This window comes from Polypterus senegalus, chromosome 1, assembly GCF_016835505.1.
Source record: "Polypterus senegalus isolate Bchr_013 chromosome 1, ASM1683550v1, whole genome shotgun sequence".
Classification (NCBI taxonomy): domain Eukaryota; kingdom Metazoa; phylum Chordata; class Cladistia; order Polypteriformes; family Polypteridae; genus Polypterus; species Polypterus senegalus.
The window spans coordinates 66723183-66867361 of record NC_053154.1 but is presented as its reverse complement, the minus strand read 5'-3'; the positions used below and the strand labels follow the sequence as shown (position 1 = coordinate 66867361).

General features: G+C 38.4%; 1 protein-coding gene and 2 long non-coding RNA genes across 12 annotated transcripts in view; 2 read left to right on the top strand and 1 right to left on the bottom strand.

The window, feature by feature from the left end:
* tead1b (TEA domain family member 1b) overlaps window positions 1–30894 on the bottom strand; it is a 171036-nt gene extending 140142 nt beyond the window's left edge. For 3 of the 10 annotated variants that reach the window (XM_039750054.1, XM_039750050.1, XM_039750058.1), the window contains exon 1: window positions 29983–30621. In XM_039750054.1, coding sequence (XP_039605988.1) covers window positions 29983–30139 — 157 coding nt within the window. In that variant the 5' untranslated portion in view covers window positions 30140–30621. Of the gene's footprint in view, window positions 1–20586; window positions 20725–20817; window positions 20915–29982; window positions 30623–30659 lie in introns of those variants that run through there. The other 7 variants (XM_039750056.1, XM_039750059.1, XM_039750018.1 and 4 more) reach the window with 5 other exon arrangements.
* Window positions 30895–31091: 197 nt separating this feature from the next.
* LOC120526909 lies at window positions 31092–45138 on the top strand. Its single transcript, XR_005633233.1, has 2 exons — window positions 31092–31209; window positions 43109–45138. It is a non-coding gene; the product is annotated as an uncharacterized LOC120526909 (long non-coding RNA).
* A 30841-nt stretch (window positions 45139–75979) lies between these two features.
* On the top strand, window positions 75980–136469 carry LOC120517917. The gene is made up of 5 exons (XR_005631134.1): window positions 75980–76068; window positions 93849–94039; window positions 94488–94547; window positions 113182–113366; window positions 135949–136469. It is a non-coding gene; the product is annotated as an uncharacterized LOC120517917 (long non-coding RNA).
* Window positions 136470–144179: the final 7710 nt, after the last annotated feature.

The following is a 144179-nucleotide window of genomic DNA, read 5'->3' as shown; positions in this document are numbered from 1 at the left end:
TTGTCAAGAAAAGCAGGAAAAACCAGTCTGTGTTTTGACTGAAAGGAAAACTCTTTTTGATCTTTAAACAGCTCCTTCTCTATTCTTCAGAAGTAAATCTGCCACCGGCTTAACTTCAAGAAAATAAAATGTGCTAATTTTAAAAAGATATATAACCCTGAAAGTCACATCTATCAAAGGTTATGAGCAGTATTTTAAAATGCATTAACATCACAATTTAATTACATAAGCAGAGTTTAAAATAAACTTGTTACTTAAAGGACAGAAAAATAAACTTTATTTATACACATACTGTATATACATATTATATAAATTGCGGCCTGCAGGAAGCATCTCACTCCCTGCTCCTTCCAAAATGGACATTGTTCTCCCCTCTCTAACTGTTGTTCCAGTGCCACACAACTGCACCCAGGAAGCACTTCTATGTCAGACAGAACCATCTTTAAATATTGAAGCTTCCTCCCTGCAACTCCCAAGAAACCCAGCAAGTGTGCTCATTGGGACTACAACTCAAAAACAGCCCTGTGGGTATCCACATGTGAGCTCCACCAGAGAAATATTTCTACACGATATGCTGTAGAAGTGTCAGGCACCAAATGCAGTTTCCTTCCATAATTCTCCTATTTTATCATTTGACAAGTAAAGGGAAATTGCTACATACAAACCAGGATGCCCATCAATCCATGGGGACTGTCCATGTTAAAGGTAACCTACCTGTGATGCTGGAGAGCTACTATGGCTGCAAGTTTTCATTCTAACTCTTATCTTAATTAGTGGCCACTTTTTGCTGCTAATTAACCATTTCCTTTTATTTTAATTGGATTTTCTTGAGACTCTGACCACTGAATTGATTCTTTTTTCCTTAAACAGCACCTAAACACAAATTTGATGTGAAGTGAGCCAACAAATGACCAACTGAGTTGGGGTCCAAACTCCAACCAACTTCACTTCAGTTTCTTAATTTGAAGCCAATTCTCATTACTAATTAAACCCGTTATTTAATTCCATGGCGTACATTCTGCCATGGCAGACATTTCCAAAACTGCCGATTTTCTTTTTTAAGAGTGCTGTCAAAATGTTTTGTAGACCTGAGCAGATCAACATTACTGACGTCTTCACCTTTGTTTATTTTCAGTTATTGTGTGATGGACGCAGGTTGTTGTTTATGTGTTGGTACATTTTGTGTCTTAATTTTGTTTGGTTGCTAATTAAGGAAAAAAAAAATAAGGGGCCTGAGTCTTAAGTTGTGCATCAATTAACTCTTTTAGAATGAAGAATGAAGGCAAAGAAGGCAAAGAGTTAATTAGTAGCAAAAGTTGGTCACAAATTAAGGGTTAGAATGAAAACCTGCAACCACAGTAGCTCCCTAAGACTGCAGTTGGAGACCCTTGACATATACTATAATATGTGTGTGTGTGTGTCCTGAATAAGAATCAAGAACAACTATTAATTTAAAAATTGTCAGTCTAGAAGCACTCTAATAAAAAGCCAAGGACAAGACCGTACTCAGCAACAGGATGTTTTAGCACTGGCACATCAATTTATATACCATGTTGCCGTTAATGGCAGGATAAAACACTACTGTCCTTATACCAAGCAAAGATAACCAAGATGCCCCACAATTTAAATCAGACTCTTTCCATATTCACAGTAAAGAATCCTGATCATTCATATACAACTTTTAAATAGATGCTACATATCAGCTATACCATCACACAGCAAAATATGAATGTTACAGTAGACAAAAGATGTGATAATCCAAAAAGAAAACGCACATATGTGATTTAAATGTTCGTAAGAGTGTGCTGGTATTAATTTAAAATATCAAAAGGGACTTAATAAACATAATATCATAATATACACAACCTCTAAAAATATCATTTTACTTGATAAGAATACCAGAAAAGATATACCGGCTTTTCTCATATTCGGAGAAAAATTAGTTAACTTTGTTGTTTGTTAAGGAGTTTTTATGAACTTCGCTCATATGGTATTGCTTTATAGATAAATAGCAATCGTGATGCTTTATTGTTGACCTCAAGCTGACATATCATCTTGTCATGTTGAGACTGCTTTTTTTTGTCTTTTAGGGTAAGATACACAGAAAGATAGGATAGGTATAGTACAATGGAGTGGCAAAGTTGACTATGACTAAACAATATCAGCTCCTTTCTACTGAGAAGCCATTAGGCATGAAATGTAATGTTCTTTTTACAATTGTGCCTAACTTCAGAAACTAAACAGTCATTGACAACTTACCGGTTACAAATAAGTGAGAGGCTGAATGCTAAAATTTCATATTGAAAACAACCTTAATTATAAGGAAACGCTACAAGCCTTTTCAGTGTAATCAAATGTGCAAGATAGAGTTTGGTAATTTGTTTAAGAGTACAAAACATCAAAAAAACAAAATGAACAATATCCGCTTATTAAAGTTACTTCAACAACTTAACTTGCCATAGCGAGGCTAGCTGGTACAACAGCTACCATTCTTTTAATTATATCACAACTGCATTATTCTGAGGTTAATGTATCAAAACAGATTTGAACAGTATGATCACTTTCTCTACTTCCACTACTGCTACCTACCCTAGTAGCAAAGCTTTCAAGAAAGAGTAGATAAAGGGAATTACAAGGAAAAAAACTACTAATAAACCTAGATTGCCAATAGGTTACATGGTATGTATTTTTAAGGGATCAGGAGTTAACTTTTTCTGTTGGTATAGGAGGGAAAGATTAAATTTATGTATTTGGTTTCATTTTAAATGACATCCATATAGAAAGTATGGCAAAAATTTATACAGAAACCATATGTAGTTTTCTTCAATATTTCTGTAGCAAAAAACAAACACTAAAATGTTAAGAATATTAGATCATCATTGAGAACGATACTAAATAAGAATGGTTTATTTTCATGGCTCCCTAGTCACTGTGCTTATGAATCGGGCACGTTTTACTTCCTGTATATTTAAGTTTTAAGCTTGCTATGTTCCCGTAATTATTTTATGTAATTACTCTGAGCACTCCCAACACTATACAACTATCATAGTTCTGGCCAAACCACATTAGGTAAAGAGTGATAATTGTTAAACTTAGCATGTAGATTACCGTCTAGTTTTTTGTGGGGTTGGTCATGTCATCGGACTTTCGGCCACATGTCTTCGGGTGAAGAGAGGGATGGAGCTGTCAACAGATGACCACCTGGTAGTGAGTTGGCTTCAAATGGTGGGGGAGGATGCCGGTTAGGCCTGGTAGGTCCAAACGTGTTGCGAGGGTCTGCTGGGAACATCTGGCAGAGTCCCCTGTCAGAAGTAGCTTCAACTCCCACCTCCTGGAGAACTTTGACCACATCCCGAGGGAGGTGGGGGACATTGTGTCCGAATGGGCCATGTTCCCTGCCTCTATTGTTGAGGCGGCTGACTGGAGCTGAGGCCATAAGGTAGTTGGTACCTGTTGTGGTGGCAATCCCCGAACCTGTTGGTGGACACCGGTGGTGAGGGATGGCGTCAAGCTGAAGAAGGAGTCCTATTGGACCCTTTTGTCCTGTGGGACTCTGGAGGCAGCTAATAGGTACCGACAGGCCAAGCGGAATGCGGCTTCGGTGGTTGCTGAGGCAAAAACTCAGGCATGGGAGGAGTTTGGGAAGGCCATGGAGAATGAATTTCGGACGACTTGAAGGAGATCCTGGTCCACCGTCCGGCGTCTCAAGAGGGGGAAGCAGTGCAGTGTCAACACCGTATATGGTGGGGATGGTGAGCTGCTGACCTCGACTCGGGACATAGTGGGTCGGTGGGGGGAGTACTTCGAAGACCTCCTCAATCCCACTAACATGCCTTCCTGGGGACTCGGAGGTCGGCTCCCCCATCTCTGGGGCTGAGATCACCGAGGTGGTCAAAAAACTCCTTGGTGGCAGGGCCCCGGGGTTGGATAAGATACGCCCGGAGTTCCTCCAGGCTCTGGATGTTGTAGGACTGTCTTGGTTTGCACGTGTCTGCGACATTGCATGGACACTGGGGACAGTGCCTCTGGATTGGCAGACCGGGGTGGTGGTCCCCCTCTTTAAAAAGGGGGACCAGAGGGTGTGTTCCAACTACAGAGGGATCACTCCTCAGCCTCCCTGGAAAAGTCTATTCGGGGGTTCTGGAGAGGAGGGTCCGTCGGATAGTCAAACCCGGATTCAGGAGGAACAGTGTGGATTTTGTCCTGCTCGCGGAACAGTGGCCAGCTCTACACCCTTAGCAGAATCCTGGAGGGTACATGGGAGTTTGCCCAACCTGTCTACATGTGTTTTGTGGACTTGGAAAAGGCGTTTGACCGTGTCCCTCGTGGAATCCTATGGGGGGAGCTCCGGGAATATGGGGTACCAGACGCCCTGATAAGAGCTGTTCGCTCCCTGTACAACAATTGTCAGAGCTTGGTCCGCTTTGCCGGCAGTAAGTCAAGCCCGTTTCCAGTGAGAGTTGGACTCTGCCAGGGCTGCCTTTTGTCACCGATTCTGTTCATAACTTTTATGGACAGAATTTCTAGGTGCAGCCAGGATGTTGAAGGGGTCCGGTTTGGTGGACTCAGGATTGGGTCACTGCTTTTTGCAGATGATGTTGTCCTGTTTGCTTCATCAGGCCGTGATCTTCAGCTCTCTCTGAATCAGTTCGCAGCTTAGTGTGATGTGGCTGGGATGGGAATCAGCATCTCCAAATCTGAGACCATGGTCTGACATATCGAGGCTGCAGTATGTGTAACTGATAAGAACAAATCGATCACAGAGTTCTAGGGCCATTTTTCCACTTTCCAAAAGTGAACTGCAAGAAACCATCAAGACCTGAAGGATCAAAAAGGCAGTTATCATTGGTGTATGTCTGCTATTGATCATAGTTTTTACAGTGTTAAATATTTACTTAGCATTGTTGCATTAGAGATCAGAGTTACAGTATGGAGACTGAATGTTCTCTAGTGTTGCACATTTTCCATGCTGCAGAATGTAGAATGTTATAGAATGCAATTTGTGGTCAAAGATGGTTGATACCTTTCCCATTACAAGTTGGGTGAAAAGCAAGAAACAGGGCACCAGACCATCACAAGAACAACTGACACACCTCCGGCAATGCACAATCCCTTTCACACTAACCTGGAATAGCCAATTCAAATGACTATCTTTATGGCTTCTACAGGTGTTACAGAAATTACTATGCTGAATGTGGGAGAATATGCAAACTCTACTCGAACATGACTAGGCACACAATTCAAACCCATGACGCCAGATCTGTAAAGCAGCACCAGTAATGATCATTATACCTTGCTGCCCTATATAAGAGCTACTCATTTATACACTATTAATTTTACTAATAAATTACATTTCCATTGTTAATATTTAATGGCTCTACGTTTTTTATCCTGTTTCACTTACAGTTCCAGTGAAATGACTCACCCTAAATATATCTGGAACTGCAGTTGGCTTATATAGTGGGTGACAGGGAACATATTGTTTTCCTCATTAGCTGCAAGTTGTCCACATTCAACCTAAGTGCTACGAGCCATAAACTTAAGGTATCATGGTTACCACAAGGAAGCCAAGAGAAACTGTAAACACTTTTTTTCTGTTTATAATCCAGATATGCATTTTTAACCATTTTCCCAAAAGACAAAATTGCTCTAAACAGCTTTAGACAAGTTTTTGGTTTTTTGTTGATCAGTTTGCTTATTTATGTCTAAACTCCACTAATAATGGCACAGACCAGAAAAAACAGTTCCAAGTATCTGCAATAAAATAATCATTTCTAGTTTCCTTTTGTTATCACAGGGATGCCTTACAAATGTGTAAGGTATATTTTCTTAAACAGATCTTTGCTGCTTCAGAGTGGACATATTTGGCAAGTTTTAAGGCTTTTCCATTCATCTATGGACCCTGGTTCCTTCATCCCCATTGTAAGCTTAAAGAACAGACAATGATTTTTTTAAATTTATAAAAAAAACACTTCACTTTAGAACAAAATTTTATGGGGCAAATTGATATACCATGATTATGAAGGAACAAATTCGATTTGAAAAATGTTGAACTTACTCCTATGGCAGACAGTTGGGGCCCTTGCCTTGCCGGCACGCCTCTTCTTTATATGGTCCGCAGGAAGAGGCATGGACTTATCAGTACCTCCCTCGGGACACTAGATGGCAGCCGTGCCTCAGATTCCCGCAGGGCTCCATGGGAGATGGAGTTCTCTACGACCACACCCGGAAGTGCAGCTGGAAATCCGTCAAACACCTGGAGCACTTCCAGGTGGGCTATAATAGGAGCCAGCAGTCACCACTTCGGGAGCCACAGTTGGAAAGAGGGAGACAAAGCTTGCCAGAGAGGATTGGAGGAGACAAAGAAGGGAAAAGAATTGTGTTTTTGTGCCATGTTTGTGGGATTGTGTTATGCCTGTGGGAACAGGGAAGGCATTGCCCACAGGCGAAGAAAAAGAAATAAAACATTTATTTCTTTTATCAGTGTGCCTCCTGTGTCTGTCTGTGTCGGGTCAGGCGTTGATATAGTGCCGTTTGTCGCACCCCTTCATTGTTAATAGTAGAAATGGATTTCAGGTATCTAAGAATTTTCCACAGTATGACTGAAAATATTCGGTACAATACATAACACATACATTGGTATGCGGAGACCTTTCCACCACTTGACCGAGTACTACATCTGTAGCATGACTGTCAACCATTAATTGACATGAAAATGCACACCATGCTATTTTCTTGGGATACTTAGCGCTATACATGACAAAATTTTTTTTGAAATCTAGAATGATCCAAAATACTGATAAAAAGTTCTATGTTAACCTAAATTAGGTAAAAATCACCATGTGTTGCTCTGCACAGACTTTAAAATTTTACTTAAGGACACTGACCTTTTCCTTGGCTCACAGAACTTTGTAAATTTGTTTATAAATGCTGGAGCACTTGATTTTAATAAGAGAATGTTAAAAAAAAATGTATTTATCAAATATAATTCTTTCTTCACAGTAATAATGTGAAAACCAAAATAAACTCAAAAACACAAAATAAACATACACAGAGTACTTGGTAACCTCTGTAGCAGTGCTCATGTTTGCAATCCTATGCATTAAAAAAGCAACACACTCATCAATGTTAATGTCAAATCTTTAATTAGAATGTGTTTTGCAACATTAACAGTGAAGCTCAAAGTGACTGAATTTAAATTTTTAGATCATGTCATTGTTTATGTCGGACTATTCAAAATAATTTTTGAAAGAGCACTAATTGGTAGTTCTTTTTAGTGGAGACCATCTGCTAATGATGGCAAGAAAGAGAAATCAAAAATAAAAGATGATACCTGTGGCTTTTGATGCAGTCATCACTGACATCTGTGCTCATAAAAACCTGTAGATGCTGGAGAGGAACCAGGCCCGGTGGGAATCTAATGCAGAGGGTTTTGGATTGCATGCAAACTGCAAGACAATTTTAATTCAAGTGTTAAAGTACTTACGGTCTTAATCAGCCTTGAAAAGTTGTGGTTTTCCAAGTACTTTGGTACCCAGTCAATTTCTAAAATGCCAAAAATGTAACTGTACTAACTTTTTAATAGTACTGGTAGCAAAGTGAAAGTCAGTATCACACTGATTAATGACTGCAGGTAGAAATAATATTTTGGAATGCACAACAGTAAGTGATAAAAGCATAAGTGAAAACTATATATGAAATGGCTCAGAGTGCTACAGCATTACATAAACATATCTTGAAAATTCATATCTGGAAATGGCAAATAGATTTGTGCATGCTTTGAAACCACATGACATTAATTACATACGAGTTATAATTGTTTAACATGTACATGTTGAGATTGACCACTACAAAATAAAACAGGGATTATGCATTCATTCTATGATTGTTCATCTACACATCTGTCCGAGTATCGTTCCATGTCCTAAGCATCATTAGGTTCATGCAGAAATGTGGGAGGAAACTGCACGGCAACTGTAACAGCACCCATTGTGCAAGTAAAATTCCAGACCAGCAACAAACAAAGTGGCTATTTCCCTTGTGTACATGAGTGATAAAATGATCTGTTCCATTTGTTAATACGAATATAAAATTTATTTGGGGCTTTGGCGCTTCAAAGCTCATCTCTCCAGTAATATGACATGTACTACATTAACAGAAAGGCATCACTGAGACAGACAGTTGTTATAACAAAATGGACAAAACCAAATACTGAATGTGAATCTAAACACACTAAATTTCTCTCATTCATTTGGTTTTTGAAGTCAAACTAATGATCATTAGTATAACTTCTACCGTAGTTAAGGCACATATCTGATATATCCTGTATTTAAATGGTTCATGGGTGAATGTAATGGAGTCTCTCAGTTACAGCTAATTGAATACAAGTAACACCAGTCTAGTAAAACTACAAATTTTGGATTTGTACACAGGCAAAGCAATAACAAGACTTGACCATTCATATAAGATGCTTTGAAAAATAGCAAAACAAAGGCTGTTTTTACAGGAGTTATTGAATAATATATTAAAGTAAAACTAACAGTGATGATTTCATACAGGAAGCATTGAAATTGGGACAAACGTAAAAGGGACAGATTTGGACATTTAAGGCAGCAAGAGTTTGTAACATTTGAAAGTTGAATCAAATTGACTCATCCATTAAAGATGATAAAGAATTTTTTTTTTAAACCAGCTAATGGTGTATACATAAATCCTACAATAGCAACATAATAGAGGGATTCTCTGTCAAATCTGTATTTTAAAGCACTTTATTACAAGAACCCCACTTGTTATTACATTGGAATAACCCCCTTGTCTATCACACATTAAGTTCAAGTTTTGCATTGTAATTTGAGATTTCTGAATGTCAATACTAGTTAACTTAAATGTTAGCTGCACAACCACTTGGATACACCGCTATTTTTAAAATTTGCTGTTACTGTTAGTATTTATGTATTTAATATTCTGCTACAGAAAAAGATACAATATTTTCAATGTGAATAATAGAGTTACGTTTAATTAAAAACCCCATAAAACAGATTTCCATTTTTTCTGTACTACAGAGTATTGCAAAGCTGCACTTTTATTGATATTGAATACAATAATTCTAATATTGTGACATCCCTAATTTTTCCCACTGTTTAGATCAGGGCCTGTATTTATCAAGTATCTCAGAATTACTCCAATAAGTTGCACAAAAAAAGCACCACATTAGAATTTAATAATATTCAAAGTAGTAAGAGAAGAAAAAATAGTAGATGGTGGAGGAGATAATAGTAAAGAACATTAGTGCACTAAATTGCATGCAATCATTGCCAACTTAATACATCATCAAGAATAATACTGTAACGAGTACAGAGATAGAAAGACAGACACACAAACCAAATTAAGAGTACAGCCCAACACCAGGCACAATTATTTAACAATGACTGCTCCAGGGAATGCTGCTGCTTTGCACCCTTTGCGGGTTTAGGAAACGGATGGATGAGCCACATCCGTACTTTCAGATGAGTTGTGTTGTTATGCCAACGGAAAAAACCCTGCAAAGTAACAGTTTTACTGACACTAGCCATAGCTATTCTTGCACTGGTTCTGAAGATGCATTCAATCTTCTAGTGTCCTAATCATCTTTTATTGTGCCTCTCTCAGTGTTCCCTGCTTATCCTCTCTGAGGCTCCATCAGCCTTCTTAAACAATCCTGGCTTGAAAAATGTAACAGGAATGTTCCAGGGTTTAATGGAATACAAAGCTCAATATACCTGCATGACATTTTGCTGTTAATCAATAATCCAACCCCACTTTACATGGTAAAATGCTGGCCACTACAATACAGTTTGCACTGATGTCCACCTGTGTGATGGATACAGCGATATTTCTTGGGATTGACATAAACATACTCAACAACACTTGGGGCAGTAGTCTTTTTGAGAACATACCAATTTGCATAAATGGAGCTTGTTCTAACATTAACTCATGTGGAGTGGAGATATAGATATATCTATATCAATATATCTTACTGTATTCAGCTTCCTTATCACTCGATTAAAATATTGCACAAGCATTAAAAAAAAATCAATTTGTTGAAGACCATCAACAGGTTTTGTCAATAGAGTGCACTGTTCTACAAATTAAGCTGAGCTGACAAAGGTACAGCATTTCTCATTAAAGAATAAGTTTGGGGTGCTCTGTACATTAGAAAACACCTGGACAGACAACTTACATAGCTTTTTTATATTATATACAGTGCCTATAATAAGTCATCATACCCCGTGAAAACCTATACCTTTTATTACATTATACCCTAGAAAATAATATAATATTCCATTTTTTTTAACCTGTATGTACATATTACTCTCTTTCAATATGAAAACAACATTCTAAAAGATTCTGGACAATTACTAAAATTCAATTAGTGATCAAACACTAGACTAATTACGCCACCTGACATTCATTGCAGTGGTGATGATTACCACGGAATAAAACCGGCTTAAATATTTCACAACTAGTAGTGCAAGGCTCTGAAAAAGAAACCAACATGGTTGGGAAAGTGCTGTCAAAAGGCCTCAAAGATAAAGTTATAGAAAGGCAATAGACAGGAGAAGGCTTCAAAAAGATTTTAAAGGATTTAGCTAACCCTTTGAGTACTTTCCAGAGTATCATTAAGAAGTGGAAGGTGTATAGCATCACCAAAACATTGCCTAGATCAGGCCGTCCATCCAAACTGGATGACCGAGCTAGAAGGGCACTAATAAGAAAGGCTATCAAGAGGCCAAAGGCAACTCTGAATTATTTACAAGGCTTCACAGTTGGGACTGGTCAATGTGTGCATATGACAACAATCTCTCAAGCTTTACACAAAACTGGCCTATATGGCAGGGCGGCAATAAACTTTTCTGAAAAAGTGCCACATTCAGTCTTGTGTGTTCTATGCAAAAATAGACCTGGGAGATTCTACTGCCATGAGGGAAAAGGTGCTGTGTTCAGATGAGATAAAAAACAACCTTTTTGGATTGAACTCCAAGTGCTATGTTTGGCTAACATACCCACTGTGAAGCATAGTGGTGGCAAGCACTATGTTGTGGTGGGGGTTTCTCTTCAGCAGGGACTGATTGGTCAGGATTGAAGGGGAAATGGATGCTGCCAAGTACACACAAATTCTTGAGGAAAACCTGCATCCCTCTGCTAAACAGCTGAAGACTGGTAGGTCATTAACCTTCCAACATGCCAACAATTCTAAACATATCACCAAAAGAACACTACAGTGGTTTAAGGATGGGAATGTGAATGTTCTTGAGTGGCCAAGTCAGAGCCCAGACTTAAATCTAATAGAAAATCTTTGGATGGACATGAGGAGAATAATCTATTGCAGCTCACCATGGAATTTATCTAGGTGTGCAAAGCTAGTAGAGAAATATTCAAAAATATTGATGGCTGTAATTACAAAAAAAGATCAGCACTACTAAGTATTAAATCAGGGGATTGATGACTTTTTCAACCCTATCGTTCTTGTTATTCGTTTTTTAAATTAATTTTCTAAGCTGGTGACTTTTTTTCCCTAGTAGTTTGATGTAGCAAGGCAACATTTGTAAATAAAGCTAGTAAAAGTTCTTTTGAGCATGGTTTCTGATTTTAGGTTGTATGACAAAGTATTTCTATATACATATTATATACGTGTGTGCAGAGAGAAAGAGAGATATCATGTTTATGAAGAAAAATTTGGAAAATACACAACTTATCCTTTGACATATTGTCAAACTACAGTCTTTCAATCTGTTTTAGGAAAACCACCACTCAGCTAAGTTTGACATATCTGCTAGTTCTGAAAAAGTATGCACTGACTACCAAGTTTAAATATATTATACAAACTTATTGGCGTACTTATTGGAGTTGTACATCTGTCCTAAACATGTATTTTTACAAAATAGCTTTCAATAAAACCATTCAAAATTGCATAATATGTATGTATAAAAAAACACACACACATATCCATCTATCAGCACAGCCTAGTGCTATGTAATATCTCTCGAAGTTTTAGAAACCTGCTTTCAATATCAAGTAACTCTGAAGATCCAACATATTTTTTTGTTCCTGACAGCATCAATCAGAATAAACTTTGAATGGTGCACCTTTCCATCACAAGGTACACTGGCACTTATTCGTACTGTGAAAATTTATTAGTGCAAACCAATGCATGGTGAAAGTCTCTGGTCATGTGTGAGAAATTTTACAGTATGTGGAGAAAACCCCAAGCAGACACAAGGCAAAAATATAAATCGTACCAAGCATAATTGGGCTAACCACTGCTGAAACTCTTTATATAATCTGGGAACTTTATCATTCCCTCCAGCTACAATGCAAGCAAAACATTCTTAAAACTACATAAATATTCAAACCAATTAAAAAACATATTAAACTATTTTTTGCAAGACTTGTGTGTCAGATTGTGTATACAGTACCTAAAATGTTTGTGTTCAAAATAGTGTACTACACTTCATCAGTAACCACACTAATAAAAAAAAAACAATGTGTGTATTGTGTATGAAGTCCATATATTCTTTATAAACTATACATTCATGGGGGCACTTTTACACCATAAGTAACTAAAGTTTTCCAAGCACTGTTGTATACAACAAAACGATTAGTCCATATTTATGGAAGACAGGATGTTACAGTACAGTTAATGTTACTTGCTTGAGAGATTAGTAATCACAGAAATTATGTGTACATTTTAAACCAATGATAAATAAAGTCCATGTTTCATTATTGAGGAACATCTGGGGGTTTCGTTTTAAATGTACAAATACATGCCTTGTATTACATGTACTGTACACAAACAGAGACTACATATATAATCCACTACCTGGTGCAAGCTTTTAAAAGAAAGAAAAACAGCAACTTGAAAAAGAGTAGTCTTTAAAAAGCTTTGCTATTATTTTTATAACAGTATCTTGCATTACATGTAAAATAGCGGTGCATATGCAAGCCTCTAACTAAATACTGTACACCTTAAATTCCTTTTTATTTCAAGAGACTGTCTGAAGGATTAACACGGCTAACCAAGGAAAGGCACAGTATCAGCGAAACACATTTCTACAATAGAATATAATACAGCAGAAACATCAACTAAATCAGGGTACTGGTCTCAGAGTATCATTGCTTAAAAACCTCTACACTTCCAAAGATCAAAAAGGGAATATTCTGTTAAGCAACCCGATACTGAACACGTGCAGACCTGCCCATGATGAGGCCTATTCTTTGTTTTAATTGCATGCAAACAGCATGCTTCATGATAAAGGAGGTGTTAAGTGGGTTGAAGAAACAAACCATATACATGGGTAACAGATGAGAGAACTTACTTACACACAAGCTTACATATCTTACAAAACAAACATCTTTTGAGACGAAAATTGAATAATTACTGATGTGTAATATAGGTAAAAGAAACCCTTAACACTATTACAAATAATTACTTTACCATCCATTAAAATCATCTACGTCTTAATGAAATTCTGCATCACAGTTTGGCTGTAGTACATTCAGTAGTCTTGAGAGTCAATCTATCTTAAATATAAATGGTTCTTATTTCAACTTTTAATCAAGAGCAAAAGGTAGCACATCAGCCATTCTACCTTTCCAAAATTAGTGCCCAGAGATACAGTGTGTTGATATGTTTTTACCTTCTGAAAAGTAAAATATTTTGGTTCTCTTGACCAAAACTAACAAAAGAAAACAGGACTAGTATACATTGTCCAGTATAATACTACAGGACAGACTGTGTGGTAGTAGAGCTCTTCATAACAGCTGATTGTTCAAAATCTAATCAGCAATATACTGCGAGAGAAACTTTTAAGCGCCAGGTCTTAGCTAACATTAAATACAGCCGTGGACATCGCACGAGATGGCACCAGCACAGCTGGGAACCTTCGATGCATGTACACCGAGCGGCTCACATGAACTGACGCAGTGCACAGACAAAAAGAAACAGTTCCAAAGAGTGCTGAACAAAAACCGAATTACACAATTGAGAAGGCAGCAAAAAAATATGAAGCGTGTGACACATACAAGCATATTCATAAGTGCAACTACTGCGGAAACAAAGCACACGGTGGAAAAAGTCAATGTCCCGCTAAAGGAAGACAGTGTAAAAAAAAACCCGTGCATGCAGTGTGTCACGTCTCAGATAGAGGAAGACGAGCCGTTTATTGATGAAGTAAGAAACGAATCGATGAATGAAACCTGTTATCTTTACGACGATTGACAAATACGGAATGTAACTTGAACACAACACATCCTACAAATACGAACCTGATTGAAAGAAATAATGATAATCAAATCCTTGATGACAGCAACACTCACAAAACAATTACTGTATATTGACAATCATGTTACATTATTTTTAAAATGTTCTCTGAAGCATGGTGTGTGTATATATATATATATATATATATATATATATATATATATATATATATATATATATACACACACATATATACATATACACATATACATACACACATACATACATACAGTAATCCCTCGCTATATCGCGCTTCTACTTTCGCGTCTTCACTCTATCGCGGATTTTATATGAAAGCATAACTAAATATATAACGCAGATTTTTCGCTGCTTCGCGGGTTCTGCAGACAATGTGTCTTTTTACTTCCTGTACATGCTTCCTCAGTTGGTTTGCCCAGTTGATTTCATACAAGGGACACCACTGGCGAATGACTAAGAAGCTAACCAATCAGAGCAAGCAGTTAAGTTCCTGACTGCTGAATGCAGTGTTAACCAGGAAGTCTCGTCTCGCTCATTCAGCATCAACGTGTTTCTCTGTGTAAAGAGTTGTGCTCTTTTGTGTTTATCTTTGTGCATAGTCAAGCCCTTCATTATGGCTCCAAACGATCTGCTACTGCTTCAGGGGCCGTGCCCAAGTGCAAACGGAAGATGTTAACGATTGCCGAAAAGGTAAACGTTTTGGATTTTTTGAAGCCTACGATTCTTTTTATTTAAAAAGTAGGAAAGGAATATAAGATCTAAGGCCGTAGTGTCCTTTTAACCAGGGTGCAAAACGAGTTGTAAGTGGATGTAATAAGGCAGTAGTCTGGATGGAATCTGCTTTATGGATTTGCATTGAAGACTGCCAGAAGAAGATCGGCAGTGCTGCACAATCGCCTGAAGTGGCTACTTTGGAAGAACTGTAACGCTCTCCTTTGTCGTGCAGTAAAATTAAACTCATGGTTATCGGACAAGTCGTTGTGTCATTGTTGGTGAGTAACCATAATTAATTTTCTACTTACAGTACTTAGTACATGTACGTACATTTAGTGTCACTGTACACACATTAACTGTATACTATTTTTCTTGCGTTGTACGTATTTATTGCTGGTGGCCTGTCTATCGTAATGGCTGTAACATATGTGATATCGGAGACACTCAATATCTTTAAAATAATATTTAGGTTTTACTGTATATAAACAGTGTGTTTATATCCATAATTTCAATGAATCTTACCTAATATCTAAGAGAATACAAAGGGATTATGCTGTATAACTCTGCGGGGAATATTTATAAACAGTGTGGGAGAGTTTATAAGGGCTTAAAATATATATATTCTCCACTGTTTTATTGTTTGTTTATTACAATTATAGTTATTGTATAGGTATTTTAAACTTACTTTACATTTCTCAGGTACCCATTTCCTTTATCATTCCAATCCCCATTACCATGTCTATCGAGGTGATCACTATTGATCAAAGAACTGTCACTTACCGAGTGGTTTCCATGCCCAGAGATACCACCTACCTTTTCCATTCTCTGTGTTACATATTGCACGGCCATATCAGGCTCACTCTTGATATTCGGAGGAACATTGGTGTCTTATGTATTGAATGAATGGGACAGGTTCAAGGTGTGGACTGATGACGGTACAGGAGATAATTATACTACACAGGAGCACTATAAGAGTGAAATGCTTAAGCCCTTCACCTATGATTCTGCATGTGAGTTGATGACTGCCGCTGAATTGTTCGGTTGTCGCTTTCAAGTGTACCGAAATAGCCAAACATTTTAGAACTTTTGACAACCGCCAATGCCTCTTAAACATTTTAGATTCACAGGTGACGATTTCAGTATTGGACACTTTGATGTTTATGAATGTTTAAACTCTGTCTGGATATGATTTTATCGATTAAACCGGTTGTGTGCTTTCAACGCTTGACAGATGCCGAATGTCACTTCAACACAACAAGTCCTGCAAATACTGTCATAATTGAAACAAACCATAAAACTCAAACCGATTATGACAGCAGCATCCAAGCTGTCAGATTTGAGACAAGTTTACTGTTCACATGGTCAACTGTAAGTTGCATGCTCAAGAGTAAGCTCAGAGCACAGCTTCGTCATATTACAACCAGAGAGCCGAACTGACAATGTGGTATACAAAGAGATCCTTAACAAATTATTGGCATATTTTCTCTTAGTTTAAAAAGGTTTAATTTTCTTCTTATTAAAAATTTTAATGCAGTACTTTGCCGCTGCGAAGCGCGGGTATTTTGCTATATATGACAGCAACACTCATAACAGCGACAAAACAATTACATTGACAATCATGATTGTTACGTTATTTTTAAAATGTTTACTTTTCTTTTTCATAACTTCTTTAACACACTACTTCTCTGCTGCGAAGCGCGGGTATTTTGCTAGTATATATATATCCCGATCTACATACTCTCAAATAGACAAACCACACGCCGTGGCACAATGGAAGAGGCTTTGCCTCTAGCACCGACATCTGAGGTTCAATTCCCGAGAGGGTGTGCACTAATGACCCCAAAATTAGGGCGAAACACGTGTTGCATATTATATTATATTATATATATATATATATATATATATATATATATACATACATATACACACACACATATATATCAGATTCATTTTTCCCTCGCATCCCCTTGGTTTGAGACGTATGAAAAATTATGCGGTTAACGTAGAAGGACAGATCACCAATTGAAGCTTTATGAATAATGGATACTTTATTCGCCATCAATGATTGTTTTGGTAAAGCCATACTCAGTGTAATCATTAGATGAACGGTAAAAAAGTAAGAGCAAGGAGAGGGTGACTTATTGAGGCACGCAGGCGAAACCACAATAGCACGCGGGCTCGATGTAGTGCACGTCAACTCAATCTGAATTGCGTGACCACATTCAAAAAAATATATCTTTCAAGTTCTATTTAGTCGACACAAATATCTTTGGTTGGAATGGAATTTACTCTTTACATTTCTATGGTGAAGAAAAATTTATGCAATGATGCCTACATTTAACTTACATTCCAACCAAAGATATTTCTGTCGACTAAATAAAAATTCCTTCTATTTAAAATTTAAATAGAACTTGAACAGACGCGATAGTTCATAATATCCACGCAGACTTGCACGTAAGAGCGGGAGTCATCTGTTTTAACAAGCAGCATATTGCACTGATACGAAATAGCCTGTCCATTTAATTATTTAGGAATGGATAAATAAATTAAGATTTTGTACAAATAATGTTTTTCATTTTTCTTCCTTGATGGATTCTGGCACCCCCAGCAACAGTTGCTCGCACCCCAAACAGAGTGTGTGTGTGTGTGTGTGTGTATATATATATATATATATAACAGCAACACTCATCACTCACAACAGTGACAAAACAATTACATTGACAATCATGTTATGTTATTTTCAAAATGTTTCCTTTTCTTTTTCATTACTTCTTTAACACACTACTTCTCCGCTGCGAAGCGTGGGTATTTTGCTAGTCTATACTAATAAAAGGCAAAGCCCTAACTCACTCACTCATCACTAATTCTCCAACTTCCCGTGAAGGTAGAAGGCTGAAATTTGGCAGGCTCATTCCTTACAGCTTACTTACAAAAGTTGGGCAGGTTTCATTTTGAAATTCTACGCGTAATGGTCATAACTGCAACCTATTTTTCTTCATATACTGTAATGGACTTTAGCTCGATGGCCGTGGGGGGCGGAGCTGCGTGTCATATCATCACGCCTCCCACGTAATCACGTGAACTGACTGTGACCGCAGTACGTAGAAAAGAAGGAAGAGCTCCCAAAGAGCGCTGAAGAAAAACGCCGAATACTTTATTCGTGAGATACAAGTTTAATGAGAAGACACGAGGTAAAAACGAGACTTTAGATCACTTTGTAACGGAGTTAAAATTGCTGTAGCGAGAAACTTTTAAGTGCCGGGTCTTAGCTAACATTAAATAAAGCCGTGGACATCGCAACATCACACAAGAGAGCAGCTCACGTGAACTGACTGAACGCAGTACGAGTGATCACTTCCATGCATCAAACCTGTACAAAAAACGCACTGCACAATTGACAAGGTAGGAAAATATGCTCCGAGATGAGCTCCACAGCTAACGCAGTCTTGCGGAAGCAACTACGTCACGCTGCCACCAAATATTCACAGAAAAATCCACAAGTTAATACACACGCTGTCTCTAGAGTTTCTCTACACTCGATGTATTCCTTGCATCCCCGTTATACCCTCTGATCTTCCATTTCAATTCAGATGCCTCCAATTTCCAGTAAGGCTCTGCTGCGGGATGACAAGTAATAAGTCTCAGGGACAGACCCTACAAAAGGTTGCCATTGATTTCAGGCAAGATTGCTTTTCTTCGTGACAACTATACGTTGCATTCTCAAAAGTAATCTCAGTGCACAGCTTGGTCATATTACAACCGGAGTGCTGAACTGACAACGTGGTATACAAAGAGATCCTTAAAAGATAGTTATTGGTATATTTTCCCTCAGTTTAAAAAGGTTTTCTTTTCTTCTTAATAAAAATTTAAAAGCAGTTCTTTGTCGCTGCGAAGCGCGGGTATTTTGCTAGTTCATTTACTATAGCTGCAAAGCAGGAATACAAATCTATGCCCAATTAATGTGTATGGAGTTAGCATGTCCTCTTCTCATCTGCATTGATTTTTCTATGTGTACTCTGGTTTCCGGTCTCCAACCATCCAAGCAAAACCTCTATTGTAGGCTAGGATGACTGATTAACCTGCTGTTATGAGTGAGTGTGGGTTTATATGCCCCTCACCGGAATCACTGAGATGGATTATGGCAGCTCAGAAAATGAAGAAATAATCTGTGTTCTGTTCATCTATATTGTATCATTAATGGATCAGGGGGTGAATTGCTTGTTTTCTTAAACTTTGTAGTTGTAAACTACACCAATGCATCATAAGAAAATAATAAGTATCACTTTTTTTTTTTTTATTTTACCACTTACATCCTATACTGCACACAATCTTCCAGTAATAGTTTAATGAATAGCAGTAGATAAGTGGTACTAAACCGTTACTCTGGGGAATAACCACACTATTAATGCAGCTGGCAAAGAATAAAACAAAAAAGCGGTATTAATGGTATTTGAGCATAAGGATCATCATTCAAAACTTTATTAAAATAAAGGTATAAGGTAACAAATGTATTTTGTCTGCTAGACACATATTTCTTTATTTCTTAATATTTTATGACAAAAGGTACCGATACATCATGGACTGCCCAAGCTCTCTCTGAGCCAGCTTAACAAGTTAGACAAAAATCCACAACATACAATTTGATTAAACTGCATAAAATATAAATGGTTTTGCCCTTTACATAGTAATGCAGCACGACTGCAATGGTCATTTCCAACCTGCTCTGCAGATGTTACAGGATTACAAACAGATAATGCGTTAATACATTAAAGGCTTTATGAGAGTTTATTTTTGAAGTAAAATATCAAGAAAATTTGAAAGGCAGTGACTAGTTGTTTTGTTAACAAGATAGAGAATAACTCGCTTTCTCATTTATAACAGCACATAGAATAAAGTCAGCTTTTGCCACCTTAGTGTTAATGAGACACTGTAAAACACACATTTATAAAAGCTCCATGCCCACTGTAATTTATTCTATCTACCCTGTGCTGTTTTCTCTTTTTTCTATTAATTTAGGCAATGATAATTCTGATATTAAAATAGTGTGTTGCCTTTAAATGTGGCTCATAATTAAATAAACTGCACTCCTCACTAACTCCGGAGGTCAAAATGAACATGCCTTGCAACTCTTTCTTTGACATACTGCCTTTGCATCCTTTTACTAAAGTCAGTTTTAGTAATTATGTGGACACAAGGGGCAATACCCAAAAGCAGAAGCAACAGAAACAAATCAGGGCACAAACCCGAAAGCACTGTCCAGTCTATTGAATACCAAACTACCACACACCCACTCTCTTTCACTTATGCTACCCAACCTAGAGTTGCCAAACCAGTTACTGAAAGAAGCTGACATTAATTATAGCATAATACTGTAAATGAAACTAAACATTTTGTTGGTTGCAGTTTTTCTTGAATGTCGGCACTTTTGTCCAAATTCCACCTTCATACAAGTCTGTTTATTAATTTAAAATATGCTGTTCAGAGTAAGCATTTTTCCTCTTAATCTATATAAAATGCACATCTACTGCATTTTCTTGCACTGAAGTTTATATTATTAACAATATTACCAAATAAATATTTATCTACAGCTCTACCTTAGATATGTGCAGCTTCTTCGTCCTCAAGAACCCCTTCAATAACTGTGCCTTTGTTAATATTGTTCCATGTAATCCTAAAACTAACCACAGTTTTAAACTTTTTGAAGTTTATTTGCACAGTCCTGCCGAGAACTGATGTTTTGAATACGTTTGGACTTCTGAAAGGTAATTACTAATAAGATGCAACATGAAAGACCTCGACAGTTGAAGGAGACATCTCCTACTTACACTGTGATTGGAGACCAGAAACAGCACTGTTGGTGGATAAAGTTTCTACAAGATCATCTGACAACTATTCTTGGTAAGCTGGGTAACTGCAAGATAGCTGTAAAAGGGAAAAAAAACACCACTGCACTTTGTTATGTTTTAACATGAACCAGCTGAATAAATATCTGAAACAATGGTTTAATAATTAGCAACTTTTGTGCAATTGTAACCTTAAAATCCTAAAATGAATATTTTGACACAACCTAGTGCTGGAGACATAGGACGAACTGGTATAATATTTATATTTCCTTTACCCATATTCTTAGTCCTCTAAACAGGAAAGCTAACTCAAAGCAAATATAGACCTAAATATTAATTATTTTGTTATGAATTTATTACATATCTATTATAAACCATTAACCAATGCTTCTACAGTTAAACAAGATCCCATAATATTACAGTCTCTCTGTTCCTATAATAAAACCCTTTTTCACTATAGGTTTATGGAGTGTAAATCCTTACACAGGAAAAACAGAATGAATCTTGAACGGAACACAAACCCACGCAGGGTACACAGAGACCAGGGCAACTTATCCACCTAAATTTCTAAACATGCTTTCCTTTACTAACATTTAGTGAAAAAGCACAGAAATAAAATACACTTTAAAAACCTACAAAAATATACAGAAAAAATTCCATCAATTTTTTCCATTAAACCCACAAGACATTCTAAGCCAACTGGATGGGACACTGTAAAGAAACAACAGCCATCAACTGGCATGCTGAGTTTTACTATTGCACATCAGATTGGCCCACAATCATAGTGTGCCAGGGCAACCGACATATGAATAAAGACTACAAATTATAAACAATTTCAGCAAATTAAGTGAATGAGTGCCTTTGTTTCACTGAAAAACATCTTCCTATTGCTTGAAGAAGCAGCATACACTAACCACTAACACTGCAATAACCAGCACTGAGAAAGGAAGTTATTGAAGCCTGGATTTCCTGCTTTTGGTGGTGGCCAAGAACTCTGAGGTTTATAGTGGTTTCAGGAACTGACTCATCTAATGATTCATGGATTAGATATTGGTTTTTATATGTTTCATATGTCTCTGGCCATGGGACACCAATTTGTCAAATAATTAATCAGGTGGGGGGAGGCTGAAGGTGTTTAATCTCTCCCTAAAATAAACAGCTTCTTTATTCATCTAAAATATATTCTTTAGCAATGTTTGGATATATATTTCAGTAGATACATTTGGCACATGTTTTAAATTATTATCTCATTACTGTATAAACTGCTGAACTAGGGGTTTACGGTAACAAAACTTACAGCAACAATGAATAACAAAGCCTTTTTTCTTGGAAAAGCTCCTCATCCAGATGTCTCCAAGATAAAACAAAAATAAAAACAAAAAAAACATACAAAAAAAAATTAAAAGCTGTTAAACTGGAAAAATAGACCTGCAAAAACAATTTTAAAAAAGTCCACAGTAAACCAGGAGTTTTTCTTATGTTAACGAATAGTGAATAGATGCTTTTTATATTATTGACCCATTAATAAAGTTCTATCAGGTATGGTTGTAACAAATGAATGTGACCAGTAAAGTCTACCAAAGTCTTAAAGGTTTCTGCAGTTTACACAGTTCTTAATATAGTGTAACTGGTGACGACTATGTGATGAAAAGTACACATTGTAAACAGAATATCAGTACCCTTTCTCGTATCCCAAATAAGTATCACGACACAGAACCACAAATACATATGTTTCGTTTGTTGGATCTGAAACCCTAATGTGATATACACTGCTGTTCAATCAAAATACTTGGCTAATGCACGATATACAGAGCTACAAAAATGGTACTAATGTTAATGTTCATTTTTTTTTTATACATTCTCTAACAAAAATGTTACCCTTCAATATATCCTGAAATAAAAACCTTTTTCAATGACCCTGCTATATTAAGCAGATCCATATTATTAATTGTTAAAGAACAATGATTAATAGAACCACTGCTTTACATCAGTATTAAACAACATCTACTGCATTTATTTTTATAAGCTGCTTTTACTGGATTTGTAATCTATTTCAACACCAAGTTGCAATCTAAAACAGGAATAATAGGACACGCTAGTCAAACATAAATAAATTACTAGAAAAACGAGGCAGGATAAAACCTGAGTGGAACAACATTCAGTGACATGGATTTAATCAGTAGAAAACAACCATAGAAACCCATGGAAACTTTTAAGTACAAAGCTTTTTTTCTTAACATTTGTTAAGGTCACAGACTTGAAACCACTTAGCTACAAGTTCAATCCCTGATCCTGGACTGAAAAAAATTCAAAAAAGAGATACATTTTACATGAACATCACACCAAAGGTTTAGTTTAGTTTTAAGAACATGTCTGACAATAAGACTGTGCTTTGATACTTCTCTATTTTGGAAGTAAAGCACTTGTTCATCTCTAACTATGGTTAATCAAATTCATGGTCGCAGGACTTTCATAATTGTTTCATTATTTTTTAAAATGCAAAAGTACTTTCATAAACTGATTTCAATCAAACTAAAGTCTAGGTTGTCATTGTAAATGATAACAAAATTAAATATTACACACAGGACCTTGTGTATATTTCAAGTGCACTAAACAGCAACCAATATTTGCTTCTTCAAATGTGAAGATGATGGAAGTTGTCACAACCTACACTGCAACCTTTTTAATTGACAAAATAATCTGTGTATTAGAAATAACTTCTGCACATTCTAACAGTTTTTTTTCCCCAATGGTAGTTACTTCCTATATGCGAAATGCAGTTAGCAGTTATGCTTCAACCACCCCAACTGCCTAACACTCAGTATCCTGCAGGTCACTTGAATTCATGTATACTGTATTTTCCCCTGTTATGCTAGTAATATCTTCAAGTAAAAGAAGTAACCTGAGGCAAATTTCTTTTTTGCTCTTCTATTAAAAGGCTATCAGAATCATTATTTGACAGGCAGCAGTTCAAATAATCAGCATTTTCTGAAGTTTATGGAGTCATGGCTTCATTCGCTTTCAACTGACACAAAACATGGCTTTGATTATCTGCCAGGCACTGCTATGTATCATATTCTCTAACAAATGCCACCACCGTGCTACATGATATGAACATTGCAAACAGCATTCAATAATCACAATGTTACAGCATGTATTTTTTAATAATCATATCTTATACATTTGAGAATGAATATATCAATTCTCTTTGAATATGAATGGGAAAAATTATGCATAAGGAAATCGCAATTTATCAAAATCAATTAATTATTCAATTAAAAAAAAGATACATTCTTCCATACAAACAAAACGCATTTTTATCTTCTGCTAGAGTAGTAGTGTTCTGTTGGCTCAGACCGCTACACAGCAAAACAGGGAGCATTAGGGTAACAGTTAAGGTGTACATATAAAGAAGGAACGGACTGTCATTTAACATTATGGCTTCTATAATCTGAAATGCACTCCAGGCACAAAGGACTACCAGTTTCAACATTTGACCAAAATAAACATTATAATGATACTGTAAATGTCATACTTTTAAACTCCACTCTAGTTTTATTCAAATTAACAGAATAGGTTTTGCCATTTAATTTTACTTGTTTCATTTCTTAGTAAAATGCAGAAGCAATGGCCAGACAAAGCAGTCACAATGAAAGACTGATTGACCAATATGATTACATGAACACACTATAGTTTCATGTTGACATTGTATATGTGTTCACTATTCATTCATCTTGCTAATATCCAATTAAACAATTGGAAAAGAAAATTATTTTGTATTATAATATGTGACAACTTTAATCCATCAATCAGTTTTCTTAACCTGTGAAATCCAATTCAGAGACACAAGCATTAAATGTTAAATACCTAAAAAACAAAGCAACAACCCAATCCATTAAGTTAAACAGATGTCATCAATTTTGAGAAATTACTTAAGAAGCCCTCTTGTAAATTTTGATATGTTACTAACAAAGATCAGGAGCTGCAACTTCTGCAAGTTAAAAGGTGTTGTATAAGTCAAGAATGAATCCAGTCAGCTATTCTGTATATGGCATCTTGAAAACTACCTCTTCAGCCGAGAAACACAGGTCCAATTTTGTCTTTACTTCCTATACAACTTCAAAATTTAAAAAAGCTACTATAATGTCTACTACAGTAGAGAAAAATAAAAGGTAAATACTGAATTCTACCCTACCCTCAAAGATCTTCACTTACAAAGACAATAGGCAAGGCCAAAGTGCACACAGTTGGTTGCCAGTTGTTTTATAGCTATACAGTCCTAAAGTAGATTTACTTAGATGACGTAAGTGACTACAATCCAGCTTTCCTTGCAATAGCACTTGTCATTTGTTTAACAAAAGCAAAACTGCAGTGTGAAAGACCTTAAAAATTGTATTCATACTACAAGTTCAAACACGTGCCACATCAAAATTCAGGTGAACAATATGCACTTATGCTATTTCTAACAATTCAAAATTTAACAGAATTAGAATTGAACAGCTTTTCAGAAATATGAGCAACATGCCAACTAAACACATAAGTGTATGCTATAAAGTGATCAAGTATACAAATATAAAAATATGAAAAACAGCGCTAAATAACATTTTCCACAGTATCACAAAAGGAAAGAGTACAAATCCATACTATAATTTGACAGATACTATCATGTAACTACTACAAAAAAAAAAAAAATCAATTGTTGACAGAAATGTGTTTATATCAACAGACATGCAGTTTGTTAAATTGCAAAGTCCCCTAGTTTTTTTTTTTTTTTGTTTTTTAAAAAGGAAATGTGTAAGAAGTTAAGCTGCCAACACAAGAAAGAAAACCATTCTCTAGCCTAAACACACTCCATAAATGGAAAAAGAACTTTTGGGGACCTTAGTCAACAGCAAAAGTATATTCAGTGCCTATCTAGACTAGGCCATCTAGTCACTGTGCACCAACTCAGGCATTATATAATATATTTTTGCACAACATAGTACTAAAAGCTTTGCTGGAATACAATAAAGGTCAGACACTGGGTCTGTCATTTGTGATGCTAATATCTCCCATTCACCCTTTGGTCCCATTCCATGAAAAAGAGGGAAAACTTGGCAAAATTTGGAATCATGCCAAGTGCCGTTACAGAATACTAGGAAGACATAATATAAAAGAAAATATAAAAAAAGATTGGTCTGAACATGTAAGATTTTTTTTTGTACAGTGTACACTGAATGTGTATTGAAGGTATTTAGTGGTATATACAATTAGAAAATATTTTAATAACAGGATTAAATATGCTTAATAGGCATTAAAACAATTAAGGCATCAGTCTTGATAAAAGAGAGATGATGAATCCTCTAAACCAAAACTATCCATTTGTTCAATTTAATAGTTAACAGTACACAAGACAAAAATACAAACAAAAAAATTCACAGAAATATATAATATAATCATTTTAATTTTTAAAACAAAACACAGACCACCAAGCAAGAGAGATCATAAATTTGTTGTTTAAAGAACTTCCATATAAATTAGTATTACACTTTTGCAAATACAAACTTAGTGTTTCTTTTACACTCTTAAAGGCTTAATGCGGTTATCACCGAATCCAACAAATAATTTTCATGTTATGCTAAAACATAAGTAAATATTATCTGCACAGATAAAAAGGTACTACTTGCACAAACTTCTGATCTCATATCTGGATCTACCTGGGGATAAATATTTTCAAAAAAGCTATGATGACCCTTTTTCTTATTCTGATTTCAGTTATAGTATTACCTACAAACAAAAAAGCAAATACTGCAAAATGATGTGGGCTAAGGCTAAGTTACTCTTTCCAAATTACAGAAATTAGCAATTTATAGCTTTCTCCAAGACATATAGTGGAACAGCAACAAGTATGACTTCATTTTAAACTATGGTCTCCCTCTCACAAAAGAAATAAAGGAGTTGGTGATTCAAATATGAGGCATATTAAAATGCTATTGATAAGCTAAATTAACAGATAACTTATCTGAAGCATACACAAGCCATATGGTGTTACGACCACTACCGCCTTTTGCTGACATAATAGATTGTTCCAGACATGAACTAGAAAGCAAGGTTTGAAAAATGGTCATTGGCATGAATTTTAAGTTCACAAAGTACAAAAGCGTGTGTGCATGTTTGCATTTGCCACCCTCATCCCCACCACCTTCCTTTCTCTCGTTTACAGGTGCAAAAAGGGCTTAACCAGATGTCAACTTAACAATCAGACGGTTTTAGCTCTTAGCTGTCCATACTGCTCCAACTATTGCAATTAACCAACTTCCCAAGGAGTTGTTTAAAACAGCTGGCTTATTTTTCACTTATTTTTACAAAGTAGCGCATTATTTTCTTGGTGTCAATCATTTAGAAATTTTCATTGCAATTTTCCAATGAGACTGTCATCACATTCATCCTAATAGTTATTTTTCTTTTCAAAAGTATCCAGTCACTAGATTTTTTCACATATAGTGTGTTTGAAAAATGGATGACATTAAAACTATTGTTGATGTTAGTCTAATTAGTAATTAACTAAATAGTATCAAATTGATGTAATTTACCACTTTTTACTTATTTCACAAATCTGTATATTAAAACACACTCATGAAAGTAACTGAAAAATGGGAATAAGCAACATTTCAGAATGAACACTGAATGAGTGCACAGTTTTGTACTCATTCTATATGAAGTGTATAAAGTTTAAAAGAAAGAACATGCAATAACAATATATTCATTACGTACATCATGTTTTATGGGGAGCTAATAAAACAAACTAAAACTAAAATTAGAGTAATATGAATTGTTTGGAAACTCTAAACGTATAGGGTAAAAACAGAACAGATAACTACAACATTGAGGAATTATTTTTGATTCAAGACTAAAACCTATTTGTTAAAATAATGAAAGCATCATAAGATGCAGGAATACTACAAACAAGAGTATTGAAATTTTCAAAATGCTAACAGTTCTATGTGTCTTTTATTATACAATCATCAAAAACATTTTACTCTTATTTAATGTAAACAAATAACCTATGAACCCTAAAAGCTGAATAATCAAAAGTTTTAATTTTTTAATACAGTGAAACCATTTTTAAATCCAGAGAAATGCTTTTTGACTGAATATTTTAGATAGATAGATACTTTATTAATCCCATATTTGTTGGTAAAGCAAATAATAAATAATAATTCTCATATTATTAAAATTTTTAAATTTAAACAGTTATGATAAAAAGCCAGTTAAATTAAATCTTATTAACTGAACACTGTTAGTAGTGAATTTCTGCTAGGAAAAACATGCTGACCTCAGAAATATGTGGCATATCTTAGCACATATTGCTAAGGCAGATGGGAAAGTCTACTGCAAGTGCCAATAATGCCACTTTGAACAAATAAACAGAGAGAAAGAAATTAAAAAAAAAAGTGGAAATGATGCATGTAAACAAAAATCAACTTTTTTTAGAATTATTTTCCAAGTTTATCTTTACTTGTTAATTGCTGCACTCTGCAACTATTGCTACACAGTAGGTAAAAGAAGGCAAAAGCAAACTTCAGACGTCAGAAATGAAAGGATACAATGTCCTATTATTTCTGTTTGCAAATGTAATGCAGGCTGGAATCCAATAGGTCCAATAGTTGCATAAGATGAAACAAAGCAGCTATTGCTCTCCACACTATTTTTTCTCAGCAAACAGATTTACTTCTCACCAGCCTGTCATGTCAAGGGTTAAGTCTTTTAGAAGTCAATCTGTTTACTGTAGTAAATGATAATGGCCCTGTTAGAGACATCAACAAACACCACATTGTATCTAGTCCATCGTTTTATTTAAAGGCTACTGTTACATATAAGGCAATAATTAACTGAAAAAATAGGCTATTCTAAATAATACAATACTATAAATTGTTTGGCAACAATGAATTCCTTTCAGAATTCACTTTGGCACTTATTTTGAAAGAAAGAATAAGGAAAGAGCACAGAAATCTATATGAAAAAAGCTTTGAGCAGATATGCCTTTCAAAACTCTTACAGGACAGATGACACAGCACATGGTATGGTACTTGGGGGTTTCCTAACTGATGACCTCTAACAGGTGTTTACAGAGGAGTGCCATCTGACTGTCTTTATAATCCTGCTCTGTATGTAAACTATTTGCAAGCAAATTATTTCATTGAATAAGTGTACTTCTAAAAATTGTAGGCACCAACCCTGATACCTCAGTGAAACAAATAAAATTAGGTGAATTTTGCAGATGCAGAATGTTTGCACCTTCTGTTTACAGGTTCACCTTTGTACTCTGGGTTTAGAGTGGTTCTTCACTAACAAGGAAACCAATTTCAAGTGATTAAAATAGGTTGCTGGGCCAGAAATCTGACCAGCTTTATCTTAATCAAAACATAAGTTAAAGTTACATAAAAACTGCATGGCTTCTATTTTGCAGGACTGATTATGCCAAGTACCTGTCAAGCTACTTGTACAATAAAAAGTTTAGTTCTGAACACTTTTCTGTTGAAATAAAACCTGCCTTTGTACAATGTCTGACGTTATTTGCTACGTGTATTAGGAATTACGGCTCAGTGGTTAAACTGAATGGTTCCTCTTTCTACAGTAAGCATGACCGAGTAATAAAGTTTACACACAGAAAAAAAAATGATCAGAACACAGATTTAATAAAAAATGAAGTATACAATAATGACACACCAATGGTTTTCAAATGAAAGAAATTAAATCAGGAAGCTTATTTATACCATACCGTCTTAATAATGATAGGAATCAAAGTAAACGTTGTCGCATAGAACAAATGAATCAGTACGAAACAATTTCAAAAATGTTCACTCTACACAAAAATAAATGAATTTTTACCCTTTTAAACCAGCAATCTCCTCACTTAAGAAGCCGAGTTTTAATAGGTTTAACATTTCCTAAAGGGAAAAAATATTACAAAACTTCAATTCAATATCCGGAATAAAGGGCAGTATCAGGAGACAATAGGTTTCAAATTACTGTAAAGATTCTGGCTACGTTTTAAAATTAATAGAAACACCAAAAACAATTTCACGATCTTAAATGTTTCGATTAAAACGACTTGTCTGATTTGGAGAGGAATTAAAAATAACATTAAATAAGCGTGTTACTTACGGGAAAGAAAACGACAAAGGAAAGCCGAAGGCGGCGGATAATCCTGGAAGTGCAACAAGTCTCCTTTTTGCTGAGTCCTGAAAATGTTCCCCTTCACTCCGCAACTCCCAACCGCAGAAGCTCTGGAGAACAAAACAGCGACAAACTGAACCTCCATCTCACTCGCTTTCCTATCCAATCCCCACCACTACCTCCTGTTTCTACCACACCAAAAAGAAAGAAATGAAAAATAAAAATTAAAAGAAAAAAAATCAACCCGCTCTCTCTCACGATGGCCGAGGAGAGTCAGGAGACCGAGATCGGGGGGTCTCTCTCATGCCAGTCGCGCGGAAGGTCGGGCTTCTGTACAAAATATGTGAAAAATGTCAAAGATTTTCGTGCTGTGCAGCCAGAGAGCTCGAGCGCAGTGAGTCAGTGGACGGGAGTGAAAGCGCCCGGTTACAACAGCGACGAGAAACAAGATAAAACCACTGTACAGCAGCCACGGGCGCTGCGCCTCGTGAGACCCCTTTTTCCTAGCTCGCCAAGGTCCCCCTTTCCTCCTCCCCCATTTTTTGACTGCATAAAACATGGATGTTAACGGAAAACTACAACTTTATTTTTCCACATGAAAAGAAACGAAAAAGAAAACTGCCCGGCTTTGCAACCATTTTGCATACCATTAAAGGCAAACTTACCTCAACCACCTCTGTTGTGGTTTTGTTTTGTTTTTGTTTTTTTAATTATCCCCCTTTTTGGTTCCTTTTGTATAATGTTTAGTTGTAGTTTTTTTTGGCTTTTTTTTTTTTGCAAACTGTGTAAAGTTATTCTGATGTTTCTGGGCCAGCCGGGTATGTATACGTGAAGCGTCAGCGCACCGACAGTGATGTGAAGAATGCTCGGAATGAGAAGAGGAATGAAATGAACGCGAAGACCGAACTCGCGGGGAAGGGGTGGGGGGTGTGGGGTGTGTGGTGGGGGGGTGAGTAGGGAGGGGGCTTGTGGGCGGGGCGGGCGAAGGTGGCGTCATCCCGAGCCACGGACGGCCGAGAGGGGCGGGGCTGCCGCCAACAAGATGACCTCATGAGATACGCCAGTTTTGAATTAGGCGCAAAAGGAGGGAAGCAATGTCTTTTTTTTTAAAAGCGTACTTGCATACTTTAGTCACATGAAACTGGTTGCAGGAGGAACTCTTAAACAATCGTCAACTGGCAGCTTTGCTTATTTGTAAAGACTACTTACATAAAGGTAACTCGAAAGGCACATTTAATATGAAGTGCTGCGGGCAGATAACTATGCAACTAGACGCAACAAGATACTTTTCAATATTAATAATGTACTTAGAGAGACGTGCTCTTCAAGTTATTCACAGTTATGCAGTGCCATGTGAATTAAGGAAAAGTAGCTCAGAGAAAAATCCAACTGTGTTATTTTTTACCTGGCTATGGGCAGATCGTGCTGTATTTGCCATTTTCAGACTTACGTGAGTTTTTTTGTGATTTACGGTACTCTTTAGTTTGTTGAACGAATTAACACAGCTAATACATTAATATTTATTTTGTAATATCAAAACGATTCTCACATTATAACAATCTGATGTGTGGCTGAAATCAAAGTAGAGTATAATGCAAACTACTTCGTAAAAGCATCAGAAACAATCATGCCATTCTAATAAACTAAGTCTTATGCGACAAACCCCTCAGATCGTCTTGTGGAATTGTTGCCTATCTGAATCCTGAAATGCGCTATGAAAATACCCTTTAGAAAGAAGGTTGCTGGGTGCTACAATAGGAGCACTGCAGGTGTTAAATATGAGCCTGTCGCCCAAATTGTACTAGCACCAAGCAGCAGCTGTTTAACATCAAGTCTGTTTACTAGCTTTCTCTGTAGTTATCTTTTTTGCTGATATTCCATCAAATAGATTTACTGAGATTCAGTGCTGAGCTAAGTGGTGAAAAATTGGTCCATACAGAACTTCCATGTAAGTTACACTTTAGTGATAACTGCAGAAAATCATTCAGCTGAAGATTTTACAATACAATACAGCTGATTGCACTGTACAATAGTATAAAATCAAGTATATTAACCTATATAATATTTTTATGTGCACAAATTAAATGTAGGTTAAAATGAAGAGGAAATGTAATTAAATTAACAACTTAAATAATATATAGTTTGAAACTAAACAATTTCTATGGCAATTATCTTTGGACCTCGTACTTCAGACTGTTTCTAAAGAATATGGAGATAAGTACTGGACCAAAGCAATAGGCCTGGAACCTGTACTAAAGGTAAACACAATGAAACTTAATTTAAGATGACAGGTCAATTTTTTCAAAAGTTGCTATCGTACATAGGTTTCAGCATTCAAGGCAGATATTTTTTAAACCACTTGTTCTAAAATGTTCTGTCTTTGCTGGGATATAATCATGTAGGAACTCTGCATGACACAAAAGCATACTTTTCCCACAAAATTGTAATTTTGAGTCATGAAAATTAATTTTGATGTTCCAGAGATACACACACTGTACAAAAATCATTGTTATCCGGATTTTCAACATCATAAAATCAGAATCTGAACTTAACTCAATAGCGATTTTTTGATGCCGTCACCAGAGTTCAGTCCCATTTAAATGGAAGTAAAAGTCATCACGCAGTGATCTTATTCTTCTTTACATCAGATTAAACTATCTATGGCCGAGTTGTGTTGTAATACAGGGGGAGCTATGTTTGATAACACAAGTGCAGATTAAAGATGCTTGCATAGAAGTTTGGCATAGAAGTATTTAGCCTCCCATCTCCTCACAGTATTATGTGATTTATGGCCACATAAGAAATTAATATATGATCAAACTCATAAAAACTGACTTGCTATCTGTCATCTAAATACACACATCTTTCTTTTGGTTAGGTCAGATTTATGTTCAGAATAATCAAGATTTGAGTAGACGATTACATTTGGAAAGGGACAAATGAGCTATGTATACAGATCACAGTTTGAACAATGAAGGATGTTTTGTACAGCAGTATGAATAATGTTAGACTCTGAAATCACAAGTGTGGTATGATTTGATTTCATTGTGGTTTGGATCTTGTTGACCAACTCATTTATACATTATTTGCATCTCCTTCACATCTATTAACTTTATGTAATCTATTTTGAACAAGATCATTGGTTAAATAATTTGGGCCCCTGTTTACTGCATTCTTTTATGCAAGTAAGGGTGTTCTTTTGAAATCTTCTGAACAGTAAATTTGAGGTGGAATTCTCCATTCCCTGTTGAATTTGTATGTCTTGTAGCCTGTTTTTGAAATATTCACCCAAGGAAAGGCAAGCATATTTCTCAGAGCTGGATACCACCACTCTGAATTCGCATCATCTAATGAATTCAACTTTTACTACTTTACTACATGCTGATAATATGTCACGTCCAAACTTCCTCCAAAAGCTGTCTTCAAAGTGTGTATAACTACAATTTTTGGTAGTTAAATCTAATATATAATTAACTCCCAAAAGTTTATCTAACCCAGGGAATTGCACTGTACTATGTACACATGGCAACAGTGCTACTATTACTAGTACTACTAGTACTATTTTACCATTAATTTCCCCCATGAGCCATTAAGAACCACTTATTGAATGATTTTCACCATTTTTGTTTTGTTTTTGTTACTACTCAAGAATATCAAAACTCTGTATACAGTTGTAATAAAATTAACTTGAATTATTTTACATCAACAAATACAATAAAAATACATTTGTCTTTCTAATTATATTTTTGCATCTGACTTTAGATTGTACTATATTATGAATGGAATTATTTATTTCTGAGTAATGAATTTACACAAATTCCTTAAACTATATAAAATATTTCTTATGTCACCTTTCAATGAAATGCTTTGTGTGATCTGATATTCAAGATGTTTTCAAGATTAACCATTATTTTTTGAGCATTCTTCCTACATAATAAAACTCGGAGAAAACAAAATATTCTATGAAAGATTTGGTCTGTTATAAAATCAAATTTAAAGGAAAAATAATTTCTTTGTAATAAGAATATGGTTTTTTTTTCTTCAAAATAGTATATGGCACATTGTCCATATAATTGACAATGTATTGTGGAATCACAATGCATCTATAGAGATCTTAAAAGATTAAATGCTGAAATATCTTTAATTTGTAAATATCAGTCTTAATACATTGGTTTCCCTTTTTGTTGTAACTTTCTGAACCTTCAGTTACTCTGATAGTGCGAACAGTTCACCACCTACTCTCAACCTTGTAATGATAACTATTTGAATCTATCTCTTTATGTCTGCTAATGAGATTCCTTTAGTCTAAACATTTAAACTGAAGACACATGCATCTCTCCCGTGTTCAAAACCTGCAGTCCTCCATTGAACTGGAATATTTATTTGTGTGATTCTATACCAATCTTGTCACTTACTCGTATTTTGTTTATTTTAATAATACTTTAATAATGATAGGTTCTTGATTCCCTGCAACCCTGAATTCTGAATAACTGTATTCAGAAAATAGAGTAATGGGTGGCTACATTACCCTTAACTCCTTTGCTCTGTGGTGGGTTGGCACCCTGCCCAGGATTGGTTCCTGCCTTGTGCCCTGTGTTGGCTGGGATTGGCTCCAGCAGACCCCCGTGACCCTGTGTTCGGATTCAGCGGGTTAGAAAATGGATGGATGGATTAACCTTTGCTCATTGACGTAGTTTTCTGTCAGTATAGTGTATTAACTACGTGTATTAATACTTTGTATGTATCTGAAATTATTTGATTTCTTTTACTGTAGTAAAGTAATTACTGAGACTGGTGGTTACTTTAAGTTGTGCTTTAAGTATTGACCTGTAGATGTTAACAGGGCTTTCTGAAAAACTGAATGTTTGTTCATAATGCAGGGCATATCAAGAAGTGGCATTCTTTTATGATTTGAAATATTTTCTCAACTCAGGCAGAATGACTGCAGCTCTGATTTGCATTTTTTTAATTTCTAGACCTGCTATATCTTTAACTGTTGTCTGCACTGTCTTAATGAAACTAGTTATTTATAGTGGATTGTGCATTACTAATACATAGGTTACCATTATTTAACACAATCTGTGTGTTTGTCTCCTGAAGCAGCAAATGCTGGTAGAAATATATGTACCCAAGAGGCATAGTTGCCACCTATGGGGGACACTATATTAATTACTCCTTCCCTCTTAATGTTGTCTGCCAGTTCTGGAGTAATGCTAGAGAAAAGGTGCAATGGTATAACAGAGTTGAAAATTCCATCATAGATGAGTCTATATGTTGCTACAAGCTACTAAAGGTTATATTCACACTGCAAGTAAAAATAAATCAATTTGGCCAATTTGCAATTTTTTTATTTAATTGTTTACATTAATTTTGTAAGCAATGCAGTTTTGGTATGAGTGTCTACAGATATCTATCCTGAATGCACTTCACATGGTTAAAATTAAAAAAAAAAAAATTCACCAGACAGGTTCAACCCAATACAAAACTATGAACAACAAGAGTCTGAATTTGTCAGCTTGTGATGAAACTGAAAACAAAAAATTATAGGTGTTGCTTTGAGTTGTCACTGCACAGTTATCACTGCTGCATCTACAGTATGTAGAAATCTGTGAGATTGATGTGTAGTGTTTTTATGCAAAAAGTAATTTGACAATTTTAGTATGTCAAAGGGAATTTCAGTTACTTATGTGAATGCCTGTCTAACAAACTCTTTTGAAAAAATATATGCATGATATGCACTATTTCTATCAGGAAATGCACAACTAATGGGCTGTATTAGTTGTTGACAGACACAGAGTGCTGCACGCAGTTCAGTGATATAATTGCACACTATAATAGGTTGCCCTAAGGAAATGACCTTCAAGGTGTGCTCTTGTAGAGAATTATTACCCAGTATGGAATATTCGGACCCGGACACAAACAGGCAGACACAGAATGTCCTTAACACACAATAACACCCCAAACAGTGCACCAATCACCGTCCGTCCGTCCGTCCGTCCGTCCGTCCGTCCGTCCGTCCGTCCGTCCGTCAGTCAGTCAGTCAGTCAGTCTTCTTCTTCTTCTTCTTCTTCTTCTTTTTTTCTCTCGCCTCCACTCCTCTCTTCCACGCTCTCTCCCCTTCCAATTCCAGCGGCTTGAGTGGTAGCTGCAGGCTCCTCTTATAGCCCACCCGGAAGTGCAGCCTAATTAGGCTAATTATCACCTGACCGGGTGTGGCTGCATCACAGCCCAGATGGGCTTGTTAAGTCGTTCAGCTACTCTTCTGGCAGCACTTCCGGGTGTGGCAGAAGTGCTGTGAACCACAGTTCTGGGGCTGCCCAGGTGTCCCCTGGCAATGGCCACGTTGCTTCACAGGGTTGAGCTCCCCTGGTCCGTGGGCCCGACATAATCCAGGGTGGCTGCCCTCTTCCATTCCAGGGAAAACACTGCCCTTCTTGCGGCATCCTGGTGGGGCAAGGTCCCTGGAAGTCTGTCACACAAGTTCATTCCAATTCAAGAATTAAATTAACATCATTAAAACACAGCTTGCCTATGTCTGTATTGGATTTAGTGCCACACACAAAGTCTGATTTAAAAAATTGTGATACAATGTGTTTTTTGCATATATGAGTAAAAAAATTAGAACTGAACTCCACTTTCAACATAGTTATAAAAAGACAGATCTGTACTTAATTTAGCAGTCTAACGGGCAGATTGCAGTGACGGTTACAGCAAATTACCAATGCAGCCTGATAAACCAAAAACATAGAAAATTGAATTTAGGTCCCTGTCATAAACTGACAAGCAAAATACAATCGGAGTTCAATGACATTGAAGTATAATAATCATCTTTACAGAAATACCTATGATTCCTGTTTACATAATTGGTAGTGTCACCATCCAGTAAATGCACAACGTTAGAAAGTTTATCAAAACAAAAGCAGACTGGATATAGTTTTGTTAGTGATATTGGGTAAACAAGTGACCCGCTTTCAGTCAGTTCATAGATGGTGGTGTGCATTGAAAGATACCATCTGGCAAATTTTAATGCAGGTTTCAATATACGCCCATTTGTGAGATGCTTATATGGTACTTTGAATTAAATCAATCTTTAGTAATGCTATTAACCCCCAGACATATAACCATGTAGTCATGTTAATCATATGGTTTTATTTTACCACATCTGTGTCTCCGATGCTACTCTGGTTGAAGGTTTATTATTATTGCTGTTATTACATTGTGGTTGTTTCATGGAAAATAAAAGTTTCAATCAAAGAATTTTTGTTGGTATTACAAAAGGTAAAAATGTACCCTGTTATTCAATAGTGGAAATTAAAAAAAAAAAAAAACCTCCAAAGTTGTTCACAGTACCTTTCCACAAGTATTTGAAACCTCTGCTCTGGAGACAAGGCTCTCAAACACATAGGTTATTTGAATGCTTCATTTACATAAAAGCGTTACTGCAGCTGTCGGTTCCTGAACCTTTTGATTTCAGTGGTGAATGCCTAAACTTTGGTAATTATGTTGTAGCCTATGATTTCGCCCAGATATTTATGACAGGTTAGTGACCATTGCCAGAAGGTTAAGGAAAGTTTGGAAGTGGTTTACCCAATATTCTAATATGACTTTAAAGACATTTATATGACATTAGAGATTCAGACTTTTAACAAAGAATAATGGTTTCAGGTTTTCCATGCTTATTCCTTTCTTTTCAACCCTTAACAGTTATGTTTAACTTGAGAGTCAACATTAAAAAAAAATAATGGATTATAAGAAGGGAAGTGAGTCTTCCACAAAGTAACATTTGTCATTATAATTTAACATTCTGTACTTACATTTGGACACCTTTGTTTCTCCTCATCTGAGCTATTTACATGGACTGTAGGTATTTCAAAAGATTTAGTTTTGTCACTGAGTACATTTTTTTGACAAAACTATTCATTGTGAAAGTTTTTTTTTCTTTTGTGCAGTCTTGTGATCTCACTACTCATACAGTATATCTAATATAATGCCTGGGTCTGCTCAGTCAATTGTTTTGGGTTGTTTTAAAACATGTAGAACATGTATGCTCCAGTCCACACAGAGGAGTTTGGTGTCAAAATAAGGTCTATAATATTGCAGTGATTAGCACTGCTGCCCCAAAGCTACAGAGATGCAGGTTCAGTTCCTTGCCCAGTTACTCTTTGTATACAGGTTGCACAGTCTCCCAGTGTCTGTGTAGTTTCTTTTGTTTTTTCTTTTCACAAGTAGTCTGGGTTTCTTCCACATCTCAGTTACTAGGGTCCTTTATGGCCTGTCCTGCGTGGATACCACATGCCACCCTATTTTACTATGATGGACTGACAGAGTGAGTAAGCAAGTAAATTCATGGACAGATGTTACCTGTAAGGACTGGATATTTCATAACACATTGTGCTTCATTGCTAGCGCAATGCTGAGCTCCTACAATTTTGTTTGTGCAAAGAAACTGCACTTTATATCATAAGTTGATTAAATTGTACTGGACATTTTGAATACCTAAGCAACAGAAATACTTTGTTTTGCCTTCCTTTTTTTGGATCAAAATTCAAAGAAGTATTTGGATTCAAATGATATGGTGCTTCTGATGTGAGGTGAGGATAAATTATGAGGAAAGATTAAAAGAGCTGAGCCTTTTTAGTTTAACCAAAAGAAGATTAAGCGGAGAAATAATTGAAGAGTTTAAAATTATGAATGGAATTAGCACAGTGGATTAGGACTGTTACATTAAAATTAATTCATCAAGAACATACGACACAGTCGGAAACTTGTTAAAGGCAACTTTCACACAAACATTAGGAAGTTTTTCTTTACTTAGAGAACCATAGATACATGGTTGCCAAGTTACCAAGTAGTATGGTAGACAGTAGGACTTTAAGGACATTTAGAACTAGACAATGTTATTTTAGAAAAATTAAGTGGATTGGAGTGGTGAGCGTTGTTGGGCTGAATGGCCTGTTTTAGGTGGTTCTAATGTTACAGTATAATGTTATATTATATCTATTATATCTGACTTTTCTGTTGTCAGGGTTTGAGATATTAGTTCTATATTTATGCACCTACATCATGTCATAGATATTTTTAAATTCCATTGGTGCATGTGGAGAATTTCAAAGCATGATCAGCTGTGCTGAAATACAAAATGCTTTGTGTATTCTAATTCTATTGTTTACTCTGCACTTGTACATTTTCAGTAATAGTTTTGTGAATAACTAACCAATTGTAATATTAAACTTTATATTTCATAGCTAAGATGTAGTTCAAAGTTCTTAGCAAAACAGACAGCAACAAATTAAAAACTAATAAAACTGTTAATATAGTTGTTAAACCAACCATAATATAAATAAAAAAAGAAATAACTACAACAATAAAGAGAATAAATAAATAGGTTATTAAATCCCTAAAAAAGGCAAATTAAGAAAATGAGTATTAAGGTGTTTTTTTAGAATTTCTTACAACAAAGACCTTGTCATATGTGAAGTAGAAGGGTGTTCTAGATTTGTAGTTACATTTGGGGACTGTTAATATGTCTGTGCTAACATATTTAAAAAAGGACATATTGCTGTGTTTGAATTACTGTTTCAATAAAGCCAAAAAAATGCACTTTAAATTTTAAATACAGGACATAATAAGTAGCTTATAGTGTTGTTGTTAGTGCTTTTTCAAAGGCATCCTTGACATTCTTTATATCATAAAATGTTGGCAGGGATTCCTATGCCAATGCATCTGATCAAATACTTATAAATATAGCCTGGTCATATATTAATAAATCGTCTTGCTACTTTTTGCCACAAAGTATAGATTGACATTACTTTAGCCATAAAATCCCCAAAGCCCACCATTGTATACATTTGTTTGGATGAACTACAGTATTACTTTAATTGAGGTACTGTCTGTGGCCAACATTAAAGATTCAATTTAAAAAGTGGCATTGAGCTGATCCCCAGGATATAAAATGTATGGTCTAACTGAGTATATGGAAAGAAACAATATAATTTTGCTGCTGCAACTACTTGATTCTGGGATGATGTATCTAGAGAAATAACAGTAGATGCAGTACAGGAATAGTAAAATAATAGGAACACTTATAGTAGTTAATTATTTTCAGTGTATTTCAAATAACCTGTCATAGTTCTCCAAATTAATTTGTTTTCTCTCAATGAAGTTTTGTTTCTCATTTTTGTCTGCTTTTATTCTTTTCACTTATTTAATTTATGTAATCAATTAATTATATGACACAAAATGAAAGTGTGTGAAAAAGTTATAGCCCTCTAGTTAAATCAACTCAATTAAATAGATAATTAAAATCATCAGATTAAACTGCCAGGTTTGATTATAGTCAGCTCTGCTCAGTATAAAACTCAGTTATTTTGATCCTTACAATCAGTGAAGTTGCCAGAAGAAACATTTAAAAAGCTACTAATGCCATGATCAAATTAAGTTTTTGAAGAGATAATCAAAAACGTTGTTGATATCTGTCAGTCTTCATAGGATTACAAAGCCATTTCTAAGGTTCTGGGAATCTGCCAAACCTTAGTGAAAACCATAATCTCCAAATGTAAAACACTTAGGAAAATAGTGAATCTTCCGAGGAGTGACTGTTATGCCAAAATCACTCAGATGAATGCTAAATGGAAGTCACAAAGAGTTCTAAAAAATCAAAGAACTGCAAGCTTCTCTTCTCTTCATGACACAATCAGAACAACACCAGGAAAATTATGTTTATTGTACAGCAGCTAGTCAGACATCATTACTAAGCTAAAAGAGCATATATGCTTGTCTCTCATTTGCCAAGAATCACCTAGATAATCCTAAGGCTTTTTGGAGAATGTTCTATGGACAGATGAGTTAGTAAAAAATGTTTAATATGTATAAATATATAGAGACCTTTAGGGGAAATTGCTACATACTGTACAAATGGGCAGGAGACCAGTTAGATAATTAGAGTGTAAAATATATAGCTTTATTGCAACAAAATAGAATGGATAAAGTGTCTTATCAGTGGAGAAGAGAGGTAACAAAGATTAATAAAAATTGATACACAAGGAGAAGCAGTACATAAAGTATCAGAAACTATGTCACAAAGATAATAGCAAGTGGGTAAGCTTATTCACCATTTTCAGTCTTTAGTTTGGCCACAAGTAAGTAACAACATAAATTACTCCTCTCTTTCTTTTCATTTTGTACACCTACAGTAGTTTGTACTGCTTGTAGTTTTTGTAGCACTTTTCTAAAATGTAATTATGTGAGTCTTTTTTTAGTATTTTTTTTTTAGTTATTTTTTTTAATAATAAATATTTTTTCATCCATATCACTAATTTAGTTAGTTTGTACAATCAACGGCCTTTTTTCCTTTATGTTCTAGTTATAGAATTTAACACCAAAAGAAATTCTTAATGTTATGGGATGTTTTACATTTTATCAGGTGTAACAATCTCTGCTGTTGTATATGCTGATTTTGCCACAATTTATGTTGTTCACTTTGATTATTTTAATGATATTCTGTCATTGAAACTGATATATGTTTATTCTCCATGTTTCAAAAGTCTCTTGATTTATTCGACTGGCCAACTTAGTCTAACCTTTGCGCATGAAGAAGGGACATCCTGAAATGCATTAGTCACCATTGGAGGTAACGCCACCTTGTAGCTAGTGAATGCCATTATTCCTTTCAATATCCTACTTGGCTGCCCCATGGGTTTGTTCCTTCTTGCAACTAATTAATGTTATAAATCTTCAGTGTATGTTATTTACCAGTGACTTCCTCATAATCCAATTCTAAGGAACATATTACTAAGTTTATGTTTTCTTTTGAACCAGTGCTTAATGCCCTCCATGCTGTTTCAGTATTTATTGTTATAGGATTCTGCCTGCATTACATACTGTGTACAGTATATGCTTTGGCAAGATTGCCTGTTGGGTTTTTTAATTTTATCTCTATTTTGCCATTTGTTTAATATATATGTTTTTCATTATTATTATTTTTGATTAATATGTACCTAATGCATAATGACCTATTTTTACACCTCTATGATATTTTGTTTAATTTTCCATTTACATTGTAAATGGATCATCTTATTTGGTATTGTTATTTCATCGTTTAATCATTTTCTCATTGTGTACTGAAGGACATTGATGTCTTTGTTTTAATTTTTTTTATGTTTATGTTATTTGTTGTTAGATATATTACATTTTTTTGTATTTTTATGATTTTTTATTTTTGATTATTATTTCTCACCTACTTTCAAACACTATATGTTATATTATTTTTTCAGCTGCAATTCTTATCACTTAAACACATATAAAGTAAATTGTTTTATTTTGTATAATTTTTCATTATATTTATAAAAAATATCATTAACTTTGGTTTCATTTATACATTTTATGAATTTGTTTTTTATATACAGTACAGCGATCTCCATTCTTTATCTCTTGCTACACAGTTTCTGATATTTCATGGGCTGCTTGTCCTTGTAGTTTTTCATTATTCTATGGACAGATGAAAAATGACTTTTTTGAAAACAGGAGTCCAATTTTGTTCATCTTGAAACAAAGTCAGTATTCCACAGTAAAAAAATATTATTAACAGTCATACATGGTGGTTATAGTGATGGGGTTGTAGTGATATGGTGTAGGTTCTGATTGACATGCCTTAGTTGATGGAACCATGAATTCTGCTCCACATCAGAAAATGTTTTAGGGGACTGTCCAGTCATCTCTGTGTGAGCTCTCAATGAAGAAAAGAATAGCTGGATCATACACAGATTAACTTTATTGTCTTCTGTACTGTACTGTACATACTATATAGTGTACATAGCAGAGTGAAATTTTTACTTGAATGTGTTCTTAGAACTATTGACAATACTGCAATACCAAAACAGGACACACACAAAGGTATATATAGCATGCAAAATATAAAATACACACACTTTTTATGTTAGAATATTTGTTCTCGTGATTAACAACTATCGGCAATCTTACAAATTGTGGTTAGAAACTGTCCCTAAATCTACTAGTGCAAGTGGCAATCGTCCTGTACCATTTTTCAGAAGGAATAATTGAGAAAAGCAATTTTTTAGAATGACTGCTATTTAATAATTTTGTTTTCCTTTTTAAGGCAGTGAGTGTTATACTGTATACATCCTGAACAGAAGGCATCTGGGTGCTGGTAATATTCTTTGCCACCTTCACCACACTCTCCAGAGATTTACATCTTTGAGCTGAGCATGTGCTGTTCCATGATGTTATGAATCCAGTGTACTGTGCAACTGTGGAGGTTTGTGGGGAGCCTTTTTCACAAGAGACAAAATTTGTTATGCCTACTTCAGTTTGTCGGTCATAGTCAGTCTAAGAAATTTAAAACTGCTCGCCCTTTAGATTGTATTCCCTCTTCTATGGATGGCAGTGTGGTCAGAGTGGCCTTTTCCTTCCTAAAGTTTAAGACCAGCAACTTGGTTTTCCTGACATTAAGGGTGAGATTGTTGCCCTAGCACCATGGCATCTACAGGTAAACCACATCTGTGTCATTCATGATGGTGCTGTCATCAGCAAATTTAATGATGGAGTTGGAGTTGTTTCTGGCCACGCAGTCATAGGTGAACAACAAGGATGGAAGACGACTTACGACACTACCCTGCATGGTGCCTGTTTTGAGGATGTTGCCAGTCCACATATGCTGAGGTTTGTTGGTTAGTGATTCTAAAATCCAGTTGCAGAGGGTGGCACTAAGTCCTAAATTGAGGGGTTTGGTAGTTATCTTTGATAAAACAGCCATGTTAAATAATGAGCTGTCATCTATAAACAAAAAGGGAAGACTGACATTTTGAAGCAAGGAAGACAAAAGTTTCAAGGTAAGGTAGTAATACTCATCAATCATGGTACTGGAGAGTAGTACAATGTTGCATGTTGATTACCATATGAAATTAAGAAAATCTGAGGTGTGGGAATTTTAATCCATTAAAATATTGCCCACTGAGGGTTGATATGTCATGGTTGTTGTGAATTTATTTAAATCCAAAATAATTTTCGTTAACGTATACTATATGCTCTGAATATGGACAAAGGAGAATTTAGGCAGAATAGATTACTTCCCAAAGTGAAAATGGATGGAGATTTTATTTGTGTATTAAATCCGGACTTAGATGGGTTCAACTGCAACTGTAACATTTAAACTTACAAAGACAATTACACAATCTATTAAGGATCAAAATCTGTCTGACTCATGTAGAATTTTGTTTCCAATTCAAGAGAATGTTCATTCTTCTCATCAGTACATAATAATTATTCAAGAATTTATTGTTAATAATTTTCTACCCATTATCACATTTTGTAAGTACATGTACAACCATGCACCACTTATTTTGGAGATTACATTATTATGCCCTATTGCCTTATCTTAGAATTGGCATATTAACCCCTTATTAATAGCAGACGAGGACTTTCTAGAATTAATCTCTATACAAATTAATATTTTTTAGACATCAGTGCTTCCCCTTTAAACTCTAGGAAAGATAGAAGGAAGTTTTAAAAGGACAAATCATATTGTGTGTTTTGTATAAGAATAAATTGGTGTTAGAACTGACTTTGGAGATTTCCTGAATTTACCATGAATATGTTAGATCACCTAGTCTTTTGACTCTACACAGGGAAACAGATCAACTTATCTTTAAATAACATCTTCATTATTATGAATATGGAGGCAAGACAATAAGATTTTAGCTCAATAAATACATAAACAGGAAGTCTGAAATGTAGTAATAGAGATAAACAGTGTAACTGGAAATAACATCAGGGAGCACAAAGAATTATCTATCACAATCAAGGAATAATATAAGTCCTTATATTCCTCTCAGTATTGAGAAAACAAGGCTCAAATTAAGGATTTCTCTTTTTGATCAAATATAAAAACCACAACTTTGTACATATTACCAGATGCCATAAAGCCATTGCAGAATGGAAAAGCTGCACAACCAGATGGATATCCAACTGAATGTATTTAAAGAAAAAAAAATTTTAAGTCAGCCCCAGTATTGTTAGAGAAAATAAAATTCTACCTTAAACATTACACCTAGTGTCAATTACTGTGTTTCCTAAGAGCAATAAAGACTTGCTACATACTGTGTCATATAGACCAATTTTACTCCTAAATAAAGATCTTAAAATAGCAGAAGATTGGAAAAGGTGTTTCTTTCAGTATAAACCCAAGACCAAACTGGATTTATTAAAGACGATCTGGCTCCAACATTTGGTGTTCATTTAAGGTAATACATGTACCAGCAGAATCAGACTCTCCAGAAGTCATACTATACTTCGATGCAGAAAAAGCCTCGGATAGAGTAGAATGGAGTGATTTATGTACTGTACTGGACAAGTTAAGGTTTTACCAAAATATGTCTGCATTGATTAAATTACTATGCCAACCCAGAAGCATCTGTCTCCATTAGTAAAACAAACTTGAATTGCTTTGAATTCTAATGTGGAACTAGATGGTGTGCTGTTTATTGCCAGTGCTCCTCACATTTGCCATCAAACCATTTGGAAGCCATCAAAGATAACGAGGATCAGTAGAGAAGGGTTTGAACAGAAAATATCCCTTTATGCTGATTATATGGTACAAATTGTATGTGTTTAGACCCACAATAATCTCTACGATTAGTTTAAAACGTGACAGGAGAATTTTATAAGATCTGTAGATTCAAAATTAATTTGAATAAAAGCATACTTTTTCTAATGAATTCTTTGGCACATCTGACCAGGCTAGATAACTATCCATTGATAATATCAGAACTGCTTAAACATCTGGGGATAATCATCACAAATTAACTATAATTATGTTTTTAAATACAACTTTGGAAGAATGTTTTAAAAAATATCAAATAAGATACTAATACAATAGGTGGTCTATCCTCCATTTTATGTTAGATGGAAGAATTAATTTAGTGAAAAAGAATAACCTCCTAAGGATGCTATGTCTACTTCATAGCATTGCTATATACATCAATACATCTTTCTTTAAGGAAAAAGTACCAACTGTAACATTATGTATCTGAGACTCAAAATATTTTCAATAAAGTTTTGGAAATTGGCAGAAATCCATAAGTCTATATTGACTTTGTTCACAATGGAAAAGAACTCTTCTTTGTATGCCCTGCCCTGCACTCAGTTGAGCTCTAATTATCGTCAATTTGGCAACACCAATTACTAAAAATATGGAACCAATGTAGGATACATTTTAAGGCAGAGAATTTCTTATATGTTGCTCCTTTATGCAATAATCACCCTTTTCAGTCTCTAAACTATTTATTATTCAACTGATAACAATGACACTCATGTTTGTTGACACTATGGTAATGTATCTGCATTTTATGAACAATTACACTCCAAATTTAATCTGCACACCATTTTTCTATGTACAACTACATGTCTACAATATACAAAACTATTTCAAGGAATTTACCCTTGATAGCATATGCTTTAATTCAATATACAACTAAATTCTTTCATTGATTATATATACCTCATTTAAAATGTACCTTGGGCAAGATCAAATCTATGAGTGTTATTATATAGCACTACTATCACTATGTCACATGTTTTGGGAATGCCCTAAATTTACATCATTATGGCAAAAATATTTCCATATTTTTCTGATAGCCTTGGGTATAAAATTACTCCGAATGGATTAAAAGCAGTATTTGTTGTACTCTAGATGGGTTAAAGTTTATAATGAGAACTCAGTTGTAATATCTTATACCACACTACTAGAACATAGACTTATTTTGCTCAACTCTATAATCCAGTGGGAAAGTGATTTTCTATATTATCTTAAATTAGAAAAAGTCAGATTCACATTAAAAGGATCTTGTAGTGAGATTCTAATCTCCAAGGATAAGTCTGGGAGACACAAATTCAATATTTGAATAGTTGTAGAGGAATGGCACATGTCAGAATCAGAAAGAACACAAAAAAAAACTGAGCAAATGAAACACAAGGGTGAAACCAAAGATCAGAAGTGAAAAGAAATTGAAAGCATAAACAAAATTAAAGCACTTGGCCTACTTGTGAAAAAGCTAACTATGCTAAAGGTTTTTTGTTAATATTATACAACCAAGGCATAATGCATTGCAGGACTGACACCATATTAATAATGTCATAACTGGAAACATCATGCATTTGACTCTCATGTTGATTCTCACGTTGCATAAAGGATTATTGGGACAAGCTAAACTTTTTCCAAAGTACACTTAAATGGTCAGAAACTGCTAATAATTAATTTTTCAAGATGAAAACCCAAAAATGCAAAATATATATCAACATATAATTACTTCATATCTGTATCTATTCACCCTTTTTCCTAAATGTGGCAACAATATATCAGTATAATTTTAAGATAATCATGCTATCCCAAGATTAACTCTCCTATGCTATGAACTGTTTTATCAAATGCTAAGAATTATGTTAGATGGATCTCTCAATCTTTGCTGCTCCTTAGGTTTTGAGTAGAATTGATTTGACTGTTATTTTTCTTTTGTTTAATTTGAATTGATTTAAGTCATATTGTTGTATCTGTTATGGTCTTCATATTTTTCATAATTATTTAATTAAGCTTTGAGCTGTTGTACTTTTTACTTTTTTTAATGTCTGTTTCAAAAGCAAACTATATGTAGCTGGCATTTTAAAATTACTGTACAAGCTTCTTTCCCATTAATGAAATGATGTTTTGCAGCTAAAGAATTAATTTCCATTTCCAAAATGTAGTCTGCCTAAATCTTTCTTGTGTGTGTGTGTGTGTGTGTGTGTGTGTGTATGTGTTGCTTACTCAACTGGCAGGTAGTGACCCCACATATTAGCTCCAAACAGCTTCTTTGGATGAAGTTCAGCCAGATTTCATCAGTTACCCAACTACTAGTGAATATACCCCCAGGTTTGATTTCAGGGGTGTGTCCCAGTAGACGGTCCCAGGAAAGGTTCCCTTAATTTAATTGAAAACCAAAATTGTCCTTTCTTTGTGAAGGAAGGAGTCTGACAATTTGCAAAGTGCAGGCATATCAGAAACACAAAGTACCTATCACTATTCCTTTGAGTATGCATTAAACCAAACAGTCTCCATGACTCCACAGTGTACCATGTTGAGCTCACAAATCTAGAACATGGTTTCAAAAATTATTCTTGTAAAATAAATGTTAAAAGAATTTTTATGCATTTTTATTTAAATACTTTCTTAGGACTTACATAAGCATATAGTCTACTGTTTAAGGCTGTCCTGAAAGCAAACATTACAAATCAAAAAAACACTGCCAGTTTTGTAAGCTCAACATTTATGTTCTTGCGTCCCATTATTTAACTTTATGTTGTATCTAAACTAAGTGTTTTAAATGTTATTGTGGTCATTGGAGAACTCTGCAATATCAGGTAATTTTAAAAGTCCTGTCTTATAATGTTGAAATACTGTGTAAATGTAGCCCAAAACAAACATTCAGTTGCTGGGGTTCTAAGGCAGCAGTTATTTATAGGTCCAAGAAAGGAAGTGCCTTATGTGGTTCAATAAGGGTTCTCAGCGGGAACCTAACATAATAGATGATTCTCTGTAGGTCTTCTTCACTTTCAGATTTATTAACTTATTATTTCTTGTTTGATTTTGAAATGTGTAAAATGATGATTTCTTTGTTCATTTTTTGAAGGCATCCAAGCTATATTACAATTTGAATGTTCTTTTTTAGATGGCGTTTAAGCTTAAAACCTTAAACACTTAAATTTGAAATACAGTTGGAAAAAATTGTTACCTGGCCTATCGAATCAATGTCTGAGCATTTGGATGTAAATTAGTAATTAAACTGTGTACAGTAAAGTGAGAAAAATCAGGAAATATTATTGTCTTTTTACACAAGCAACCAATAAATTTCCTCTTTATTCCCACACACTGTATATAATTAGAAAGCCTAAAATTGATTGTGTACTTTTATATACATGTAATATGTGCAAATGCTTAATTTGTGTGCCCAATTCAAACTTTATAAAGAAGGCCCACCTTGCTGGGTCTGATGGGATTTTCATGATAAGCTACATAATAAATTGCTCTTGTTAAACAACATGAGAGGATTGTGCGTGTTAACCATTATTATAAACTGAACTATCCACTTTTCTTTGATAAATGTAGCTGGGATTCAATGGATTTAAATATAGCGGAATTGTAATGAGTCAAACTAAAATACAATTAGAAAAAGGTTCCATAGATTGAATGGGGGTTAATAGTTATTTAGCAATAACTGCATTGAGTGATTTATGATGTAGTACAAATATCTTGTTAAACCATCACTGTCATACAGAGGCACTTCAAATAGCAATTCCAGCAAAAGTCTCTGGAATGCAAGGAAAGTCTTTAAAATAAGTGAAAACTATTCTTTACTTATGGAAGATACAATATCTGTGGCACAGAAAGCAATCAAGACTTTGCAGGATTTCATGCTTAGCCTCTTTTAACTTTTAAACTAACTTGACAGACAAGATGAAAAACCTGTCTCTACATGAAAATGCAGATGAAGATCAAGAAACAGTATATCAAAATGTGAAAGAAAGCAATCTGAAAACCATGAATTCCTGTGTAGAGACTTGAGGGCATATTCTCCTTTCTTTGCATTAGGCCTCTCTGTATCTGCATGTGAGCAGCCTATCAGGTCATGTTGAGGCAGGCATGCTTTTTATTTATTTATTTTTCTTCATATTGCACCCTTAACGTTTAGAAAATCTCCCTTGGTGAATGAATCCATAAACATGCAGACCAAATTTCGTTACTTTTTGCCTTTCATCCTTTGTTTGACATATAATGACGATTCAAAGAATAATTTTCAGTGCTGTCCAGCATCCTAAGTAAGCAGCATAAATGTTTTAGAGATAGAAAAATCACTAAATGAGTTTCTGTTCAGTAGGAGCTGTTTCAGTGTTTCCAAGGAGAACCTCGAAGTAGTGTAAATACACTTAACAACCTTTGGCAATAAAATGTTAACTAAAAGCAGTATGGATTACCTAAAAAAGTAAAGTGAAACAAATGTTAGGCAAGTTGGAAGCAACACAGGTCACTTAAAGTCACATAACTTTGTTGTAAATTTATTTTGTCTATATAGTGCCTTGTATCCATATGTACTGTGACTGTATATTAGTGTTATATAATTAGTTTAAATTTATTCTCATATAACACATTTCAGTGAACAAATACCAAATGCCACATTCATACTGTGTATAGTTTAAACCTATTACCTACAATAACACTAACAACATAATGTTAAGCACAAAAACACCATTTAATACTTTGTGTTGTCAACTGGCCAAGATTTAATTAATCAAAAGATATTGCTGGGCTCCATTTATGTCAATCACTTCCAACTACTTTGTTTTCCTGTCTGTTGAAGCAAATCCGGGTCTTTATATGTACTCATTATGTATAGTAATTAGTAATTTGTTAAGTGTAGTATACACATTACTTTTATGGTTGTTATAGGTTTTTTTCTTTTAAAGAACTTGCTTTGAAAGGTTTCTTATTGTTTGGGATTTATTTCATTATGTTTAGAATTTATTTTTATTTATATTGTTTCCGTGTTTATGCAACAGTGCATCAGTGATGTCAAGAGGAATTTCGATTTAAAATATGGCGATGGGTCTACTTAACATTATTACTCAGTTGGATAAATGCCAACATTTTTAGCAGTGGGTTCTTTTCAATTTCAGTTTTAAATAAGCCACGTGCTACACAACAATGTCTTGAGATAAGTTCTCTAAACATTACATTTGTATATAATCATGAACTTGTCACTGCACTCTCTACCTTCATTCAGAGAAGAGCACAATACAAAATGAAGCTAAAGTGAATTGAATACAATGTCCACCAATTAACTTTCTAACTCATTTAATATAGGTTAGGGTCATTGGGTCCAAAACCAAAGCCAAATTTAATGATTAAATCAGTGTATTTGGTAATAATTAACTAAAAACAACTATACCAGTGGTATAATATAGCAAATTTCTTATGTCAAGTCCATCATTGATAATAACACATTCACTGTAAGCTCCTGGTTCTCTGGAAGAAGGAATAACATGGTCAAAATGACTGTGATTTTAATTCCTGCCATACAACAGTAAGAATGCTTCCCACAGGTATTAATAAGAAATATGTGCAGCAGTAGGTCCATCAAGGGCATCAATTCAACTCTTTTCCAGATTTAAATCTTGCAGTTTTCATAATCCTTCTTCACATTGTTTTGCTTTTACAACATCTCTTCAACCATAATTTAAATACTGAAATTTGGGGATCACTAATATAGGTTAATAGATCATGATTTTTTTATATCAGTGTACATTCTGGAATATAGGCTTATTATAAAGATAATCTTAAAGTCATGAGACAATACTGTTGTTAAATGTAAACATTCCGGGACAAACTAAAATCAAAAAAAGACCAAATGTTAGGCATAAGATTACTTTACAGCTAAAACATTTTGGTTATAGTGAGAAACATAGAGAAAGGCAGTTTTAGTTACTGTTTTATTTTTGGAGAAAATCTTTTACACAGTATTTGAAAAAGATAATAAAATGAGTAGTTAACCCACCCTGTTGCTCACTTCTGTTACAAAAGTTTAATCCTAATTTATCAAGCCATCCTCATGCTTGTGTCTACTCTGTTGGATCAGGGATGCCTGTTCTGGTGTTCCTTTTACTAAATTAGAACTAAAAGTTAAACTGAATGCTATTTTTACTCCAACATTCATGTGTATTGTCCTAATAGTTCCTGTTTTGAGATGTGTGAATGGATGGAATGGGCCATTAGAAAAGGGTGCAAAATAAAATAACTTATTTTTCAGGGAACTTCTATACCTTGCATAATACGAAGCCATCTACAACTTTGTATGTCAACAAAAGTATGTTTATAAGAGTGGCACAGAAAAGTTACTGAACACAAGTGTAGCCATGTAAGAACTGAAGTTATGTGGTTGTACTTTATGGTTTAAAGATCAGTTTTCTCTGCTATGTTTTGAATAAACTGAATGGTAACTGAATAATTTAAATAAACTGACAATAAAGCTTTACAGTATACTATAATAATGGCTGATATACATCATCAGTCAGTGTCCAACCCACTATATCCTAACACAGGGTCATGAGGTCCAATGGAGCCAATCCCAGCCAGCAACAAATCCCAGGCAGGGCACCAGCCCACCACAGGGCACACACACCCAGCACGCACTAGGGACAATTTTAGGATCAGCAATGCACTTAACCTGCATATCTTTGGAAGGAAACCGGAGCACCCGGAGGGAACTCATGGAGACACGGGGAGAACATGCAAACTCCACACAGGGAGGACCCGGGAAGCAAACCCAGGTCTCCTTACTGCGAGGCAGCAGCGCTACCACCGCGCCACCCTATACATTATCAATAGGTATTAAATATTCTGGCTATTGCCTTAATATTAAAATATATTTAATAACATTAAAACACTAGGCTGTGGAATTTCATAAGACAATGGGTGTCAGTTACAGTTCCATCAGTTAATCAGGTGTAGCAGAATATCTGTAGTTTTTTTGTTTTATTTGTTAATATTAATAGCAGGGAGTATATGGTAGTGGCTTTGGAACAAGGACTTCAAACCCTGTGGTTGTAGGTTTAAACCCTGCTATTGACACTCTTTGACCATGGGCAAGTCACTTCATCTTCCTGTGCTCCAATTGCAAAAACAAAAAGAACCAGTTGTATCTCAAATTTTGTAAGTTGCCTTGGATAAAGGCATCAGTCAAATGATAAGTAATAATATTATTAAGCCACTCAAGCTGGTTACTCTTAAACATGCTATACAAAATTTTCCATGATTAAAACATTCCTGCATTAGATAAATTCCTGTTGTTGCAGCTTTTCATAGTGACTTGAGTTTTATTGATGGTCATTTCAAAATTTCTTTAGAGGAAAATGTATTCTTTTGAATTGAAACGGATAATCAGTAGGAATAATGGGAAATTTAGGTATATATTATTGTCTTTATTAGATGTTTATAATATTCATTTGTTTATACTGTTCACCCAAGTATAGTATTTCTTTTCATGTTTATCGTTATTTGTATGTAGTTCCCATTTAAAGTGCACAGATGTGAATGTATATATAAAGCAGTGCTTGAGGTGGATATACATAAGTGCCAATACCCTGTGTATTAATGTGAAGAATGAGGAGCATGAAGCATTTCACCATTACAAACTCAAGTGCTACCGAGGCTGATGTTTCTCTCTTGGAGTTTACACCACTGTAATGGAAGAGCAGATACGGTTGGGGGGGAGGGGTTATGTTGGGGGTTATCTGTTTCCAGTAGCATTATTTGGGGCTGGAGGTCGATGGAGGGGAACATATAACCAAGATGAGAGCCAACAAGCATCTAAGAGTGCCAGTAGTCAACAGCAAAAAACAGCATTTGCAAGTCATTAAGCTTTGCATCTTCCTTGAGTTTTGCTAAACATTCTTTTCCCATTTCATACTGTGATCATTTCTCTTTTTTCCGGTCCAGGACACTGACTCATCTTGAGATGTCCATCCATCATATTGATTGGTGGTGCTATTTGCATAAACTGTTAATCTGAAAAGGCATTTTTTAGACTTAAGGATATTTAGTCTGCGGTGGGCTGGCGCCCTGCCCGGGGTTTCTTTACTGCCTTGCGCCCAGTGTTGGCTGGGATTGACTTTAAAATTCTGCTTATGGTTTATAAAGCCTTAAATAATCTCGCCCCATCTTATATATCGGAATGTCTGACACCTTATATTCCAAATCGTAACCTCAGATCCTCAAATGAGTGTCTCCTTAGAATTCCAAGAACAAAACTTAAAAGAAGTGGTGAGGCGGCCTTCTGCTGCTATGCACCTAAAATCTGGAATAGCCTGCCAATAGGAATTCGCCAGGCTGATACAGTAGAGCACTTTAAAACACTGCTGAAAACACATTACTTTAACATGGCCTTTTTATAACTTCATTTTAATCGTAATTTAACTTAATCCTGATACTCTGTATGTTCAGTTCATCATAACAACTATTCATGGTGGCTCTAAAATCGGTACTGACCCCTACTCTCTTTTCTGTTTCTTTTTCCGGTTTCTTTGTGGTGGTGGCCTGCGCCACCTCCACCTACTCAAAGCTTCATGATGCTCCAACAATGATGGACGGATTAAAAGGAAGAAGTCTACATGACCATCATCATCATCAAGCCCTTCCGTGAGAACCCTAAATCCAAAGAGCACTGTTTCATTTATGTTAGGTAGAATGCCCAGAGGGGACTGGGCGGTATCATGGTCTGGAATCCCTACAGATTTTATTTTTTCTCCAGCCGTCTGGAGTTTTTTTGTTTTTTCTGTCCCCCCTGGCCATTGAACCTTACTCTTATTCGATGTTAATTAATGTTGATTTATTTTGCATTATAATTGTGTCTTTCATTTTTCTAATCTTTAATATGTAAAGCACTTTGAGCTACTGTTTGTATGAAAATGTGCTATATAAATAAATGTTGTTGTTGTTGTTCCAGCAGACCCCCATGACCCTGTAGTTACGATATAGCGGGTTGGATAATGGATGGATGGATATTTAGTTTTTCTATTTGTTATTTACCCCCAAATATTGATTTATCAAAATGTCTTTTGTTAGTCGATACCTAGTGCTGTAGATATACCATCCTAACAAATTTAATTTTTTTAGTTAAATGGGAAATAGTGTTTTTGTTAATGAGTGAGTGAGTGAATAAGTCAATCAACTTTGTATTACACATACTGTATATATATACAGTATATTTTATGTTTTAGATTGTTTATATATATGATCAGGAGAAGTTAAATGCATTTAAATGAAATGCATTTAAACACTAACATCTACATTTCCTTTTGATTGAACTAAATTTGCTAGTAGCTGACTGAGCTAAAAGAAATTCAGCAGGCAAATGATTGTGTTTTTTATGCTGTAAAACTATTTGGCTACTTCCCATATCAGATATATATTTTGTTTTTTTGCAGCTATGTAACATCTTTTCATTTACTCAGGAATCTTTCCAAGTATAGAGAGCAATCACACTATGGTGATTAAACAAGTACTGTAAGATTGTGCATAAAATCTACATTAATAATGGAGAAAACAAAAGTCAAATTGATTAATAACATTAGATATAAGCCAGTTTTCAAATTAGGCAACAGATATTTTGGTAACAAAGATAACTTTTTAAATCGTGCTTCTACTGAATTACATTCCTCATTTTTTTAATCCTGTCAACTAGTAGATATACAGTATCACTGAAGTTATTATATTTTTATCCAACTCCAACCAGATGTAGGATTATTAAATTTAGTTTATGTATTGGAATTTTGCAGTTTTGAAAAATGTTAGCTTGATTAATTTTTGCCAGTTTTTTATGAAGAAAAAGAGAAAAGCCAGGTGTGAGTACAAGCGTCACAAACATATACATCTCAGATATTCTATGTCCTTTCAGAAAAAAACTTAAGAGAAGATGAAGATCTCCGGATACCTGCTCTCTACAGAAAGACAATCAAGAAAACCAGAGTGAAGCAAAAGCAGTGGGAGCGTAGGCCCACTCTGGAAAGTCAGAGGACAGGAAGAGGTGCTCCCATTTCATACATGTAAAGTTTAAGTTTCTTTGAACAAAGTGAAACTCAGCTGGGAAGACTCCTGTATACTTGCTACTAGGATATACAGTGTGAAAGATGTGACTAAGAAAATATAAAATGTGACCCAAAATAAGATATTCACTATTTCTCAATATGTTTTCAAAACACTTTAAAGTTTAAAGATCACAACATTATAAACATGTATTTACACGTTTCCAATAAAGAGTGGAAAGCCTGGTATATTTTCTCACAATAATAATATGAAAAATGAGCAAAGTAAACAGTTTTTCTTTTCTCTTAAAATTCATTAATAGCTGTGCCTCACAAAAACAGCTACAGTAATGTTTTTTTCCAAAAAATTGTGTTTTATATTTCCCTTAACTTATTTTTGAGATTCCATTGTATGTATTAAGTTCAACACCTTGCTTGACTTGCTGGCATCTGTGTCTGCCAGTCAGTAAAATTGCTGTATCTATCTGTCTGAAGTTTTTATATAAAGAAAAACAAAACCCTTGATTTAGTACCACACAGATCACAGGTCTTAATACATTTACATTTGTGTATCATAAATATATTTTTATGCAAATGTTTATAACGTTCACCAAGATAGTAATTACTGTATTTGCAACCAGACAACTCATATTTTGCATCCAGTGTTCTTAATAGCTTTTTGAATCCTTCTTTCTCTACTGTATCGATAGGCACTGTTACAGGACCAGTGTCAGGTAGGAAACTGTGTGGGTGTGCTGAAAATTCTGAGGAGTGGCGTGATGTTTCAGTGAATACTAATCCCTTTCATCTACCAATTGAAACTTTACTTTCACTTTCAGTCCCAATGAAGTGAAGTAACATGTCCCTTTTAAAATCTGGCATTATAAAATCATAGATTTTTATTTCAATAATTTATATTTTATTCTCCTATTACTAACCTTTGCTCACAGAGTAATATGTTTGTATATTTGACTTCCTCCAATAATCTTAACAGAATAGAACATCGTCAGGACAATTTATTTATAAATTTTGATCCAAATCAATGTGCTATACTTTGAATCGGCATGAATGAACAGTATAGTTATCTGTTCACTGACAAAGTACAAGTATTTTTAGGACACAGGTCGAGTAGGCCAGTGTGTTTTTCAGTACAATAACTCACTGCAGGCGTTATTTTGTTCTACGTGCTGCTTGTGTGCTCATACAGCATGCAACAGAGCAGTGTACATTTTATGGAGCATTGCTTAGCAGGGATCCGTATTACCAGGAGACAGCACAGCTATTCTAAATGCTTCTGTTTTTTTTTTAATCCTGGCTAAAAAAATTTTCTCACTCTCATCCCTGACTGGCAACATGGATGAAGGTAATGCAATCATGCTTAAAAGACATGCTGGAGTTTGTGTAAATTTTATTGAACAGTCAGAAGAAGTTATTGGAAATCAAATAAAAGTGCTGAACATTGCAATATTGGTTTTAGAATGTTGATTTTAATATAGAGTCAAATTCGATATATTGATCAGCTCTGTTCATAGGTGCCTTGATGACTCTAAATTGTCAATGTTTAAATGCATGTGGTTATGTGAGTTCTTAACTTTAGGGCCTCAAAAGTTCATATTGGAATATCCAGATTTTGGAAAATGGACAGATCGAAAGATAAACATATATTGAAGTGTTGCTGAATACAAACGCACAAATAGTTTTTTCGGTTTTCATATCAGCTAATCCAGTAAGGAATACGAGTTTTTGTTTTGTAATGTTAATTATGCATTATTTTGTTGTTGTTAATGACTTCACATATTTAAATTGATTAGTTATTTAGCTTCTTAAATGAATTTGATTAGACAATGGGATACATAGTAGTAAAAATAAATATAAATAAGTCATCAGGCAGCTTGTGACAAAACCAAGTTTGTTTGATCAGTTGATTTGGTTGAGTCACAATGACCTTTAATTAAATTTTGTTATGCAAAAAGTATAACATGGGCCACTCAGGTGAAGCTGTTGTTATCCTGGATTTATGGTCACCCTCAGAGTTCTCAGCTCAGAGTGTAGCTATACAACTGTTTTTTGGAGTTAGGGGAGAAGGATCATTTTTGTAATAGAAAAGACATACAGTAATAGCAACAAGAAGGCATGGTAGAAAACATGACTCTTTGAAAGTATTGTTTTGGGCCTGTAATTTGAGATTAAACTGATGGAGATATTGTACTTTGCCATCTTTATAAATGTTTTTAACCCTAAGGATACTAAGCACTTTATTTCCTTTATCCTAATGAAAATGGCATTTGAAATAAAAAGTGATGGTGTTATGTATGAGTATCTGCAGAAATGCATGAAGAAGTAGACATTTAGAGATGTCAGCCTTGAGATTTAAATTACAAAGTTGCCAGTGCAATCCTTGCTTCTGACTGTATAAATGTGAGCTAATCATTAGCATGTCAGCTCTCTAATTGTTAAAAAAAACACCACTGTATATATGGTATACATCCTGATGCACTTTTTCCTTATCTTGTTATGTCTCCTTGGATAACCTTTGTAAACATAGGTGAAAATATGGAGGCAAGTGTTTTTTTTTTTCTTTTGTTGCTTCACTTTCATGTTATGTAATGTGTGTTTTTCACATATTAAATATGCCAAAACATTATCCATTCTCTACCCAAGGTTGCTGATTCCTCTTAAAGTTGTAGTGTGTCAGTCTGTCCTATTTAATACAGTGCTGAACTGTACTATGTATGGTGAGTCAGTATATTTAGGGGATTTCCTTTTCTGACACAGGCACACACACACCACATTAAATTGCACTTTGCTGTTAGTGGGATTTCCTTATCCCCCAAAACAACACACATATTGTTCATTTTTTATTTAACTTGATCTTTCTCAAAACGCTTCAGCCACCCTAAACCGAACAAGAATCATCATTTCTGTTTTCTTTGGATGAATATGAAATGAAGGCTGAGGTTAATAAAAGTGTTTTTACAAAGTAAGAAGAGCCTATTTATGACTTATTTGTGTTTATTAATTTCTAGTCACCATCTATCTTTCCCTAGATGCTCTCCCCTAAAATGTTGTCTGCATTTCTAAAACTGCTCTGATGTCTCCTAATTCTCTATGCTACAAAATAACCTGTCCATTATTTTTCTCTGTTTATTTCTGTCATGACATGTTATGCTTTACCAATCTCTAAGCACTTAATGTATCACAAAAAAGAAATGGGAAAACTGGAAAAAACCCGGTAACATATGCACCTTTGTTTTATGTCTGTAGTGCAAATGACATTACTATGAAAGAGTACGTTTGAACATTTTATAAAGAAGGTTTTGTAAACTGCACTCATCATGTCTAAAAGCTCTTCTGTAGTGTTATGACAGCAAAAACAGACAACACTTGAAACATCAATTTGCATGTTGGTTTTTAGAAAAGCTCTGTTGTGCTACAAGGCTTCTGTTTTTTGCATGGTACAGCCTCAAGGCTGGAAGCACTTTCTCAGAAAGAATCACTAGGAAGGGTCCGCATGTGACTCTGTAAATGCCAGACCATTCAATAGTGATTGTTTCCTTACTCAAAGCTTGTTTAAACTACTAACAGGTCTCAATTCACACATCTTTGTGCCATTTGAAACAGCTGTTCTGATTTGTATGCCCAAACACTGATTAAAAGTCCTGAATGCCACGCAAATCCAAGCAGATAACTGACTGAAAGAACAAACTGCAGACATACTGGTTGGACTGGCACAGATGCTGCCTAGTTGATGTTAGCATTATAAGTCAGATTTTACATTCTTGTTTGGAACCATAAGTAGACAAATAGTAGATCACTGATTCCATATTGGTGTATGTCAAAATGACAGTTAAACAGGAATAATAACTTGAGTCAGCTATTGCCATGATGCCTTATGTTAACCTCTGGGTAAGAACTTGCACCTTTTTGCATTAAAAATTACAATATTTAAAATTAATACTGTTATGTATATATATATATATATTTATATATATATTAAAATTTAGTTGAATATACTGTATTTGCAATCAAGATCAGACCACAGATTGAGCAACATTTTGTTTTTTAATAAGTGTCATAGTTTTTTTCAAACCTATTGCTGTACTGCACATTTTAGCCTTAATTAAATGCTGATAATAATAAGTATTTTACCAAATGTTCTTACCTTAACAACCAATTTAATCATGGTTTCCTCTTCCTCTTAACATCATAATTTTCTTTTTCATATAAAGTTCCAAAAAGACAGGGCCAGAAGTTCCATATTTCTAATATGATTGCCTTATACAAACAAGTGTGATGCGCCTCCTCTCACCCATGTAGCAGCACTATTACTTGCTCTGAAGCATATTGTTACATATGAATACCAAGACTTTGATTAATGCATTAAAGCCTCCTGTTTCATAGGAGAACTCCTTTAACATTATGAGGGTTGTTTGATCAGTTTGGTAAATTTCTATGAGATGGCACCACAGTTCATTTGGTGATGTCACGGCTAGCAAGTGTCACTCTTCAAATTAGTTCAGGCCAAATTTCAGCTAGAAGTGATGCGTTGTTTACATTCTACATATATTAAAAGTAATTATTCCCAAAACATGGTGCTTAACTTGCTTTTTTACCATGCTTATCAAATGCCCCTTTTATGTCTAAATATGGAGTAAAAATACAACCAACAGCTTTAGACCTCTGGATTAATGCAACAACTGCTAACATGTTCCCAGTAACACCAAACTGTTACTACCCAAGAAAGCATCCCTCTAAATATTTTAGATTATTACCGCCTAAGAAAACATCAATCTATCTATTTTCTTAACTCCTATAGTTCAACACAGAGACATTAAACAGCACGTGTTACAACCCAGGAATCAACTCTCCTTCAGATAATCATCATCATCATCATCATCATCATCATCATGGGGCACACACATCATATTAGCACATTTATTTACATGGGACCAGTTTAGAATCAGCATCTTTGGAATGTGAGATAAAAACTGTAGTACTTTGAGAAAAAAACATTTGAGAGAATAACAGTATGGTACATAGAAACTTAGCTGAATATTAACTCTTTCTTGACACATGCCAAAGGTGTTTTATCAAATTAACTAGCAGAGTTCAGGATCTCTTTATAATAAAGTTTTTATCTGTTGAACTAAATTTCCATTTCTTCTTTTCAGGGAAGAGTAAACAGTAGGTTTTTGCACTTGTTGAACAATCTTCACATTGGAAATGCAGGCAGCTTCAGCATAACTAAATCAAAAAGAAGCATACTACTTTATCATTAGTCTCTTTATATTTTTTAACAATATAAAATGTTAGAGTAGCTAAACTTTAAAAATAGTTCACACAAAAAACTCTTGTCAGTGTCATTTCTCATAACTGCCGTATTACATGCTTTACTAATTCCTGCTAGAGAAAACGTACGTTATTATGTAGAGGCTTGTTTGTAGGAAGCATCAAGTACTAACTAACTGCTTTACGGAAGCGACTGGTTGTTTTTTAACCTCATTCCCATCTGTAACAGCATTACAATTTACAATGTGACTAGGATACAATTTGCATTGTACCATCTATTCATCTTTTCAAAATAAACAAAAGCATAACTGTTCTTTCTTAGGAAGATGTTTAAGATGCTTTATGAAGAGCCTCTTGTAGTTTCAGTCACACTGACTGGGGTCATTTCTCTTTACAATAGAACACAAATTAGTGCAGAGCTAGAGAATAAAATATTATATTTATTACAACAATAAGCCTTGCTTTCTGATATCTCTTACCAGGCGTTTTGTATTATCAATCGGAACAATCTATTCAAGGTAATTCAGTTTCTACCTTGTCTTATTTATTTGAAGGTACAAAAAAGGGAGTTGATTACAAAGCTGCTTTGCAACATCAGATAATCATTGCACCTTTTGTCCTTGTGGGTGGGGTGTCATACTGACAATACAGAGAAACTGTTTAGTACCATCAGGTGTATTTATTTATGCAAATTGAAGGCTAAAGACTTCTTGCTCCCACGCTGTTTTTTTTTTTTTTTGTCATTTGCACAGTCACTGAGACAGAGCTGCTTTCACAGTTCAAGCATGAGAGTATTATATTTAAAGTGTAACTTCAGCCATTGTAGTAAAACATTAACTGCAGACAAGCAAGAAGCTTACCAATTACAGCATTATATTAACAATTTATGTATTAGCTTCACCTCCTGTTATACAAGTTATAGTGTGTTTAGTGAATGCTGTATAGTGATTAAATCAAAGTAACATGTTAAATCAGAAAAAGCTGGCATTTTTTTCTGAAATGAGTGGATAATGGTATTCTTTTAAAAAATGTGATGATCCTGGCTTGTTGTAATCTGAAATAAATGAGATGCTCACTAAGGAGGATTTTTTAATTCCAGGCAAACCCACAAGGGTGAGAGTACTGACGAGATAACAGCACATACTGTACGGTGATTTTGGCCTATGTGAATCCAGTTATCTCTGTTCAGCCAATACCCTGGAGAGTGCTGCTTGGCTTGTGAAAAAGGCTATTGATTTTTAAGAAAGAAATGCTCCCCAACAAAAGATGCATAAAATGATGAATGGTGACAACTCTGGAGCAAGAAAACATGTCAATGAAGAAGACTGGTCAAATTACTCAAAAATAATCCTTTTTTTGTATAGCGCCTTTTACTTTGGATTATTTTCATTAATTGCATTGGCTAAAGTGCAACACATCTATGTAAGGGGTAAACCTGGAAAGTGTTTACAGCGGTCTTCTACTGTTAGAGATTGTAGATGAGAAGGAACACTAGAGATTTTTACCTTTTTTAACATGTGTAACGTACTATCTAAATAGTTCTACTCATATAAAATCACTATGAAAATGACTACAAAGAAATAAGGGATTTATTTTGATTAGGAATACTTTGAAATTGGGTTCCCTTTCAATGTGAGCTTTTTCACGATTAAATATGTGCAATGTGACACAATGGTTAGAACTTCTGCCTCACAGCTCCAGTGTCATTTGCATTTTGAGTCCTATGGAGGTCTCTCTGGCACATTATCTGGAAAGTATTGCGACTAAGTGCTGAACACATCTGAGACAGATACTGGCTCTCCAAGACATTCAAATTGATTAGCTAATTAGAAAAATAATGGATGGAGGATTATTTATTTTTCTGATGTTTTTATTGTAAAGTACAATATCATTAATATGCAAAAAAAGTTTGTTAAAATGTGGAATAAATAAGAAAAGATTTAGAGAAATCCCAGACTTACTTCATGTGAAGGTATCATTTAGCTCTGAAAGACTAAACAATTTACAAGAAATTGACTAACACTGGAGAATAATTAGAAAAGACAAAGCAGCTGGGAATACCTTTTTTAATTTAAACTGTGAACTGTGAAAAATAATTCTAGTCTCTTTATTGAGTCAAAGAATTGCTTAATGAATGGCTTTAGCAGCCCTCCCTCCCTCCCTCCCTCCCTCCCTACACCACACCCAATTAACCTGAGGCTAAACGATTTACGTCAAAGTGATCCAGATCATCAAATACTAACGCACATGCCAGTGCTTCCTTCCCTTGGTCTGTTTTCTAGCAGTCACCCTGACAAACTGGCCCTTTACTTTTCATTCACACATGTAATGCCACAATTCTGGTATCAGCTGGGTATAATATAACATGCCTTCACGATGATCCTTATTTTGCATAATAGCATAACATTTATTAATACTTCTCATTTAACTGCAGCGAGAATCCCTTGTTGTAAGATAGGGAGTAATATATAGTGCTGCTGCGCCTCATGGGAAATTAGACGTTGAAAAATGTTTATGGGCTGGGTAGGAAGGCTGAAGTAGAGCTGGGGAAAGAAAGAGGAGCTATTGGTAACATTAGTGGACACTGTTCTCTCTGGTGATGATGTATACAAGTCAGGGGGGCTCTTTAGACATGCTCAGTAGTAGGTCTGAACAGTTTCATCTGATGTTGCCTAGTGATAATTACACTACTAGTCTTAATTTTAAATGTTGCCTGTCATGTTGAGTTTCATTCCATAATGCTTTACAGCCCATATAAATTTTTATTCAGTCAATGCCCCAGGCAGGTTATGTGACAGCCAGTTAGTACTGAGAATGTAACTTGTGTTTTCTAGGTCAGCTGCTTATCCACTGGCTCCCAGTATCTAGTTATTTACTACACAGCTTTAGCGTTTTGATGACAATTATGAAAAATAACCTCTAAGGTTTCCTAGAATTATTGTATTGTGTCTTGTAAGACAGAGTGATTTCCTTGGATTGCTCCGGTGGCCCATATGACAGGCAAGACCCCTGAAAATGGTGGTAGCTGATTAATTCAGCAGCTTGCTTCATTGTTTGAATTGTCATTCATCAATAATATTATTTTGTCATGTCCTCTGTGACATAAATGAATCAGTAAATTAGACAATTATGTTCATTTTAAAATAATAAGGGGTGCAACAAAATTAATGGATAATAGCACTGGTAGTGAATTTAATAGTTTGAAAGATGTAGCAACAACCAATTAACAAAGTTAGCGTGCAAGCACACAAGAAGCTGAAAGGCAGCTTATGGTTAGTTTCTTCTTTGGTGTTCTGACCTAAATGAAATGGTGAGATAGAGAGTCAGTAAAAACAGGCAGCAAGAAATGAAGCCAAAAATCAGAGTTAGGTAAACCTGCATGGATCAAAAGTTAGTAGTCAAATGAAGCCAAAACAGCAGTGTTATTATTTTATATTTTAAGGAACAATTCAGGCACATTATGTTTTATTTTGAATTAAGAATAATTTATTTTTACTGATCTTTTGGTGACCTTCATGTTTGGTGGTTATCTACAAAATAGCCAGGATTGTGTTTATTTCTGTTGCCTCACAATTTTTTCCTTACTTTTTAAAGTTCAATGCTTGATTTTTTGTTTCCTTTTTTAGCTTTGATGTCTGCTCATTTATTGACTGTTTTTTGTTTTGTGATCATAAATGTACATAATCCAGTTCAAATAAGAACAAAGGTCCATCTTTCCAGATTTGCTTTGCATCTGCCCATAGCAAATGAAACTAACATCATTAATTAAAAGTCGTAGTCTTAAGAAAAGCAAACTTCATAGCTCCATAAAAGATTAAATTGCTAACTAAATGCATTGGAAGGTTTATTTCATTATCTAGAAACTTTGATGAAATGTGTATGAACTAAAGAGAATATAGTTCAACCTCATCAATGTAAATGTACAAGTTTTGGATTTCATATTCTTGTTCACCCTCCACTTCAAATGGTTTTGGAGGAGTAGTCTTTCCGAAACATTAGAGTGTACCACCTTTAACCTTGAAATGTGAAACACGGGGTGAATTTTAAAATTACAGGGGCAATGCCAAGCACTAGGTTACAGGACTAATACATTTTGCAGATGTATGTAGATCAATAAACTTTGAGCTAGTTTCCAGGACTTCACCTCTATTATGAGCTCCTCCTTTTGCCCAACCTAATACTCTAGGGCTGGTATTTTTTTGGCAGTCTGGAAACTGTTTGGCAGCGGATCCTGCCAATGTTATGTAATCACATACTAATTTCCAAAACATACCTTAACCTACTGAAATACTCACTCAAACTAGGAACAGATGAATTCACTGAAAGTAAAGCAAGCAAATGTGTTTAAATTATTATAATTACTATTCATTTTTTTCTTTATGTAATTTTCCATAGGTTTGCTTTGGTGCAAGGCAACGTGCAGTTTTCCCTTTGTCAATGTTTTACCCAACATCTTTAATATTAGCAGTTTCTTGGGCTCACTGAGTGGCTTGATGGTTGATGATCTACATGTTTTTCATTGTAATCTTTATTCAATAAATCTGTCACCAGTTTTTAAAAGAAGACTGATTTAGTCATGGCAATCTTGTTCATTATGTTAAGTCATATCTGTCAAGTTCCCTTCAAAAATAAAATCACTGCAATTCAGTTTTGTATAACCACAAAATGCAAAAACTTCCTGAATGAATACTTTTTATAAGCATTATATATAAAATGGCAAAAATTTACAAATGTGTAAATACTGGTGTAGGTGGGTTAGGTACAGTGCATCCAGAAAGTATTCACAGCGCATCACTTTTCCACATTTTGTTATGTTACAGCCTTATTCCAAAATGGATTAATTTCATTTTTTTCCTCAGAATTCTACACACAACACCCCATAATGACAACGTGAAAAAAGTTTTTTGCAAATTTATTAAAAATAAAAAAATTGAGAAAGCACACGTACATAAGTATTCACAGCCTTTGCCATGAAGCTCCAAATTGAGCTCAGGTGCATCCTGTTTCCCCTGATCAGCCTTGAGATGTTTTTGCAGCTTAATTGGAGTCCACCTGTGGTAAATTCAGTTGATTGGACATGATTTGGAAAGGCACACACCTGTCTATATAAGGTCCCACAATTGACAGTTCAGGTCAGACCACAAACCAAGCATGAAGTCAAAGGAATTGTGTGTAGACCTCCGAGACAGGATTGTCTCGAGGCACAAATCTGGGGAAGGTTACAGAAAAATTTCTACTGCTTTGAAGGTCCCAATGAGCACAGTGGCCTCCATCATCCGTAAGTGGAAGAAGTTCGAAACCACCAGGACTCTTCCTAGAGCTGGCCGGCCATCTAAACTGAGCGGTCGGAGGAGAAGGGCCTTACTCAGGGAGGTGACCAAGAACCCGATGGACACTCTGTCAGAGCTCCAGAGGTCCCCTGTGGAGAGAGGAGAACCTTCCAGAAGGACAACCATCTCTGCAGCAATCCACCAATCAGGCCTGCATGGTAGAGTGGCCAGATGGAAGCCACTCCTTAGTAAAAGGCACATGGCAGCCCGCCTGGCGTTTGCTGAAAGGCACCTGAAGGATTCTCAGACCATGAGAAACAAAATTCTCTGGTCTGATGAGACAAAGATTGAACTCTTTCGTGTGAATGCCAGGCGTCACGTTTGGAGGAAACCAGGCACCGCTCATCACTGGGCCAGTACCATACCTACAGTGAAGCATGGTGGTGGCAGCATCATGCTGTGGGGATGTTTTTCAGTGGCAGGAACTGGGAGACTAGTCAGGATAAAGGGAAAGATGACTGCAGCAATGTACAGAGACATCCTGGATGAAAACCTGCTCCAGAGCGCTCTTGACCTCAGACTGGGGCGACGGTTCATCTTTCAGCAGGACAACGACCGTAAGCACACAGCCAAGATATCAAAGGAGTGGCTTCAGGACAACTCTGTGAATGTCCTTGAGGGGCCCAGCGAGAGCCCAGACTTGAATCCGATTGAACATCTCTGTAGAGATCTTAAAATGGCTGTGCACCAACGCTTCCCGTCCATCCTGATGGAGCTTGAGAGGTGCTGCAAAGAGGAATGGGCAAAACTGGCCAAGGATAGGTGTGCCAAGCTTGTGGCATCATATTCAAAAAGACTTGAGGCTGTAATTGCTGCCAAAGGTGCATCGACAAAGTATTGAGCAAAGGCTGTGAATACTTATGTACATGTGATTTTTAATAAATTTGCAAAAACCTCAAGTAAACTTTTTTCACTTTGTCTTTATCGGGTGTTGTGTGTAGAATTCTGAGGGAAAAAAATGAATTTAATCCATTTTGGAATAAGGCTGTAACATAACAAAATGTGGAAAAAAGTGACGCGCTGTGAATACTTTCCGGATGCACTGTACCTTAAGCCCTTAAAGTCAGAATTAAAAAATAATTCATTCAATCTTACATAATTTTCTCTCTTTTCATATTTAACTGTGTACCTCATATTGAATATATATAGTTTGTATAAAAGTTAAACAATTAGAAAATACTAAAGGAACGTATAAGAATAGATTATGTCTGTTTTTAGTAACTTCACTTTCTTTCACAAAATTATTTTTATGTACTCTGTGGACTATGTTTTATTTCCCATAAAACCCGTAAATAATTTATATATGATCCCTTGACTTAATTCCAATGTGTATGATTCTTACTACTTTTATTACCTCAACATTAACAATATTGAATTCTCCTGTTACCTCACCGTTTAAAAATTAATATAGTATTGTATTTCAAGATTTATACCATGTAGAAATCTGAATTCTACAAATAGTTTTTCTCCTTTAATGCTGTAAACTTTGTAATGTTTCTTTTTCATTATATTAACGAAACGCAGTTATTCCTTTTGGGAGTCAAATTTTACATCTACTGTATTATCTAATCCATGCAGGTGCCACAGAGGTAGCACTGGTGCCTTGCAGTAAAGAGATGATGCGTTCATGTCCCCGGTCTTCCCTGTGTGGAGAGCACTTTGAGTAGTGAGAAAAGAACTGTATAAATGTAAAGTATTATTATTATTTATTTTGTTTAAATTGTGTATTGTAGCAACACAGCCTGAAGATCTTAACTGCTTCACATATAGGACATGTTACATTAGCCAATTTTTTCAGTCATAGTCTTCATTAACATAATCTAGTGAGTTGGAGGCAGTCGGGTGCATATTCCTGTGAAGGACAGTTAAATAATGTGACATACCCAACTAATCACTCCACATAGTCTGCTACTTTCTCAGAAAAATCATAGGGGGTTGACTCTGTGTGCATGAGAACTGTGAATCAATGAATGCTGGAAGTACAATACATGTAATGCAACAACAAAGAATAAGGAATGAGGATGTTTTGGACCTCACAAACAGATGAGAAGCTTGTCTATCTGGTATCTTGTGTTTAAAGCTGATGTCATATTACGTGACTTCAAGTTGTAAGATATGTCAGACTTGCAAACAGCAGTTGCAGAATGGAAAAAAGATAAAAATGGGACAGAGATTGTGGCTGGAGTTGCTGCACCTGTTAATCTTTTCATACAGCACTGGCTCCATCATGCAGCTTGCTATTGCCTGTCAGAAAAAGGGTCGAAATGTCCTGAAAATCCAGACCAGTCACTAAATTGGACATGCCCAGCAATTTCAGTCATGTAACTTCACATGGTCCGGCAATGAGATCAGCAACTGCAGATGGAATGTCTGACAAACTCCGAGAATAGAAGTCATGCAATATGACATTGGCTTAAGTAATACACCTTTGTGACCTTATTAAATATCTTTAGTTAGGACCTCATCCATGAATTGGATATTATTTCAATAATGTTGTCTACACGTTTTGTCTTGTTAATGGCAGTCTTCGAAGTAGTTTCTTTTTTGCAGATTTGAATCTAGAATTTAAACTGATTAAAGAAGGTTAGGTTTAATTTGATTATATCCTCTGTCACACATGTGCACATGGGAGGCAACTCATGAGCTTGAATAATTGTACTTACCCACTGCCCACTAAACCTTTCTCTTTTTTTCCCTCTGTAGACCACAAATGTCACACCCTCAAGCTTTTAACATATGGGAAAAGTGGGTAAACTGGTTAAGGCCAGACATTAACAACTTGAAGAAAGTCATGGAACAAGTGGCCTGTGACATCTTGGTGAAAGCCCTCCCCGACTTCCTCGCCCAGAGGCAAGCATTTAAAAACATGGAGGCCTTAATAGACACACTCGAGTGACATAGGGCAGCCACGCAAAGCGAGCGCACAGAACACTCCACTCGTCAAACCTGGACAGGCTGTGTCGTCCACTGTGAGCCCCTCCAGTGCGACACGGAGTTTCCAGTGAAACCAAAAGAGAAGTGCACATCTTGAAACAGTGTGGGGAGGCCAGACATACCATCTCCAACTGTCCTTGCCGAGCCGTTGGACTGCAGCTGGGCTAAGAGTGAAGATATTGTACAGTTACAAACCCCTTGTCTTTTCCCTGTATAGTAGTGGTATTAGTAAATGGGCATTGGGTTGCAGCATTAATTGATTTTGGCAGCACCATTTCTATTATCGCTTGACGTTTTGTGCTTCCGCGACAGTGGCTCACTGGAAAGACCAGTCTGACCTGTATTCACAGTGATACTCGAAAGCATAGGTTGGCCTTGTGTCATCAACTATGGAGGAACCATATGGGCAATCCGAGTCACTGTCCTCCGAAATCCACCATATTTGGTGATACTGGGGTGAGACTGATCAGACAGTAAAAAGCGGTATGGCACATTCCACACTTAAAATGCTTTAGGCCTTGTTATGGTCAGAGAAACTCCATCCCAAGCTGTCTCCACACTGCGTTCACTGACGGACACTACAAGGATTGACGTGGCCACCCAGTGTGACATGGTAAATACTCTGACACCTCAGGATGATGCTCCACCAGCCGAAGCTGGGTTGTCAGGAATGCAAGCCACGCCCATTCAAGTAGGTCCCAATCCTCTTCAGCAAACACCGGTCTCTTCTGAAAGAAAACAGTGGAATGATGAATCCCTTAAGTTTTCTAAAAATGCAGTAGTTCTGGTAAACAGCTAACACACGTACCATCCCATGCCAGCAGGGCTGCACTGTGTACTTAATAAAGACCTTCTTTATTGTGTAGCCAAACATGAGGGAGAGGTGAGGTGACTGTTGCTATGATCATCTATCATGATCTTCCGACACATGACCACCTCCTAGGCACCCACTCGGGAGTTGACAAAACATTTGAGCTGATCAAGCTCCGATTCTATTGCCTGGGGATTAATGAGAAAGTCCATCACTTTTGTACTTCCTGCCCAGAATGTCAATTGTAACAGATTCATAGGAAGACCTGCGCTCTTCTAATCCTCATACCCCCCTGGTTAATATTCCCATTTAGCACATAGGTATTGACATCATGGGACTCCTTGAACCCTCAGCTAGAGGACAGGAGAATATTTTAGTCCTCATAGATTATCACCCATTATCCTGAGGCTATCCCATTGGGAACAGCCACATCTAAAATGATTGCACAGGAATTGGTAGAGTTCTGTGCGTGAGTCAGCATCCCCAAAAAAATCTTAACAGACCAGGGGACGCCTTTTACCTCAGAGGCATCCAGGGAAGTTGCCATATTACTCAGTATCAAGAATTTAAAGGCCTTAAACTCATCCTCAAACTGATGGTCTAGTGGAGTAGTTCATTCAGACCCTCAAACAAATGTGAGGTCAGTAAGAATGGAGGAACTGGGTTCAGTTACTCCCCCTCGTATTATTTGCCTGCCAAAAAGTTCCATAAACCTATACAGGCTTCTCTCCTTTTAAACTACTTGTATGGGTGACAGCCTCGGGGCTTACTGGACATCCTAAAAGAAGAATGGAGGAAGATGCCCTCCATTCTAAAAATATATTGGTATATACTGATTAATTACGCAATAGATTTATGAAAATCAGACCTGTTTATTCTAAAAGAACACATGGAAAAGGCACAAGCAACACAGGCCCATTGCTATGACCATGGCATGTGTCTCTAGGCGTTTTGTCTTGTAGACTGCGCCATGGAACTCGTCCCCACTTCCCACTCCAAATTATTGGCTCTTTGGCAGGTTTATGAAGTTAAGGAGAGAAAGAGGTTTGTCGACTATTTAGTGAAACAGCCAAATTTCCAAACAAATGAACAGGTCTATCATGTCAACTTGCTGAAACCATGGAAGGAAAGGGACCCGAGCCCCCACTCCGGGCACACCCATTCTCTCTTTGCTCTTAAGTCAGTCCTTAACTTCAGCATCAATTTGACAGCCAAACAGCTGCAGGAGCTGGAAGCAGTTATCCTGTCTGTCCTGGAGGTGGTGAGTGAGAAATCTGGATGTACCTCTTTGGTTGTGCATCACATTGTGACTGAACCCAGTGTGATTATCCAAGAACACCCATATTGATTCCTGGAGGCAAAACAAGCCGAGGTGGAATTTGAAATCAAGCATATGCTGGACTTAGGTATAATTCAGGAGAGTCATAGTACCTGGATCAGTCCAATTGTCATGGTTCCTAAGCCAGATGGAAGTTAGAAGTTTTGCAATGACTTCCATCAGCTTAATCAAGTTTCCCAATTCAACGCCTATCCTATGCCGCTAGTGGACGACCTCCTTGAGAATCTTGGCAAGGCAGAATGCTTGAGCACTCTTGACATGGCAAAATAGTATTGGCAGGTTCCTTTAAGGGACTCTGCAAGATTAAGTGTTTAGCACCCCTAGTTGACACTGGCAATATCATGTCCTTTCATTTGAGTTACATGGGGTGCTGACAGCTTTCCAACGTCAGGTAGATAGAGTGCTACATCCCCATAATACATACAGTGCTGCCTACCTAGAAGTTGTCATCACCTACTCCAGCACATGGAAGGAACACCTACGGCAAGTCCATACTGTGCTCCATACACTAGGAGCTGGGATCCGGATATAGCCAAAGAAATGTCACTTTGAATTAACTGAGGTCAAATATTTGGGCTACCTGGTGGGCAGGGACATGGTAAGGCCACAGTGTTCAAAAATAGACACCATGGTCAAATGGCCCCATCCAAAGACCAAAAGACAGGACCAGGCCTTCATGGGGTTAGCAGGTTACTACCGCTGGTTTGTGCCTCGCTTCTCCAAGAGGTCAACATCCTTGATGGATCCAACAAAGAAGCGGCACTCCGAACATTGTGGCATAGGATTTAAAGGCACAATCTGTATTTAGTGACCTGAAGCAGACCCTAAAGTCAGGACCTATCTTAATGGCTTTGCCTTTTATCCTCCTGACTGACACTTCAGACACAGGCCTTGATGCCGTGCTGAGCCAAAGTGTCGATTATGTTGAGCACCCTGTCATGTTCTTGAGCTGGAAATGTTTTGACTGGGAAACCAGGTATGTGGTAGTAGAATGTGATGCTCTGGCAATTAAGTGGGCAACTGCTCACATGAGGAATTACCTCCTAGAACATGGGTTTACCCTTGTCACCGATCATGTCCCTTTTAAAATGGATCACAAGGGGTTTTTTTTGACCGGATCACTGTCCTCTGTCATCAAGGCTTTCTCTATGCCAACACTGATGCTTTGTCATGGGTCACAACCCTTAGGTTCGTGCTGCCCGACCCAGTGGGTTTGCTCTTGGGGGGACATGTCACACGTGCACAATGGAGACAACTTATTGTCTTGAATAATTGTACTTACCCACTGAGCCAGGGGTTGGCACTGTAAACTAAACCTTTTTCTCATTTTCCCTCCGTAGAGCAGCAGACTGAACTTGAGTCTTCTGATGTAACTTTTGGGTCTACTGATGCCACTTCTTGCTCCTGCTCCTCTGAACCTACCCCCTCCTGCCAACTCACCATATAAACACCATCTTTGATCATTGTATTCAGTTCTGTTTTGAACTCAGTCTGTAAAGACCATTATTTTCAACTTCTTTGTCAAGTATACAGAGTGGCTACCCCAAACTTTTATCTGTGTTCTTTGTCTCTATTTCACACCACTTTAATTTAAATTTGTACTACTGGTCTATAAGGTTTAAATACAATCAATAATATTCTTCAAAAAAGTAATCCTACCCAATTAACAGATTCAAAAGCTTTCTCAGCATCTAGGCTCATCACAGAAGCTTCCAAATTATACAGTATCTACATATATAAAATACAAAGTTGAATGACTTGACTGATTTAATTGAAATTTGGTTATATTAAGAGAACAGAAAATTAGCCAAGCCTTGTTTTCTTTATTTGCTTATAATAATATTGTAGCAGGAAGGGTATGGTCACGAGCCATGTCCTTTTCTCAGCTGAGGGCTGAGAAAGAATTAAGCAGAGAAACAGGGCTTGCTGTTTTATGCAAGTTAAGGCTCCCAGCAGAGGCAAACTAGAAGGATGAAAGTTTGGCAAAGGTCAAATAAAATGTGTTGAGTGCTGGTGCCAGGTGCTGCGGCTCTGAACCTAAATATTGCTTCGCCAGAAGCAAATTGGGGAGGGAAAGAGAAGCAGAAGATAAAGTGGCATCCTTGGGTACATGTGGTATTCCCTGTCCTGTCTTCTTCTTCTTACTCCTTGAGGTGCAGTATAAAGTACATACAAATTTGAGCAAGTGGCTAAGAGGTAGTAAAATACTTGCAATATTACAGAAAACTGGGTTGTGCAGGCAGACAGTAATGTGCCACTATGCTGTGGTTTGCAAAGCAGAAACAGAGAAGTGCTGGTACAGTATACTGGCCCATTTCAAGCTTTGGGTACAACACAACTTAGGAGTGGTGTCATGCGCTGGTAAGTCTAAAAGCTTGTTCTGCTCAGTAAAGGGGTCCCCCACGGATCGAACATAGAGAAGATAGACATTGTACATGGTTCACTATATTATTTCTTTTCATTTGTTGTTTTCTGTACAATACTTAAAATGTTCAATTCATTGCATGGGCCAAGTAAATGTTGAATGTTATAAGTTAAAGTAAACCACAATTCAGTGTAAATTACTTTTGATCTAAACTCTCTAAAACTTTGTAATGGTACAAAGTGTTGCATACAAATCTAATTCAATTTGCTATTTTTAACGGATGTCCTACAAGGTGAAATTATGTTTAAATCCCAAATTCCCGTTATTCTTGCAAATTAACTTAAATTCAAAATAATACACTTTCCTGTAAAATTGTGCTTTCCAGTGACCATCAACAAAAACCAAGGTCTGTCAAAAAGAAAAGCATAAATGTATCTGTGGCAAGGAATACTTTAGTCTCGGGCATATTTGTAGCAGCATATTAAACTAATAATATTAATCCCTGGAAAAGAAAAAAAAAACGCTAAAAATGTTATAAATGCAGAAAAGTAGTTACATAGTATTTCTGTGTTAAAGCAATACAGTACACATCAGGGGATTTATTAGCTCTGAGCCTCATAATGGCTGAATCATTGCTTTTAATATACCAGAAATGGTTTATTTTACAATATTTTAATTAAAATACATGTTTGGGATTTTGTGAGCATACGACTGGATGACTTGACATATTAAGTATGTGATACAATTCATGTGAGATTTTTTCATGGATGTTTTAATCTTTTTTCTGTTGTTCATCATTGGTCACCATAGATGCCTATTCTAGCAAATACATTGTTGACTCAATTCTGCATGAGTTAACATTTTTTTTCTCAGTCATCACTGCAAACTACATGGGGTAAGTAACATATAAAAAATATTATATTTGGTTGGAGTGTTTCTTTAAGAAATGGTAACTACTGTAGATTTCAAAAATGGTCCAACTTTTCTTCATTTCCTGATTGGGCTTTACAGTATATACGTATATTATTTTTATCATTTGTAAAAATGCTTAGAACGTCTTCTCATTTATATCAAACAATGCTACAGTTATAATTCCTTTTTACTACTATCACCCTGCCAACAACTTCAATTATTTGGACATATCTTTTTTTTTAATTTCTCTGTGTATATATTCTTGTATATCTCTTGTGTTTCTCATCACCTTTATTTCATTTGAATCCGAATTTTCCTGAGTGTTTGTTAGTGACTTTTCTTTTAGTTTTCATTTGGATCTAATACTTGCTTTGTTTTCTTATGAGTGCCCAGAGATATAGTTTTCCTCCTTATATCTGGCCTTATTGTGTCCCAAATGATCTCTAGTCCCTCTTCCCCATTATCATTCTGTTCTAGAAGTATTTTTATATCTTCTTTTATCTGTGATTAAAATTGTGGATCATAAGAAAGACTGGAGCTCATGAGTGATTTATGGAAAATGACCAAAAAATATGTTCTATTAATCTCACAGTTTTGCATCTGATACCTGTTTCTCTTGTATATAAAAAGTCAATCCGTGAATATACTGAAAGAGGTTATTAATACCCAGCTGGATATAAAATTCTCCAGAAAAATACTATTTCCATTTTCTCATCAGCAAATTAATCTTTTAATGAAATGCTGAAAAGCATTATTTAATTTTTGATGCTCTGTCCCAGTGTATGCCCATCACCTGCCAGTAAAGCATTGCTAGAGTCTGATCCACATGTAGAAATACTTCACCAAAAAAGATGTTTCTATGTTACTTACCTCGTGTGCCTGAAGTACAGTAAGTGCAATGTCATGTTAAAAAGTCAAGCCGTTAAATTTACTGTTTATGTATATTCTGGTAATTCCACAAGTAACTAACTATATTTTAGCAAAATTAGTTTCTTTCCTCCCATTCTGCATGAAAACATGAGATTAAGAATTTTTCTTGGCCACCACTAAAAAGTACCTGAAGTATATACCACATACAAAAACGATGATCTTGGGTGGAGTATTCCTTTAACTCTTTTGGATTATTGCCGATGTACCTGTTCATCTATTATTACACCCTCTTAACAGATTACAACAGACTCCAAATATGTCTGCCACAGTCCTGATTTGAATCAAAACATGTGAAACGTGTCACCTCTCTTCTGTCTCCGTCTCCCTGGCTACCTGTATGTTACCAAATCAGCCACAAACCTGTACTTTGAACCTCAAACTCTGAACTCTCAGACTACCTGTTGTCATTTTATTGGTAAGCATGAAGCAGACCTTTTGATTCTCACTCCACACCCCTCCACAAAGCTACATACTGTAGGTCTTGACTGCATGAGAACTTATCCTGAAACTCCTTTCTGGTCTTTAATGGTCCTTCAGGGTTAAGGTTTGAAATTTTCTACAAGAAATACACATTGTTATTCTCATTTTAGATGAACTGTATTTATTAGTTTATTTTCTCTCTCATGTCTGAGTATATAAATGATGCTGACTCCACTTTGCTTCTTATCAGATTTGACATTTATCAGGTATTTCTGTGATCTTGTGCTGTAATTTATTTGTTGTTTTTAATTGTCTTTAAAGATGGTATGGTCTGTAACAGGCTGTCTATAAAATAGTTTGTTTTTTGTAGATGTCATTTGATGAACTTCAATTTTTGATTGTGCTCTTTAATCAATGGTCACACTAGGCACACAGGCATGCTTATGAACAATGCATTCAATTTAATTGACTTTATTTCCAATGTACTTCAGCAGTGAAGAAAAGTATTTGGCTTATGATATAATGACACAGATTACTAAGCAAAACAGTAAAAAGCAACAGCAATAAATAGAAATATAATTGCATCAGTTTCACGAGAAAGATAAACAAAATCTGTATTTATCAGACAAAACAAATATCAATGTGAAAATGCACATAACTGAACTAAAAACAGTTTGTAATATTAATTCAGTATTATACAGTAGTGTGATTGGTAGTGCAGGTGCTTAATGCGTAATGGAGTTCTGAGTGACTATGTGTGAGTTAACAGTGTAATGCCCATTAGTAAAAATGGTTAGCAAATCGGGTGGTACAGCATTCAATCCTGCTACGTATATCGCATTGTGGATGGCAGGAAAGCAAAAAGACTGTTGCTGCAGTATGTAGTATCAGAGATAATGTTAGGTATATTCTTCAGGAATCTCTTATCATTAGTGTTCTACGTGGATTCGAGTGTAGCCTCAGTGATAAACTGGCTCATTTTAACAACCCACTGAAGTGCCTTGTGATTTGCCACAATGCAGTTGCCATGAAAGACTGTAAAGCAGCAACTCTGAACGCCTTCCCACTATGAATCTGGCCGAGCCTTCATATCAGACAGATGATGTTAAGGGACCATAAGAGATCATCAGTGATTTCTATCCGTAATCACTTAAAGCTACACACTGTTTCCACAGCAGACTTCCTTCAACTCATCTGAAGCCCACAATCAGCTCCTTTGTTTTGTTGTCCTTGAGGGACAGATTGCTGATTGTTACACCATTCAGTGACACGTTTAACCTTCTTCTATAAGCTGTCTTGTCATCATTGGTGATGAGACCTACTAGCAATGTGTTATTCACAAACCTGATGACAGAATTTATGACATGATTGGCAAAGCAATTGTGTGTGAAAAGAAAACACACAGCCCTGTTGTGCCCTGGGCTTTACTGCTAGCTTCAGGGTGATGATAGCATTGAATGCCAAGCTAAAGTCAATAAACAACTTTCATATGGAACTGGTCCTTCTGTCAAGGTGGGTTAGTGTAGCTTGGGCGGCTGTAGAAATAAGAAGAAATCTCTGTCTTAATATGTGCCAAAACCATCCACTCTAATCAATTCATATTGATTGAGTTGAGTGCCATAGGCTTGTAATTGTTCAGACAAAAACTGTGGCCTTCTTAACAATGGAACAACTGTGGTTGTGGTTAAAACAGATGAAGACTGTAGCGTGAGCCGGTGGCATGTTGAAGATTTCGCAGACCATTCCAGCCAGATCCGCATCCACTTAACAGTGTCATCTCCAGACAGAGGAGTAGCTTCAGTGACAGACTTTTGTCACTGTCTTGCTCCACTGACAGACTGAGGAGATCGTTCCTCCCCCACACTATGCGACTCTTCAATTCCACCCGGGGGAGTAAATGCTAACATTAATTTTATTTTAATTCTTTTCATTTTTATTACTATTTAATTTAATATTGTTTCTTTGTATCAGTATACTGCTGCTGGATTATGTGAATTTCCCCTTGGGATTAATAAAGTATCTATCTATCTATCTATCTATCTATCTATCTATCTATCTATCTATCTATCTATCTAACAGGAACTGTGGGAGCATAGCTGGAGAAGTCTAGAAACAAGAGGTGACCTTTCAGTCTGTTCACCTTACCTAATTAACTAGCTTTATTCACTCCTGTCAGTTCTTCAAGGACAACAAAACATACTTTTCCATAACACAACAGAGCAGTTTGAGGAAAGGTAAATATTCAAAAGGGATCACGTTGTCCAGGGTGGAGTTTGCCTCTGATAAGTATGGACGTTTTCCTTGTTTTCATACATAGCCCCATTTTTTCCATTCTAGACTAAGAGATTGCAGAGCAAATGTAGTGTCTGATATTTAAGGAGATATCCTCATAGTTATGCCTGCCCTCTTCATCTTTATGTATTGGTGGTGCAGATGTTATCGCTTATGCCTTGCATTATATAGTTTGCTGGTTTTTCTCCTTATCCACAGAGGTCTTCATCAGACTTTCCGGTTTCCTCTTACATTCCAAACACATGTTAAGTTATTTTCCCGATATGAGTTAGTGTGGGTGTGTGCGTGTAAGTGCTCTTTAATATATTACTGTTGTTTCCCCGGATTGTTGCTACCTTGTGACCAATGCTGCTTGTATAGGATTGTTTGTAGTGATCCTGTAAGCAGATTCAGGCTTTGTCCTTCCTAAAATGTTGCTCTTGACATGACTGGAGAACTTGTGCAGCTCAGGGACCATTAGAACTATGCTGATTGGACGTATGTGTCCCTTTGCAAATCAGTCTAAGAGGAGGAGCCAAACAAAAAACAATCCATTAATGACCTTATGATTGTCTTAGTGTGGTATTTGCTAGCAGACACCTGGTGGGTGGTTGACCTACATGGCCCAGCTGCTTTCAGTCTGAAAATAATATGTAAGGAGCCATCATGTGGACTTAATACCCACAAGATGAAAGATAAAGGTCATGGTCTATGTTTATCAAATGACGGTCAAAGGAATGGAATGGATGCAGGCATACTACACATACGTGTACTAAATTGCACCATAGTGTAACATCTCTGGCTGGAATGGAGCTGGAGATTAAGCTTGTGCAGGAGGTTGAAAAATACCATTTAGATATAACTGAAGTTACTTCACTCCTAGCACTGTCTCTGCAGCAAGACTTTGTGATCAAGGCTAGTCTCCCTTCTACTCTGAAGTTGTCTCCTGGGGGAGGCCTTGGACAGGTGCTTGTTCTAGTGAATGAGATGGTTATTTCAATGTGACTATAAATTGCATTCTGAGCCCAAAATAGCACTGTCAACTGACTCTATAGTCCTGCTGGGAAGAGATAAAGATAAGCCCAGTTGCAACATTGAGTGGAACAGCCTACCCGATCTGAACCTGCATTGTGAATTCTTACTGGATTTCCATGCTAGTCAGGTAATGATCAGCATGTATGCTTATTAGTGTACCTCTCAGCAGAGCTGTTTGTGGGTAATGTCAGTGGTGACAACTGACCTAATTCCATATGTACTGGACAATCCTGCAGAGAAAAGCCTTGAGTTGTCAAATGATCATGATGTGGTCATGAACAGACTCAGATGGAGTACCTGCTTGGCACACTTGAAAGACCCCAACAGTTAGTGTGAGTTTTCCCAAACAAATAGAGTTCAACTCAACTCAGGTTCCTGTTGTAGCAACAACACTAGGACCCTTTGGTGAACAACAGAACAGAACAGAACAGAACAGACAACAGAAGTTGTCAAATTGGGGAATGAGGCCTTTCAAGCAATTTTCGCAGAAGGTTCTTTATACAGTATTTCACTGGGTGATATGAGCAGTAGACACAAGAGTGACCCAAGCAAAACACCCGTATGAGGGGTTTTGAAATTTGATGAGGCCACAGAGGATGGGTTTGGTTGGCTTAGCAAAAGATCTCTAAAACTTTTCCTTCTCGGGAAGGATTGAATATTGATGTCGCCTGAAATGATGACTAACCTTGGATATTGGGCAGAGGAGAAAGGAACACTTTAAGATTCTCCTAAACCTGGTGAATATGACATCATGAGAGGAGCCAATGCCAGGAGCATTGGTTGTATTTGGGTCCATCTCTGTTGCAGCTTTAGTGATTAAAAGGCCATAGTGATGGGAGTATTCTGAATAGAAATGCTAAATACATTGCATATTGTGTAGGTAGTTTGGCTAACAGGCTTATTCAATGTTGCTTGTAAGGAACTGAGCTTCAGAACTAAAAAATTCTAAAAACAGGGATAAGAGAGTGCATTTAAATTGCCAAGAGAGCACATTCTTGAAGAACCTTGGGAAAGCATGGACCAGGTTACTGGAACAGAAACTCCATCGGACAGTCAATCTGGGATCCAGGAAGAATGATAAGGCTTCAGTCCTTGAAGTGGAACAGAGGAATAACATTTTCATTCTGCACAGATAGTTGAGAGATCGCGGCAATTTTCTAATCCTGCCTGCATGTTCTTTGTGAATTTAGAAAAAGCTTATGACCGGTCATGTCATGCTATCTTGTTATAGGTCCTTCAAGAACGTGGAGTTCTGGAACTGCAGCTGTTTGTAATTTGATTTTATTTGAGTCCATTCAGTTTGGGCACTGGACTCTGCCAGTTGTGAACCTTGTCTCCTCTTAAGTTTGATTTTCAAGATCTGGATATCAAGTGAAGTGGGTATTCAGCTTGGAAGTGTTAGTACAGCAGCATTTATTTATATAGCGCATTTTTATACATGAAATTATGTCAAAGTGCTTTAACAATAATAATGGTTGAACTGAGTTACAAAAGAAAATAAAAACTAACAGACAGTCAAGAATCACAATGTCCAGCTTAATAACAAATTATGGTCAGATGGCCAGGGAGGACAAGAAAAAGAAAACTCCAGCTACCGGTAAAATAAGAAAAAAATAAACCTGTGGGGTTCCAAGACTAGAAGACTGCCCATTTCAGATGGCTGCAGCATACATAGGACAGCAACACAACAGAGTACCAGAAAAAAAAGGAAAACACACCAATGTAGTGATTAGTAATAGAACGGCAGTTTATGAAAAGAACCAATTTCCTCCTCCACTCAGTTTTAAATGATCGAGAAAGCCAAGCCAAAGAGGTGGGTTTTTAGTAGTTTTTGGATGTGTTCAGTTGTACTGGCCCAGTGTACTTCTAGCATTAAAGTATTCCAGGTTTTTGGTGCGTAGAAACAGAAAACTGCATCATCTTGTGATTCACTCTTTTAATACGAGCAAATCCATATTAGTGGATCTAAGATTATGATTAGTAATGTGGAGAACAAGCACTTGAAAAAATAACAAAGCAATAGATTGCTTAGAGCCTTACATCCAATTAAATGTATTTTAAAATCAAAAGGACACAGGCAGCCAGTGTAATGATGTAAACACTGGTCAGATATACAGTACACAGATTTTCTCTTTCTATTTAAAAGTCTTGTTGCTGTGTTATGGACTAATTGCAGCCAAGATATAATGGTAATTCTGATAGGAGTGTATGGCAATAATCTACACAGATAAAACCAGGTATTAATCAGCATCTTGCAGTTCTATGAAAGATTCAACTCTTGAGTTTCTTAAGTGCAAGAACACAGAGTCAGTAATATGCTGAATGTGTGATTTATAGTTTTGCTCTGAATCTAAATTGACATCTAGATTCTTTATTTCTGGCCTTATATAAAGCCAGATGGCCTAATGTATTTCTAAGGAACTCACTTTTTTGCATTCTCTTAATCATTACAATTTCTTTTTTTTTCCTTGATAAATTAAAAAATATTATTACTCTACCATTCAATGATGCCAGTAAGACAAGGGGTCAGAGGTTTTCGAGTCTCAGGGTCATCTGGTGCTATTGACAAATATATCTGTGTGCCTTCTACATACAGTAACTGTGGTAATTCACTTTATGTTTTACAATAAGAGGCCTTCCCTACATGATATTATGAATCTCTGATACTGTATACTGTATAATCGCCACAAAGAATTTTCTTTCTGCGATATAAGAGTGAGACTAACTCAAGGCATTGCCAGAAAGGCCAACTTACTGTCTAAGATGGCCAATACCAATGTGATCAATGGTGTCAAATGTTGCATTCAAGCCAAATAGGACAATATTTGTATGAATTGTTTGAATCGGAATTGTCTTAAATCAGGGGTGGGCACATTCAGTCCTGGAGGGCCGCAATGGCTACAGGTTTCAATTCCAACCCATTTGCTTAATAAGAAGCACTTATTGCTTAAGAAACACTTCTGCTTCACTTTAGTTGTCTCACTCGTTAAGATTTTGAACCCTTATTGCTTAATTTAGTCATGGTTTTTAATTACCCCTTATTAGCAACTAGCAAAATATATTAAATACTAGCAAAATACCCGCGCTTCGCAGCAGAGAAGTAGTGTGTTAAAGAAGTTATGAAAAAAAAGGAAACATTTTAAAAATAACGTAACATGATTGTCAATGTAATTGTTTTGTCACTGTTATGAGTGTTGCTGTCATATATATACATATATATATACACACACACCTATAAACATATATACATATACATATATACATATCTACATATACACTTATATAGATATATATGCATATACTCATCTACATATATATGTATATATATACACATATCAACATATATATACACATACATACACACACATATACATATATACATATACACATACATACATACAGATAAATATACATATACAGTATATATATGCACATACATGTCTACATATATAGACACACACATATACATACATATCTTACTATATAAAAGCGGTCGGGATTGTCCTTCCGTCCCGTGAGTGGAAAGCGTAGCGGTATTCCACTTATCACAGACTTACTACATGCAGCTTGCGGTACGAAGTGACATAATGTGAGCAGAGTTCTGGTGCTCCCATCGTCCCCTTGCTTTTGCGCGCCATGCGCTGGAAAAATAGATAAAATTATGTCTCTGGAAATAATTAATGTTGATGGAGTACAAATGCCTCACCGCGTAGTAAATATCAGCGGGGTTCAAAAGGGCAACCTCAATATAGAAAAAAAGTTTAAATTTCATCACAAAAATAACAGAAACTACGAGTATTAAAGTAATACCACTCAAATACAATATAACCAAATTAATGAGTTTGTATAAAGTATCAAATTGATCTACATATTGAATTGCCTTAAGAAGTGGTCAACTTAAAAGACAGGTCGCCTTAAAAGGCGGGTCAGCCTAGTATATATATATCTCTATCTAACTATATATCGATATCTATTTATCTGTATATCTATATCTATCTATCTATATATGTATATCTATATCTAAATCTATATCTATGCTGCTTGTTAAAACGGATGACTCCTAATCTTACGTGCACTTACTGCTGCGTGGGTATTATGAACTATCGTATCTGTTCATGTTCTATTTAAATTTTAAATATAAGTCATTTTTATTTAGTCGACAGAAATATGTTTGGTAGGAATGTAAGTTAAATTTAGTCATCATTGCATACATTTTTCTTCACCATAGAAATTTAAAGACTAAATTCAACTTCCATTCCTACCAAAGATATTTCTGGTGACTAAATAGAAGCTACTTATATCCAAATTCGAGCTATTGAGCTGTCGCCTGCCTGCCTGAATAAGTCACCCTCGCTTTGCTCTTATTTTTTACCGTTCATTTAATCATGGCTAGTGGCGGAAAAATTATAAAATGGAAGGGGGATTACACTGAGTATGGCTTTACCAAAACAATTATTGATGGCGAATCGATTATTCATAAAGCTTCAATTGGTGATCTGTTTTTCTGTGTTAACGTCATATTTCATACTTCTTCTCAAACCAAGGGGGTGCGAGGGTAAAATGAATTAGGAAGCGCTAATCAATGTAATCGGTGTACCAGGAAATCATACATTGACAGAAGTTCCCCTTTGCTTGTAATGCAAAGTGTGATTAAATGCGTTATTTTTTAACGCGTTATGGAGCACATGCATCGAAGCTTCTCAGCTGTGCTTGTGCTAAGAAAAGGAAACATTTTAAAAATAACACGATTGTCAATGTAACCTTTTGTAAGTAGTGCCTGGAGGATTCAGTGTGGAGAAACTCTAGAGACAGCGTGTGTGTTAACTTGTGGATTTTTTTGTGAGTATTTGGTGGCAGCGTCACAAAGTCGTAACACTGCGTTAGCTGCGGAGCGCAGCTCACAGCGAAATGAGGTGAATGGAAGGGGAGATGATGGCGTGACTCCCCCATCCGCCTTAACTGTCAATCCCCCACAAACACAGTCTCTCGAAATTTGCATAAGCACACCCCTTCTCCTACAATTTTAACTTAGTTACAAAGTGATCAAAACTCTCGTTTATATCCTGCGTCCCCTCATTAAACTTGTATCCCGCATTACCCGCGGGCATGACAAACGCTAGCGGCAGCCTGTCTATGAACTTAATTTAAACTTTAGGTTTACACCGCGCTTTGTTTCCGAAGTAACTGCACTCATGAATATGGTTGTATATGTCAGTCACTCGCTTCTTATTGTTTCGCTGCCTTCTCAATTATATAATGCAAGTTTTCTTCAGTGCTTTTTAGAGCTCTTCCTTGTTTTCTACGTACTGCGTTGACAGTCAGTTCACGTGATTATGTGGGAGGCGTGATGATGTCACACGAAACTCCGCCCCCCACGGCTTTCGAGCTCAACTCCATTACAGTAAATGGAGAAAAATAGCTTCCAGTTATGACCATTAGGCGTAGAATTTCGAAATGAAACCTGCCCAACTTTTGTAAGTAAGCTGTAAGGAATGAGCCTGCCAAATTTCAACCTTCTACCCACACGGGAACTTGGAGAATTAGTGATGAGTGAGTGAGTGAGTGAGTGAGTGAGTGAGTGAGTGAGGGCTTTGCCTTTTATTAGTATAGATAAGATGCAAATGACAAAAGAGACCAGCAGTTCTCCATTTAGCTTGTTACCATCTATACCTGTGTGTATTTATCATGCACTATTGGGTTTAATTAAATATGTGGAAGGAAAATGAAGGACTGAGAATAACTTGTCTGTTTTAGACTGCAAATTATTTGAATGATATCCTTAGAAAGGAAAAAAAATCTAGCATATGAGAGTGACTTGACATGGCAGAGTTAAAGCACTAACAAGCCATGAAACTAAATAATTGACAAGGACTGGTTTTTAATTAAGCAACTGGGTTGGAACAAAAACCTGCACCCACTGTGGCCCTCCAGGACTGACTTTGCCCACCCATGTCTTAAGTAATGGCTTATGTACAGCAGTTTTAGTGAATCAGGAAAAATGCCTACATCCAATGAACATCAAACTATCACAAATATACTCTTGGTTAGAAAAGAGACATCTTTACAAAAGCCTGGAGGACCTAATCGAGGACGCACATAGAAGATGTTATCTATGTAATTATTGCATGAAGGTCAGTTAGGCTTATTTTAGTACAGGCATTTAATACATTGAGGTTCAGCTGGGTTTGTGTTTAATGTCTGTGATATCCATCCATCCATCCATTTTCTAACCCACTGAATCTGAACACAGGGTCACGCTGGAGCCAATCCCAGCCAACACAGGGCACAAGGCAGGAACCAATCCCAGGCAGAGTGCCAACCCACCGCAGGACACACACAAACACACACTACTGCCAATTTAGAATCGCCAATCCAGCATGTCTTTGGACTGTGGAAGGAAACCCATGCAGACACAGGGAGAACATGCAAACTCCACGCAGAGAGGACCGGGAAGCGAACCCAGGTCTCCTAACTGCGAGGCAGCAGCGCTAACACTGCGCCACCGTGCCGCCCTGTCTGTGATATACTACATCTAATATTTTATATTTTATCTGAAAAGGAGGCTGTGAAATCTCACATTTAGCCTCTGATGGTTCAAACATTCCTTCCACAGAATAAGCCAGGTGCCAGGGATGGTCAATAGTTGTAGATAAGATTCTTGGTTTTCCTGTACTATTGTTGATAATTTTGGAGAAACAGGACCACGTCTTAGATTGAACTAAGATATAATATTTGTTAATGTGAGCCTTTAGTATTTCATAGTAGGTTGTTAATTTAGTTTTTCTCCATTTATGCTTATTTATGGCTTTTCCTTTTAAGTTTCCAACCTTCCCCTTTCTTCTAGGATATTACAGCTGGGTCAAGTTTTAACAAGTGTTTCAGAGGTTACAATGTCAGCTTTGCATTCATTTTGTCAGCCTTCGTATTTACATTGCTGACTGTAATGGAGCAGATACTAAAGTAAGACTAATTATTTATAATATTAGAAAAGGAAGAGACAGCTGTGGCATCGAAAAAAAACGCCTCTTCTTTAGTCCTAGTACACAGCATTATTACTTTAAACAAAATTCAGTAATGATCGGATATACTAATATAGATATATCAATTTGTGAGACCACCTGCTCTAATATGTGTTTTCCTTTAACGTTTCGATTGGGTGAAATGTTGAGTAATTTTGAAGCTTTAAAAAATCTATAAATTATGTGTCTTTCAAATGACAGTGATAATCTACATGAAAGTTGACATCGCCTGCTATTAGGAAATTGTCCTAAGTAGTTATTATAACGGTTAATAAATCCAAATATGCGTTATTTAATGAAGCATTACATTTTGATGGTCAATAAATAATTAGGAAAAGGGAATGTGGTACACCTTTATTAGTGCTGGTAAGATACTCAAAAGATGCAAAACAACAACAACAATAATGTTTATTTCAATTTTCCTACACATAATTGTAGCTCAAAGTGCTTTACAACATGTCAAAGAAGTACGCAAAGAAAAACAAATTAAATTGGATAAAAAAATGCACATGAAAAGAAGAAATGCTCAATTATGAGACAGATAATAACAATAATAATAATACAGTACTTTTATTTATATAGCTACAGTATAGAATTAAGAGAAGTAGATTTCTCAAAGATAGAATTTTTTTTCCAAGTGTCTAAATGATGGGCTGATGATAAGGTCAGTCTGCCAGGGTGGACAGAAAAAATAAAATAACTCCAATTCTGCTGGGGAAAAGATTACTCAGCCCCTACTGGACAGCCCACCTATTTGTTGTTTATTGTTTTAAGGCTTTGTCGTGGACGTTTCGACTCAGTGGATCGCGTGTCAGGTTGTTGTATCCACTTTCATTGAAAAACTGCCATGGCGGGCATCCTTACATTTTACATTGTTCAAGAAAATATTTGCTAAGCCACCATTTTTCTTCCCTTCACAAAGTGACTGAGTACAATTAAAGTTTGGCAGTGCTACCTCAGTAAGTACTGCAGATCTGCTTCACTCAGAATGAAAATATCTGTTTTCCTATCAGAAATAAGAGCATTGACATAAAATGATCACAAGGCATTGCTCTAATATTAAATAACGCCATATTGAGGGTTTGCCAATAGTGTTTTCCTCTTGGCTTCATGGTTACCAGTGCACACTGGATCTGTTCACAACTAAGTGATTTGGAAGGAGAAGCAGCACCTCCAAATCTGAGATTATAATAATGTTATATTCTTTTCTAGAAAACACAGACTGGTTTCCTTCAGGTAAGAGATGAACATCGGCCCCAAGAGGAGGAGGTCTTGTTCCAGTTGAGGGACGAAGAGGTTGTAAAACTGGCCAACAAACCAGTGCAGTAGTAGTGGTTTTATGGAGTTTGTAGTAGATCAGTGGTGGGCAAAGTCATTCCTGGAGGGCTGCAGTGGCTGCAGGTTTTTGTTCCAACCCATTTGCTTAATAAGAAGCACTTATTGCTCAAGTGACACTTCTCCTTCATTTTTGTTGTCTCGCTCCTTAAGATTTTGAACCCTTATTGCTTATTTTAGTCTTAAAAAGCTGTATTCTCGTTTTTAAATTGCTCCTTATTTCAATAAAATGCAAATAACAAAAGGAACCAGCAGTTCTCCAATTAGCTTGTTTGGTTTAATTAAATACTTGGAAGGAAAGTGAAAGAGAAAAATGTGAAGGACTGAGAATTACTCATCCATTTTAGCCTTCAAATCATTTGGATGATATGCTTACAAAGGAAAATGACTTGACATAGCAGATTTAAAGCACTTAAAAGGCCATGAAATTAAATTATTGGCAACAATTGTTTTCTAATTAAGCAACTGGGTTGGAACAAAAACCTGCAACCACTGCGGCCCTCCAGGAACGACTTTGCCCACCCCTGTAGTAGATCATGGTGATGAGATTAAGTATTTGGTCAACATTTCCACCTTCAGCTATCACCTTAAGTTCCGAAGAGTAACCAAAAAAAATGAGATAGTGAGTGCAAGTGGTCAAAATGCAATTCCTGCACAAGGCTGTGGGACTCCATAGTATCTCCATAATAGGGTGAGAAGCTTGGCAGCGGGGAGGGGGACCTCAGAGTAGAATGGCTGCTTTACCTGGGTTGAGAGGGTTTAGCCATTTACTGTAAGTTAGAATGCCCCCTTATTAGTTGACATAGGAGGTGTACAAGACACACCCCACTGGCCAGAACATGCTGAAGAAGTTCTTGAAGGATGAAACCAAACTTGAATGGATTGACCAAATAAGAAGTGGTTTAAACAGACAGGGGAACCAAATCATATCCAAGTTGTGCAAAGATTTTAATTGAAATCCTTCAAGCTTGGATAATTACAGTTTCATCTCGACAGTCTTTAAACTGCCACATAATTGACATGATACAATTAACTTCTGGGACCACTCTCTGTGGCAGCCTCCACCAGTAAATTCTTTGAAAAATAATTGATACATGTATGGACACAAAAAAGATATTCACAACAACAAAAACATGAGACAAGGAAAAAATCATGACATCTGTCAGTTGTTCTGGTAGTGTCTACTGATTTCCCAAGTGGACAAGCAGAATAGTGAAGTTTCAGGCAGTGGACCAACAGCAAAACCTTCCCAAAAATGTTACTGACTAGGGCAGAGTATCAAACAGAAAGAAAACCTTCCCAGGTTAGACAGTAATGATAGATTACACAGGATAAATAATTCACATGTCCATCAGTGTGTATCACAAGCAACACTGCTGGCTCTGTAGGCTTGAACTCTCTTTCTCTTGGGGCCCAAATAAATGAAAAATCTTACCACCTAGAAAAAGTCATTTTTGTTCTGATAACATTTGTGAGGTTTACTAATGATACTCCAGTAGTATTACGTACTGTTTGTTTTACCCCAGAATGTCACAAAAACACTTGCCAAGTGTGATCTTTAGGGGGCATACCAAACTCCAGACATAACTACAACAAGCATGGTCCTGGGTTCCAATCTGGTGCAAAGTGTACCTTTTACAGTGCCATTAATATTCCCCCAGAGTAACCCAGCTCGGCTTTAGTTTTCCTGCACTCCACCCAGATGAGTGTTGGAGTTGGGAGAGGAGATGGACAACACCTTGGACTAAGTGGACTCCTGACCCAGCTGTACTTCCGATGCTCACTCCTTGGCCTATGAGAAGCACTTCTGGGTTAGGGAGGACCACTATGGTCCTTGTACAGTTAATATATGACAGTGCCCCGGATGGTCCCCACAGAACCCACCAGGGCAGCCCCATGTGTCCACAACTCCCATGTTGCCCTGTGAGCATCCATACTGGGGCTCACCCGATGGGATGCTGCCATACAGTGTCCAGTACAGTACATGGAGACACTCTGTCTATGGCAGGTAGTCACCCGCTGTCCTGTCTTTCCAGCTTCCCAAGCCCAACCAGTGTGTCCCTCTATGACTACTGATGCTACATCAGCATCCTTCAGTGTCAATGTCCTGGCATGGAAGAGAAATATTGCTGCTCCCTTGCTAACCTTCCTTTATCATGGCCTTCTGGCCAGACAAGAGAGCAGGGTCGTCCCTTACACTGGATTCAGTTGTAAAATGCGTGCATGTGGCCATCATGCAAGCTATTAGCTTTTCTTTACTTTATGAGAGTTTATTTCTCTTTGTGATGACTATACAATGCAGATATAAGAGTTGTGGCCTGGTAAAGACAGGAATTAATCTTAAAGGAGTACACTTACTCTCTGAAACATTAGAAGCATCAGATTTTACTAAATCCTTTCCAGTGTATGACTGTTAATGAAGGTCTGTCCAGATCAAAGCCATACTGTATATCCACTGGCGAGCAATAAACAAACTGGGTAAGGAGAAGGTGTTCACATAAAATGTACAGTAGCTATGCATTCTGCATTAAGGAAAAAGTTGGTATTCCAGACTGGAAGATAAAAGGGAAACTTAAAAAATCATCCAACCAGTAATTTACAAAAAGAAAGGTGAAAAGCACAGTGCCAGTGGACATTTCCCCTGCTTCACCTTATCATGCGACACAGCGAGGTCTTCCACCTGCCCTGTGGTGTTTCCAACGCAGCTGATCTGCAGGCTGTGTTCTTGTTGTCAGATCAGACATCTGCTAGACCCGCGCCAGCAGCCCCTCCTGTGCATGTCAAGACACTGTGGATGATTAATCAACAATAGGCTATGATGTAGGCTCGGGCGGACTGGACGAGAAATAGCTGTTCTTCAGGTTAATCGCAATGTGCATATATTTCTTTGACATTCTCACACCCATTCACCCTAAGTAAGAAATAAAAATAGATTCTTCCTTCTAGGAACCCCAAGTCTTTCAAGGCAGCTGAAAATCAAAGCAGACAAAGCTGCGGATCTTTCACACTCATGTACTCGAGGTTTCAGGAACAGCTAAGATGAGAAAAAGCTGTTGCTTGTCCCCGACGTGTTTAAGTCTGAATTCCAGTGCTGCATCAATCTTCATGATTTTCCTAGGAGAGCTCATGACACAAGGCGTCATTGCCTTCAGTCCTGACCACAAGCAAAACTGTGTAGCATTTAGTTAACAAACACAAATCATTATTAGGTGCTCTAGCTGTACAAAAAGAGAAATAAAAAAAAAACAATTAACTTGTTAAACTTGAATTAGAAAAGGGGAACGCTTATGGAAACTCTGCTAGAACTGCTTTGACGTGGCACAAGGATACTCTTGCCTGGTGTCTCATTTCTTAAGTCAGCAAGTTCATAGACACAACGCTTTCTTGCCAAACATCGCTCTCACTTGTGGTAATGAGAACAAGAAAGCAGCCTTCTTGCCCAGCTCTGTAAGTTCTAAATACTTCCTTCTTCAGTTTCTTTTATTTTTGTTAATGCCAGAAGTACAAGGAAGAATATTAGAATTTTGCAAATGATGCAACTAAAAACAGTCAAAGGGTTTTTTTTTTTTTTTTTTAAGGTGTTCATAACCTTTCAAAAGCGGTAGATGAAGGATAATATTTACACCACCCACGCTCATTTTTTGCTTTATTAATGAGCGTTTTTCAATCCATTCATGCTGCTCTGCAGGTGTGGCACAGCTCAAGATGACATTATATTGCCTACGGGCACAGAGGACTCCTGGCTGGACAGGCTGAGTAAAAGCGGTTGGGCTCTAACGAGGTCTGCCCGTCAGAAAGAAAAGCAGAATGGACGCAGCTTCTAATTGACTCCCTCACTCTCTTTGTACGGGGGATTTGTTCTGCCTTTCATGGCCCAGCCCTCGACAGTTACCTTAGCTCCTTTTCTTTTAAAGTGTGCATCCATACACAGTCTCATTGGTCTGACTGTTTCACCCTGACACAAAGAATTCAAAGATGCGACTAAAATACAATGTTGAAAATGTTTAGTGCTGTTTGAAATATTCAGTAGGTCCACATAAAATGGTAGAATAACTTGGCGAAGTGCCACCAGCAGGATGTTTAGCAGAGAGGTCAAAGATCAACTAGTATCTTGGTTTCTAAGCAAGTTGCCGCCTGATTGAACATGTAACTGCTTGAGGGTCTGTTGTAAAAATGTTCATAGTGCTTAGATTTTGTGCATGAGGGGAAAAACTAAAAAAGTGCCCTTGCCAAGCCAAGTAAGACATTAGAAAAGAATGTTAAAGAGGAACTATAAATTAATTGTGGTGGCTTATAACAACATATAGGATGTAACCAGCATTAGGCTGATTTATTGAGGTGGAAATTTAATTGTGGTGCCTTTTAATCACAGAGGAATATGCTTGGCATCAGCATGATTTGTTCCATTCAGATTTGATTAAGTGCAGCTTTCTTCTTCACTTACTCACTCTTGAAAACAGTTTAAGGTTGTTGGAAGCCTCATTTTATTCATTTGTTTCTCTTCTCTCCTGTTTTGGGAAAATAAGTGTAGAATTGTGAAGATATGTTAGATGTTGTTTCTGTCTAATTATTATGAATTATATTTATTTCTAAAAATCTGCACTTCAACGTAATAGTTATAACAATTAAAGACACATTGTTAAAAGTCTGTCCACTCAGTAGTACAATTGGTCTTATACGAAGAGTTAAAACTTGTAAATCCTACACTAAAAAGCCATTCTTATGCATCCAGACAACTTATTAGTAATTAAAGATGATTACAAATTCTCATATTGATTAAAACTATAGATGTTTAGTGGAAATGTTGGCTCGGACCAAGAAGACTTTTTTTTTTTAAAATAACAGTAATACGTTCTTGAGAAATTCGAAAGAAATTCTGCATACATCCACACAAAGAAAAGTAGTTTTTTTTTTCTAGAAGGACGGTGGTGTCATCCACAAATGTAATAATACTGGAAGAGAGTGAAGAGCATGTGCAGCATGGGCTCTAAGACACATCCTTGTGGAGTTCCTGTGTTTGTGATTATTGTTGTGGAAATGTTGTTCTCCAGCCTGACTGACTGACTGGGGTCTACCTGTTAAATAGTCCAGGACCCAGTTGTGGGGAGTAGGTGGCGCACCAAGAGTGGAGAGCTTGTTGGTGAGCTTAGCTGGTATCGCAGTGTTAAACGCCGAGCTCTAATCAATAAACAGCAATCCGGCATGGCAGTCCTTGCTCTGTAGCTGTGTAAGAACTGTATGCAATGCTGTGCTAACTATATCCTCTGTTGACCTGTTTGGTTTATATGCAATCTGTAGGGGGTCCGTTGTGTCGGGCATGAATGTGGCTCATAATGATTCTCTTGAAGCATTTCATCACTATAAGAATCAATGCAAATGGGCCAGTAGTCAATCAGACAGTTAGCTTTGCTCTTTTTCTGGCAGTGGTATAATGGTGGTTGTTTTGTAGCAGGTGGGGATTGTGGCGTGCATAAGGAAGAGGTTAAATATATCAGTCAGAACATCAGCCAGTGTTGAAGCACAAGCTCTGAGTGCATGTCCAGTGAAGTTAGCTGGGCCGGCTGGCTTTCGGGCGGGGAGACTTTTCCACCTCTGCGGATGATATCGTGAATGGGGGGCATTGAACCCTCACTAGCCCCCTTCCTGCCCACTGACTCGGTGTTGTGGGGTTCAAAGCAGGCACAGTATTTGTCAAACTCATCTTGAGAAAAATGGCTGTCAGTGGTCAATCCTCTGCTTCTGTCTCTGTAGCCGATGATGTTTCCCAAACCCTGCCACATACGTACTCTGAATGTCAGCGATAGTATAGCGACCTTCCAGTTTAAGTCTGAACTTCTTCTTGGCTTCTCTAATTGCTCTGTCTACATCATATCTAGATTTTTTGTACTCTCTGGCATCACTTGAGGCATATGCATTGGAGCAAACATGAAGTGCTGAGTGGAGCTCTGAGTTAGTCCACGGTTTATTGTTTGGATATCACCAGATTTGTTTAAAAAATGTGTTGATATATAGTTATATTCAAAATGAAAGTCAAATATTTGTTATTTAGTTATGATTAACATTCACAGATTTAAAACAATAGGCCCCACAACTGGTGTTAAGCAGGTTTAAGAATGTTGTTATATTAAATGTCATGCATGGCTGCCCGAGGATTGCCTTCCAGGCTCAGACAAGGTGTGCAATACCCTGCTGGGGCAAGAAGGGGCGCCACTGCTAACAATGCTGTCTTTTTTCTCCTCTGTAGCTCTAAGACACCGCCCAGTAATAAGCCATGCCCACCGCCAGCTAAACCCTGTCTCTTACGGGGGCCACAATATATATTCGAAGGCTACCGGAAGATGGCATCTCAGTCTGAGCAACGCAGTCCCTCATGATGGAGCTTCCCCACCCAGACCCGCTGGAGAGAGGTGATTTATTTAAGAAGAGGTTGTAAAGGTAATTGTTGTGCCTGATTTCTGTTGTGCCAAAGTACCGTCATTTCTCTTTCTGTTTTTGGACACTCACAGTAAACTGGATGACTTGTGTGGTAGCCCAACTTTTTTGGGGTCTCCTCAAATTCATTTGCCTCTCACAACTGTTACATAGCCAGCCATTTTCTTTTATTTTGAAGCAGCTGCAACAGGTGAATATTATTTTTTTTTACTATAATAAGAAATAAAAGGGGGATATTCACCCTTTCTAACATAAAGAGCAAGTATTGCTACCCCCTACTAATTACATGGCCATTCATTTGTCCAAAAAGATCAAATGTAATAAACTTGTATTAACGCTCACTGGCTCTCATGTGTACCATTTCAATATCAAGCTCATTTTACTTCTACTTCTCATGAGTTATTTCATCAGTTCAACATTTCATCTTAATTTGTTTTTTTTTACATTTTAGGTGGAGCAGGTGGTGCTGGCGCTACCAGTGCCCAAGTCTTTCTTCTTTGACCCGATACAGGTGAGTGTCCTCTGAATGGAGAGACAGGCCGTGCAATCCATTCTGCCAGCAAGCTACCCTTTTGAACGGATGTCTTTGGAAAATGGAGGGTTATATTAAGGTTTCAAAAGTATAAGGGGTTTGAATGCTGGCCTTGAGAAATATTACAGTGAGCATATGGAATGGAAATTTCCTCCCCAGTTAAAGCTCAGACTTTGTTTTTTTTTTTGATCATTAGATAACTGCTGTAATTATTAGATTTTTATACTGCATATAGGTAAAGACTAAAGCTAATGCCAGAACTATGGATTTACAAATGGCAGGTTTTTAAAATGCCATGAATGCCTGGATACATTAAAGCTATTTATTTAAAACCAAACTGTAATAAATCAGAGCTCTTGCCGATTGTTTTTATGGGATGATAAGATTTTTTATCATCCTTTTCAGTCATTCCTCTGCTGCTATGACTCTCAGAGCAGTCATTGACTTCAGGCTCTCCGTCAAGGTCCAAATGAATATCAAAATGTGTTATTTTTTCAGCTGCTAAGTATTACGTGGTCTCTGACCATCTTTGTTTCTCTGTATAATTATCACTTAATAACTGTGTAATGCATTATATGAGAGTTCTTTTATGTGTGAGACATGATGATATGTGAGCAGTACATGTTTTTTTGTGTCTGTTAGGCATCTTGGTAGTTCAGTTTGGTGAGAGATGCAATAAAGTTGGACATCATTGCGTCTTCTGTGCCAGCTGTGTTTTTTAATGTCTACACAGTAATAGTATCATCCTCTTTAAATGTTATAATAGTCAGGACATAATAGATTGAACTGTAATTCAAACCACCACAAGCAGGTGCAAAAATGCTACAGCCAGACTCCTTACTTGTAACAATATTACACCTATCCTTCAGAATTTGCATTGGCTCCTCAGCAGATACGTTATGTTAGATTGTGTTATCCTGGTGTGAAGCCTGAGGCTATTCTGGTAGCATCAGCTGTAAAACAGGACGCAGTCCTAGGTGGTGTGCCAATCTGTCATGGAGCACACTCCTGCACATATGCTTATAAATATGCACTTATGGGGTGTATTGATAAAGGGGTGAGGCAGGTGGAAAAGTTTGTATCTTAACATCAGCAAAGCCAAGGAACTGGCTATAGACCTTCACCACACCAAAAACCCTTTATGTCCTCTATATTCAATGAGTGAATGTAGAGGTGGTCCGCTTCTACAAGTACTTGGTGGTCCACATTAATGACAGGTTGGACTGGTGTCAGAGCACAGAGGAACTATATAAGAAAGGGCAGAGAAGACACTTAGGATACTGCTTTCCTGTAATATGGGAAGTGACATCCTTCACATCTTCTATAACTTGGTGAAGGCCAGTGCAGTTTTCTACACTGTGGTGTGCTGGGCTGGTAACATCAGTTCAAAAGAAGCCCACCGAATCAACAAGCTAATTAAACGGGCAAGCTCAGTTATAGGAAGCACACTGGGCCTCCTGAAGATTGTAGCACAAGAGAGAATTAAAACAAAACTGAGTGCCATTATGAACAATGCTGCACATCCTCTCTCTGATGCACCAACACAGAGAACTTTCAAGCAACAAATTATTCAGCAGAAGTGTGTCAGGAAACGCAATGGGGCTCCTTTATACCAACAGCAATACGTCTGCATAATGTCTCACTGTGACTGTGACAGTCAAGTCAGAAGTTTTCTTTCTTTTTAATTTTCTTGATTTATAGTCATTCTGGTGTGTGCGTTCAGACCAAAGCGTGTGTGTATAAGTATTTATTTATCTAGTTACTTACTTACTGTATCTATTTATGTATTTAAAGAGTTTCTCTAAAAAGCCAAAATCACCCCGGGGACAAAATAAAATTCTATCTATCTACTAATTTACACTGGCATTTAAGCCAACATGAAGATCTTTAGGGTTTGGGTGAAAGTGGACAACATGGAGAAAATTTCAGTGGGCACCCAAAGAAACAAGGAGACTGCAGGGTGGGGCAGCAGTAACAACAGTACCAGTCGCTCCACTGTCCCAGCTCTATTGTTTTAGGATTTTAATAGTCACATACAAAAACCTTAATAACTCTGCCCTCCTATCACAGTGACTTGATTTTGTGTTCTTTGTTTATTTGGGATTTGTTTTTAATGTGTGTACCATTTGCCAGTCTTTTATACACTTGCATCAGATGGTCTAGATATGGATATGTCTGTGGGGAGAACTGGAGTGTCGTGATCTGTTCGTTAGGGCAAGGCAGTGGGCACAGATGGAGACGTTGGGAAAACCAGTGCGGACTTTGCTTTGGGGATTGGACACTACAGTGGCGTCCAGCAGAAGTGCTAGAGCCGAAGGTCTTCACCAAATCCACGTTCACACACAGGAAAAGCTGACTTGCACAGTGTTGTCGTTTAGTGTTCTTTTTAAATTATTGATGCATCTCCCTCCCCTCCTTTTATTTAATACTGCAGCTTTTTTAACTAAATAGTCAGACATGTAATTGTACTTATTACTTACAAAGTACAGAGTTGAAACAGTACATTAGTCCCCTTCTGCATCTTTAAATTCCTTTTAGGCTTTTAAGATCTTTTGAACTCATTGGACTTGTAGTTCAATTTACATTTACATTTCATGGTTGAAATCAAATAAATTGTTGGCACCGGATAACGTAAAGTGCATTAGGAGTTTGGTTATTACATATACTGTATAAAGCCTAAACACAAATTATCTTGGAAATCAGTGCATACTGAAGAAGTTCCTGAAGATCGGAAGCTGGCAGTCATAATCCTATTAAAACTGATGATTGGGCCGACTCTAATAGGTAACATCGAGGGCGTAGCCAGGTGTCCGCTGGGTATGGTGGTCACTTACGGTGTGAGCTCGTCTTCTTGGACATTTGGCCTTGAATGTACAGCTCATTGCACTCCGCGTGTATGTTTGGGCCTCGTTTTATCTGTCTGGTTGATGTGATAAAGAGTTTAACCGTTTCTTTTCATTTATTCAGCATCATTTTTCAGTTGTGAGGTATATTATTTTGAAGGTTTTTTTGTTATTTTTCTTTTTGCCTGTTACCTTGTTAGTCTTTATTTTAAACATGCCTTATTTCAGGACACATCTCAGAATTGCATTTGGGGGTCATGGTCAAGGGGCAAATAAACTTTTGCAGTGTTATTTCAGCAAGTGGCATAGATGCTAATTTTAAAGAAAGCAGCAGGGCCATATTATGTGTACAGTACACAGAAAAAAGTCAGAGTCTTGTTAGAAATTCCACTTGTGAGCGAGACATTACTTTTGCTTTTCTCTGTAACACCTTTCACACAACCTCCCTGAAAAACTGCTGTGAACAGAATTGCTGATGCAAAATGTTGTTAACAGTAACCAATTCTGCTTGTCTTGTATTAACAAGTGAATTTTTCACTAAGGAAACCAGCCTTTGTCTATTCCTGTCAAGAGCAGCTGCTAGGGAATAGAAATTGAGAAGAGAGGACTACTAAAATAACTTTGAGCGTAGCTGATACTTTGAAGAAAGATGCCTCGCTGCAGTACTGATAATTCATGATTTGTGTTCATGCAAACTACTATTCCATAAAACAGAAATCAGAAATAACCACTGCAGTCTCTTTATACTTTACATTGTTAACAGACAGATCTACCATGACGCTATAGCATCTGGGCCTTCACGTAAAGGGGTCCTGAAAGACCTCATAAGGTGTGCCGGCAACATGTTTTCATAACATTTACAACAAGTAATAGTTTGAATCACCATCGGCTAAGGTATGGCTTTCTCCTCTCCATCTTTTTTTCCATAATACTCACACTTCCCACTTGTCTGGTGACTTGAGCGCCTGTGAGCTCCATCTTTACACTCTCATACTCCTTTTACATTCAGTGGTCTCAATTAAGGCTGTACAGGGTACCTTGAGTACCACACTGTTATACTTCAAGGAAAGAGTGGGAGGCAGCAGGATGATCCTGCTATGGGGAGGTTGGCTTCTGGGAAGTGGAAGGACTCATATGGTTTGTAACCTCTTTGGCATCTTCAGTTATTCCTAATCCTTCTATTAATCCCCAACATCCTATGCCAAGTTGCCTATGTCAAGGAGATGAGCCCAGTACTCGTGTAAAGTGAATTTCCTTATGTTTGCAGGTAGAGGATGCAGCTCCAGGTAAGAAGTGTATTGCTCTTTAACAGTGCGATATGGTTGACACAAATCTCCCACACGTTTATCAGTCAGTCGATGTACATAATAGAAAAGGAATTTGATGACGTTATTACGTACAGTACCTCAATACAATGCAGTGTCAAGTTTAAGATGCAGTATGCCAGTCGAGTTATCCTGCCTGGCTATGGTACACCATGGTCTAACACCTAAAGTACATGTATATACTATACGCAGGTTTATATAACACACCTACATGCTACGGGTAATGGCCTCTAATAGCTTTTATCACCTGATATCCCTGCCACCATCCAAATTATACTTTATAATTGGTGGGAGTTTTCTTCTTCTCTCATTTTAAGTAAATATGTATTTTTGCAGTCCAACCTATTGTTTTTCTTAAAGAGGGCCCCTAAAATTGTAATGTATACGCTTCATGCTCCACAAAACCTTTATCTAACCTATGAGGGTGTGTTGCATTTGGTGGAGATTCCAAGGCCTGTAGTACTCATAGAACAGAGGTGGCCAGGATCTCCCATGATGCCTGTCTCCAGTAATGAGTATTGCTTTCAACCATCTGGATGGAGGCTGTTGGTCAAACTCAGTTGGTAGACTACAAATACCAAATGCCCCATGACTTTGACTTTGTCTGTTCTCATGTAGCGGTTGTATGATGTTAAGATTCACACCATCTGAAAATGGTGATTTGTTTATTTTATTACAGGGACCCCAGGAACACACTTACACACAGAGACTTGTAAGAAAGTGGCTCAAAATCACTAAATAAGAAAGAATATATTAACCAAATAAGGAAGGATAAAAACAATTATTAAAATAATCTAATGCGTACACAAAAATTCACCCTAATAGCCCTAACGGCAAGAGATAGTCAATTAACACAGAACAAAACGTGACAAACCCCAAAGTACAAAAAGATCAACAATGAAGATGATAATACACAGTCCAGATGCAGATTAAAGGTGATGAATGATTGGAAGTCTCAAATGAATGAACAGCTTTCAGTATAATATGTAGAGGTTTGTCCTACCGTGACGGCGTGTGGGTGAAGAATTGCAGGCATTGGGAGCGCGCCGTAGATGAAGATGTTTACCAGCTCTGATCAGACCACGCAGACATCAGGCACAGGACACGATCACAAATTCAGAAACTGTAATCCTCGGGAAACTGATATTGGGGGAAAAACCACAGAGCCAACACCTAAAGCTGAGCAATGGCCAAAAACTACCGGGGCTGCTGTGATTTGGAGATCATTTAAGTAGCGCTTACTCAACTCTTGCCTCAAGCAGCAATGTGTAGTTTGTGACAGCAACTCGATTTTGTTTGCTTGTTCTGTGATTTGAAAGGATAAATAGGAAAGCTGAGAAACTATGCAAGGCTAAAGACATAAGAGAAGATAAGGTTCACATGCTGTATGCTGTATATTGTAGGAAGCTCAAAGCTAAATTATACCAACATGGACACATTGGGCTGCATGTTTTCCATGCGTAAGTGTAGCCTGCTGTTGTTTAGGTATGAAGTTTCCAACATTTGAAAATGTGTTTTGGACAGAAGTTCTGAAATCCCATGGAGTCTTGTCGCCGCCAGCTTGGGTCTCTGCTACATGCTATTCCTTAATTTTACCATCACATCTATTCAGCACATTTCTACCACGTACGTTACTTTTTAATAACTCTTCCAAACAATGGTAGAGGGCCAATTAAATAATATAAGTGTATAAAAAATATTAAAAAAAATTCATTTCATCATTGAGACCTGTGCTGGCCTGAGTTGGATGAAGCAGGTTTGACGGTGTGTGTTTAGGATCACGTATATTCATTCATAATGCCATTTCTATAGAACCTGTCTGTCCTGTAATGCCTGTCTTCAGCCATGCAGAGTGTATGCCTTTTAGTATGTGTCCCGCCTAAAAGCAATTTGGTATGTGATGGGCATAGCCTACCCACTGGGCAATTACCCATCCATCCATTATCCAACCCAACTACAGGGTCACGGGGGTCTGCTGGAGCTAATCCCAGCCAACACAAGGCAGGAAATAAACCCCGGGCAGGGCGCCGGCCCACCACAGGGCACACACACACACACACACACTAGGGACAATTTTGAATCGCCAGTGCACCTACCCTGCATGTCTTTGGACTGTGGGAGGAAATCCGCGCAGACACGGGGAGAACATGCAAACTCCATGCAGGGAGGACCCGGGAAGCGAGCCCTGGTCTCCTAACTGTGAGGAAGCAGCACTACCCACAGCGCCATCGTGCTGCCCACTGGGCGATTAATAAAACTAAATAATATCATAATTGCTGCACAGATAAAGAACAGGCAATAACAAAGTGACTTAACTGATAAAGAGAGGCATATTGTGGATCACTTCATTTTTAGCCATAAGCATAAACTGCATTACTGAGGTAAAACTTTATTCTTCACCATCCTCAAAGTACCCTTGATGACATGTTCCTCCATCTCTTTAAATAGTCATATGAATATTTCTGTGTGTTTCCTGTTTATCTTTGAGTAACATAACATCTATTGGAAGCTTAATAATCCTCTTTTGTCCATTTTTCAACATACTTCAGTAGTTCCTGAGCTCTTGTGTTTAAGTTCACCTAAACTATCTGGTTTAGGAAAGTGTCTTGTGGTTTGTTTGCTGTTTTGCTGATTACCCCGTATACTAAAATGAAGAAACAGCTGCACCCAGTGTCCTCCTAAATGTGCTGCCCTCCACTGACCAAGAAGGCCATCAGCGTGATTTGAACAGTGCAGGCTGTGCCTTTGCGCCACAAACACGTGACATTATTCACAATGCGTATCCAGTTATATACTGTATATGTGAGAGACACTACATAAAATGAGATTTACAAAAATACACAAACCCTGACAAAAATGAGGTAGCAGTCATCCGATTATCTCAAAGGCTGGGAACTTATGTTTTGAGATTTAAAAGCCATGCGGTATGGGGTTGAAATAAACAATAAAAATAAATGAATTTTTCCTTGATGACGTGCTTTTTTTTACTTGAGGTATGAGAATGGCTTTGCTATACTGGCTTTATTTGTACTCCCCATAACTGATCCCATTCAGCCCATGTGCCGTCTTCAGGGTGGCACTCAGATCTGTTTTAAGGGGCCTTTTTCCGACCCTGATGCTACAATTTGTGCTTTTTTTCACAATGTTTTTTTGCAAAAGCAGGTTGGCTTCAGATAATGGCTCCAAAATACATAGACGTTAAGAATGTGTATGCTACACACTTCGTAGATAAACAGAAACTGGGATTTTTAATCAGAGCTTGAGACTTTTGCCGCTGCATTTTTAATATGACTTTTTTGCAGGTGCTGCCAGTTATTGTTTGATAAACTAAAAATGAAAGTGAGCCATAAACTGTAAATAGTGAAGTTAAGCATTCATTTGGGAATGTGTTTTACATGACATGGTCTCCTTTAGCCTATTCACCATTCCACGCAAGCCCCCCCAGCATTTTCCCAATGTAATGTGTGGAGAGGGCACCACAAAGCCTACAGAGGAGGACGTGGAGCCTGATAGGAGCACAGCAGTATCTGTCACCGGCACTATTGGGTGCAACAACAAGGAATGCCTGAGTGTCGGGGTTCAAACCTGAGAGTGTTAATGAAACTATTAATTAAACACTCTCTAGCTGCCATAGGACAAGTCCCAGACGTTAGATATAGTATGTAACCATATCGTTCTAACAGGTGGCTTGTTGTTTCCCTCCAGTCCACTTGGTGGCAGCACATGGTCTCTGAGCAAGAATGTGACAAATGCACGACTTTTCACACATAGAGAGTACATAGCAGACATGGACCTCTTAAAGGCTGTACCTAAATAGCCTACAGTATGTCCAAACTTCAATGGCAAGGGTTACACATTTAAAACCTTGGGAGCTTATTACTCCAACGCTTCAAAAATGACATTGGTTAGCTGTTCTCTTTCACATCTAATATAAACTTCTCTTCTTAGGTTTTAAGGTCCTTCATGGTCTGGCCCCACCTTATCTGTTCTTCTTATTGAACCCCCATTCAGCCCTCGCACACGTTCCATCCCATTTACTTCACTCTTCCAACTCCATGGCAGGTATTATAGAGTAGTGGTTAAGGCTTTGGGCTTCAGACTCTGAGGTTGTGGGTTCAGATCCTGCTACTGACACTGTGTGACTCTGAGCAAGTCAGTTCACCTGCTGCAACTGGAAAAAACAATAGAAATGTAACCAATTGTATCATAAACCTTGTAAGTTGCCTTGGATAAAGCCAGATCGGCCAGATAAGTTCATGTAAACAAATGCTGTGAAGTATCCCACTGTGCAGGTTGCGTGCTATGGGTGGTTTTAATGTAGCGACCCACAACTATAGGGTCCCTGCCTGCTTCATTTTTGCACCTCGCTGTCTGTTTTTAAATCTAATCTTCAAAATTATTTTTATTATTGGTTTCATTCATTTTGTTACTGATGTACAGTATACATATTTGGCTGTATTTAAATAAAATATATTATTGTTATGGGTATAATTATTACTATGCTGGTGTACAGGTGTCTGAAGAGGATCTTCTGGCCTGTTGGCCTCAACACTTTACAGACACACCCAAGATCAGGTCAGAGAAGTAACTTCAGTTCTGGGTTGTAATTTAAAGATAACTGAGTGAGGGGCGGAGAGGCTCGAGAGTGTTTAGGGATGGGACAGAGGTGGGCAAGTGGCTAACCCACCCCAACTGAGGTTACAAACCTTTGGAGGGAAACCCAGAGAGACAGGCAGAGTGCATTTCTAGCCATCCATTATCAAAGCTGTTTCATCCAGTACTGTGTTGTTGGGTTGGCGTGCCTATGGAAGGGAAGGCACCAGTCTGTTTTCCTTTACTTTATTTTCTACTTTGTGCATTCCTCTGTTGGTTTTATTTTATATAGTAGACATGCCTTTCCTTATACTTTGACATTCTCTGTATCTTTGAGGGCTGCAGGTCACTACAAGAGCACTCATTAGTTTGAAGGAGTTAATAAAGGGTGGGATTAAGCTCTTAAAAGCAGGGTTTACATACGCTGTCATAACCTGTGTTGCAGGAACGCCATCTTGATCTACCTGAATTTCCCCTTGGGATTAATAAAGTATCTATCTATCTATCTATCTATCTATCTATCTATCTATCTATCTATCTATCTATCTATCTATCTATCTATAACAACAACATTTATTTATATAGCACATTTTCATACAAACAGTAGCTCAAAGTGCTATCTATCTATCTAAAACTGGCGCCGCCAGAACTGTACTAAAGGCTTAAAAAAGATGAGCAGCAGATGAGCATTCATTTGAGTTTGCTTGCAAAAACAATTCCATTAAACAGATACTCGCTTTGCTTCAGTAGGCTTTAATGTTGCTTGGACAGGGAGCGGAGCATAACATGACTGGAGCCCACTACATTGCAAGCTGTTTATGAAGCATTCCCACCAAACCATATAAGCCTCCATATTCCTAAAGCAATAAAAACATTCCTGTCAGAGCTGATTATAGGAATTACTGATCCATGCTTAACGTGTGGGGTGACAAGAACAGAATATTTCATTCTGTTAACTTAAATTTAAAAAAAGCTTTGGAACTAATTTTACTTTTCATTACAGAAAGCATTTTCTAGAAGCTGCATTGTACTTGGTGAGAGCGTCCACCCCCACCCCGCCCCCTTGTAACTCAATGTAGTAAGTAAATGGAAGCACTCCTTTCCTCTCCGCTCCTCTCCACTCCTTTCCTCTCCTCTCCGCTCCTCTCCGCTCCTCCACTCTCCTCTCCTCTCCTCCAGGCTATTTTCCACACGCGATGCAAAGTCTCAGCCAAAACAGTAGGCTACGCTCCGCTCGTACAGGGACTTTCAGATGTGTTCAACTGTACGCTCATTGTTACATTTGATAAGCTTTTATTAAACGGCAACAATGACTGACTTCAGAAATGTGTGGCCTTCAGTGCAGCAGAAGCGCCTTAGCCAAAAGTTTCAAGGATAAGACTGGAAAATAAAACTTCTTTCCAGAGCGCATTCTGCAGGCATGTCAGTAGAAACCGAAAACATTCTTTGTCAGCTGTCAGTGAAGACACAAAGACTTCTTTGAAGGTTACTTTTCGTTGCCACAGCCTTGCTTACTTTGGTGCTCCTTCTTTGTGTTACAGAGCAGCTCTGTGGCCCATTTGTAACATTCACTTTGGAGTCTGGAGGTAGTATCCCCACGCTGAGCAAACACTAATATGAAAGCCACCCAGATGTTTGCAGCTTCAGATGTAATATGGAGAAGTAAGTGCACGTGCCAATGGTCAGACAGTGGATTACAGGAGATTCATAATGTTTTCCATAATCGCCGGTGCTTTTGTATTTCATTTGGACTCAGTGAAGAGAAGCAATGCTTTAGTTTTTGTGGGTGCATGAAGACTGACATCACCATTACTTTTGAAAAAGATGAGATTGGCTAGGAAATTCATTAGGGATTTCTTTTAAATTGAAAGAGTTTACAAAATGTTTTATTTATTTGTATGCACCTTAAAACAATACAATACACAACTAGTGTATAAAACTCTAAATTCTTATCCCTGTGCTAGGTGGCTGTTGAAGCTCATTCTCACGAGCAGAGGTCTGTGATGTCTGAATGGAGACAATGCTTACAGGTGGGCCTGAAACAACACCCGGATTATCCTTCTCTGTTTCCCAGGCATGGTGGGGGGTGAAACATCTGGAGGTGAGGTTAGAGCCCTCAAGGTTCCAGACATCTGGGCCTACCACCTGCTTTAGTAGTTTGAACTCCTGCAGCCCCAATCGTTCTGCAGTTCACATCCCTAACCCCTCAAAGATACCCCTAGATTGACACCTGAACCCCCCCACCACCTGAGCTACTGAGATCAGAAAAATGTAACAATCTAAGCCTAAATACAGTATAATTGAGAAGCCTAAATCAAAATGCAGTTAAAGAAGATTTAAATGAAAGTGTTATCATGCACAACTAGCTAACTTATTTTATAACCCCATAATTTTAGTCATAAAGAAAAAGAAAGATCTTCCAATCCAGTAGCAATGAGCACAGAGATTCGGCCCTGTCCTCCTCCATCTTGACTCAATCAGTCTTCCGCCATTGTTGTAATCAAAACAAAAGGTTGAAGCTTTTTTTTTTTTTGGTTTCTCACTAGCTTTAGTCTTGAATAGCCATTCTGTTCTGGGTTCATTTTGTAATCATCCTCAACCCTCTTTTTCCCTTCATCCTTCATCTCTCTCTATATAAAACATCTCTATACAGTATACTGTACTGTATATATAATTCATTTACTCACTCATCCACATAAACAGTGTTTCCTCTTTAGTTAAAATGCTGAACTTTGTTAGGCTGGTACATCTAAGCTAGTCATTATCCACTAAGAAAAGACAATATATCGATATTTTTGGGTAACACCCGGCCCCCATAAATGGAAAACTAAATATCCCAAAATCTCACAAATGCTTTGACTTATTTCACTAAAATTTGGAGACATTATAGAAAAAAGAAAATTATCCAGCAAACATGTTTTTTTACTTCCTGATACATTCCTTTGTTGATATTTATTAATGTTTTGTTAACAAATTAAGGATGCAGCAGAAGGAACTGACAGCAGCACTAGCCAAAAGGGTGGATGGATGACTGAAGAAGAGGCAGTGCCCTGGACCCTGATGTAATCGTGATTGCCGTGTACAGTGAAATATGGAAAAAAGAAAGTTTGGTCAAGCTGAATGGTTAGCTAGCACTGTAAAGCCTGAGTTCCAGTGCCAGATGCTGTGGCTGTGAGTGTTGGTGTTGCTTCACCAGAAGGAAAAAGGCAGGGAGAGAGAAGTAGAGGCAGAAAGTGGCAGTGCTGGATCCAAGACAAGGTGGACAGATGACGTAAGTTTAAACCTAATGGTCCCCCTACTGGCTACATTCACATCTATGGATTTTGAAAGGTGACCCCCCAACGCTGCCATCTGAAATCATTTACATTTACTCGCATGTCGTCTTTCTTTGAATGGTGATGCACTCGCCAGCATCTATATTTGCAAATGTGGACCTGCCGATTGTCTAAGGAGCCTCACCCATACTACCGGCAGTTATTTTCACTTATTTTCTGGCACTTCGAGCAGGATTGAAAAAAACCCCAAAAGTAACAACGTTCAGTTTATTACATGGATTAACTAAATGTGATAAGCGTGCAGCCTGTAAACGTCACTGCTGTTTGTAATAAGTTAAAAGTAAAATGTGATTTGTTAGAACTTCACTGTCTGGCTATAGCTATGGCAAAAATAAATACAAGCTTGAACATACAACTGATTAAAAAAACACAGAAAAGAAATACGTAAGTGAATGATGTAAAGTGAAAATTGTACAAATATAATAATAATAATAATAATATATACTCAAGTTTCACATTATTCCTACAGATTACCCATTTCAATTCAATAGAATACGCCTTCTTGTAAAATTGTGTTTAAAATGACTGCTTTGGCAGGTTGCAGAAAGGAAAAATTTGGGATGCCAGCTGGGTCGTTCCATTCAATGCCCATCACTATAAACAATGGACATGCCCTTTGCAGCATTTCCCCTGTGAGTTTTGCACAACAAATAAAAACAAAAGATATTTGCCTTATTACTGCAAGTTAAGGTTAGTCTGCTCAGGGCGCCTCCTTCTGGGACGCGGAGGCTGTCATGGAGGGTGAGCCGGGAGGGGCAGCATCAGTTTCCCTCACTGGGTGGCTTTTTGGCACTGTGGAGAAAGAAGGAGATGGTAATGTTAGTGATAGCACCACCTCGTGTCCCGGCAGATTATTCCATACCTCGACAGAGCCCGTAAGGAGATCCTCTGACGTACAAGTGTGACACGACCAACAAAAGCCAAGTCACTAGGAAAGGCAAGACTCGATCTAATGCAGGAATCTTTTCCTCATGTGCAGCTGTATATACAGTAGTATGTTTATGAGGAAGCACCTCCAGTGGTCTAATCATATTATTATTATTGTTACTTATTATTTCACCAACACCTTTATCCAAGGCTTACAACATCTGAGAAACACCTGGTTACGTATTTTTTTTTATTTTCTTTTGTTTATTGGAACATAAGCAGGTCAAGTGACTTGTTCAGGGTCACAGAGTATCGGTAGCAGGATCTGAACCCACAGCCTCAGAGTTTAAAGTCCAAAGCCTCAGACACTACAGCACACTGCCTGCCAATAATATGAGCCATAGATTAAAAAACAAAACTACAAACGCTTTATAGAGACACACTTAGTGAGTTAAATAGAACTTCTTGTATACCTGATTAGCTGACAGCACTATAATGGAGGCCCACTGACTTATGAAATTTGATTAAAACAGCCACTAAAAAATCTATAACAAAAGAATATTTCTTTATACTGTACATACATAATTACATTCGCTTATTTCTTATTCTAATTTTAGTCCCAATTAATCAAAGGTCTCAGAATACCATTCCTATTTTTGTTTAATTACCGGTAAATATTTCAGAGCAGAGTGCCTCAAAAGTGACGCATCTCAGTTCAGAGGGTCATTTAAACAACAGGAAACTGAAAGGAATTAAAAGAAGAATTATCTAAACCCTAAGTTAGAGGTTTTTCACAATTTTTTCAGTACAGCTTTCTTACTCTGATTAAACTGACAGAATTTCGTACATTAACCTTAATTTTTTTAGGCCTTGAGTTTAACTACTCCATTTCCATCCTGAATTGGTTTTGCCCGATTTCTGTTATAAGGCCAGGATGGCTTGATTTCTTGACACACACAAAGGTGAACCTTTGCAATGATTTTAATGGTTTAGTGGAGAATCCCATCAACAGCAGTGAGGAGACACAGAATTATTTGGGGAATTGGGGGTGGGCCGTGCCACTTGCTGCTTCCTCTCTATGCATTACTCTCCTTCAATGTGTTTTTCTTCTACCGCTTCTCTATTTTCTTGATCCTGGATCAACTTTGGTGGGTTCCTACTACTGGACAATGTTTCCTGGAAATCTGGTTACTTTCTCCTCTGTTCTCCGTAAGCGGATTCTTAACACACATGGTACGTTCTCTTCACCACAGATGAAAAAAATGTCAAAATGTAGAAGTTGGCTTGGTCGATTGGTAAAGAGGGTGAGGCAGGGCCTCCTTCAGTGTGTGGATTCAGTAGCAGGAGTTGAGAACAATGCAACACAATGTTGAAAGCAGGAACTGTTCACTTAAGAATACTGTATAAATATCATCAAGGACAAAGTCAGTGAAAAAATAAAAACAACAGAGGTAATCCAAGTGAAACATATGTCAGGCCAGAAACTGACCCCAAAAAACAACTGACAGACACAACGGCAGAGCAAACGATCAAAATCACGGCCAGGAGTCTAATTAAATGCCCGAGAATAACTAAACTCAAAAACATCTTTGAAAAATTGATTTTGGGGAGGCGACTCATTAAAAATTGAAAACCTCACTGCCGTATAGTTAAATAACTTGCTGCCTTGATTTCAAGGGGTGGTGGTGATCATCTCCACCGTGCAAACATGCACACCTGGAGGGGGTGCCCCTGAAAAAGTTTCAGTTATATAATTTAACATTTCACCGATGACTTTTGTTAATGGGAGACTTGAGATGTCTGTGATCCATGTTTAGTCAAAGTCACTACAAGATGTGTCTTAAGGTTTGTATGTCATAGATACTGTAGATCTGAAAAATGAAATCCTATTATTATCAAGTTTGAAGCCGAGGTCAATGAGAAGGCTTACCTGGAGTTCCTGAAGGCTCTTGATGCTGCTGGGCTCTTGGCTGACGAGCCCCTTTTTTACTGGGGACAGTGTCTCGGAATTGGCAGACTGGAGTGGTGTTTCTGGTTTTTAAGGATGGGGACTGAAGGGTGTACTCCAAGTTTAGGGGATCACCCTATTCAGTTTGCCAGAGTAGAAGAAGAGAAGGTCCATATATTGGTCAAACCTTGGATTCATGAGGAGCAATGTGAATTTTGTGAAACACTGGACCAACTCTTTACCCACAGGGGAGTTTGTGTGGGTTAATGAGAGCACGTCCAACCAGTCTGCATGTGTTTTGTGGATTTGTAAAAGGCATATAACCATCTCTCTCGGGGTGTCCTGTGGGGGTCCTTCTTGAGTATGGGGTATTCGGTCCGTGTACAACAGGAGAAGAGTTTGGATTACATTGCTGGCAGTAAGTCAGACTTGTTCTCTGTGGGTGTGGGATTCCACCAGTGTCGTCTTTTGTTACCGATTCTTTTTATGGATAGAATTTCTAGCTGCAGCGAAGGTGTGGAGTGTGTCCAGTTTGGTGACCTCAGAATCAAATCTCTGCTTTTTGCAAATGATGTAGTCCTGTTGGTTTAATTGGGTGGTGACCTAAAATGCATACTGAGCTAGTTTGTGTATGAATAAGAAGCAGTCGTGCTGGAAATCTGAGATCATGGTTCTCAGCCTGAAAAGAGTGGTGTACCCTCTTGAAGGAGCAGGCAAAGAAGTTTAAGTATCTTGTTGACGATTTAGTTCAGCATCCACAGCTATGTTGACTTTGTACCAGTTAGCAGTGGTGAACAGAGAGCTGATCTGAAAGGCTGAGCTCTTTATTTACCAGTCAATGGATGTTCCTAACCTCACCTATGGGTATGAGTTTTGAGGAGTGGCTGAAAGAACTTTTATACAGTAAGTGGTGGAAATGAGCTTCCTTTGCAGGGTGTCTGGACTTGCTTTGGAGATTGGGTGATGAGCGCAGACATTCAGCAGGAGGTCAAAGTAGAGCCACTGCTCCTCCGCATCAAAAGAAGCCAGCTGAGGTGCTTCGGGCATTTGATTAAGATGCCTCCTGGAAACCTCCCTGGGGACGCATTTCAGGCATGTCCAACTGGGAGAAGACCTTGGGGCAGTCCCAGGACAGGTGGGAGAGATTACATCTCCCAGTTAGCTTGGGAACACCTCAGTATTTACTCAGAACGGTCGGAGGAGGTGGCAGAGAAAAGGGACATCTGCGCATCTTTGCTTGGGCTGCTGCTCCTGTGACCTGCATCAGACACGCAATAGAAAATGGATTAATGGATGGATGGATACATCTATTTTTCTATTATAACTTTCAATTATCACAATAAGCCCCAGCTGTATGACTTGTGATGGCATGATTCTAAACAAGATCACGTGGTCCTAAAAGACAGATAAATGAATGAGCGAGTAAAACTGCCAAATATCATAGAGTGACTAAAATGTGTCAAGAATACACAGTAGCTCCTTACCTATGCTGGAGGTCCACTTTTTATAGACAAAGAAATGAATCTGCCATTTACTTATAAATGTAAGGTTACGATAACATGCAGCACAACGATGCATGGACAGGTATTGTATTAACAAGTGGTACTAATAAGTCTGAAACCATTGAGAGCTGACCAAGTGCTAGAGTGGTCTGTACAGCTGCCTTCCAGTTTTATCATCCTAATTTGAATCCTGTGCCCGGACACAAGATATGTAGAGTCTACACATTCTCCCTGTGTTTGTGTGCTACTTGGGATGTACCTGTTTGGTTAAATGCTGGTTCTAATGGGCTCTGAGTATGTGTGAGTGGACCCTACATGCATATTGGCACCTGATGTGAGGGAATCGCCCAAAAGAAGTGCTGGGATGTCAACTGGCTTGTCCTGTTTAATCGTTCAACACACTAAAGTAAAATAAGCTCTTGCTGGCGTGGAGGAACAAAAGGCTTGAACACAAAACACAAAAATAACCCAGTTGGACTGTATTAAATGGGGCTTGAACTGGTCAGATTGTGTGGCAGCTCCATCCTGCCATGAGTAGACGCCTTCTTCCAGGGTGCCTAGGCTTTACTGGGGTTGGACCAGCGGTGGGGGAGTCAGTCGCGCTCACTGGGAGGGAAATGGAGATGACACAGTTATCACCAGCATCCTCTATCATTCCGGGGCGGCGTTACATACCTGACATGACACTGGAAGGTAATCCTCTGACACGCATGCACGGCACACGAGTTGGCTCTTGCTTTGCACCTGATGCTGCCAGCGTTCTGGCACCTTGTAACCCTCAGCTGTTTGAGAAGGTCATGTTAAAGATCGTTGATATATACGTACAGCAGTGTAAAATGAAAAGCAATACGCTGTGCAGAGAAACAAACAGATCTGAACTGTATGGATATTTACTCTCTAGGCAAGGATTGTGTATAACCAGATATCGTAAAATTAAGAGTGATGATATTGATGTATTCATGTAATGTAATGGAGAAATTAACTAAGAGCCTGGATTTAATTGTTAAAAAAAAGGATGTCAAAGTAGAGGTGTCAGAAAATATCACTCAAAGGCAGACGGTCAGGAGATTTTGGGAGACACTTATTGTTCAAATACCAGTCGCTTTTTGAAATGGATTTTGATTTCCAAACTTGTGCTGATTTTTTTTTAAAAACTGAGGTGAGGAATCACAGATCCTTTACTTGTAAAAACACCCTGGGCTTTATCGTGAAGCCATACAAAGGCATACGAAACATGTGCGCTAAGCTTCTCCAGTTGCAGTTCAGAGCACTGCTTGGCAGTGATGTTTTCCTATTTTTAAAAGGTATAACATGAAATGTTTATATAAAATTAGCTTGTGTTAATCTGCTCTCCTTGTGAAGAAGTTGTGTTTTTTTGCAGTGGCGTCTGCGTAGCCTCAAGGGTGGTATTGACTGTTAAAATAAAGGCAGGAGCTCATTTGACTACAGCTGAAAGTGTCAAGGTGGAGTGCTGAGTACAAATGAAGTCTAGGAGCGACTCGATTTTACTTTCTTTCTTTTGCTGTTGTTGTTTTAGTCAGCTGATATTTTCACACCGCTAGACGGCTGCCCTGCAGGATGGAAACCCTGGCAGTCATGTAGCTTGTGCCGCTCGCTCCGTCTGCATGCTGTAATACACAAACCCACCCTGCGACACTTCACTTCTTGTTAGAGTTGGAAGCTCAGCAGAGCTGGCAGCCCTCCCAAGTTTAAAAAAAAAAAAGTGTCAGGCAGGTGCCTCGTTATCCACGGCTGCGCCAATCAAGCGGACCTCGAGAGCAATGGTCTCCAAGGAGACGGGAGCATGGCGATGGGAACCCGAAACGTCATAAGCAAACTGCAACAGTGTACATCAATTAGTTCTAATTGACTGGATCACCTGGCATTGCAGGCAAAAGAAAAGAGAGCCGAGCCACTTGAAGACGCATTGTCATGTTGAATTGATGCACATCTGGCAGGCTGATACGGTTTTGTTGACTGATAGTCAGTTTATTCTTTGGTGTCTTGAGTAAAAAGTCAATTGAATTTGTAATAATGTCATTGTCATCATCCCTGTATTTAAATCAATGTACTCATTTTGGGGAGCACCGGAGAGGTAAGAAGCTATCTATAAATAAAACAATGTGTTTAAAAAGATATTACCCTTTGTAAAGTCTTTGAAATGCCATCCCTGCACCTCCTGTCACTTTTTCTTTATTAGGTAAAAGGTTGCTGGAGCCTATCCAGGCATCAAAGAGAACAAGGCAGGGACTGAAAGCCAGTCCATAGCCGGGCACATCCACGCTGGCACGTTTAAAGAAGGGAGTCAGCCAGCCCCGAACTTCTTGGGAGAAAGTCCAAACGGACAAAGGGAGACGGTAGGATCTCCTCACGGATTGTTGTCAGGTCAGAAATTAAGATGCTTTTATTCCTAATTTCCATAGCCAGATTAGATAAACTGTTTTAATCCCATGGGGAAACAGGAAACTACCATACCGTTCTAGTTTCAGTTCAGCCCATCATTCAATTGTATTGTTTTTTTTTTTTTTGTTATAAGTAATCATTCAATGGTCATCAATTTCAATCTTTAAATAAACACAACCACAATCTCAAAATGTAGTTATTTGCTAGTTGACATTCACTAAATATACATAACATGTGAAAAGGGCTCCTCTGTGCATGCTTTGTAGTGTGCATTGCCCTGCTCCTTAGGGGGCTGAATGTGGGGAGCCTGAAGAACAAATGAAGTGCCTAAAAGCCATCTGATGACAGTAAACAAAAACCTGCTAAGCATGGCAGGACAACAGTGAGGATAAGGATAAAGCCGCACCAAAAACTGTGCAGGCAGACCTCCCTAAACGTGGTAGAATGAATGCACCATCACAACATGCGATACAATCAGAGCTGCTGAGTGTTATCAAGAAAAGATTCAGCCCTGACTAGTGATGATCTGGAAATCATGGACCCCCCAACGAATCTTTTTTGTTTTTTTTCTTCCCTACCACAAAACAGCAGAAGAATTTCACAACTCACAGGCCACAAGGGAATCTGATAAAGCCACATGGGCTAAATGGCCTTCCTATTTCTTTTATCTTTCTTTGATCCTTATAGTAAAGGTACCAGGGCAAACCTTTGGCCGATGTGACATATACAGTTGACGTAAAACCAGTCACATCCATCTATCCATTATCAGCCCTACTCCAGCAAGTTAAGATAGAAGCAGGCCCACGGCCCACAGCAATCCATCCTGGGACACATTCACCACTACATCACCGTGCCACCCAGAAAACTGCCCATTGTCGGAGTGGTGGCTCTGAGGGTAGGGATCTGCACTGGCAATCGGACCAGTCCCGTAAGATGCCTGCTCTGTTGGGCCCTTGAGCAAGGCCCTTAACCTGCAATTGCCGAGTAGTGAGAAAAGCGCTATATAAATGCAAAGAATTATTATTGTCGACTTCTAGGGTGGACATTTGTATCCTCTACAAAAAGTGACGATTCACAGTGTAGCTGCACTAGTACGTGTCTTGAGGAAAAAATCAAAAAGGTTTACAAATTAAGTACAAATCAGTGGGATTTATCAGAAAGAGGTTGTGCTGATCTGAGTCCTCATGTAGGTATTGAATAAATATTGGTTATTTCTGTAATATATTCATGCACCTTTAAAACTGATAAATATCTAAATGCCATGTATATGCATCTGGACAGCCAGAGTATGTTCTCACACCTTCAGGTTCAAGATGGGAGCCTGCGTTTTGCTCTCATTGCTTGTAGTAATATTGTTAGAAACAAACAAAGCATGCCGCCTAAGCTCAGTTACCCGGAGTAATGAGACAGAGAGGCAGAGACATCCTAAACATCTCGGGTGAAACACAAGACAATCAAAACCTGATAGGAGGCACTTTTGTCCTTACCATATGCTGTGACATGCTTGGAGTATCCCATGCTGCTCCATTTCCACTATGCCACCGATTCAACAGTGATTTTGCTTGCAGATTTGCCTGATGAAGACTTGCTTCGGGCTTTTACTTCTTGTAGTGCCAACCATCCATTCTGTGAACATTAGAGCACTCTAGACGAGAACAGGCCATTCAGCCCAACAAAGCTCGCCAGTCCTATCCACTTGTTTCCTCCAAGAAAACATCAAGTCGAGTTTTGAAAGTCCCTAACGTCTTACTGTCTACCACACTACTTGGTAGCTTATTCCAAGTGTCTATCGTTGTTTGTGTAAAGAAGAACTTCCTAATGTTTGTGCGAAATTTACCCTTAACAAGTTTCCAACTGTGTCCCCGTGTTCTTGATGAACTCATTTTAAAATAACAGTCTCGATCCACTGTACTAATTCCCTTCATAATTTTAAACACTTCAACTATGTCACCTCTTAATCTTCTTTTGCTTAAACTGTAAAGGCTCAGCTCTTTTAATCTTTCCTCATAATTCACTCCCTGTAGACCTGGAATCAGCCTAGTCGCTCTTCTCTGGACCTGTGAAGTGGTGGTCAGGGGTTATTGAGGGCAGGAACTTCAACGTATCAGGCAGACAGGCAGTATGATGGAGTGGACTTCAGATCCAGATGTTGTGGGTTCATATGCTGCTACTTACACTGTGTGACCCTGAGTGAGTCACTTCATCTGCCTGTGCTCCATTTGAAGGAAACAAGAATTGTAACCAGTTGTATCTCTTAAATGTTATAAGTCGCTTTGGATAAAGAAGTCAGCCCAATAATAAGTAAGTGTATTTTTCACTATACAGTTGATCCACCCCCATGTAATTCAGAATGAATTGTATGTTATTATTCCAAATAGATTCACAGTTAACTCAATATAAGTTTATCTATCCATCCATTTAACAATCTCACCTTGAATTTGATTTGCAACGGAACATCTTTTGGATGAAGGAACTAAACAGATATCTTGTCCCTTATATGATGTGAGGTACAAATGAGGGAAAGGACAACCAAAGAAAAGTTGGGGTTCCAACTGGGACATCCCGTTTACTGCCAAAGTCCAAAAAACAGAACAAAAATGAGTGCATGGTGGAACAACAGAAATCGGGTACATCAGGTGCCATCCTAGCCTCTGTGGCTTTTCAAAGCTTTTGGTTCTCTTGAGCAGGTCTGGGTCAGGGAGCATCACCATGTGAGACTGCATTCCTCAGACTGAAACACCATCTTCAAAAGCGCTCAAATTTATGTTGTCCTGACTGGAAGAGACATGTTTTAGTTGATCTGGGGCATGACTTAGATGCCCTCACTGGGTAGCTTCTCAGAGCTATGGAGGAGAAAGGAGACGCCATTGTGGCTTCGCCTCTTGCCCTGGTCCGGTATTGAATACTTTGTCTGAGCTTGAAAGATGATCTTCAGGCACCCATGTGTGACTGCGGTATATAAGGGTAGTCATCTCTCGTTTAGCTGGAGGTCACTCCTGTCAGCAAGACTTGTGTCTCTAGTGAAGTACACATGATTGAGTAGAGGAATCATGACTTTCACATTTGACATCATGTGTTAACACGATTTTTCATGACCCATGTCCATCCTATCCTATTAAGTTAATGGACAGTTGATTCCATACTTTTGTTGTAACCAGTCTTCACTACTGTGTTGACCAGGCCAAAGTTTGATATTTATGGCTTATTAGAAGGTGTGAATGTGAAGAAGCTATTCCGTGCTTAAAATTCAGCAAGTAATGTAGCAAATTCTAATGGCTCAGTTGGTTTACGTTTGCACTCCAAGAGTACAAGATAATGTCTAATGGTGGCCTGACCTAGGACAAGGGCAGTCAACACTGCATGTGTCCATGCAGTGACAAGTTTGGAGTGCTGGTATTTTTTTTCTGTTGGCAAAAAAACGTGTTTTTCAGTCTTGATGGCGAGGGTAAAACTAACAGTTCATCACAGAGGAGAAGTATTCTCACACTGTCGCTGTCCACCAGCCATCTAGGCATTATTTTCTTCATTTTTGATGCTTCATAATCCAGTTTATGGTCACTTGGGACTAAGCCTACCCCAAGCAGCAGGTGTCCTTCCTAGCACTCAGTTACCTTCACACTCATAGTCACTCCTACGGGACCAATTTAAAGATGCCAGGTAGCCTAACCTGCAGATTTTTGGGACTTGGGAGGAAAACTAGAGAACCTGGAGGAAAATCCACTGGGATTTAAACCCAGATGCCTGGAATGTGTGCAGCAGTAATCAATGATCTACAGCACTTCCCACCACATGCAAATAAATGACAAATTCCGAATACAATAAATTGTATATGGCGAATAAAGGATTAAAAAAGTCAAACACAGTTTCCATTGTGCCTGGTCCACTATTTGAAGTGACTGGTGCTCAGGGCAACTTACGGGCCGCCTTTCATTACCCTTAGACAGCAGCACCCTAGTAGCTCACACCTAATATTCTCTGCTGTCCTTTGTAAGCCTGGGGTACAAAATTGAAATGCATTCAAGCAATCAGAACCACACTATTGTGCAGAAGTTGCTACTAAAATCTGGAGATCCTGAGTATAACTAGTGTCATTCTTATACCCTGGCCACGTCTGGGGGGAACCTTATGTTCCTTGCGGGGCAGTAAAGCCCCAATCCTATAACATGCTAGTGCCACCTCTACCCCACAGCCTCTCACTGTGTACAGTTTATAATGCACTTAGATAATCCACATGCTGATTTGAGTGGTGGGTTGCTATAGTCTGTCCCTGCCACAACAGATGCCAAGGCATCAGTCACTTCCACAAACACTAATATGCAGTAACTGTCTGAGTGACTTTGGGTTTCATTTATAAGGGAACTGGGAGTTCCAGGGTCAGATTTATAAAAGTCGCAAATGCACTTCTCTACATTCAAGTCGGGATTTATAAAAGAAAACTTGATGGAAGAACGTGTGTATATTTACAGCAACTCTGACCCATCCATATGCAACATTTCTGAGAAACTGGCAAGTGAGGGCAAAGTGGGGAAACTAAGTAAAACCAGGTAAGTGAAAACTCATCTCTCTATTATAATAGAAAAGTCTTGGGAGTCGAAACTTTTTATCCTGCAACGAGATGTGATCTTTTGAAGAGGGAGAGACTTTGTGCCAAGAGATTTAGCCATGCTTGGGGCTGGAAATAAAAGACAAAGAGTAGATGACAAAGTAGAACGTCGTAAAGAATTCAGAAACATTACACATGCAGAGCAGGTTGGAGATAATGGAAATACGAAAATTCGAAAGTCTCAAAAAAAATGAAAGTAAAGATCACATTAGCGCAAACAAACGGAAATTATTACTCCGTGAAATAACAGAACAGCGAAAAGAGATTGAATATATTGCTCGGATTTAAAGTCGGAAACTTGTAGATCGTCTAATTTGTGTTGCTATCAGGGAAAAGTGGTGTTTCTTCCCAATGAAGAGGCGTATCTGCGGGAATTAAAAGTTTTATGATGTGCGAGTGGCAGAGATGCGAAGTTGCTGGTGCATAGCGCAGGGGTGAGCGAAGTGAGCAGGGGGTGAAGCCCAACTAGTGTATAATAATTCATATTACCAAGCCATTATTATAATGTGCATTGATGTGACAAACATGTTACACCTCAAAAGTGATGAATATGACGAACACACTCTATTTTAGTTGATTTTAAGAGGTTCAAAACTGCATATTTGCACTGAAGAACTTTTTAGTTTTTTTTATCTGAGCTACTTGTTGTCACTTCTCAGGATTATAAACCAAAGCGCAGTAAAAGCACATACGTGATTCACTCGCTGCGTACAGGACGCTCTAAATCTCATGGCCTAATGGTTTGACACAATGCGGTTTGTTTGGCACTGCTTGAAGACAATGCAAATAGCCATGTACGAACGTAACAAGCTTTTAGGGAACGGCAGGATTTAGTAGACTGGCTTATGAGCCAACTTAGTCTTTTAAGAGCCTTTCTCTTACAACTATGTGCCGAGTTGAGCCCAATCTTAGAAAAACTGACTTGCCAGCATCAGGCTACACCTGATCATCTTCACGTTTTAATAACAATGGTTGGTTTTCTGGCAACGGCACCTAACTGAAGGAACTGGCCAACAGGTCAGGAATGTTATCAGCCTAGCTTCAGCTCCATCATACCCATTATGCTGGAAATTCAGTTGCCACATGGTGTGGGTGCAGGGGGCCCAACATAAAAGGTCAGTTTACAGCATGGCTAATGATAGCACACAGTTGTAAGTAAATGTAAGTAGTGACAGTCCATTAGCACATAAATCATCTTTGACGCCAAACATTGTGGCTTGGTGGCCTGGGTCATCCCAGGATTCATTTATTTTGAGGACAAGTAGCATTGGCAGCCGACTTGCTGATGATGCTGTATGTGATGGCTGGATGTGTGAGGTGGGAGGCTGAGGAATGAGCATCATTGGTGACATTATCATTATTAAGGAACCTACATGTACCTGTTTGGAAACATGGGTGGTGGAACAGGGTTTCCCGTGGAGCAGGTGTAGTTTGGGAGTAACAGAGAGTTAGCAGGAGAACAGCCAGGGATGTCATTTATCATATTTTGTGTGGGTCAGAGTGCTAGAAGTGCACAGCCTTCAGCAAATGAAAGCTTGGGAAAGTCCAGACAAGATGTGTGCAGAGGATCATGAAGATCTTCTGACCAAACACAATCTCAAACGACAAACCCCTGTGCAGAAACTGTGCAGACCCAGAGATGGAGATGACTTGGACATGTTTGCAAAAAATCCTCCAACTCACTCTGCAGGAAAACTCTTTAAGATGGACAAGAAAAGTGAAAAGAAATCATGGTAGGCCTAAAAAGACATGGCGTGGGGTTATGGAGAAAGGCAGGCCCGAGTGGCACTACCTTTCCCATCACTCCAAGTGCCAGATAGGGCATGAGGACTGCTTGCTTGGACCACATTTCAGTTTAGGTGGGTGCTATATAATGCCCTGTTGTCTTTGAACTCATTTTCATTGCACATTGAGAGGTTTTGGCCTCTTCCCATGTTGCTGGCTGGCTGGCGATTGGATTTCGTCTTTATGGTTTTACCACTGATGTACATTATTTATATTGCTGAGGACAACTGCAAAAATGCAGCAACATAATTATGATTATAGTTACATATTTGGTTCATCTCACCTTTGAAAGAATCTTGCATCTCAGTTCCTTCTTTGAGTATTGTCAAGCCTTCTCCATTTTTATCTGTCCTCTACTGTATGTTCTTGGTGTTATTCCATGCATTTCGTTTTTTTAAGTACTTTCTTATAGTTTGACCTGCAACATGTGGCATTGCTTAAAGTCAGCATAAGATTTTGAAATATTAAAATAGAGAAATTGACAGCTGGAAACTTAGGGAAGGGTGCAGTCTACTACGACAGAAGGACAGGGTACAGAGGGATGCTGTCCATTAGCCTACCTGAGTTACCAGCGGGGGGCGTTCTATTCTACTGCTATGTGTGGTAACATGTGAACAGAGTGTTTGGGTCATGTACTGTGGTATAGTGGCTGATGGTCATTTTGAGTCTCTGAGCAAGTCATTTAGCCTGCCAGGACTCCATCTGTCCAGAATCAAGGGTGGCAGAGCACTTAGCGTTGTTTGAATTCAGGCCCAGGGACTTTGCCTATTCCCTCACCCCATCCATCATGTTGTCCAGCTTTATGCAAACATCCCATGCATCTCAGTTAAGCTGTTCCAGTATACGTCTGTGTGGGGTTGTGAGTGGATGTGCACTGTGATGGAGTGATGTCCTCGCCAGGATTTGGTTCCCATGATGCAACAAGTCTTGCCAGGATAACTTCTTCTCTCCCTGGACCCTGAATGTTCTGGTTGGGGAATTAATTTTGTTTGGTGCTCTAGATAGAAGCTTACGTGCTTCCCTCTAGACGCTGGGCATGTAGGCCACACCAGGAGCCAGCGGCTCTGCACTGACAGGACTTCCAAATTCACAGATCTGGCCCTACTTGTGAATAAAAGAGGCTGTAAAATGGCAGTGGTTCATGGCTAGCCCACTATGTGTCAAAAAAGTAAAATGAGCTGCAGTTCATTCTCCGCTTGTCTCAGTCTGGTTGGAACTCCAGTCGCCATATGAACTACCTGGAAGTCCACTTTTTCATTCATGGGGCTGCTGCATCAGCATGTTTTGAGCAGAGCTCTTTAAAAAACAATTAAATGCCTGCACTTTCATGCGTCTCCGGAGACCTGTTATGTGGGTTAAATAATCAATAACGTTACAAAAAGGCAATGCGTTATTTACATCAAAAGAACGAGGTGTCTGTAACAAAAGCACACATTCTGACAACTGTTTACTCAAAACAAGTGCACCTCATTTCCATGCCTCTTGTTTTTCACAGGAGGTTTGCACCTGGGTGGGGTCCAAGACACTAGAAGCCAAGATGCCCCGAAGGTCAGAGAGCTAACTGCTGAAATCTGAGACCCTCGTCTCCACCCTTCAAACCACAGAACTCGGCTCCACAGCCTCCCTCAGGTGTTTTTACAAGCCATTTTTAGTATCTGGGAAGTTGATGCTCTGACCTTACCAGCATGAATGCAGATGTTTTAGTAGGGCTGAGTCAGGCAGCTTACTTGTGCTTAGCTGAGCGAAATAAGAACAAGGCGGACCTGCGGAAGGTAGGCAAAGACAAGTACTGCGCAGAAATAACCCAGAAAGAATTTGGTGGTAAAAGCTTTTTTGCTTCTGGAGTGGAGGAACACCCTGGGCCAGATGCTTGGAGGTTGGACTTTTCCCCCTCATGACCCATAATTGGACTGAACAGATGTGAAAATATCTTAATGCATACATGTGGGCAGCATGGTGGTGCAGCAGCTAGCAGTACTGTCTTATAGCTCCAGAGTCCTGAGTTCAGACCCTAGCTGCCTGGACCCTGCATGCTCTCGCCATTGTTTTTTCTTTGACTGCTCTGGGTTTCCCCTTTAGATATGTGGGTTAGCTTATTTGGTGCCTCTAAGTTACCCAATATGAGTGTGTCCATCTGGTGGACCAATGCCCCTTCCAGGGTTGGTTGCTGCCCCCGTGGCCCTGAATGGGTGCAGCCTGGGGTGAGTGGGCAAGTGGAGGCAACACGCAAAATCCCCTAACCAACAGTAAGGCCCATGGTGAACGCCCTCACAGCTAAAAGCACAAAGCCAGCTGGCTGAAAGGCTTCCTCTCTACACACCATCTTCGTCAAGGAATGACATCCTGCCGCCCCACCCGTACCTGATAAACATCTCATCCATTTCCCTCTCTCCCTCTCTATATAGTCCAGCATCATTTCTCTTAGAAGCCACCTGCTTTATGAAGGCAGCTGGTAAAAGTTCCTGCCATTTTAACCAATCCCAGCTACTTTATTGCTGTTGGAAGGCAGGGAACTCCATGTCTGTGCAAAATGCCTGAAATTACAGCACAGTATGGTGCCAGTGCAACAGTGAAGAAGACCACCACCCAAACAGACTGAACCGTTCAACTGGAGGAGAAAAGAAAAACATAATCTTTGAGTGCATTCGCACTGGCAAAGGAGGGCAGGGTAAGCTGCACAACATGGTGACAATTTATTTCTTTTTATATTATTTACCCCATTTAGGCATTTTGTAGGGAAGTTTTAAAAGTCCATCGGCAAACCAGCTCAATCCATTTCAGGGTCGCCAGAGGGTAAGCTGCTGCTGGCTGCACTAGTCCATCGCAGGGCATATTCACTCACACTTGGGCATACAAAACGAAGGAAAACCATGGAATTACAAAAGGTGGGAAACAAAGAGGAGCAGAACCCAGCAGTCGCTAATTGAGACAAAGCTCGCCGTCCTGCTGAGTGTTACACTGCTCCTTCTGGGAGTGTCGGATTGCAAACCTCCCCCCTTCAAACAATGCACACCTGCTCCTAAGGGGCGAGCCGTCGGAATTACTCTTAAAGCACAGAATATAACCAGGAGGAACCTTGGTAGGCTGCAGGCTGCTGTCATGGTGACTGATCTGCTGTGTGGACAAAATGTCTTCAGCCGCAGCACCGCCTTGAGGGGCTTGTTTTCGTAGATCCTTGGTTCAAATGGAAAGGCTCTTTGCACCAGTTTGTCACTTAGAAAGCATTCAGTCTCACTGGTGCTTTATATTTTTTGCCTTTGTTTCTTTTAACACTTGCATCATATCTCCTTCATTCTTCCATTTATTAGTCTGCTGACTGCAGGTCAAGGTTGCATGGCCAGAGGATATGAGGTACAAGGGAGCAACACAGGACAGGCTGCATTCACACCGGGCCAATTCAGAGCCTCCAGCTAACCCAGTGTGCATATCTTTGGGAAGAAAGCCAGAGTGGCCAGAGAAGAACCCACCGAACCTCAGGGAGAATGCATATGCTACACACAGATGGCGACTGGGCTGGGCCGCCTTGAGCTGTGAGCAGCAGCGGCACTAATCACAGGGGCAGCACTCCATTCACTCGTATCCTTTCTTTATCTCCGTTTGTGTAAGGTGATCTAACCCCTGGCAGGTGGTCTGCTTGTGGCATCGCTGCTTTGGTACCGAGACCCAAACTACACAAAGTGTTTCAGATGTGGCCTCACAGTTGGGCCACATTACTATACTGTCACTTCTCTGGGCTTATATATTTAGTATTTTACGTGATGAGCCCTGTTTGAATTATTAATAGTTTCAGGATGATGACCAGAGGACATCACTGCAGATGGCTGCTCCCAGTTGGGCATTCAACAGGTTGTATAATGGATTTATGTGTTTAGCTCCGTGGGGGATTGGTTCCTGCCTTGTGCCCTGTGTGGGCTGGGATTGGCTCCAGCAGACCCCCGTGACCCTGTGTTTGGAAAATAGATGGATGGATATGTTTAGCTGTTGTGATGCCCTCTTTTGACCTGTTTTTGTTGCGCTTGCCTCCTTGCTTACTAAACAACCATCTACTTTCTCAGTCGGGTCTTTTCTAAGTTCTTCTTATTTACTTTATTCAGCATCTTCAATCCACAGAGCCCACATCTGGGGCAAAAATGAGATGTTGTACACATTGGCATGAAATTACATAAATGTATTAATTAAATGTGGTGCCCCTTATCTGTGAGAGTCAAACCAGGCGATCAAGTGCCAGCGACCCACCCATTCATTTTCAAACCCGCATCATTAAGTTTCAGGGCCTATCGAGCCCATCACAGGTCAAAATAGATTGTCAACTGAAGTTTGTCAGGGTGCCTAGCATACATCTGCATTTGCAGTTATGGGAAAAACAGAACAGCCCATCCACAAGGAAAACATGCAAACTCTCCAAACGCTGTGACAAGGCCAGGATTCAAACTTAGTCCTCTAGAGGCGGGCCACATTAACGCTACAGCCAGTTCCATGAACTGGTGACTGACCTTTCTGACCAGTTTTGATCCATTTTCATGATGCGTTTAGTACCGGCGCATAGCTGGAGTCATTCCATTGGGTTTCAGATAAGAAATGATGCAACATGGGATACTCGCTCACATGCCCACACTCTTACTCACTCTCACTGGGTGTGTTGAGATTTATCAGTTTCAGAGAACACCCATAATGATGCAGGAGGAACATGCAAACTTCACCCACTGGTGGCCACACTCGCCACTCTGTCACTTTCTGTGCAAACAGTTTATCCCTGCTGATGCCCATTCCACAAGTCCCTATGTCGCCAATTCCAGACTGTTTCTATGTTTTCCATTTTTTAGTTATCAGCAGCCTAAATGTAGCTAACAAGTGTGGGTGGCACAGACTTAGCCTGAGAAACACTTGCAGATGAAATCCATTTTTGCTGAAACTGAAATTAAAAAGCATTAGAATTTAAATTGTCACAACTACAGTCGAGTGGGAAATGTGCTAAATACAACAAAGATCAAGTTACCAGGATATCGAAAATTCTGCATTCAGTAAACTCTGCTCTCATGTCTTGATAAGAGAAAAGAAAACAAAATATTTTGTATCAAAATTTATAAAGTAACCCGCAACATCATGTGAGCATTCTGTATAATCAGGGAACACAAAGGAGTTTTTACACTTCAACAAACTGCTGATAAAAGCGTGAAGCGCGATCTTTAATTTGTTTCCCATTTGAATGGTGGCTAGCACTGCTGCTTCTCTGGGATCAACTGCCAGCTCAGCTACTGCCTGTGTGGAGTTTGCCCCCTTCTCCCCTTGTCAGTGCATCCAACAGAGGCATTTATTGGGTTAAATGAAGACAGTAAACTGACTCCATGTGAGTGAATGAGGCCTGGGATTGACTGGCATCAAATCCAAGTTTGCACTTGATGCTGCCATCATAGGCACCATCTGCACATGACTCTATAATGGAAGAAGCAAGCGTGACTTTAAACAGGAATGGCCTGCTGAATGTTATTAAGGGGGAGGTGCGTAACCCAGAGGAGAGTGCAGTGTGCATGTAAGCAGCAGCTAAGGTGTATCACTCCAGAGATAAAAAGAAAGAACCCTTAGGTTTAAAGTCGACCCCTTTGAAGTTTAAAAGGATACAAGGACACAATAAGAGCAGGACATTCTTAAGATGCGCCTCGCCACCCAACAACACAGCACCTGCTTTTAATAATCTGAAAGCCAGGTGGCTGCCTTGAAGAAAAAAACCACACAGTCCTGTTATTTCAAACCATCCAATACACCACTTAGACTGTTTGTGTAGTACGAGAGGAGGAAAGTCCAACTCTGTTGAACACTAGAAGCGCATTAAGAGAAGGGTCACTGCATCCCTCAGCAGCTGCAAAGCCATCTTTCCTCCCACATTGGCTTTCCATTCACAAATATATGCAAAAGTCTCTTTGGTAATATTTTCCGATGCGCTTACAATAGTGGCAATGCTCACTGGGATTTAGCGCCTTCTTGTCGTCTGCCTGATCTGTTATGCCAACCTTGCTATGATTTGTAGACTTGAATGAAGAGAAATATTAAAGCGCTTTGGAAGAATCAAAAAGACATACGCTCTGTAAAATAAGAGCAATTTAAAAAGCTCACCACACAGGATGGCCTACAGGTTAAGGCAGTCTAAAAATAAAACAATTCGAAATGAAGTCCTGTACTTGAACAAGCGGCTTGGGATGGTCTCGGCACATAAAAATCCTATCGGAAATAAATGTTATCTAGTATATTACACTATGAAATGTTCCTGTTCATGTAATATATATATTGTGAGCTTGGGTCCGAACACCATCAGACTAACACCAGCACGGTACCAAACACACACCTTTATTTATACAACTAAGTGCCACACAGCACACAGTGCCAGCACCAATCACCCTCTCCACGGGTTTCTCTTCCAGTGTCCCTGGGCCGCCTTGCCTCTCCTCACGGGAGCTTCGTCCTGCTCCCCCTCCCGACTCTAGCTCCCTGATTGGAGTGAAGCGGCCCCTTTTACTCCCACCCGGATGATGCTCTTCCGGCAGCACTTCCTGGCCCTTGCACCCAGAAGCACTCTGGGCGTCATTGGAAGGTCTCCTCCACCCTCCCAGGTGTGGCAGAAGTGTCGATCACCTGGGCGCCACGACGCTCGGGGCACCTCCTGGTGGTGGCCACGGGCTCCTTTGGGCATGAGCCTCCTTGCTCTTCCCCGTGGTCCCCTCAACATCCAGGGTGGTTGCCCCCTCATGGCCTGGGGGACATATAGACCACCTCCCGGTCCTTCCAGGTGTCCCGGCTACGTCTGACCCCCAGTCTCCTGTGACAATATATATATATACACACTAGGGGGTTCAGCCCCTGCTCGCTTTGCTCGTCAACCCCCCGGGCTGCGCTACACACCAGCCACTTCAAGTGTCTGCTGCTCGCGTTGTCAAGAGGGGGGCTGAACGCACTCCAAGGAGAAGTGGTCGCTCCTCCGAAACCCCCTCTTAAACGGTGTTACAATGGGAAACAAATACAGTTTATTTTTTTACCTCCTCTTTGCACAATCAACTGCTGGCTTGCTGCTGCTGGAATGCCGCATGATCTCCATCTCGCCCGGCAATTCAAACATTTAAAAGCCTGTACAGCAGCTGTCCTACTCTGTCTTTTATTTCCAGCCCCGGGTGTGGTTAAATCTTTTGGCACAAAGTCTCGTCTCGCAGGACGCGAGTTCTTGATATTTTTTACTTTATAATATAAAAACAGAATAAGAATCTGAAAATCAAATTACATCATATAACAGTTTGATTAATTCTGAAATGAATGACACCAAACATATATATGTAGGTTTTAAAATAAGCCAGATTTAAAGCGTGACAAAAAAGTCACATAAAACCATTGCACAAAATCGTTGCACTTTTAGGCTTTGGATTTTATATACGTATACAGAGCAGATACAGATATATATATATATATATATATATATATATATATATATATATATATATATATACTGTACGTATTTTTGAAAAACTATAAAGAGAACAAGCTCTTGGCAGTAATATATACAGTTCCAATAGTAAATAATAAGAGTGTAATCAACTTAATTAAAGGCCTCAATGTGTCCTGCCATCTTTAGGTGCAAGGAGATTAGCTAGCTGATTTATGGGGGTTTGGTGAGCCACCTACTGCTGCAGCACCATCCACAAGGCGTGAACCATACCTGGAAGGGATGTCAGCTCATCACAGCACACTCTCACACTTACTCGTGTGTAACAGGACTGTCTACAGAAACAAGTATAAATCAAGGAAAAAAAAGGTTAAAGGTTATTTCCACATTGAAAAGGAAAAAAGGTTAAAAATGGAATGTTTCAGCTATCTATCAGGTGCGTAACTTAAAAGGAAAGAGCAGGTGACATATATGGGGGGAACAAAGCCAGGGAAGATGAAAGGAGAAAGGTGAAAGTATAAGAGAGAAAAAGCAGCCATTAGAGAATTTGAAAGGAGAGCTTAAAAAATGAGTTGGTTGTTAAGACCTGGCGATAAATGTGATCCCAGGCAGAGAACAAGCTTAGCATCTTCTGTTTATCTTTGAAAGTGTCTTTAAAGTCCTTTGAAAGAACACAGGCAGAAAACTCAATGTGGCTATGATCAAAGATTGTGAAGTGTTCTACAATAGACTTTATAAGGTGTTGGGTTTTAATGGCTCAAGCTTCCTCCTTCAAACTAGCTCTGTGGTAGCTATCTCTGTTTCAACTGTGTAGATGGCTGGACACTTCCTACAAGAAATACAGTAGATAACGTTTTTAGACTGGCAAGTGGCCCAATGTTTAATATTAAATTTACTAGAGGAACCAGATACAAGGTTATTAGAAGTGACATTTTTGCAAGTGTCACAGCTAAAAGTGCCTAGTGAGGAATGTGGCTCTTCTCTGTGACATAAGCTGCCGATGAGCATTCTAACCCCGCTCCTGGGCCTTCAATGCTCCTGAGTAGTTTAGGTAGTCAACAGGAGGAGATCAAGGGAGGATTAAGAAAAATGGCACAGGTGGAAGGATTGCAAAACTTTGAAATTTCGCTTAATGACTTGTGGGAGAGAAAAAGCGTTAGGGTGGAATGGGAGGACCAGCAGGATGTGGGTTACATTATTGGGGTTTCTATTTCAGTGTATGTTAGAAGGTCTGCTCCTGGCTTGATTGAGAAGGGTATCCACTATCGATGAAGAAACCCCTCATTCTTCGTACTTCATTACAGAAGTCAACCTTATCACTGCAGAGGCGGTGGAGTCTAAGGAAATGCGAAAGAAGGAGAGAGTTTTCAGTATGATGGGGATGGAAGTAGCTGTAGAGAAGGACTATTATGCTGTAACAACACCCAAGCCAGACTGAATCAAAGTATCACATGCAATACTGGCTTCCATGCTTTATCTGCCAATAGAAATAAGACTGAAGGACTAGACCACAGGTCACTAATAGGTGGACCGCGGCCCGGGTCCAGACCCAGACATATCATTGAGTTTTATTTAGTTTTGGTGACATTACATTTTTAGCGGCGACTCTTTTCAGAGTGAAAACAGCTGGCACTCTTGTGGCAGCGGCAGTGACAGGGAGAAAAAAATATACAGGAGTGAGAAGACAAGAGAGAGAAAAGCGAGGAAATAGTCAATGTGCCATGGCCTTTGCTAAACGGCGGAAGCTTGACCCTGAAAACTGGGCTTTTAATTCGGAATGAACCGAGGCGTAGGTCAAAGGGCGTGATCTGTATAGCCTTGAGCAACTGTTCCAAATTCTGAGTGGTGCAGTGGTTAGTGCTGCTGCCTTATGTACCTAGTGAGTCTGAGTCCGGTACTAGGTGTGCTGTATGTCTTTGTGGAGTTTCTGCATTCTCCCTCGGTTTTGATGTGTCTTCCTCTGTGTATCACCATTTTCCAGCCACATCTCAAAAATATGCATCTTAGATTATTTTGTGAAATTGAACTGGCCTTATGATGGACTGGCTTCCTGTCCAGGGTTGTTTCCTTCCTTGAGCCTAGTGCTTTTGCCCCCACCATGTTCCTCAACTGGATTAACCACATCTTCACATTTACAATGGCTAATTTACTGTGGCTAGTTAACCTAACCCATCTTAGGGATGTGGGAGGTAAAACTAGACAATAAACAAACTTCACACTAATGAGATTTCAAACATCAACCCAGGACACTGGATCTTCGAGTTAGAAACATTACTCACTGTGCAGCACCTCAGAAACCAGTTTACAAAAGTGTACCACAGGCCAACAGTCAACACAAAAATGAAGCGGAATACACACGACGTAAGACAGAAACATGTTCAGCACAGTCAAGATCAAAGCTGCTGCCAGAAGCCATAATCAGTTTGATTCAATGTCTACATGCCCGTTCATATCTTTGTGGGTTTTACCTCTGGTGAGTTTCTGATTTGACCATAAGAATCATTGAATATGAAAAGGTTGGGAAACCAGAGGAGACAACTTAGTTCTTTGCGCTCATTCAATTATTTAAGATTTTTAAAGGTCATCTGCAGAGCATGAATGGATTGATGAAAAAAGTAGTATGCAAGTAACATTCGCGAAGATACTGGCAATCTGTTGAAAGATGGCTACTAATATCTAGAGCAAGTCAGATGGCAATTGCAATTGGTAGGCCTATAACTCTAGTGTCTAAAACTGCATTCCCATTGTTACTGTAAATTTATAGGAGTGTTGAGTGGTGATGATATCCATATATCTTGATGCAAATGGCCCTCTTTGTTACTCGCTAGACAGGACTGCATATCCGCATGTGTTGTCTGCAGTAAGTCTGTCTAGAGGCCTTAATTTCCTACCCACAAGGTGCCAGTAGCCTCACCAAAGTGAAGGTTGCTGAGGTCTTGCCAAGCCAGCGAGATGTCAGATTGCAGAGGAACAGCCCTAGATGAAACTTTGAGGTGCCATGCTCTCAGAGACCAGCAGATGTTATTCTGACTGTGTCCTGGCAGGCACATTCAGAAGTTATTACAACACAAAGTGCCCACCACAATTTGTCCCCTTGCCTGTAGAATGAGTGATAAGCCCAGTGAGTTGTTGGTGGAGTGGGTCTCAATCCTGAGGGGACGGTATCTCCAGACACCCGGACTCAGCTAGTCGCTCTAACACTGTATACGGAGGAGAGGTGATATAAAGCGTATACAAGCACATTTTGTAAAGGGTATAGGCAATGTCAGAAGTCAGCTGCACATTGTTGTAGTTTGATGTGAGAACAACAGCTGGCTTGTTTAAATGGAGGGCTGTGCTCTGGACATAAATGCCTGATGCCTCTTCTGTTCTTTGACCATCCAGAACAGGGCTAATATCGAGGTTATGACACCAGGCAACATCTGATCTTGTCATCTGCAACTGATCACATGAAACAATAAGTGAAGGCACAATTTTTTTAACGAGATTCAATTTAATTAACCGTTTTGCTTGAGGCAACATTAAAAGTAAGTTAATGACCTTACCATAGCTTTAACATCATTTTAATTGAATTCCAATAATTATTTTTCTACATGTTATCAGTTAATGACGCAACCATATCACATCCTCCAAGGCCTTCTTTTAGCACACAGAGAAGATGAAGAGTGGCGCTGTGTTCTGAGGGAGCCGGTGAATAAGCCAGGATGAGGTGCGTGAATTCGGTGTAATTCAGAGATAACGCACCATGTGTAGGTGAAATCGTGCAGTGGATGCTGCTGCTGCCCACTGGAAGACGGAGCACTGTACTGAGAGCACAGAGTTGGCAGGTTCTCCCTGTGTCCATGTGAGTATTTGTACTGGCATCTCTGGTCTTCACTCCAAAAATGTGTAAGTTAAGTTGGCTGGGTGTGGGGTGTGCAAGTGAGCATGTCCTGTGAAGGAAGACACCTCACTAGGGCGTCAAGTCCAGTAGCTTAAGCATATCCTCCTTTGATTTGTACTCCATGCATCATGCTAGACCCACCTTCTGTAGCTTCTGTATACTGTCTTGATGTAGACAGTGACCACCGTGATTCCTAGGTCCTTCTCATAAGCAGTACTTCAGTTTTCAGACCTCCAATTTTGAATTCCAATCTAACATCTTTACGTCCTACATGTAATAATTTAGATTTATTTACATGACAGTTCGTCTGCCACAAATCTGTCCAAGTCTCCCTGTAATGATACGCTGATTCTAGATTATCTGCCAACCTACCTGCTTTGTTATCAGCTCAGTCACTGGTGTGTTATAAAACAGTCACTACTTATAGTATGTCTATAAGCCCCTGCTCTTGTACTCCACTATTTGTAACGTTGGCTCAGTTAATATTTGCGTAATTAAAGTTCCCCTTGAGTATAATATCCCTCTGTAAACTTTTTTTTTTAATATTATAAAAAAATCCACATTGAAACTATTGTCTGCATTGGAGATCTATCGCAATCTCAGGCCTCATTCCCTCTCACTTTCTAGTTGATTGCAGTCACCCTCACTAAGATGCGGCTTATGATCCAACATTCAAATTCTGTTCCACTCATCCACATCACTTTTATTCTGCCAGGTTTTTCTTATTACTATAGTACCATAATTATCACTTGTTTTATTTTTGATCCTCCAAGCCTTAAATCAGGTGATTTTTAATGCTTTACTTTGGCTGTTTAACTTTGGGTGTATATGTCTTTACACTACACTTCGTCCCTTCATATTAAAAGTAGAAATCTGGCATGTCCTAAAGACCCTGTTAATCTGATTCGCAAGTTTAAATGTAACCCAACACAATGAAACAGAAAGGAGCCCCTGTGCCCCATAACCCTATGTCCATGTCATATTGGTTCTTCTTTACATCGCAGAGCTGCTTGGCATAAAAGTAGAACAGCAGGCGACTTACAGCATCACTTTAATGGGCAGATTTAGAAGAACATCTACATTAAATATAAACATTTACAAGATAAAAATGTTTAGTTATTGTCACACACGCGCGGTTGGGGAGCAGCTGACGGGCTCATCTGCGCATGATAACAAAGAAAGCGGGTTTTGGACAGGGCAATAATATCTCTCTCTCTCATTCAACACAAAAACAGCACCGTTTTGAAGACTGGCAGACGATTCCACACACACAGTAACAAAGCCATTACTTCCGACCCCACCTGATGACTGCACTTCCGGCTTCAACGTTCCACGTCATTTCCACCCGACCCTTTTCCCAGCATTCCCTCTGTATCTCATTTCCTGCCAGCTTCACTATAAAAATCCATTCACCTACTGAAATGTTGTCCTCTGTTTGATTCTTTTTTGAATGTATCAGTCTGGAAAGGCTGCTTTGGACCTTACACTACACGGGGCTAACACCCCAAATCTTTATGAGTGTATTGTTTCTATTTCTTTCTTCACACTATGACCCCATGACAGCGCACTGTTTGTCTGTTACAGAGCCCTTTGTACATTAAAGACTTTCACAGTGTGTGTCAGCTTTATATTTTGTTCACCATTTTTACTTGTTTGTTGTTAGGGAAAAGATAAAGTTTGTGCACAAAACAGGCTCAACGCCATCAGTGTCTCAGTGCAACCTCTTTGCTTTCCTTGCGCTAAGTCAATCTGTCCTTTTTATAGTAACTGGCAGGTTCACTGCCCTGACTGGCGGCGCCAACTAAATATTGGAATGAAACATAGCCTATGGTGTTATTCTGTACAAAATGGGGAATCTGTGAGAAATTTGGTGCAAACAGAATCAATGGTGTGGATCTGCATACCAGATAAACAGACTCGAGCAGACATTCATCTTTCTAAACTCAATGCAGCCTCCATCATGCACAGCATAAACACAGCTGGTCAGCATGGTGGTGAGCTCTGCTGCCTCACAGTTTGAAGGAGTTGGGTTCAATTTTCTTTGTGGAGTTTCTGCATTCTTCTTGTGTCTCAAAGCTGTGCACGTGAGGCCAGCATGCCCTGCTGTGGGTATGCCCTTCGGCGCTTGACAGAAAATGGATGATGTTGGTTTTTTTTTTGTTCTTTATTTTGCCTTATACAATTTCTTGTATTAGGAATTTGTTGGTTTTCGCGTACCCCTTGGGGTCAGAGCGCAGGGTCAGCCATTGTAAAGCGTCCCTGGAGCAATTGCAGGTTAAGAGCCTTGCTCAACAGCCCAGCATCTCTTTTGGCAGTGATGGGGATTTGAACTGGCAACCTCAGCCTCAGAGCCACCACTCTGTATTGTATTGTATTGTAGTTCTTTACTTGTACAGGAAGGTGCTATATAAAATAATAGCGGGTTATTTGGGAAGAAAAATAAACTGTTTGTTCTTGCTCAGTGTGGCTTTTCATAACACAGCAGCCATCTAATATTAACCTGACAAATAAAACCTGAAGAAACAACCCACATGTACACGCAAACATAATTGGCAACAATTATGATAACAAATTGACAGTAAAAAATCAGTTAGAAACAAATCAAAAAAATCGGGGCATTTAACAAGAATATCAAATTACGATTCCAGCCTGTCATGCTGTCTTCTAAGCAGGCTTGTTTGTTGCCTTTCCCGATGTGTGGCAAATGATGAGCTAGGATACAATATACGTACAACCCAGCGTTTGTATTTTCTTGCGTACAAAAGTAAAGAGGAGCATGCAATTTCTGAGACAGGAGTGATGAACGGTGACATCAGCACAATCCAGTGTACAGCTTTACCATTATTTTAACAGGCCTTTCCAGAAGGCAGTTATGATAATAAGGGACTAAATGGCTGAAGGCCCATGTTTGCCAAGTTGGAAGATAAGAGTCGCTCCCGGAAAACATGCCTACTGCCTGTAATCTAGTCTCCGAGGAACTTAATTAATTTTAAAACTTGCTTTTCAGAAGCATTTTGTGTACATTGAAATGAAGAAATGAAAAAGTAAGAAGTAAAAAGGGCACTAGCTTTCATCTGACTTGATGAATGAGACAAGCTTCAAACCCTATTGGTAATTTAATAATAATAAAAAAAATAACCTGATATTTAAAGAGCATCCATGCAGACCCATAGTGTTCCTCTGGATTTATTTATTTCTTTATCTAACAGTCATCAGCTCATGACTGACTTGCAGTGGGCCTGATTTAAAGTGCCCGGATCAGCCGGAGTCTCACAAGAGGACTGTGGGCAGTAGCTGCATGCCCGCTGTTGCCATCTAGTGGTCAGATGGGCCGAGGTGGGTCAATGTAATGGCAGCAGCTGTTTAAGTCAATGTTATTATTTCGAGAGTGAGTGAATGAACAATTAAGAGCAGTTGGATTTCAACTATGCACACACCATTAAAACTGTCCATGCCCAGCATCTATTTTAAATGGCCATTCCGGGTCCAAGTAATAAACCCAAGATGTTAAAAGGCGACATTTATCCAGCCATTCTCTGAACATGCGCTGTCAGAGAGAAAGCATATTTATGAGTGGGGTCGCTGTAAATGTCTATTGAAAGCAATTGGTACCACCCTTGACTTTATGGACAGAATGGGTAATAACTTTGGTTGTGATATTTCTATATTTATTGCTTTTCATGCTATCTGTCCCATATAATTTTGTGATGTTGCTGTTGTATTACGAGTGTAAAATCAATTAATGGATTTTTAAACCTGTTCAATTCAGTTCAGGGTTTCAGGGTCAAATCTTTTCTTAAGCACCTTTCCTAAGAATGAGTCAAAGGACTTGGGAACATTTCCACAGGCAACAGGCAAATCTGAACAGAGTGGTAGTCCACCACATGGCACACTGACAAACAGGAGCCACCCTGAAGACACTTTAGAGTCACTGATCAGCTCAGTCAAAGCTAAGCTTGGCTTGGGAAGAGAAGTGGCATAGAACAGTGTGGGCGTCTTTGTGTATTGCTTTAAATCATTTCAATGATAAAATTAACTTAGGGATAGATGGTAATAGTGATGGATGGCATGGTGCCACAGGGGTGACAACTTGAGAGGAATGCCCCTGGGTTTGTGGGGACCAAGGACGGCCTATGTGGAACTTCATTGTTTCTGTAATGGTGGCATCAGTAACATTACCAGCAAAAGTGGCAGTGACATCTGCATAGGGCTACTGGAGGCGACCTAATAACTTTAACCAAATTATCTCCCTGCTGCTAATGTCCCACTGCCCACCTCAGGGTAAAAGCGACTGACCTAGCAGTCCCTATAAAGACAGCAATCTGAAATCCACGAAAAATGTCTTACCAACATGCATGGACGTGCCAAGAAACACTGAACAGTCTTGCAGTCGTGTTTATGGAGTCAGAGCTTGTGCGTCAAGTGAATTTTGCTGATGCCATTAATGACTTTGCAGCTGCGAAAGTTCAGAGGTGGATTCTGTTGAACTCAATGCAGGAAGACAGGACCTGTTATTTACTAATTTTGTTTTATATGATGTTGAAAGAATATTTTGTTGCTATTGGTTTGCAGTGTTAGAAAATAAGAGCCGACAGTCTTTTGCATTTGGTGTGAAATGTGAAAAAATACATGCTGGAAGTGATTTGCGTTTGAGGTGAAATGTTGTGAAATACACAATAATAATGCTCTCTAAGTAATGGTGCTGTGAAAAGGCCAATACGCTGTGGGGCTGAGGAGGGTCCCACGAGAAGTTATGTAACGGGTCCTGAAAAGTCTCACGGCACCCCGATGACCTCCATCACGCAGCTTCAGCAACCAGATTTGTATGCCCAGCCCAATAATCTTTATTCTCTTCTTGTCCATGTAGAAATTCTGTCTGTTTGGTTGTGTGGAATGACCCTGCTGTGAAAAAAGGACATGTGGACTACTGACTTGAGGTGACTTGATGAGCTTCAGCAAGAACCAGAGTTCATGGCCCAGAAACACAGTGAAGGAACCCCATGACAGAAGCACTACGTGTATGAAGAGAACCATCCCATCTATGGTTATTTTTTATTTTCTCCTCATGATACTGTAATGAAACAACAGAGTTAAGAAAATCTGTGGCCATAATAGTTGGTCAGTCTGTCCCTCCTCTAAACCAGTTTAATAAAAGTGTAAGATCATCCTTAGTCAGAACCTGTTCCTGTCAGGACCAACTGTAGATGGAGTGCCACTGTATTCAATGGAGAGAGAATTTAACTGCTTACTAGCGAACATATACTGTACCTCATTACACACTTTTATTTAAAGCAAAGTCAATACTAAATATAAGCAAGTGAAACTAAAGAGATTTGTGTTCTCGTTTCTGGATAAATTCTTAAAGCTCTCAACTGATTGTGTGCAGCCATAAACAGTGCCAACGACAAACCCAGGTGATCCCTTGAAGAAAACCTGCATTGTAGGCTCACACTTGCAGGCCCCCATGTTGAATGAAATTTTGTTAAGTTGTTAAAATTAGGACTCACAAGTGCTGACACTGAGCACTGAAACACATTGGCCACAGGTGTCCATCCCCTGAGGGGATCAGATGGAGAAGTGCCGTTACATTGTTTCATATGGGTGCATTTGGGCGCACTATTATAATCGGAGGCTCGCCCTGTGAGAATGCATTGCTGATGGAATATGTAGGCACTGGCAAGCCAATCAGAAAAGATGACCATTCTAGTTTATTGAGTCTGATGGACAATGGCCCACTGGCGAGTTGCTAAGCAGTAATTAGGACACAAAGCTAAGACATCTTAGGGGCATTTCAGAGGATTCATTACTAAGAGATTTTAAAGGCTGCTAATGCAATTAGAAGTGCGGCACACAGGATAGATGATTGTTAGAAATTGGCTTTAATCACAGAGCACATTAAGCAAAGCTATTCAGAAATCTTCATCCTAATGAATAATTATCCCCGAACAGAGGCACTTTGAAATGAAGAATTCTTGGAGGCAGACGACAGGCGTTCAGCACAGTAGGTCAGCACAGCATTTTATGCAAAACTGTTGTAACATACTGTAAGCAACCAACTGAAGTAGATCACGCCAGCTTTTCATAGGTACCGTTCACTAATGGGGTACATTAGAGGGGCAAAGTGATGCTTATGATCCAAACAGGGGTGTAAACAATTTGTCTATTATTTTTTATTAGTGAATAAAATCAAGAATCAACAGACCTGACCTGAACAAATTCAAACTAATCATTTAGTATTTTAAATTTGAATCACATCCTGAATTTATATTTTTAAAGTATTGTATGCATAATCACGGGAAGTGGAATCCTGCTATATATCGTCTGGATTTCAAACAATGTGACCTGTTTGTGCTACACATCTGCTAATCCAGTTCAGTTTAGCAGGGAACAAACCCTTGGGTGCAAGGCAGGAACCAAAGCTGAAAGCACACGCCGACACCCACAAGATGGGCCACTTAAAGTCACCAGCTCATCTAACGCTGGAGTGAAACATACAGACACAGAAACGATGTGTAAGTGGCACCATTACGGTAACCAAAGGCAATAGCCATGAGGCAGCAGTGTAAATCACCTTACCACTATACCAGTCTATCTGAAGTCCTTAAAGCACAAAGTTACACATACAAGTGATTACAATATTCTCACCAGTAATAATTGCTTCACTAAGGCCAGTATCACACTAGAGTCCTATTACTACTATTTTATCATTTGTTTAATAATTTATTTATTAGAATTTATTATTTATTATTTTTTGTGGCTTCGGATATGATCCAACATTTTTAAAAAGGAGCTCAATACCAACATAACGATACAGTAAGAATGTATTATTGTTTTCTGTACCACGATGTTTTGCTTTCTTCTCTCTCTCTTCTTTATGCTGCCTCCCCAGCACACCACCGCGTAGAAGAGGGCGCTCGCCACAACCGTCAGATAGAACATCTGTAGAATCTTATTGCAGATGTTGAAGGATGCCAGCCTTCTAAGGAAGTATAGTCGGCTCATCCAACTGCACTCCCAGATATGTATAGGTCTGCACCCTCTGCACACAGTCACCTCTGATGATCACGGGGTCCATGAGGGGCCTGGGCCTCCTAAAATCCACCACCAGCTCCTTGGTTTTGCTGGTGTTCAGTTGCAGGTGGTTTTAACGCACCATTTAACAAAGTCCTTGATTAGGTTCCTGTACTCCTCCTCCTGCCCACTCCTGATGCAGCCCACGATAGCAGTGTCATCAGCGAACCTTTGCACGTGGCAGGACTCCGAGTTGTATTGGAAGTCCGATGTATATAGGCTGAACAGGACCGGAGAAAGTACAGTCCCCTGCGGCGCTCCTGTGTTTCTGACCACAATGTCAGACCTGCAGTTCCCGAGACGCACATACTGAGGTATGTCTGTAAGATAATTCACTATCCATGCCACCAGGTATGAATCTACTCCCATCTCTGTCCGCTTGTCCCTAAGGACCAGAGGTTGAATGGTGCTGAAGGTGCTAGAGAAGTCCAGAAACATAATTCTTACAGCACCACTGCCTCTGTCCAAGTGGGAGAGGGATCGGTCTAGCATACAGATGATGGCATCCTCTGCTCCTACCTTCTCCTGGTATGCAAACTGCAGCAGGTCGAGGGCATGGCAGACCTGTGGCCTCAGGTGGTGAAACAGCAGCTGCTCCATGGTCTTCATCACATCTGACGTCAGGGCGACAGGTTACAGAATAGTAAAGGATAAAGGATCATTGAGCCAACTGCTTACCAGAGTCAATAAATGCATGAATTTACAAACTTCTCAGGAGCTGTGGATGGGAAAAGAATGCAGCACTGCATGGGAAAACACTTCAAGTTCAGATTCAAGGAGTGTCTGTGTAGAGGATGATGGCAAACATCACAGAGTCAGTGGCAGTTGAGTTCAAGTCATAAGCATATCATTAAAGAAAGAACTGACTTCCCAAGACACAACGGCATAAGCTGTCAACTAAGACAGATCTGTGGTGATGGACCTTTTAAAAGTGCAGTTGGAGGTTTGAGGTGCTACTCACTAGATGCCCTCCCCAATGCCCTTCCATACATTTCAACAAAAAATACAGCATTTCCTGACATCTTGGTTGGTACAGGTGTGTCTAGTGAAATATTATTTTAAAGATCCTGCCAGTGTCTTCCTGTAATGAAGGCCTGTGTGTGTGAATGTCACGTCATTTGGGAGCTTTTCATACAGTTCAAGCTTTTAGAATTGTAATGGGGTTATTATTATTGCATTATTATTACTAATTATTATATTTATTTATTGTAAGACTTGGACAAAGCTTAAACACTAAAGGTCAAATAGATAGTCATGTTTTCAGTCATTAGCTGAACTAAACCAGAATGTTCTAAACAAAACAGGTTTTACAGTGCATCCGGAAAGTATTCACAGCGCATCACTTTTTCCACATTTCGTTATGTTACAGCCTTATTCCAAAATGGATTAAATTCATTGTTTTCCTCAGAATTCTATACACAACACCTCATAATGACAACATGAAAAACGTTTACTTGAGGTTTTTGCAAAGTTATTAAAAATAGAAAAACTGAGAAATCACATGTACATAAGTATTCACGGCCTTTGCCATGAAGCTCAAATTGAGCTCAGGTGCATCCTGTTTCCCCTGATCATCCTTGAGATGTTTCTGCAGCTTAATTGGAGTCCACCTGTGGTAAATTCAGTTGATTAGACATGATTTGGAAAGGCACACACCTGTCTATATAAGGTCCCACAGTTGACAGTTCACGTCAGAGCACAAACCAAGCATGAAGTCAAAGGAATTGTTTGTAGACCTCCGAGACAGGATTGTCTCGAGGCACAAATCTGGGGAAGGTTACAGAAAAATGTCTGCTGCTTTGAAGGTCCCAATAAGCACAGTGGCCTCCATCATCCGTAAGTGGAAGAAGTTCGAAAACCACCAGGACTCTTCCTAGAGCTGGCCGGCCATCTAAACTGAGCGATCGGGGGAGAAGGGCCTTAGTCAGTGATGTGACGAAGAACCTGATGGTCACTCTGTCAGAGCTCCAGAGGTCCTCTGTGGAGAGAGGAGAACCTGCCAGAAGGTCAACCATCTCTGCAGCAACTCACCAATCAGGCCTGTATGGTAGAGTGGCCAGATGGAAGCCACTCCTTAGTAAAAGGCACATGGCAGCCCACCTGGAGTTTGCTAAAAGGCACCTGAAGGACTCTCAGACCATGAGAAAACAAAATTCTCTGGTCTAATGAGAAAAAGATTGAACTCTTTGGTGTGAATGCCAGGCATCACGTTTGGAGGAAACCAGGCACCGCTCATCACCAGGCTAATACCATCCCTACAGTGAAGCATGGTGGTGGCATTATCATGCTGTGGGGATGTTTTTCAGTGGCAGGAACTGGGAGACTAATCAGGATAAAGGGAAAGATGACTGCTGCAATGTATAGAGACATCCTGGATGAAAACCTGCTCCAGAGTGGTCTTGATCTCAGACTGGGGCGACGTTTCATCTTTCAGCAGGACAACAACCCTAAGCACACAGCCAAGATATCAAAGAAATGCTTCAGGACAACTCTGTGAATGTCCTTGAGTGGCCCAGCCAGAGCCCAGACTTGAATCCGATTGAACATCTCTGGAGAGATCTTAAAATGGCTGTGCACCGACACTTCCCATCCAACCTGATGGAGCTTGAGAGGTGCTGCAAAGAGGAATGGGCGAAACTGGCCAATGATAGGTGTGCCAAACTTGTGGCATCATATTCAAAAAGACTTGAGGCTGTAATTGCTGCCAAAGGTGCATCGACAAAGTATTGAGCAAAGGCTGTGAATACTTATGTACATGTGATTTCTCAGTTTTTTTAGTTTAAATAAATTTGCAAAAACCTCAAGTAAATGTTTTTCACGTTGCTATTATGGGGTGTTGTGTGTAGAATTCTGAGGAAAAAAATGAATTTAATCCATAACAAGGCTGTAACATAACAAAATGTGGAAAAAGTGATGCACTGTGAATACTTTCCGGATGCACTGTACCTTAATTTTGTAACTAATTCTGTGCTCTCTTCTAGCATGTAGCCATCTTCTATAATAATTCTGCCATGACATCACAGGTCATAAGGCATATGTATTACATGCCTAGCCAGACACATGAAATGCCACCACCCATAAAAAAAACAGAAAATAGTGGTTTCCAAGAAAAGGTAATTTTATGAAATTGCATCGAAATTGATAAAGCTAACACTTCCACCACCTTCTTCCAAAAGTAGGTTTCCCATATCTACTGCATCAACAACACTCTGAATGTATTTTCCTTCATCCATTTCAACTGTAATGGCCAGGGGTGAGTCCACCTTTGACAATTTGTGTGTGCTATCCATAACTGCTGGCCCAGTGAGCAGGCTTCACACTTTGAATACTTGAGGGTTGTACTGACCAAATTTGTGATATCCTCTTCTGCCTGTTCAGTCTGTCACTAAATCTCCAGAAAGTGCCCGAAAAGTGTGGAAAACATTGTGTATCGTTTCAGTTCCAAACAAGGCAGGTGTCTCTTCACCCAGTCTGGATAAGGACCCTGATGGGCACAAGGGAAGTCAAAACTTGAAACCTGCCCTGCAAAGCATCTCGCTATCTTAAGTTTTCTTCTTCTTTTTTGTAATTCTTGTGTGTGATTGAGGGGAGTTGTTGTTGTAGTTGTTTGTTGTATTTCTAGCTTTCTTGCGCTTGTGTCTTTCCACTTGTCTTGGCACTCTACAGACATTCTTGCTTTTTCTTGTGGCCTTTTTCATGCTATTATTTATACAAGATGCCATATCCCTTGCACTTCATAACATTCTGGCACATCTGGAATATAAACAATGCTGTGCCAGAGTCGTGTTTATAGACCTCAGCTAAGCATTAAACACTGCTGTATCATCAAAGCTGATCGTCAAACTCCTAAACTTGGCACTGAGTTCCAAGTGGGAGAGGGATCTGTGTATTCCCCACAATAATGAACTAACTTACAGAAAAAAGATCTGCCTTTTGCAACAACGGTACCACAAAAACAATCTCTCTTGATGTAAGCAAAACCAAGGAGCTAATCATAGACTTCAGGAAGCAAAAGGAAGATCACAATGCAGTGTACGTCGGAGAAGATGTTGTGGAGAGTACCAGCAGCTTTATATTTCTTGGAGTCACCATCACTGAAATGGATACATAAATTTTTAGCTATAGTCAAGAAATTTATGGAAAAGCTGAATGACTCCTTCCCTCTATGCTGACCCACATTTGTAGACATACTGAAGGCTATTCTCACTGACTGCATAACACCCTGGGATAACAGCAGCTCAAAACTCTGTATAGGTTGGCAAAGTCAGCTCACAATACCATTGGCACAGGTCCCTTCTATTTAGAGCATTGGAAAAGCAAGCCCCTAACCCTAATCCTAACCTTATTAAAGATGTCAGAAATTTAGTACAGTCTCTTTTCTCCATTTCTCCAAAACAGTATCAAACTATCAGCAATCATATTATTGAACTAAAGGAAAATCTTTACCCCTCAAGTCAAAAAACTGCCCAACAGCTAATCATACAGAAAATTGCATGAAGATCCCTGATTTGTGATTCTCGTATGTGGTCTGGTGTTTGCATATCATCTAATGTTGGTATACAGTTACTTTCACTAGACTGTGGCAGACATTCAGGTACTGTGTAAAGATGAACTGCACTTGTTGAGACCGATGCACTACGGAGACAGTTTTCAGGTTCCAAAAAAGTATCTATTAATATCATGGTAGAAAAAAAAATATTCATTAAAGCTTTTTACCCCTGCCAGAATCTTTTAAAGTTTATCGCTAGACTAGGTAACTAAATAAAAGAATGGTGTGGAAATTAAATATCCTTTTTCATTCTTGTAATTAAAAGCAGATTACCTATAAAGAAGCACATGTGCCTGATTGCACCCTCTACTAATGTGTCTGCTGTTGTCAGGCAACAGTAATTACACTGCAGTCATCTGAGGTGGCAGAATATTTCAAATGGCTGCTCTTGGTAGATCATTATTTTTTATTAAAGTAAAAGTTAACTTTCCTGTTTTAAATGTTTGATTTTGTTTCTGGTATTTTCATTCTAATGCATTTCATTTTGAGTTTGATTTTTGATCAGTTTCTGTTTCTCTTTTTGCTTCAACCTGACGTTGCTTGCTCTTCTAGATTTTGCCCGGTCCATGTCGTAATTAACAAAACCTCCTCAGCCTTCAGCTGCCCGACTTTTGGTCACCCTGTGAATAATTCTACTAGTGCCTGTTACCAAAGGTCTGCGGGGGACTGATTTGTTAAACCCGCACCAGCCCACTCCTACAGAACTCCAAACCGCACCCGCCTGCTCCCGCATACACTTGGCCTCATTTGCCCCGCCTTCACCCACACCCGTAGAAACACATTGCTTCCATTAAGGAAAAAAGTCACGAATGGTTGATAAGCCTGTTTAAGATGACCTGGTACAAAGAGGTGGCTGAAGAATTCCCCTCTTTGGCCCAGTTGTCCTGTTTTGTCTTGGTAGAGTAATAAATATTGGTCTACTTTCCCCTATTGTATTATTAATATGTAGCCTTAGAATGCCTAATCTCACAGACTTACCACTGTATATAACTTATCCCCACCTTCCCTTCTATATCTATAACCTCAGGCAATTAGATGTAGTGAAAAGACAAGCAGGAGTTAAGTTACACATAAAATAATGTATTATTGATAATATTAATAAATAATAACAAAATGCAAAGTACATTTGAAATATTGAAAATGGTGATGTGTAGCTCAGGTGGCACACAGACTTAAAATGTCTCTAGTTAAAGCATCATAGGTGCTCAGCTTTCAGCCTGAACATGTCTGGTCAATATGGCTGTCAAGCTGTGCTCTCCATTGTGTTGTCTTCATCATCACAGGTTAGCAAGAGATGCTTTTTTCTCAGATGTTAGTAAGAGAGAAAGAGAGAGTGAGATAAAGCATCATATTTATGGGTTTTCTGTCCAACTCCTACAGCCAATAGAACATCATGGTACTTAAAGGCCTCTGAGACAAGCCAATTCCAAACAGCCATACCCCAGACTAATGGGGGAAATAGAACATCTTAACACCTG